The sequence below is a fragment of the Salmo salar genome, chromosome ssa16, assembly GCF_905237065.1.
Source record: "Salmo salar chromosome ssa16, Ssal_v3.1, whole genome shotgun sequence".
Lineage (NCBI taxonomy): Eukaryota > Metazoa > Chordata > Actinopteri > Salmoniformes > Salmonidae > Salmo > Salmo salar.
The window spans coordinates 63,827,654-63,971,832 of NC_059457.1; the positions used below are offsets into that span (position 1 = coordinate 63,827,654).

Below are 144,179 nucleotides of genomic sequence, written 5' to 3' on the forward strand. Positions count from 1 at the left end.
TTGCCTCTATGGCCTATTTATTGCCTTACCTCCCTACTCTTCTACATTTGCACACACCGTACATAGATTTTTCTATTGTGTTTTTGACTGTACGTCTGTTTATGTGTAACTCTGTGTTGTTGTTTTTGTCGCACTGCTTTGCTTTATCTTGGCCAGGTCGCAGTTGTAATTGAGAACTTGTTCTCAACTGGCCTACCTAGTTAAATAAAGGTGAAATAAAATAAAAATAAAAATGTGAGTGCTAATAGTCATTTAGACAGGTTACCTTGGAATTCTTGGGCACAGAGACTATGCTGGTCTGCTTGAAACAAGTTGGTAGCAGCATGAAGCTGCATGTGCAACATGGTCAAGGCCAGTGAGGTGATTTGAAAGCTGAGGGTAAACCGACTACATACCTGTATGATAAAGATACCATTGTGTAGGTTGTCAAAATCACAAAACATATAACCACAAAATAATGGGGTTTTAGTGATAAACACAAAGTGCCTCAGGATTGATTTGTTGACCTGTCTGGCTGCCATCTATGTCTGTCAATCACAAACACCAAAATCCCACAGACCCACACACTCACTTTATGGGTCAGTTTATGTGGGTTGAAGCTGACTTTTACTTTTACCTCCTACGTTTGGTGCTCATGGTTCATTGTTCCAAAAGCAACACCTTCCCCCTGATCTAGTCTCCACTATGCCCCCCCCCCTTTCACGCTGTGATCTCCAACCTCTGAGGCCAGGCATGAGGACAGATCCTGTCCTACCCAACCCCCCACCTTTCTCTCTTTCCCTCACTCTCCCCTGCTCTCTTTTTATGTAGGTGCCTCTCCTAACCCCCCACCCTTCTCTCTTTCCCTCACTCTCCCTTGCTCTCTTTCTATGTAGGTGCCTCTCCTATTCTCCCTCAGTCTGAATCGTCAATGTTTTATCCTACCCTCCCCTCTCGATGTGATTTTTCACCTGTGTAAGCGGGAGCAGTATGGTGCCTGTGCAGTCCTCTGCTGTGTGTGTGAGAGCAGGTCAGAGACTGGCAGGCTTACACGCCGAACGAGAGAGAGGGAGAGGAGGGGCGACCTGAATAGTGGGGGATAAAGAACGAGTGGCAGAGAGGACGGAGACAGAGGGAGAAAGGGGTGTTTGTAAGGGTAGATGTCTGTGAGTGTGTGTGTGTGTGTGTGTGGGGGGGGGGGGGGCTGTCTTGTTTGCAGCTTGTCAGCAATTGCTTGAGACAAGCTTCCCCTCCACCATGTGTGAAAGCTACTTGGCGTGAATGCCCAGACTGTACCAAGTGGCGGCGAGTCATGAGGGGGGGAGCTGCAAGAAAAACAGACCCACACAGAGACAATAGGCCCCTGAAGTGTTCCCCCTGAGTTGCTTTGATGATGTCCTAGTGTCTAGATGCTAGAGGGGACCAGGGCTTGCGAGGAAGAAGAAGTCTTTGTGTGCACTCTTTTCACCGGCCAGGACAAAAGAGTGGGGAGTAAGAAGCCCAAAGAGAAGAAAAAACACCAAACAAATGAAAACCAAAGCGCTCCTCTAGATGTTTTGTGTCCGCGGTAGTGGGGAAGCGAGGGAAGGAGAGATCGAGTGAGGAGGAGAAGAGAGCTGCGGTAGCACAGGTTGATTGGGTGAGTAGTCTGTGTGTGTTTCTTCAGCTTTGGTTGTTTTCTATTTCCAGGGGTTAGTTGTATTTTGGGGTTAGCGTGTGTGGAGGCTGGAGTTGGGAAGCCACTGGGTGAATTGCATGGTGTTGGTGTACCTCCCATCAAAGTGTAAATCTGGATTTTTATTTACACCAGTGTTAATGTGGAGATTGTTTATATGAGGATAAATGCAATGCATTGAGCTGTGTGGTAAAGCCTGCTTAAAAGGCAGTGTGTGTGTGAGATTGTCAGTGTGGTTTGGAATGTGGGATTGATTAGTCTGTAAATGGGATAACCCCCCTATGATAGTCTGACCCTCTGTGTGTGAGACAGAGAGAGTAACGGCGGTGAGTGAGGGTGTTAGGTGGGAGGGAGAACCGTCTGAGATCTCCCCAGTCCCATGTGTGAGACAGAGGTGAGACAATGAGACCGCCCTCTCCGTGTCAGCTTTGTCACTTGTGGTTGTGGCTGAACACAGTGTTGGGGGAGTGTGTGGGGGGCAGGGTGGACCTATCTGCCCCTGAGGGGTTTTGAGGGTGGGGGGCTATGTCTGTCGAACCAAGTGAGCATGTGGGTAGCGGGCAGATTTCAAACAACCAGCGGTTAGAGAAGAAAAAAAGCCTGCTGTGATTTTTGGTGCTCCATTCCCTCCTTTCTGTCTCTCTTCCCTTTCCATGTTGTGAGGCTTGTCCACAGCTGCATTGTATCTTGAGAATTATAACTCTCCATCTTATATACAGAGTCTTTGTTAGGCCCTGGCAGTGAATGGCTGTTTGGGGAGTTAATAATTCTGAGATTGTCTGTCATATTCACTTGGTTAACACTCAACACACGATGCAAATAGTGAACTGTGCACAATGCTTGGGATTCAGCTGGTATTAAAACGTATCCAAAAGCATTAGAATTTTATACACAATTTCTTTGTGGAGGAAATATTGTTTGTTTGTTTGTTTGTTGCTATATTCATTGACTATTCAACTCTAATTAATTTCAAAGAATGGTTCACTGTGACTTTAGTTCACCATAACTTTAGTTCACCAATGTGATTATATAGGCATAGGCATTTGTTTTTGTATTATTTGATCATTTCCATGCTCTCCCAATTCAGCAGTATATTTAATCTGAGCGATATTGCTGTCAGTCTTTGATATGATCGTTTTTCTTCAGTTTGGTCCTGAGTTAAAGGAAGTCCTCTGTGCCAAGTGGACATGATAGAATGAAGTGTGTTTGTTTCTTTATTTGGATCCCCATTAGCTTTTGCAGAAGCAGCATCTACTCTTCCCGGGGTCCACAAAAAACACAAAACATGACAAGTAACAAAACTGATACACTGATAGACAAGGAAATTCACACACATTTAAAATTCAACAATGTACAAACAATACAACAACAAAAATAATGTGCGTGTTAAGAGTATGTCTGTATGTCTGTGTGTTTGTATCCCCTCACAGTCCCACCATTCCATGAGTTGTTTTTAATCTGTGTTTTTAAGGTAATTTTGCTGTTTGCTTGAGTAATTGGAGATGGAAGGGAGTTCCATGCAATCATGGCTCTGTGTAAAACTGTGCGTTGTTGTTAATTTGTTTTGGAATTGGGGACTGTGAAGAGACCCCTGGGGATTTGAATGGATGTCTTAGCTGAATGTTATTTAATTATGCAGACAATCTGTCATTTCTTCACAGTAATATTTCTCATACAAGCTAGGAGAAACAGTTCATCTCTGGTCAACCCTACACGTCGATGGGGCTGCAGTGGAGTGGGTAGAGAGCTTCAAGTTCCTCGCTGTCCATATCACTAAGGACTTAAAATGGTCCACACACACGCGCATAGTCGTGAAGAAGGCACGACAGCACCTCTTCCCCTCAGGAGGTTGAAAAGGTTTGGCATGGGCCTTCAAATCCTCAAAAAGCTGCACCATTGAGAACATCTTGACCTGCTGCATCACTGCTTGGTAGGCAACAGCACCAGCCTCGATCGCATGCCGCAACAGAGGAAGGTGCGGACAGTCCAGTAAATCACTGGGACCGAGCTCCCTGCCATCCAGGACCTCTATATCAGGTGGTGTGAAAGGTAGGCCCTGAAAATCATTAAAGACTCCAGCCACCCAAGCCATAGACTGTTCTCTCCGTTTCCGCATGGCAAGCGGTACCGCGCACCAACTCTGACACCAACAGGCACCTGAACAGCTTCTATCGCCAAGCCATAAGACTGCTAAATAGCTAACAGAATGGCTACACAGACTATCTGAGTTGACCCCTTTATTTTATTTTTGTACTGTCTCTATGCACACTCACAGGATTCTACACACTCTTACACATTGACACTCCAACACACATTGACACTCCAACACACACACACACACACTTGATTTTCTCACAAGCACAACATGCACACACATTTATACTGACTCTACACACATGCACACAATCATCATGTACACTGCTGCTACTCTGTTTATCATATATCCTAATGCCTAGTCACCTTACCCTATAAATATCTACCTCTATCACTCCAGTATCCATGCACATTGTAAATATAGTATTGGAACTGACCCTGTATATTGCTTACTTACTTCTCGTGTTCTTCTTAGTTCTTTTTTTTTTTTTTCTACCTTATGTTATTTTTAGTATATTGATTACTACATTAGTGGGTTTAGAGCTAGCAAGAAAGGCATTTCACTGTACTTGTGAACATGACATTAAAACATGGAACTTGAGAGGGGAGGAGAGGAGAGGAGACAATCACTCCGTTCTACATTAGTCCTGTCTGGGTCCTCAGACATCAGCTTCAAAGATGTGGTAGTTCAGGGATTTACATTTCACACGGTGGAGTCAGTGTTACAAGAGGCAGAGTTCACTTCCAGTTGATTCAAGCAATGCATCAAAAAATGAGAAGAAATGATCTTCCTGAGTTAACTGCCGTTTATACTGCACCTAACTCACCTAAATATAAGTAAATGAGCACTGAATGAATGAGCGTGGGCAATCATGAGTGTTTTATTTGTGCAAGCTTTACCTAATAATGCATCAAAGGGTACTTGGATTTGTTGATAGAGTATATTTGTACCGCTGTGACACAGACACATTTTGTCTGTTCAAAACAAAAACCGTTTCTAAGCATATTTCTTTGGACATTTTTCAGACTAGGACAAGCGAATAGGTTGTGAGCATTTTCGTTATGCAAAAAAGGCAGACTTGGCAACTTGTGAATTCGCATATGACCTCGAGAATGCAACTTAAGTCTGTTTCTCTATACAACAGGAAATAGCATTAAACTTAATTATACTGCTGTATAATAGGTAAAACATCATATTGAGTAATTCGGTAAAAGAAGAAAAGGCATGATGATTAAATGAGTTCTAGGGTTTAAAACGAGGAAATTCTATCATTGAAAGGGATAGTTCACTGGGGAGCGTGCAACAGAATAAATGGGTTTATTCTTCACAGTTGTCAAATATCTAATGCATAAATTATGCCTACATTACAGCAACAGTTAATAATCCACTGCAAACATAAAAAAGCATTTAGTTAGATGACAGTTTAGTTAATGCCAGGATGTGAGAATGAATACTCGTAATAGTTTCATTATGTCCTAGGGTTCCGTAGCACATTTTTGGCCAGCAGAAATAACTTTAGAAAGAGGATGTGGACTGGGGACTTGACTTGTGAGACATGGTGATTCTAGGAGGTTCATTTGGAGGTGTCCATCAGGCTGTGTATTCGGGGGGGGGGTGACAGCACTCCAAAGACAGTTGAATCTGGAGACCAGAGTGAATCGCATCAAAGTTATAATTGAGCATACTACACACACTCTTTGGTATAATCACCCCACCTTTTGTGTCCTGATTCGGGTTCATGTATTAAGCTAGCTCTGGCTATTGGAGAAGAGGGTAGTAAGAAAGAGTCTGTGTAAGTCCTGCAGCACAGCCTGGCCTCAGGGACCCATCCCCCATCAACAGGCCCTTTAATCTCAACATGGATTTCTGCCCAAAGTGGTGACAAATTTACCAGTGCTATAGATAAGCAATTTCAAGGAAAAACGAGCAGAGGATCCAATAATTGAAGGATCAATGGTCGTGGTTCAGGAGAGAGAGAGAGAGGAGGTCTGCTGGCTGGGCAGACAGCAATCAGACATTTGGCCTCAGCTCCCTACTCTTACAGGACCGGACTGAGGGGTCGGAGAGAGAGAGAGAGACAGGTTGATCAGCGCAGGGTTAGAAGTATAGGTGGTAGATGAGTGTCTGGATCATTTTGCTTAGTTCATGCTGATGGTCAGATTATTTCCCAGTCTCCCTCTGCTTGATGACCTCCCCATGTGTTCCAGCCAGTCAGTCTGAGACGGCTGCTGAGCTCATTCAGTTGCATGGCTCCACAGAGTGCAGAGTACAGGGGCTGTCCAGACAGCCCAAGTCCTCTCTACAAAGACCAGAAGTCCCTGTAATTTACCTAAGCCCCTGTCACGGGGGAAAAACTTCCCTCAAGTACTACTACTGAGAAATGTCTAAGGAGGCTTGAGCCAGAATTCAACCAATTGTAAATGAAGGGAAAACCACGCTGCATGTTGACTGACAATGTTTATGCTGGATTTTAAGGACAGGCGAGGTTTTGTATCAATATCCAATGGCGATATCCACAAAAGAATGCGCTTGCGCTGCTGTGTCGTTTGAAAACATTTAGCACCTTCGATACAGTGTTTAACATTCGGAGTGAATCTCCAGGGCGGTTTTCTTTAGAAGCTATCTACGTCTGTGTTGAGGACTGTGTCTACTCTATAGAGTCGCTACCTTCCTCAAGTGTCAAACCAACATTAAGTTGAGTAGGCCTATTTTCAGAGCTCTTCAGCGTGATATCACCGATGCTAGCTAAACAATAGCACACAACACTTGATTGAACTCCCCAGCTTCACTTCATCTCTATCAAGCACGTTACAGCATACAAAGCATGTGCATGTTCAAGAGGCCCTTCACACCTGGGTGGGCTCTACAAAAGTACTCAGAGCAGATGGGAGATAATGCAGAGGAACACACGTTAGCGATTGCATTAGCATTAGCGCATAGCATTAGCATTAGCAGTGCTGTTGTCTCAGTTAGGGATGTGGCGGGCACAAGATTTCATCAGTCAGTAATTGTCAAGCAAATAACTGTTGGTCTCACGGTAATTGACCGTTAATTAACACAAACACATTTAGCATATCATGGCTTCTACACCTACAAGCCACTGATGCAGACCTTTGGAACATCTACATTTTAAAAAGTCTAATAAATCCATGTAACATAGCCTACACCTTCAAAGTAAATCCGTTATTTATTTTAGACAGGTCTAAAGAAACATGATATGAAGAAAATGTAGACTATTTCAGAAGAACAGAATAGCATACTCTGAGTTGTCCTTATGTTAGGCCCTGATCTGGCTATGCCATGTGGATGTGGGCTACACTAGTTCATTAACAGACAAGATTTGCTTAAAACTGTGCACATGCGGCTATTCTGCGTTGAGCGGTTAACAAAGAAATAGGTGTTCCTATATGCTTAATTTAGAGTTATTAATGTAACTTTAGCTGTTCTACAAATGTTGGGGTATATGTTTTGATTTTTAATACATTGTAAGGCTGCATGATGCAACTCCAATGATGATTCGAGAAAAATCGCTTGAAAGGCATGGGCTCTGCTTAGTTTTTTTTTGCGCAGGCTGTACACACTACATCAGGCTCTCATTTACAATTTGACAAGCACTTGATAATGCCTGGAATTTGACTGTGTCATCCCCTTTGTGTCGCTGTATTGCACCCTAAAAAAATCCATGCCTTTTGCGGGCAGTGGCCTTCGGGTCTTTCTCACAGTCTACAAGTGAAGACAGACACATCCGGACGCAACTGCGCGCTTCCTCATCCAACTCGGAGGAGCATATTGAAAATATTGGAAGAACTGTCCACATTTACTTTTCGTCAGCCAACAATATGAGTAGGCCTAACGAACTTCAAAAGCACTAGCCTATGTCAATCTACTATCCCCATAGTACAAAGGTCGACCTATTCTATTGTGTGCGAGAAATAAATATTCCAAACACAGTCTGGGACAGTTGTGGGATGCAATAGATCCCAAATCAATACAACCACTAGCATTAAAAACACTTTTTTACGCAACAGATCAGAACGTTTCGCTTAAAATGTTGATAAACTATTAGGCTACTTATTCACATTATAAGCGCAGCAATGCGCACACGGCAGTAGGCTATAAGCGTGAATGTTCCATTAGCAGGAAAACACCATTATCAAAAGTGACCGCAAATGCAATTATGCATGTAATGCTTTTATTATAAAGGTTCATTTTTATGGGGAAAATTATCTTCCCCAAACTTGAAATTCACGCACTGCTTATGTATGCCAGTCAGTGGTGGGAAAAGTACCCAAATGTCATACTTGAGTAAAATGAAAGATACCTTAATAGAAAAGGACTCAAATAAAAGTGAAAGTCAACCAGTAAATTACTACTTGAGTAAAAGTCTAAAAGTATTTGGTTTTGAATATACTTAAATATCAAACGTAAATGTAAATGCTAAAATATACTTAAGTATCAAAAGTGAATGTACAAGTATAAATCATTTCAAAATCCTTTTTTATTTGTCCAACACTCAGACATCCATTACAAACGAAGCATGTGTTTTGTGAGTCCGCCATTTCAGATGCAGTAGGGATGACCAGGGATGCTCTCTTGAGATGTGAGTAAATTAGACAATTTTCATGTCCTGCTAAGCATCCAAAATGTAATGAATACCATTGGGTGTCAGAGAAACTGTATGGAGTAAAAAGTACATTGTTTTCTTTAGGAATGTAGTGAAGTAAAAATAAAAGTTGTCATAAATATAAATAGTAGAGTACAGATACCCCCAAAAACTTCTTAAGTAGTACTTTAAAGTATTTTTACTTATGTACTTTACACCACTGATGCCAGTTAGGCTCTACACCCCTTGTAAAGTGTATTAATGTGCTTAATTGTAAGAAGTTCTTTGGCCACTTTAGTTGTGATACAAACATTATTAAAACATGTAGGCCTATGGGCTAGGCTAGATGAGGTGTTCGACTATGATTTGAAAAAGTCACAAAAAAAGGACGATGTTTCTTATGCTGGGAATCATTCACAAGTGATAATATATAATTATATTATAGGCTAATATTGTTACCCATCAGACTATTTTTGATTTAATCTGGTCTTTACATATACTAGATAATATATGTGTGAAATTTGTTTTGATTTAGAATGGACCATTATCATGCACCTGTCTCCAAACAGGGGCAGGGGAAAAAATACATGTTCACTATTCACTTAAATAGCGAATGGAGGGCGCTTTTCCCTGTGGTTTATTTTCATGCCAGCCAGGTAGGCTATACTCCTGTTGTAAAGATAAGCAATGTGCTTAATATTAGGAAAGTTGAGAAATAAATATAGTAGGCCTAGCCTATAGATAGCTGATCCTGCTATTTTTAGTAGAGGCCACCGGTCTGTTTTCTCGCGCAATTGCATAGCCTATTGAAATGTTGCACAAAATGAGCTCATGGGCTCTCACGAAGTGTTTGATTCGATTTCTGAATACATTTGCATTGATGTCGGAGTGATTAGAGGGACAACAGAGTGCTGAGTACCAGGCAGTTAGCAAGTTTGGTAGGCTACTAACGACCATCAGCAGCATCAGAGCTTGGAGAAGCCTAATTACTGGCAACGGTCACATGGAATTTGACTGCCTTCATGACTCGTGGCGGTAATATGGTTATTACCTAGTCTCAGTTCTTGTTAGAGAGGCATTGATCTTGTGTTTCTTCTCCCTGTAGCTTGTTTGTTATCGTCAATGGTCTCTCCTGGTTCTGCTCAATGCCAAAATGCCAGCAGATGAGGGAAATCTAATTTGGGAGAGAGTTCTCTCTATGATGGAACACAGCTGTAGAAAACCTTGCTGTAGTCTCCTGCTTCGTACACATCAGGGTCGTGTTCATTGGGCACCGAACAGAAGAAACTAAAACAAAGAAGGACTACCTGGACTTGGTCCAGTAAGAAACAATCATTTGTGTTTGCTGTTACGTGCCCTAATGAACTCAACCCAGATGGGTGATGATCAAGGAAAGAGACATTGAGCACCTCTGTGAGTATGTACAGCACATCAGATCACAACTCTGGCTATGGATCGACCTTGGCTTTCCCATGTAACACTATAATAGGATAGCATACTAGATCTCTGCAGCTAACTGCTAGCTGCTAACTGCCATTCATTCCTTTACACTTGTGTGTATAAGGTAGTTGTTGTGAAATTGTTAGGTTAGATTACTTGTTAGATATTACTGCGTGGTCGGAACTAGAAGCAGAAGCATTTCGCCACACTCGCATTAACAATCTGCTAACCATGTGTATGTGACAAATAACATTTGATTTAACAAGGACGTCTTCTCTTAAGACACATTTGTGCACTTCTAGAAATGGTGCTGTTGTTCAGTGGCTGGAATGTTTCATGACTTTTCCAAGGCTGACCTGATATAGCTAGGACAAATGATGGCGCTACTCTGGCGGTTGGCCTGTAATGCTGATACATTTGCGTTGGCTGTTAGCACTCCATGATATCAGCACAGACCTGCACTTTAGCTTCAATTAATGGACTCAGCATGGGTGAGGAATCAGCTTCCCCAGCGTATTAGACAAACGTGCATGCACACACACACCACACACACAAACACTCATGGGCACATGCATGCCTATACAAAGACTTACACAGTGAAAGGTGGTGCTGTTTCTTCCATTTCAGTGCCACTTCGTTCCTAGAACCCCTCTGGTTCGCCACAGTCACATGGAGATAATACCTGCCCCTTTGCTTTGGGATCATTATTGCTCTATTTTCATAATTTACTGTGTCTGCATGTTGGTTCTGGTTCCCATTTCCCCAGGATTTATGCTCTTCTATTACATTCCTCTCTCTTTAATGCACTTGCACAGAGCCACAGGATAATTTGATACGCTTCGCATTTGAGAAATCTGAGACAGAGAGAGTGAGACAGAGAGAGACGGAGAGAGAGAGATATTGAAAGAGAGAGGGGGAGATAGGAAAAAAGAGGGTCTGAAAAGAAAAATGTAATCTTTTTAAATATAATTTATTTCACCTTTATTTAACCAGGTAGGCCAGTTGAGAACAAGTTCTCATTTACAAAATAATGACAAAGAATCAAAATATTGAATTCCTGTGTGTAGGTCAGGTTCCTGGTTTAGTGCTTTTGTGGTGCCCTAGCCTCCTGATTGGGCAGAGGTTAAACCAGATCATTGGCTGCTGGTCTTCGGTCCATGGTGGTGGCAGTAGTGGCAGTGTGGGATAGCAGGCATCAGGGAGGAGGGTGAGTCATCAGGGAGCCCAGCGCTCACAATATACAAGCAGCAAAAAGGACTGGAGAAAGGGAGGGAGAGAAGGGAGGGGGCTGTGATGAATTCAAAGCAGTCTTGCTTGACTTGTGGTGTTTATTGGTCCATGGAAGCTTCTGGAAGTATGCTAATGACTCTTATCCTGTGTGTGTGTTTGAGAGAGAGAGATGGAGGCAATGAGCCACTTTCCCCAACATCTCTCGCTGTCTGTCTGTCTGTCTGTCTGTCTGTCTGTCTGTCTGTCTGTCTGTCTGTCTGTCTGTCTGTCTGTCTGTCTGTCTGTCTGTCTGTCTGTCTGTCTGTCTGTCTGTCTGTCTGTCTGTCACACACACACACACACACACACACACACACACACACACACACACACACACACACACACACACACACACACACACACACACACACACACACACACACACACACACACACACACACACAGAGAGAGACACAGAGAGGTACATGTGGAAAAGGGGCAGGAAGGTAATCTGAATATGGAAAAAACAACATACTTACCGTGACATGTAGAAAGAGGGAGAGATGCGACGAGGGGGGGGTCCTGGATATCATGTGCTTCTGTAGGTGCAACGCAACCCCAAAATAAATGGAGACATTTGCCATAACGGTAAAAAGAGTATAGCGTAGAGAGAGAGGATCAGGATAATCAAACTGCTGAGATCCTTTGCAATCTGATATGATAACCAATGTTAGAGCTGATTCAGCTGATTAATGGTCCTGTTCATGTCCAGAGCCCACTTCATTGATTATTTTGGCAAGTGTGAACGACTGGGTTCGAAACCCAGGTCTCCTACGTGCTTCAAAACTGTGAGCCTGCTGAGCTAAACGCTATCAGAGCCCTATAGCTGAGCCCTTTAAAACCACTGACAATTGTCCATCTCTTCTCTCAGATCTGCTAGGACACAGCTTAGTCATGGATAATAATATAATAATCTTTCGATTCACTGGATCGCCACGCCTTCCTCAAGGACAAGGGCTTTTCATTCAGACATCGAGAAGTTATATACACTCCTAAACCACACATCATCTCCCATGGCAACAGGTGCATTTCTCAGTGTCACAGGTAGTGTGTGTGTCAACATCACAGGTAGAGTTCTTTTGTGCTGCTCAGGCACAGCAAAGGTCACCTCATAGTCTCTGTGAGGAGCCACTGGAGCCACACATTCTGCCTGTTACTTTGTACCTGTCGGAAGAGTTAGCATTCTTTTTTACACCTCTCTCACACATTGTAGCCCCTTCACCCTGCTCTCAGCACTTATCTCAACCTCAAATACCAATACAATATAACCTTATACTGTACAGAGTGTACTACTATCAAGGCAGGGCAATCAAAATCATACCGATCTTGAATGCCCTACCTTTTTTCCCACACAGCCCATTTTTCTCTGCTGCTGTGAATGATAAGCAATGTGGTATGTTCCATCCTATTCCTATCTCAAGGCTCCTATACACTCATGCAAACCATACAGGCATACACAACTCTCCAATATGGATTTACTGTATAAGGGGGTGTATTGTGTGTCGTGACTATAGCTGCGCGTTTGCGTGGAGCAGGTTGGCATTTATTGTCTTGAATCTTGACCTGGAGGCAGAACATTATTTTGTTTTCATGAATCTTTACGATATAGCCAAGTTTGACTCTGCAGCTGGCCTATCTAGCGGAAATCACTCAGTTTTGCCTCCAGGGCAAGATTCATGACAACAAATATCAACCTGCTTGGGTGGATGACAAGCTGATCTTGTGTCAGCGAGTGTCCCCGTGTGCATGAGCATCGTGTGCATGATCATTTCTTGTATTTGCAGTGGTAACGTCTTGTTGAAATGTGGTGTTTGTGTGTGTATATTGTGCATGTGCTGGGTGTCTGTCTGTTTGTGTATGCGTGCTGTGGTGCAGAGCAGTAATGCTTCTGCTCAGCGTAGCAGATCACACTAGCATCTGCGCAGCTGTGCTGGTGATGGTTCCTCCGAGAGCATGGGGAACGGGCGCAGCTGTACATCTCTTTCTCTCGTTCTCTCTCCTGCTTTCTTTCTCTTTCTTACTCTCTCTTTCTCTTCCAATCTCTCTTTCTTTTTTCTCTTCTTCTCTCTCTCTATCCCTCTATCTCTGCTATCATCCTACCTCCCTTTTTCTCTCCTGTCTATCCTCTGTCTCTATTTTTCTCCCTCCCCTCTTTCACTTTCTACCTTTCTCCCTCCCTCCCCTCACTCCCTATCTTTCTCCCTCCCCTCTCTCACGCTCTCTCGCTGTCTGCTATCTTTCTTCTGTCTCTCTCTCTCTCGCTCTCCCTTCCTCTGCCCCTCCTCCCTTCCTCCACCTCTCTTCTTTCTGGTAAATCCAGCCTGACTTTCTGTAACTCAATCGTGGTTCCACCAAGGGCTTGTTGGACTGTATCCCCATGGTAGCCCTCATCAAAAAGCAGAGAGTGATATGTCAGATGTTCACCCATCAAACCCACATACTACTGGTCCCATAGGTCAGCACAGGCCAGCTCTCACCACACCTCCGTACAAGGGATTTTGCCTCTCGACTCAACTTCCTGTGTTTTGCTTGGCCCATGGCCTCATGGAACCCTGGCCTTTGGAGCTGCTCCTTAGTTAATATGTGAAACGATTCACTCTTTGGATAAGCCCCATATTCCACCACTTCGTTGTACTTTGAGGAGAGTAAGACAAAGTTCAGATTCAGAACAAAGCAAATGGAAAATAACTATACTGAAAATGTAATCTAGTCTAAAGAACAGGGCCAGTTTCCCGTACACAGATGATGTAAAAGCTATTTCAATGGAGATTCTCCATGGAACATACATTTTTAATCCAGGACTAGTCTTAATCTAGGTCCAGTTAGGAAGCCATTTTACCTGATTTATTTACTATATGGTTGGACCAAAGAAAAGATTGCGTTAGTAGTTCAGACCCAGACTCTTCATGGTGAGATGTTTTTTATTTATTTATTAAGTTTTTTATTTCACCTTTATTTAACCAGGTAGGCCAGTTGAGAACAAGTTCTCATTTACAACTGCGACCTGGCCAAGATAAAGCAAAGCAGTGCGACAAAAACAACAACACAGAGTTACACAAGCAAATGTACAGTCAATAACACAATAGGAAAAAAATTGAAAAATCTATGGACAGTGTGTGCAAATGTAGAAGAGTAGGGAGGTAAGCAAAAAATAGGCCATAGATGTAACGGTTGTCTTTGGAAGAAGGAGTAGACCAAAGCGCAGCGTGGTACGTGTTCATGATGTTTATTAATAACTTGAACACTGCAACAAAAAAACTAAGTGGAACAAAACGCAACAGCTCTGTCAGGTGAACACACCAAACAGAAAACAACTACCCACACCAACCCTGTGGGAAAAGGCTACCTAAGTATGGTTCCCAATCAGAGACAACGATAGACAGCTGTCCCTGATTGAGAACCATACCCGGCCAAAACAAAGAAATACCAAAACATAGAAAAAAGGACATAGAATGCCCACCCTAGTCACACCCTGGCCTAACCAAAATAGAGAACAAAACCCTCTCTATGGCCAGGGCGTGACAATAGAGGTGAAATAATTACAATTTAGCATTAATACTGGAGTGATAGATGTGCAGATGATGATGTGCAAGTAGAGATACTGGGGTGCAAAAGAGCAAGAGGGTAAGTAATGATATGGGAACGAGGTAGTTGGGTGTGATATTTACAGATTGTCTGTGTACAGGTAGAGTGATCGGTAAGCTGCTCTGACAGCTGATGCTTAAAGTTAGAGAGGAAGATATAAGATTCCAGCTCAGTGATTTCTGCAAACAGTTCCAGTCATTGGCAGCAGAGAACTGGAAGGAAAGGCGGCCAAAGGAAGTGTTGGCTTTGGGGATGACCAGTGAAATATACCTGCTGGAGCACGTGCTACGGGTGGGTGTTGCTATGGTGACCAGTAAAATGCTGCGATAAGGCGGGGCTTTACCTAGCAAAGACTTATAGATGACCTGGAGCCAGTGGGTTTGGCGACGAATATGTAGTGAGGGCCAGCCAACGACAGCATACAGGCCGCAGTGGTGGGTAGTATATGGGGCTTTGGTGACAAAACGGATGGCACTGTAATAGACTGCAGCCAGTTTGCTGAGTAGAGTGTTGGGTGCTATTTTGTAAATGACATTGCCGAAGTCAAGGATCGGTAGGATAGTCAGTTTTACAAGAGTATGTTTGGCACCATGAGTGAAGGAGGCTTTGTTGCAAAATATGAAGCCGATTCTAGATTTAATATTGGATTGGAGATGCTTAATGTGAGTCTGGAAGGAGACTTTTGCAGTCTAACCAGACACCTAGGTATTTGTAGTTGCCCACATATTCTAGGTCAGAACCGTCCAGAGTAGTGATGCTAGTCGTGTGGGCGGGTGTGGGCAGTAATCGGTTGAAGAACATGCACTTAGTTTAACTAGCATTTAAAAGCAGTTGGAGGCCACGGAAGGAGTGTTGTATGGCGTTGAAGCTCGTTTGGAGGTTTGTTAGCACAGTGTCCAAAGAAGGGTCAGATGTATACAGAATGGTGTCGTCTGCGTAGAGGTGGATCAGAGAATCACCAGCAGCAAGAGCGACATCATTGATATATACAGAGAAAAGAGTTGGCCCGAGAATTGAACCTTGTGTCACCCCCATAGAGACTGCCAGAGGGTCGGACAACCGGCCCTCCGATTTGACACACTGAACTCTATCTGAGAAGTAGTTGGTGAACCAGGCGAGGCAGTCATTTGAGAAGCCAAGGCTATTGAGTCTGCCGATGAGAATGCGGTGATTGATGGAGTCGAAAGCCTTGGCCAGGTCGATGAAGACGGCTGCACAGTACTGTCTTTTATCGATGGCGGTTATGATATCGTTTAGGACCTTGAGCATGGCTGAGGTGCACCCATGACCAGCTCGGAAACCAGATTGCATAGTTGAGAAGGTACGGTGGGATTTGAAATGGTCAGTGATCTGTTAAGTTGGCTTTCGAAGACTTTAGAAAGGCAGGGCAGGATGGATATAGGTCTATAACAGTTTGCGTCTTGAGTGTCTCCCCCTTTGAAGAGAGGGATGACCGTGGCAACTTTCCAATCTTTGGGGATCTTAGATGATACGAAAGAGAGGTTGAATAGGCTAGTAATAGGGGTTGCAACAATTTCTGATGGATCATTTTAGAAAGAGAATTAGTGAATTAGATGTGTGGGTGGCCTGCTCTTGTTTCCAGAGCTAGTGGCATAGCAGTGTATCACTTGAGGGTTTTTCAAAGGAAGGACAAGAGCTATTTTATTCTCAAAAAGATAGGGGCAGTTATGTTGTGTTTATCAAGCTTTTAAGACGTATTTTATGGCATATTGCCTAGTAGCTGGGATAAAACCTCTGTCTTTACAGTGAAACTATCAAGGCACAAGGCGAGACCCAGATGCAGACACAGGAGGCAGATGGTTGGAGTCTTGCAATGTTTAATAATCCAAAGGGGTAGGCAAGAGAATGGTCGTTGACAGGCAAAAAGGTCAAAACCAGATCAGAGTCCAGGACGTACAGAGTGGCAGACAGGCTCGTGGTCAAGGCAGGCAGAATGGTCAGGCAGGCGGGTACAGAGTCCAGAAACAGGCAAATGTCAAAACCGGGAGAACTAGAAAAAGGAGAATAGCAAAAGGAGTATGGGAAAGACACGCTGGTTGACTTGACTAAACATACAGACGAACTGGCACAGAGAGACAGGAAACACAGGGATAAATACACTGGGGAAAATAAGCGACACTTGGAAGGGGTGGAGACAATCACAGGAACAGGTGAAACAGATCAGGGCGTGACAGAAACAGAATGCAGGCCAAGGTGTGTTGAGAGTATTAGTAGTTCTGAGGATCAGTAATTTAGAGTTGTGTTTATGCTAAATAAGCTAAACCAAATCTATATTTTGTTTAAATTCTACCGAAACCTAACGCTGAAAATTTGAGATGTGACACACAACTGAAATCCCATTGAAAACCCAGAGACCTCATTTCGCCAGAAGCCAATATTGTGTTCAACCTGGTGTGATTACCCTTCCCAAAAACCCTCCCTATAGCCCTTGCCATTGTCCTTAATATTTGCATAATTTCTATCAAGGTTTCATTCCTCTCCCAGCAGGACACATACACACAAACACACACACGCCACAAGCTAGCTAGCTAAATAAAGTAAGACAAAACGTTTTTTGAAACCTTTTCAGCACCGGATGGCAGTACGATCAATAGTGTTTCCACTCTAGGTAAACGACGCTCAGAGCTGCAGCAGTATTGGACTGTCAGCAGGGCATCACAGAGGGCTGCTGGGTATGTGCCTCTCCTTTCCTCTCTCCCTCTGTCTTCCCCTCTTCTTCTCTCTCTCCCTATGTCTCCCTCTGCCCCCCTCTTCTTGTCTCCCACTGCCTCCCTCTCCTTGTCTCCCCCTGCCTCCCTCTCCTTGTCTCCCTCTGCCTCCCTCTCCTTGTCTCCCTCTGCCCCCATCTCCTTGTCTCCCCCTGCCTCCCTCTCCTTGTCTCCCTCTGCCTCCCTCTCCTTGTCTCCCTCTGCCTCCCTCTCCTTGTCTCCCTCTGCCCCCCTCTTCTTGTCTCCCTCTGCCTCCCTCTCCTTGTCTCCCCCTGCCTCCCTCTCCTTGTCTCCCTCTGCCTCCCTCTCCTTGTCTCCCCCTGCCTCCCTCTCCTTGTCTCCCTCTGCCTCCCTCTCCTTGTCTCCCTCTGCCCCCCTCTCCTTGTCTCCCTCTGCCCCCCCTCTCCTTGTCTCCCTCTGCCCCCCCTCTCCTTGTCTCCCTCTGCCCCCCTCTCCTTGTCTCCCTCTGCCTCCCTCTCCTTGTCTCCCTCTGCCTCCCTCTCCTTGCCTCCCTCTCTTGCCTCCCTCTCCTTGTCTCCCTCTGCCCCCCTCTCCTTGTCTCCCTCTGCCCCCCTCTCCTTGTCTCCCTCTGCCTCCCTCTCCTTGCCTCCCTCTGCCTCCCTCTCCTTGCCTCCCTCTCCTTGCCTCCCTCTCCTTGTCTCCCTCTGCCCCCCCTCTCCTTGTCTCCCCCTGCCTCCCTCTCCTTGTCTCCCTCTGCCTCCCTCTCCTTGTCTCCCTCTGCCCCCCTCTCCTTGTCTCCCTCTGCCTCCTTCTCCTTGTCTCCCTCTGCCCCCCTCTCCTTGTCTCCCTCTGCCTCCTTCTCCTTGTCTCCCTCTGCCTCCCTCCCAGCAGCAGCTACACCAGCCAGGGTAAATTATTTCTGTCTGTGTAGACAACCTTGACAATTTCTCAAAGTATTCAACAACAAAGAATGGTTCCATGCACTGTAAAGTGTGGTTCCATGCACTGTAAAGTGTGGTTCCATGCACTGTAAAGTGTGGTTCCATGCACTGTAAAGTGTGGTTCCATGCACTGTAAAGTGTGGTTCCATGCAAATGTATGTGCTCTTGATTATATGTATTGATGGTGATGGTGATCAGCGTTAATTTACATTTTCTTTTGAGAAACGTACTACAACAAAAAATCTGTTGCGTGCCCTAATGAACACAACCCTGGTGTGAATGGACACAAGCTCCCCTCAACATTGTTCTCTTTGTGCCCCAATAAGTCGATGACGTTTGTGAAATAGATCATTAGTGGAGACAGTAGTTGTCTGTACGCTCTGACTGACACAGGAGTGCATGCATGTGCTAATCACGCTAACCGTGCTGTGTTCCCTAAAGCCAAAGCTCCAATGTTGTTTTTCAAATGCAGCCCCATTCTGGCCTGAGGCTTCCCATGGGCTAAAACCTTGTTAGCGGGTTAGCTGTTAGCTATGTTAGCTTTGTGTTTTTTTTTCTGCATATAATTCATATCCAGACTCTTTGTCCTTTCTTTACAGATATGTAAAATGTGTCAAAACTTGCACCCAAACACACAGGAAATAACACTTGCACAGTCACAGATCTACTGATATGGTGTTAGCTATATGATGATGAGGCATTTGCAATGCGTCAAGCCTCAATCAATGCTTTCATCTTCGTAGAGATAAACAGCAGTGTGGACACGGACGCGGACAGAGACAGGGTCTGGTGTCTATCGCCCAGACGGAGACCCTCTGTGTCGGAGGGTCGCCATGGTGACGGCCAGGGCCCATCCCAGATGGGGTCCATGTTACAGACACAAAAACCCCTCCTACTCGTCCCCCTACTCGTCCCCATGCAGCGAGCAGACGTGCCACTGCTGCTCCACGGCTCTGGGCCCGTTTGTGTGGCTGCTATGTGGTGGCAGCAGGCAGGCAGAGGGGATTCAACCCAGGACCTGAGTCAGCCTGCCACCCCCTCAGGATATAGGTCAGCTCTGGTGAAGTGGCCCACGGGGAGAGAAGGAGAGGTGAGAGAGCGTGACGTGACTGGCTGGGAGACTGCATGGGACTCTCTCTCTCTCTCAATTCAATTCAATTTAAGGAGCTTTGTTGGCATGAGAAACATATGTTTACATTGCCAAAGCAAGTGAAATAGATAATAAACAAAAGTGAAATAAACAATAGAAAATGAACAGTAAACATTACACTCACAAAAGTTCCAAAAGAATAAAGACATTTCAAATGTCATATTATGTCTATATACTGTACGGTGTTGTAATATTGTGCAAATAGTTAAAGTACAAAAGGGAAAATAAATCACTATAAATATGGGTTGTGTTTGTTCTTCACTGGTTGCCCTTTTCTTGTACCAACAGGTCACAAATCTTGCTGCTGTGATCGCGCACTGGTATTTCACCCAAGAGAGTTTATCAAAATTGGATTTGTTTTCAAATTCTTTGTGGGTCTGTGTAATCTGAGGGAAATATGTGTCTCTAATATGGTCATACATTTGGCAGGAGGTTAGGAATTGCAGCTCAGTTTTCACCTTGTTTTGTGGGCTGTGTGCACATAGCCTGTCTTCTCTTGAGAGCCAGGTCTGCTTTCGGTGGCCTTTCTCAATAGCAAGGCTGTGCTCACTGAGTCTGTGCATGGTCAAAGCTTTCCTTAATTTTGGGTCATTCACAGTGGTCAGGTATTCTGTCACTGTATACTCTCTGTGTAGGGCCCAATAGCATTCTTGTTTGCTCTGTTTTTTTGTTAATTCTTTCTAATGTGTCAAGTAATTATCTATTTGTTTTCTCATGATTTGTTTGGGTCTAATTGTGCTGCTGTCCTGGGGCTCTGTGGGGTCTGTTTGTGTTTGTGAACAGAGCCCCAGGACCAGCTTGCTTAGGGGACTCTTCTCCAGGTTCATTTCTCTGTAAGTGATGGCTTTGTTATGGAAGGTTTGGGAATCACTTCCTTTTAGGTGGTTGTAGAACTTAACGGCTTTTTTCTGGATTTTGATAATTAGCGGGTATCGGCCTAATTCTGCTCTGCATGCATTATTGTGTTTTACATTACGTGGTTTACGATATTTTTTCAGAATTTTGCATGCAGTTTTAAATTTGGTGTTTGTCCCATTTTGTGAAATTCTTGGTTGTGACCCCAGACCTCGCAACCATAAAAGGGCAATGGGTTCTATAACTGTATTCTTAAGTATTTTTAGCCAGATCCTAATTGGTATGTTGAATTTTATGTTCCTTTTGATGGCGTACAAGGCCCTTCTTGCCTTGTCTCTCAGATCGTTCACAGATTTGTGGAAGTTTTTTTGTGTGCTCTAGGGCAACGGTGTCAAGGTGGAATTTGTATTCGTGGTCCTGGCAACTGGACCTTTTTTGCAACACCATTATTTTTGTTTTACTGAGATTTAATGTCAGGGCCCAGGTCAGACAGAATCTGTGCAGAAGATCTAGATGCTGCTGTAGGCCCTACTTGGTTGGGGACAGAAGCACCACATCATCAGCAAACAGTCTTAGCTAGGTAACGCACCGCCTTATCTCAGCTCACTGGTCACCATAGCAACACCCACCCGTAGCACGCGCTCCAACAGGTATATTGCACTGGTCATCCCCAAAGCCAACACTTCCTTTGGCCGCCTTTCCTTCCAGTTCTCTGCTGCAAATGACTGGAACAAATTGCAAAAATCTCTGAAGCTGTAGTCTTGTATCTCCCTCGCTAACTTTAAGCATCAGCTGTCTGAGCAGCTTACCGATCACTGTACCTGTACACAGCCAATCTGTAAATACCACACCCAACTACCTCATCCCCATATTATTACTTACCCTCTTGCTCTTTTGCACCCCAGTATCTCTACTTGCACATCATCATCTGCACATCTATCACTCCAGTATTAATGCTAAATTGTAATTGTTTTTGCATTTTCTGCATTTGCACACACTGTACATAGATTTTTCCATTTTTCTTTTCTGTTACGTTTTTCCATACGTTTGTTTATTTGTAACTCTGTTGTTGTTTTTGCCGCACTGCTTTGCTTTATCTTGGCCAGGTTGCAGTTGTAAATGAGAACTTGTTCTCAACTGGTCTCTCTCTCTCTCTCTCTCAAATAGCAGGAGAAACAACAGGAGACCTAGAGAGAGAGCGATAGCGCTAGACACTGTATGGATGGTGTAGTGTCATCGAAGAAATGCACAGAGAGATCATCACATCAAATTAGTGGAGAGGGTAATTAAACATAATTATCTGAAGGCGAGAGCAATAAGAACCCAGGAAGTAGTGTACCCACCTGTCTATATTTAGAGTTGGCTACAGAGACAGTTAGGGAGGGGGAGACAGTCATTACTTAATCATGTAGCTGTGATTAGGTCGGGGCTGGGTAAGTCTTTCCCTCTAGTTGTGTCTGTGCACCAGGAACACGATAGTAACACTAGGAAGAGCCCATGGCTATTTCTGACCATAATCAATGTGTGTGTGTTTGTGTGTGTGTGTGTTAGATGTGTGCATATCTGTGAAGATAATTGTACATTTTTTTGTAAGAACGCCTGTGTGTGAGAGTGTGTATTGTGTGTGTCTCCGTGTTGTATACGGGGCTGCTGCTGTGCATGAATATAAATTCACACCAGAGCCAGGAGGAATCTGAAGGAAGATGACACGTGAACCTGTCTCTTGCCGTTCCCATGGCAACGCAGGGAGTGGAGAGGGGTGGGGGTTTACTCAAAGGCTCTGGAATACGGATGACTCCAGAGAGAGAGCGATGGGGAGAGAGAAAGAGAGAGAGAGAGAGGGAGAGGAGATAGAAAGATGGGGGAGAGAGAGAGAGGATTTGATTGACCAGAGCTTTCTTTAATCCAACCCATACTCTACCCCAGCCATGGTATGTAGGTATATTATTATACAAAAGTACCTTATGTACATGACATTATTGGTAGCTCATTTGTCATTTAAAAACAGTATCTTGGGTTTGGGCAACAGTGCTTGGCTTTACCTACTACTCGGGTAACATGCAGTGTGGTATTCGAACAAGAACCTGGTGACTGTCAATAGAAACTTCTCTTTTAGGTTTTATGAGAACCCTGACAGAAGTGGTAAGGACCACTCAGAGAGAGAGAGAGAGAGAAGCTTAGATAGCCTCGATGCTTCCAGGGACATTATATAATCAAATGTGCTGAATAACAGGGAGGGGTTTCCCAGGTTCAGAGGTGGGGTCCAGTCTCACACTGTCCGTGTGAGGAGGGAGGGACGGAGACACATGATTGGTGGTCTGGTGGTGGTGGTGTCCTCAAAGGGTGATGGTAGATTAACCACTCAACACTCGACAGGCTCCTTTGTCTCTCTCCCCAGCTGTTGAAGATTTGGGATGTGTTCACTAGGCATCAAATGGAAGAAAACTGACTGAAACAGGGTGGGACTTCTGTTCATCATTGCAAAATGTTTAAAACGTTTAGAGTTGCATGCCCTTATGAACACAGCCCTGCTGTGCAGAAAATGCCTCAGTCGTTCCAAGAAACAGACAGGAAAATAGATTTAATTAGTTTACGTCTGTCTGTCTGTCTGTCTGTCTGTCTGTCTGACAGTCAGTTGACAGCGATCTCACACCTAGAATCTCATGGGTACACCCTGCGGGAGGACTGTGTGTGACAAAGATGTTCACAGCTACTGAACACAGAGGGGGATGCCATGTCAGTCAGGGGGGTAGAGAGGTGGAACATGTTACAATTCAGATGTTAAAGCACACAACTGGACACTTTGTACTGTAGGCCTACACAGTTGCAGACACGTTTGTGTTCTAACAAATCAAATCAAATTGTATTTGTCACATGCACCGAATACAACGTGAAATGCTTACTTACAAGCCCTTAACCAACAATGCAGTTTGTATATTGTTTTATATTTCTTTAAGTTTTACCCATTTTTCTCCCCAATTTCGTGATATCCAATTGGTAGTTACAGTCTTGTTCCATCGCTGCAACTGTCGTACGGACTCGGAAGAGGCAAAGGTCCAGAGCCATGCGTCCTCCGAAAACGACCCTGCCAAGCCGCAATGCTTCTTGACACACTGCTCGTTTAACACGGAAGCTAGCCGCACCAATGTGTCAGAGGAAACACCATACAACTGGTGACCGAAGTCAGCCTGCAGGCGCCTGGTCCACCAAAGGAGTCGCTGGAGCGCGATGGGATAAGGAAATCCCAGCCAGCCAAACCCTTCCCTAACCCGGACGACGCTGGGCCAATTGTTGGCCACCTTATGGGTCTCCCAGACACGGGAGGGGGTCTAGTTTGTTGGTGATGTGGACATCAAGGAACTTGAAGTTCTCGACCTGCTCCACTACAGCCTCGTTGATGTGAATGGGGGCGTGCTCGGCCCTCCTTTTTCTGTAGTCCACGATCCCTTGCTCACATTGAGGGAGAGGTTGTTAATCCTATCACCACACTGCCAGGTATCTGACCTCCTCCCTATAGGCTGTCTCATCGTTGTCGGTGATCAGACCTACCACTGTTGCATCGTCGGCAAACTCAATGATGGTGTTGGAGTCATTCTTGGCCACACAGTCGTGGTTGAACAGAGAGTACAGGCGGGGACCAAGCACGCACCACTGAGGGGCCCCCGTGTTGAGGATCAGTTTGGCAGATTTGTTGTTGCCTACTCTTACCACCTGGGGGCGGCCCGTCAATTAAGTCCAGGATCCAGCTGCAGAGGGAGGTGTTAAGTCTCAGGGTCAGCTTAGTTATAAGCTTAAAGGGTACTATGGTGTTGAATGCTGAGCTGTAGTCAATGAACAGCATTCTCATGTAGGTGTTCATTTTGTCCAGTTGGGAAAGGGCAGTGTGGAGTGCAAAAGAGATTGCGTCATCTGTGGATCTGTTGGGGCGGTATGTGAATCGGAGTGGGTCTAGGGTTTCTGGGATGATGGTGTTGATGTGAGCCATGACCAGCCTTTCAAAGCACTTCATGTCAAGAGACGTGAGTGACACGGGTTGGTAGTCATTTAGGCAGGTTACCTTGGTGTTCTTGGGTGGTCTGCTTGAAACATGTAGGTATTACAGACTTGGTCAGGGACAGGTTGAATAATGTCAGTGAAGACACTTGCCAGTTGGTCAGCGCATGCTCTGAGTACACGTCCTAGTAATCCGTCTGGCCCTGTGGCCTTGTGAATGTTGACCTGTCTTACTCACATCTGCTAAGGAGGGTGTGATCACACAGCTGGTGCTCTCATGCATGCTTCAGGGTTGCTTGCCTCGAAGCGCACATAGAAGTTATTTTGCTTGTCTGGTAGGCTCGTGTCACTGGGCAGCTCGCGAGTGGGCTTCCTTTTGTTGTCCTTAATAGTTTGAAAGCCCTGCCACATCCGATGAGCAGCAGAGCCGGTGTAGTATGATTCAATCTTAGTCCTATATTGATGCTTTGCCTGTTAGATGGTTCGTCGGATGGCATATCAGGATTTATTCTAAGCGTCTGGGTTAGAGTCCCGCTCCTTGAAAGCGGCAGCTCTACCCTTTAGCTCAGTGTGGATGTTCTCTGTAATCCATGGATTCTGTTTGGAGTATGTACTGTACGTATGGGGACGACGTCATCGATGCATTTATTGATGAAGCCAGTGACTGATTTGGTATACTCCTCAATGCCATCGGAAGAATCCCGGAACATATTCCAGTCTGTGCTAGCAAAACAGTCCTGTAGCTTAGCATCTGCGTCATCTGACCACTTCCGTATTGAGCGAGTCACTGGTACCTCCTGCTTTAGCTTGTAAGCAGGAATCAGGAGGATAGAATTATGGTCAGATTTGCCAAATGGAGGGCAGGGGAGTTTTGTATGTGTCCCTGTGTGTGGAGCACTCTGGTTGCACATGTGACATGCTGGTAAGAAATGAGGTAAAACAGATTTAAGTTTTCCAGCATTAAAGTCCCCGACCATTAGGAGCGGGCCCCTCTGGATGAGCTTTTTCTTGTTTTTGTTTGTTTATGGCATTATCTATCTCATTGAGTGCGGTCTTAGTGCCAGCATCGGTTTGTGGTGGTAAATAGACAGCTATGAAAAATATAGATGAAAACTCTCTTGGTAAATAGTGTGGTCTACAGCTTATTATGAGGTACTCTACCTCAGGCGAGCAAAACCTTCAGACTTCTTTGATATTAGATTTTGCGCACCAGCTGTTATTGACAAACAGACACAGACCAACACCCCTCGTCTTACCGGAGGTAGCTGTTCTGTCTTGCCGACGCATGGAAAACCCAGCCAACTCTATATTATCCATATAATCGTTCAGCCACGACTTGGTGAAACATAAGATATAGAAACAAGTTGTGGTTGTGGGTATGCATGTGTGTCTGGGAGGAGGGGACATGCCATATATTTAGGTCCAGGATACATCTCTTGCTCTCTTGCCCTCTCTCATGACACACACACTCTCTCACTAACACACTAACATGCATCTAAAACACACACACACACGAGAGGTGAGCTCTCAAGGCTGTTTAATTTGAGAGTGGCCAGCACCCATAAGCACACAGGGCTAAATCATTCAGACCAGTCAGTCCATGGGCAGGAAACTGGGCCTGGGGCACACACACACCCAAACATACAGCGTTGAATATTGCCTAATTTAAAAAAAGGTTGTTTATAACTATTGCTTTTCTGAGCTACACCAGGTGTGCAGAGTGCATCAACATGACAACATGTCTGTCTCTATGTCTGAGAGACTATTTTTGTCTGTTTCTGCACTGAGTTTGTTATGTGGCTGGTTGTGGCATTGTTCACCTCCTTCCTTCATGCCTCCTAGTGTCTGACTCAGTAAATCTTATAGTGCATGTCCACTGGCCCTGTGTGTAGTCCCGGCAACACGAGGGGCCACTGGTTACTTGATCCCATGTGGCGGTAGTGTCCCCAGATCCTCCACAGAGTAGGAGCGCTGTCTGTCTGGGAGGCAGAGGGAGGGGGGAGAGAGGTGGAGAGAGAGGCATCAGGGCCAGGAGCTGAGGGGTGCAGTTGGGGGGAAAGAGGCCCCCGAGCAGCAGCTGCAAAGAGAGGCCCAGGGTCATAGGCAGGCTGGGGGGCTAGCTTTCTTGGCCCAGCACTGGTGGAGAAATGTGGAATGTGCATATGACCTACACACTCCTCCAACAGAGGCCAGAGTGAAGCCCTAATTGAAGACTATAAACAAGCAGGAAAACATACATCTGGAGACTGCCTATCTTGACGCTGCCGATTTGAATTCCATGTTATTAAGACAGATCATGCCCAACTTCCATCAACACGTCTCCTTTGCCACTAGGGGCGATAAAGTCCAAGACCACTGTTACTCTACCCACAAGCAAACATATAAGGCCCTCCCTTTTCCGCCATTCGGCAAATCAGATCATGACTCCGTACTCTTGCTTCCTGTTTACAAGCAGAAGGTCAAAAAGGAAGTATCCGTGACTCGCTCTGTTGAGAAATGGTCATCAGAATCAGAGATTATGCTACAGGACTGCTTTGCTAGCACTGATTGGAATATGTTTAGAGACTCTGCCGATAACAATGACGAGCTAAACACCTCCGTCACTGGCTTCATAAGGAAATGCATAGGCGACGTTGTCCCCACAGTGAAGGTTTGCTGCTTCCCCAATCAAAAGCCCTGGATTAACACAGAGGTTGGTGCTAAACTAAAGGACAGTGCTACCAGACAGTCCTGAGGCTACGGCTGAGGACAGGAACAAGCACAAGAAGTCCCGCTATAACTTCTGCAGAGTCATCAAACCAGCAAAAGGACAATATAGGAATAAGTTGAAATCATACTACACAGGCTCGACGTCCCCAACATATGGCAGGGGCTACAGTCCATTATAGATTACAAAGAAAGACCCAGCCATGATCTGCCCAACGATGCCTGTTTTCTAGACGAACTCAATGCATTTTATGCATGCTTTGACAATAACGACACCGTACCGTGCATGAGGGTCCCCACTGACCAAGAAGACTGGGTGATCTCGCTCTCCGAGGTCGACGTGAGTAAGGTTTTTAATCAGGTCAACACTTTCAAGGCCCCGGGGCCGGATGGTATTCCAGGGCGTTTTCTCAGAGCATGCGCAGATCAGCTGGCAGGTATATTCACTGTAATTTTCAACCTCTCGTTGTCCCAGTCTGTAATCCCCACGTTTTAGGATGACTACCATCATTCCTGTTCCCAAGAAGGCTTCATGCCACAATTACTGTAGCACCCACATCTGTAATCATGAAGCGCTTTGAAAGGCTGGTTATGGCACACATCAACGCCATCATCCCAGACACCCTAGACCCACTCCAGTTTGCATACCGCCCCAACAGATCGATAGACGATGCAATCTCAATTGCACTCCACACTGCCCTCACCAACCTAGATAAGAGGAATACCAATGTGAAAATACTGTTCATTGATTACAACTCAGCATTATACACCATTGTCCCCTCCAAGCTCATCACCAAGCTTAGGACCTTGGGACTGAACATTTCCCTCTGCAACTGGATTCTGGACTTCCTGACAGGCTGACCCTAGGTGGTGAGGATAGGCAACATCAACATCGGGACAACAACCTCTCCCTTAACGTCAGTAAGACCAAGGAGCTGATCGTGGACTACAGGAAACGTAGGGGCGAGCACTCACCCATCCACATCGACGGGGCTGCAGTGGAGCGGGTCGAGATTAAGGCTGTGGCAGTCATGAAAATTTGTTAGCCGGTGACTGTAAAGCAAATACCTGCCGGTCTCACAGTAATTCACTGTTGAACATAAACACATATGTAACCCTTTCACCACAGGTTCAGATACATCAATACTGTAAATATGGTGAAAAGGACACTGTCAGTATATAATAAACCTGGTACGACTTAACTCGCTAGGGAAAAACCTGAGAGACCAGGGCTCTTACCGACAGATAGAATGTTTGTGTAGAAAAATTATGAATAATGAATGATGAATGATACACTTGCATACAATCTGCAATACACATGACACAATACAATTTTAAGACCGTTTAACCTAAACCCGGGTGCTAAACTGAAAATGTTTGTTGGCGCCGTTGGAGCTCAAAAACACATTAGACTAAGCACACAGTTATTCACGGTTTCGTAGAAAAAAAAACATGAAACCAACAGTTCCAAGGCCGTTGCCTATTTCTAATCCAATTGGCAGAATTTGAGGGAGTGTGTACATGCGGCTATTCTGTGTTGATCGGTTAACAAAGAAACAGGTACTACTATGTGCTTAATTTAGAGTTATTTATGTAACTTTTATTTTTTTCTGATACAAACGTTGGGCTATATGTTTTTATTTTTAATACATTCTAAATCTGCATGCATGTGACTTAGAATGTTGCATGAATGGCATGAATGTTGCGCAGGCTGTACACACTTGATCAGTCTCTCATTCACAATTTGACAAGCACTTGATAATGCCTTGAATTTCCTGGCGGTAGGCCCTTTGTGTGGCTGTAATGCCCCCTAAAAAAATACAGGCCTTTTGTGGCATGTGGCGGTGGCGGAATATAATAATTATATATAATAATTATAATTCCCTTCTCCCAGCTGCGTGCGCCGAAGCACCTCTCACTCACATGGCTCTCTGTTAGGTGATCGGGTCTTTCTTGCAGGCCACAAGGGAAGACAGACACATCGGGGACGCAACTTCGCAAGTCCTTATCTAATTCGGAGGTGCATATTGAAGATATTGGAAGAACTGTCCACGTGTACTTTTCGTCAGCCAGATGAGTAGGCCTAACAAACAGCAAAAGCACTAGCCTTTGTCAATCTACTATCCCCATAGTTCAAAAGATGACCTATTCTGTGCAAGAAATAAATAGTGCAAACATAGTCTGGGACAATTGTGGGATGTGATTAGATCCCAAATTAATTCAACCACTAGCATAAAAAAATACATATTTAAGCAATGAGGCTGACGCAACAGATCAGAACGTTTAGCTTAAAATGTTGATAAGCTATGAGGCTATTTCTTCACATTATAAATGCAGCAATGCGCACTCGGCAGTAGGCTATAAGCGTGAATGTTCCACTAGCAGGAAAACACCATTCTCAAAAGTGACCGTAAAAGCGATTATGCATGTAATGCTTTTATTATAAAGGTGTATTTTTATGGTGAAAATTATCTTCCCCAAACTTGAAACTCAGGCGCTGCTTATATATGCCAGTTAGGCTCTATGCACGTTGTAAAGCGGATTAATGTGCTTAATTTTTAAGAAGTTATTTGGTCACTTAATACATATAGGCCTTTCGGCTAGGCTACATGAGGTGTGCGACTATGATGTGAAAAAGTCGGCAAAAAAGACATGCACTGTTTCTTGCCTTATGCTGGGCATCATTCACAAGTGATAATAAATCATTCGCAAGTGATAGTCTAATATTGTCACCTATCAGACTATTCTTGATTTAAACTTGTATGTACATATACTAAATAGGATATGTGTGAAATTTGTTTTGATTTAGAATGGACCACTTTCATGCACCTGTCTCGAAAATTGCGATTGGAGAACGCTTTTCCCATGGTTCATTTTAATGCCAACCAGGTAGTCTATACAGTGCCTTGCAAAAGTATTCATCCCCCTTGGTGTTTTTCCTATTTTGTTGCATTACAACCTATAATTTAAATTGATTTTTATTTGGATTTCATGTAATGGACATACACAAAATAGTCCAAATTGGTGAAGTGAATTGAAAAAAATAACTGGTTTCAAAAAATGTAAAAAAATTAAAAACAGAAAAGTGGTGCGTGCATATGTATTCACCCCCTTTACTATGAAGCCCCTAAGTAAGATCTGGTGCAACCATTTACCTTCAGAAGTCACATAATTAGTTAAATAAAGTCCACCTGTGTGCAATCTAAGTGTCACATGATCTCAGTATATATACACCTGTTCTGAAATGCCCCAGTGTCTGAAACACCACTAAGCAAGCGGCACCGTGAAGACCAAGGAGCCCGCCAAACAGGTCAGGGACAAAGTTGTGGAGACGTACAGATCAGGGTTGGGTTCTAAACAACATCAGAAACTTTTAACATCCCACGGAGCCCCATTAAATCCATAATAAAAAAATTGAAAGGATATGGCACCACAACAAACCTGCCAAGAGAGGGCTGCCCACCAAAACTCACGGACCAGGCAAGGAGGGCATTAATCAGAGAGGCAACAAAGAGACCAAAGATAACCCTGACGGAGCTGCAAAGCTCCACAGCAGAGATGGGAGTATCTGTCCATAGGACCACTTTAAGCCGTACACTCCACAGAGCTGGGCTTCATGGAAGAGTGGCCAGAAAAAAATTGCTTAAAGAAACAAATAAGTAAACATGTTTGGTGTTCGCCAAAAGGCATATAGGAGACTCCCCAAACATATGGAACAAGGTACTCTGGTCAGATGAGACTAAATTTGAGATATTTGGCCATCAAGGAAAATGCTATGTCTGGCACAAACCCAACACCTCTCATCACCCCAAGAACACCATCCCCACAGTGAAGCATGGTGGTGGCAGCATCATGCTGTGGGGATGTTTTTCATCGGCAGGGACTGGGAAATTTGTCAGAATTGAAGGAATGATGGAAGACGCTAAATACAGGGAAATTCTTGAGGGAAACCTGTTTCAGTCTTCCAGAGATTTGAGACTGGGATGGAGGTTCACCTTTCAGCAGGACAATGACCCTAAGCATACTGCTAAAGCAACACTTGAGTGGTTTAAGGAGAAAAATGTATATGTCTTGGAATGGCCTTGTCAAAGCCCAGACCTCAATCCAATTGAGAATCTGTGGTATGACTTAAAGATTGCTGTACACCAGTGGAACACATCCAACTTGAAGGAGCTGGAGTAGTTTTGCCTTGAAGAATGGGCAAAAATCCCAGTGGCTTGATGTGCCAAGCTTATAGAGACATACCCCAAGAGACTTGCAGCTGTAATTGCTGCAAAAGGTGGCTCTATAAATAATTTACTTGGGGGAGTGACTAGTTATGCACACTCAAGTTCAGTTTTTTTGTCTTATTTCTTGTTTTGCATCTTCAAAGTGGTAGGCATGTTGTGTAAATCAAATGATACAAACCCAACAAAAATCAATTTTAATTCCAGGTTGTAAGGCAACAAAATAGGAAAAATGCCAAGGGGGTGAATACTTTCACAAGCCACTGTACGTACAAGCCTCTGGCAGTCTCTATGGGTGTGCCTCAGGGTTCAATTCTCGGGCCGACTCTCTTCTCTGTATACATCAATGATGTTGCTCTTGCTCCTGGTGATTCTCTGATCCACCTCTACGCAGATGACACCATTCTGTATACTTCTGGCCCCTCTTTGGACACTGTGTTAACTAACCTCCAGACGAGCCATACAATATGCCATACAACTCTCCTTCCGTGGCCTCCAACTGCTCTTAAACGCAGGTAAAACTAAATGCATGCTATTCAATCGATCACTACCCGCACCTGCTCGCCCGTCCAGCATCACTACTCTGGACGGCTCTGACTTAGAATACGTGGACAACTACAAATACCTGGGTGTCTGGTTAGACTGTAAACTCTCCTTCCAGACTCACATTAAGCATCTCCAATCCAAAATTAAATCTAGAATCGGCTTCCTATATTGCAACAAAGCATCCTTCACTCATGCTGCCAAACACACCCTCGTAAAACTGACCATCCTACCGATCCTCGACTTCGGTGATGTCATCTATAAAATAGCCTCCAACACTCTACTCAACAAACTGGATGCAGTCTATCACAGTGCCATCCGTTTTGTCACCAAAGCCCCATACACTACCCACCATTGCGACCTGTACGCTCTCGTTGGTTGGCCCTCGCTTCATACTCGTCACCAAACCCACTGGCTACAGGTTATCTACAAGTCTCTGCTAGGTAAAGCCCCACCTTATCTCAGCTCACTGGTCACCATAGCAACACCCACTCGTAGCATGCGCTCCAGCAAGTATATCTCACTGGTCACCCCCAAAGCCAATTCCTCCTTTGGCCGCCTTTCCTTCCAGTTCTCTGCTGCTAATGATTGGAACGAACTGCAAAAATCTCTGAAGCTGGAGACTCATATCTCCCTCACTAGCTTTAAGCACCAGCTGTCAGAGCAGCTCACAGATCACTGCTCCTGTACATAGCCCATCTGTAAACAGCCCATCTATCTACCTACCTCATCCCCATACTGTATTTATTTATTTATCTTGCTCCTTTGCACCCCAGTATCTCTACTTGCACATTCATCTTCTGCACATCTACCATTCCAGTGTTTAATTGCTATATTGTAATTACTTCACCACCATGGCCTATTTATTGCCTTAACTTACCTCAGTTGCACTCACAGTATATAGACTTTTTGTTTTCTTTTGTTCTACTGTATTATTGACTGTTTGTTTTGTTTATTCCATGTGTAACTCTGTGTGCTTGTATGTGTCGAATTGCTGTGCTTTATCTTGGCCAGGTCGCAGTTGCAAATGAGAACTTGTTCTCAACTAGCCTACCTGGTTAAATAAAGGTGAAATAAAATAAATAAAATAAAATGAATTCCCATGATTTTGGAATGAGATGTTTGATGAGCAGGTGTCCAAATACTTTGCCATTATTTGTGTATATCCTGATGCCTAGTCTCCTTACCGCTATATACACTGCTCAAAAAAATAAAGGGAACACTTAAACAACACAATGTAACTCCAAGTCAATCACACTTCTGTGAAATCAAACTGTCCACTTAGGAAGCAACACTGATTGACAATAAATTTCACATGCTGTTGTGCAAATGGAATAGACAACAGGTGGAAATTATAGGCAATTAGCAAGACACCCCCAATAAAGGAGTGGTTCTGCAGGTGGGGTCCACAGACCACTTCTCAGTTCCTATGCTTCCTGGCTGATGTTTTGGTCACTTTTGAATGCTGGCGGTGCTTTCACTCTAGTGGTAGCATGAGACGGAGTCTACAACCCACACAAGTGGCTCAGGTAGTGCAGCTCATCCAGGATGGCACATCAATGCGAGCTGTGGCAAGAAGGTTTGCTGTGTCTGTCAGCGTAGTGTCCAGAGCATGGAGGCGCTACCAGGAGACAGGCCAGTACATCAGGAGACGTGGAGGAGGCCGTAGGAGGGCAACATCCCAGCAGCAGGACCACTACCTCTGCCTTTGTGCAAGGAGGAGCAGGAGAAGCACTGCCAGAGCCCTGCAAAATGACCTCCAGCAGGCCACAAATGTGCATGTGTCTGCTCAAACGGTCAGAAACAGACTCCATGAGGGTGGTATGAGGGCCCGACGTCCACAGGTGGGGGTTGTGCTTACAGCCGAACACCGTGCAGGACGTTTGGCATTTGCCAGAGAACATGAAGATTGGCAAATTCGCCACTGGCGCCCTGTGCTCTTCACAGATGAAAGCAGGTTCACGCTGAGCACGTGACAGACGTGACAGAGTCTGGAGACGCCGTGGAGAACGTTCTGCTGCCTGCAACATCCTCCAGCATGACCGGTTTGGCGTTGGGTCAATCATGGTGTGGGGTGGCATTTCTTTGGGGGGCCGCACAGCCCTCCATGTGCTCGCCAGAGGTAGCCTGACTGCCATTAGGTACCGAGATGAGATCCTCAGACCCCTTGTGAGACCATATGCTGGTGCGGTTGGCCCTGGGTTCCTCCTAATGCAAGACAATGCTAGACCTCATGTGGCTGGAGTGTGTCAGCAGTTCCTGCAAGAGGAAGGCATTGATGCTATGGACTGGCCCGCCCGTTCCCCAGACCTGAATCCAATTGAGCACATCTGGGACATCATGTCTCGCTCCATCCACCAACGCCACGTTGCACCACAGACTGTCCAGGAGTTGGCGGATGCTTTAGTCCAGGTCTGGGAGGAGATCCCTCAGGAGACCATCCGCCACCTCATCAGGAGCATGCCCAGGCGTTGTAGGGAGGTCATACAGGCACGTGGAGGCCACACACACTACTGAGCCTCATTTTGACTTGTTTTAAGGACATTACATCAAAGTTGGATCAGCCTATAGTGTGGTTTTACACTTTAATTTTGAGTGTGACTCCAAATCCAGACCTCCATGGGTTGATAAATTGGATTTCCATTGATTCTTTTTGTGTGATTTTGTTGTCAGCACATTCAACTATGTAAAGAAAAAAGTATTTAATAAGATTATTTCTTTCATTCAGATCTAGGATGTGTTGTTTAAGTGTTCCCTTTAGTTTTTTGAGCAGTATATATATCTACCTCTATCACTCCAGTATCTTTGCACATTGTACATTTGGTATTGGAACTGACCCTGTGTATTTCTTCTTACTTTCTTGTGTTCTTCTTATTTCTTATTTTTATTTGTTGTATGTTTTTGTTCTACCTTATGGTATTTTTTGTGCCACATTGATATTGAGTACTGCATTGTTGGTTTTGGAGCTTGCAAGAAAGGCATTTCACTGTACTTGTGCATGTGACATTAAAACTTGAATCCATGCCAAACAGTAATGGCTGTGTATACTGTATACCATACTCACCCTTTGTGTGATATAGATAGTCCTACTCACCCCATGTCTTAGAGCTCATAACAGAATGTCCATTGTGGCCAGATGTCATTCTTTAAAAGTGCAATCTAGGATTTAAACAACAAAGCCTTACCCCACCACTTTTTGGGCAAACAGCTGAGGGATGGGGCTGGAGAAATGCAACCATTCTCAAATTCATAGACGGGGCTATGGATGCAAGGACTGGCCATCCAGCCCCATCCCTCAGCTGTTTACCAAAAAAAGGTGGGGTTGCTGCTTTGTTGTTCTTTGAATCCCAGATGAACCCTTTAAGGAATAGGGGAGGGCATTTTTTTTGGTGTCCTCCTGCCTCGTTGTTGGTCTTTTCAGCGTTCACAGTCCCACAAACGGAATATACCCAGGCCAGACAGCGAGGAATCCCAGGAATTTTATCTGGAGCCGAAAGCGTTTTAAAGGAACACTCAATAGATTTTGTTTTATGTACACTCAATTTGGTTTCAATTGAGACTCATGACTGCAGTTTCTTTGCTTACTGTCCCAAATGACGGCTTTTTGAGATTTGTTGTTGGGGTTTGACTGCGAATTCATATTTTACATTGTGAATGGATCCCAATTCTATTTCAATGTTGCTTTGATGAACAGGGTCTTGGAGTCTCATAAGTTGTGCGAGGGGTATTAAAGTGGTGTTCATTTGGTTGCTTTTCAGTATGGTACTGTGTAATGAATGAAGAGCTCTGTGTGTGTGCGTGTGCATGTGTGTGTATGTGTGTGTGTGTGTGTGTGTGTGTGTGTGTGTGTGTGTGTGTGTGTGTGTGTGTGTGTGTGTGTGTGTGTGTGTGTGTGTGTGTGTGTGTGTGTGTGTGTGTGTGTGTGTGTGTGTGTGTATGGTTCTACATCAGGTGGCTGTACAGGGCAGACATTCTTTGTAAAAAACAAACAAATGGTCCACTGTATGTCTGTTCCAGGAAGAGCTTAATTTGTTTTCGACCAATGACTGTTTTTGATCCACCGCTTGGGCTGAGATTCAATGCAAGGCATTGCAGTGCAGCACACTATACAACCGACAATGCCCCTTTTAAAGGCATTTTCCCTAATGTTCGCGGAGATCAAATTCATGGTAAACACTGCGCAGGTCGGCTGAAGCGTAAATTACCTATAATAATCCTTGAATTGAATCCTGAATTTAGTTTGTCCAAAGGCAGTACCTGTGGAATCAGTTATTACATGGATGAAATAGCCACATGGTCTCAAAAACATAACCGTTTGGTTATTAATGCTCTTTCTAAAGAGGATTGTTTCTAAAACGGGAACAACTCAATGAGGCACATCTTTGTGTTACTGTGGGAGTGTGTAGAGCTCTTATTGGTGTAAAATAACGGTCTGGGAGCAGCTTGCCTGGAGCATAAAGTCACAGCAGGCTGCTAGGCTTTCGATTACAGCTGGGAAACTGAGTAGGATGACAGAAATAGTGCACTGTCTGGAGAGACATCTCAGCCAGAGTACAGAATCAGAACACACACCCACTCAGACACAGCTATCTCCCTCCCTGTCTCTCTCTGTATTTCTGTCTCTGTATTATTATATATCTTTATATCCATTTTTTTAGGGGGTAGATCAGCTTTAATATTGCAGATAGATTGTGGCTTCCATCAATGTAATTGTCTGTATCATTTCCAGTCCCCCATATTTTTGGGATAAATATATAAATTATATAAAATATAACAAATTTAAATATATTTTCCTTTATTATTTTTCCTTAACCCTACCATCCCTCCCTTAATTGGAGTAAACTAAATGGACAACAACACTTAGGCTTCTACTTCCAGCTTATACATGCTGTATACACTACCGGTCAAAAGTTTTAGAACACCTACTCAGTCAAGGGTTTTTATTTATTTTTGCTATTTTCAACATCAAAACTATGAAATAACACATATGGAATCATGTAGTAAACAAAAAAGTGTTAAACAAATCAAAAATATGTTTTATATTTGAGATTTTTAAAAACAGCCACCCTTTGCCTTGATGACAGCTTGACACACTCTTGGCATTCTCTCAACCAGCTTCACCTGGAATGCTTTTCCAACAGTCTTGAAGGAGTTCTCACATATGCTGAGCACTTGTTGGCAGCTTTTCCTTCACTCTGCGGTCCGACTCATCCCAAACCATCTCAATTTGGTTGAGGTCGGGGGATTGTGGAGGCCAGGTCATCTGATGCAGCCCTCCATCACTCTCCTTCTTGGTAAAATAGCCCTTACACAGCCTGGAGGTGTGTTGGGTCATTGTCCTGTTGAAAAACGAATGATAGTCCAACTAAGTCCAAACCAGATGGGATGGCATATCGCTGCAGAATGCCAAGAGTGCGCAAAGCTGTCATCAAGGAAAATGGTGGCTATTTGAAGAATCTCAAACATAAAATACAGAGGTGGAACCAAGTCATTGTTTTACAAGTCATAAGTAAGTCTCAAGTCTTAGCACTTAAGTCCCAAGTCAAGTCTCAAGTCAAGACCGACAAGTCCCAAGTCCTAAACTTTGAGTTTCGAGTCCTAAACAATTCATAATGTGCTCTTCACCAAATTTAATACAATTTCATATTTTTAACAAGAGGAAGAGTTACTATATTAAATTCAAGCAAATCATGAATGCTTTTAAAAAATATATATATTTATTACTTTCCAAATAAACTTTATATTTCCATGGAAATACATGGGTAGCCACGAGAAAGACATATCAATATGACAGCAAAAGCAAAATATTGTAGTTCTCTCTCTCTCTTGACATACTCTAGACACCTAAAACAATCCTGACAAAGTTACAATCATTTATTAAAAGGTACATCAAAACAACTGTTACTGAACTTCAAGTAGGCCTACAATTTGAACACTGGCCTGAAAAAAATACAGATCCCAAAGATGGGAGATAAAACCTGAACATGGAGACTACGTGTGTGTGTGTGTGTAATGCCTAAACAGTTTCATTTTTTTCTCTTATCTCAGGGCCCTATGATGCATTGCATTTGCAAAATACCAAATTCGAAGTCTGTCAGTCATTTGTGCACGATGAGGACGCAGTATGATGCCACAATGGCTGAAGACACACTCCACCGGAGCACTGGAGGCAGGCACTGCCAAGACCCTGATGGCCACTCGGGACAGTGAAGGAAGAGCCTTCATGTTCATTGCCCAGAACAAGAGGGCATTCTGTCCTTCACATATGCCAAGGTAGTGACTTAGCTGTTGTGCTGGAGTGGTCCCAACAGCTTTATTCTGCCTCTTACAGTATGCTGCAAACAGCCCTTCTTCTTGTCCAAGGCTATGGTCCTCTTGCTCTTCCTCATTAACAAGAGGCACAGCTTGCTCAGTCCCTGCAGCATCTTGCAGAATCAGTTCTGGCAAATCATGTAAAAGCAGAAACAAAAAGGCCGGTATTAGAGTATTGGTGATGCAGTGGGTTAAACTGAAAAAGTATTATTGTTGCAGTCAATTGGATTAAATTATGAGAAAAAGTTACATTAAACTCAATAATATTTACCTTTCACTCTTTGTGCCACCTCCTCCTTGACCTCCTCCTTGACCAGCACATGGCGTTCCACCCACAGAGAAAAAGCCAGATCCAAGGCAGCTGCTTTGAGGTAAACTGATCTGAAAAGGGGGCAGTGATTCCATCTTGTGTCCTGGCCATTTTCACATTGATGAAGATTCCAATAAATAGTTTGTTCAGGGATGCCTGGAGACTTCTGACAAGGCCGCTCAGGAAATGGACTTGAGGCTTCCGCTGCTCCAGGTGGTGATTCAGGGACAGGACAGAGGGAGCAACAGAACTGATTGTGACTATCTTCTCCCTCTGTGTCATATCTGTTGCTTCAACAAATGGCTTCAGGATGTCCACCAACTCCTTCAACTTATTCCACTCCTGTACTGTGAACAACACCTTGTGCCTAGCCTTTTCTGGAACATGACAGAACTTTAGATGGTCACATTGGATAACTGCCTTCACTTGTCTCAGTGTTGAGTTCCATCTTGTGTTGACAGCAGCAGGGATGCCTCTTTCCCCAAATTCAGCCTCAAACACCTCTTTGAATGTTGTGCTTGTATGCAGCAGTGAGCTGATTGATAGCTTTGAAAGACAAGGAGTCATCACTTTTGTTTCTTTCAAGCCATCTCCCACCACCAGCTGGAGAGTGTGTGCAAAACACTTGAAGCGCAGTTTTTTTGCAATAGCAGCATGCACCGTTTCCTGGTCTTCCAGGGTTAGGTCATTCCAGAGCTCTGGGTCATCAAGGTGATCTTCGTCATGTACTTCGTCTTCTTGTTCAATGGGGAAACACACCGTGAATGCTTTTCTCATGTTGGCAGCATTGTCACTAATGATACCGTCCAATTTATCTTTAATGCTGTACTCATCACATATGGCTTCAAATTGCTCAGATTATTTCGGCCATGTGTGGGCTTTTGAGGCAGTCACAGGCCAAGAGATTGGACTTGAGCTGTATTCTCTCTCCATCTTTCTCCAAATGTCCACTGTGACTGAAACATGGTCTGTGTTGCTCAACTGAGTTTTCAGTTTTGAACGTCTCTCTCTAGCAAGGTTCTCTATTGTTGATGTCAATGGTCTGCGACACACTGGGTTGTACTTACAGTCAACCACTGACAGAACGTGACTAAAACTCTTGTTTCCCCACAATAGACAGAGGCAAGTTGCAATCGATAACCAGGTCGGACAGTATTGCGTTGTTGATAGCTTTCTGCTTGGATGATTAATGCTGTACTGCCCTACACGAGTCTCCATGAACTGTGAGATTGGAGACTGTTGTGGTGCACTTGTGACACTTTTGTTCATCTGGTATTGTGAAATCTGTAAAAGGTAAGCATTTTAAAAAATAATTGAGAGGCGGTAGTAGTATTTAGAACGAGCAGCCAGCGCAGGAACAAACGAGTGCACCAGGGAGAATGCAACAAGCATAAAGATGCAATAAGTGAAAACACATTATCTAACTGAGGGATAGCTAGCTAACAATGTCAGAAAGCATGATGTGCTAGCCAGTTAATCTTCATTTTGAAATAACTTATTTTTTCAGAGTTAGTCAGATATTAGCTTACAGCTAGCTATAGCTAGCTGCTTATCACTGGTTAATATGACCCCCCCCCCAAAAAAAATAAAAAATAAATAAATACAAAAATACAACAAATAAATAAAAAATCTACCAAAATATTTCTCAATGTTTCTCATAATTACCATAGCTGGTTAATTAATTTGATCATGCTTTGTGATACACACGGATTTAAGTCCACAAAACATGTTGCCCTGTCACCTAAAGTAGAGCGTGATGAACGACAGGGGGGGAAACAAGCCACAGTCATGCTTTTTTTGCCCTACCAGATCCGCCATGAGAAGGTTCTAGCTAGTGTATCCCTCTGTCCTTCGACTCTTGCTGGATGTAGATGTCCAGTTTATCAGGTCCCTGGCTCCCATGACTGTTATGACTATTTATTTACAACTATAATTTGCTATTTGCTTCTTCCTTTAGCGCCATCTGTACCTGATAGAGCAGATCTAGTTTCACGTGCGGAAGTAAGCCGCCTGGCGTGAGAGACATATTGGCAGGGAGTCTAGAGCAGACCCAGAAGTTCTGACTGAACACACATTTGAGCACCCCAGGACTGTCCATTTATTTTGTGCTGTTATAATTTATGCTAGCAGTTCCCCCTCATAGAAAATACCTCGCAAAAGGGATGTGAAGCTGCTGCTACTGCTGGCAGTCGCTGAGGACCAGAGTAGTAAGTAACTGAACAGCTTGTTTTGAACATGTACTACACTTTTAGGAGCATTTAAAACATAATCCATGAATTATAGAATGTATGTTATTTTTTGTAAAAATCAGAAGTGTCTTTTTTTTTACGAATCACAAGTGGGGTGCCACCCCTAACGCCCAAATGGGCGGGCCGCCACTCTGTGTGCGTGCATGCATGCATCCCACTGTGCAAAAACTGGTTGAATCAACTTTGTTTCCATGTCATTTCAACCAAAAAATGTAATGATATTGAATCAATGTTGAAAACTGATAAGAGAATTTAGTATTTTTTCACCCTTTTTGGTTGATTTCACATTAATTGACAACTCAACCAAATGTAAATCAAAACTAGATGTTGTACTGTCGTCTGTGACCAGTGGGATGTGTGTTTTTGCGTGTGCATGTGCGAGAGAGAGAGAGAAAGAGAGAGAGAGTGAGAGTTGTCACCGTGCTCTTGCGCTCTGGCTCTCTGAGTCTTCAGAGGAAGTGAGGTGGAAGCAGGTAATTAAGCGTAGACCAGGAACAGCGATGCACAGGGACCTTCTGTCACGGTTGTCGTATGAACGAGACCAAGGCGCAGCGTGCGTATCGTTCCACATCTTTATTTATATGTGAAACTATGCAATAAACTATATAAAAATTTACAACCGTGACGAAGAGGTACAACATGCACTAACTCAACATAATCTCCCACAAACACTAGTGGGGAAAAACAACAACTTAAATATGATCCCCAATTAGAGACAACGATGTCCAGTTAAATCATACGAAAACCCCAACCTAGAAAAAAGAACCTAGAACACAACATAGAAAATATAAACTAGACAAAAAACCCAACATAGAAAAAAGAAACTAGAACCAAGCATAGAAATAAATACACTAGACAAAACCCCCCCAGTCACGCCCTGACCTACTCTACCATAGAAAAATACGAGCTCTCTATGGTCAGGACGTGACACCTTCGGTCACTGCCATTTATTCATCTGATTACCACTCTCCCTCTTCATCCTCTCTCCTCTCACTCCTCTCCTCTTCCTCTCCTCCTCATATCCTCCACCCACACAATAACACTCCTGTCCTATTGCCATTTCCATACCAACATTGATTTAACTGAACTGGATATTGGTACCAACATAGTCGTTAGATTCAGAGAGACGATAGCTAGCTAACATACATATGACCATGTGGACTATCAGCCTTGTTATTTTGTCATCACGCTGAATTATGTATCAATCTCAATGATTAAACAGGTGATAGTGCTGCTGGGAGTGTACATGCATGCATCATATGGTGATGTTTTTGAATTGGGAGAGAATGGGGTACAATACATGGTATAGTGATGATGTAAAAGAAAAGGCAGATTTGAAGTGTAGTATTTAGGCGGCCTGTCTCTTGTTGTGGATGAGCTGACTGAATAGACGCACACACATTAATGGGGTGACTGATGAGATGTGGCCGCTCTATCAAGCAAGTGTCAATCTTGAGCAACAGAATCACAACACAGCAGAACACAGCAAAACACAGCACTGCACAACACTGCACAATACAGCACTGCACAGTACAACACAGAACGGCACAGCACAGCGCTGCACAGCACAACACAGGGGACAGCAGTGCAATGTATAAGTACATTTAGAAGGAGAGGCACTATTTACAGTTCTCTTGAGAAAGGTATTTCACTTCAATTAGCCACCGTTGGAATTTATAGCCGAGACTGATGGTATGTAAAATAGGAGGCTCTTGGCAAGGCAGACGTATTTGGTGTGCTTCTTCTTGCCTGTTTACCATTTCACTCGGCTGGTAATTTCCAGAGGACTGTCTGGCTCAGTGTTGTCTCTCGGCACGGAGGGGAAAATCACATTTAGACTCAAAATCGGAGGGCCACAGATGCTACTACGCCATATAATGGCTTCCCCACCAGTTGTTTTCTTCTCTGTTTTCTCTCTTTTATTTTCTCTCTCTCTCTACCTCTCTCTCTCTTCCTCTCTCTCCACCTCTCCCTCCACCTCTCTCTCTTCCTCTCTCTCTACCTCTCTCTCTACCTCTCTCTCTCTGTATATCTTTCTCTGTGTTTCTGTGTTTCTGTGTGTCTGTCTGTCTGTCTGTCTGTCTGTCTGTCTGTCTGTCTGTCTGTCTGTCTGTCTGTCTGTCTGTCTGTCTGTCTGTCTGTCTGTCTGTCTGTCTATCTCTCTCTCTCTCTCTCTCTCTATCTCTCTCTCCTCTGTGTATCTGTGTTCCTCTCTCTCTCTCTCACTGTCTCTCTCTCTGTCTGTCTTTCTCTCTCTCAATTCAAAGGGCTTATTGTCTCACTTTATTGGCATGGGAAACATATGTTTACATTGCCAAAGCAAGTAAAATAGATAATAAATACGAAATGAAATAAACAATAAAAAAATAACAAACATTACACTCACAAAAGCTCCAAAAGAATAAAGACATTTCAAATGTCATATTATGTCTATATACTGTACAGTGTTGTAACGATGTGCAAATAGCTAAAGTACAAAAAGGAAAATAAATCAACATAAATATGGGCTATATTTACAATGGTGTTTGTTCTTCACTGGTTGCCCTTTTCTTGTGGCAACAGGTCACAAATATTGCTGCTGTGACTGCACACTGTGGCATTTCACCCAATAGATATGGGAGTTTATAAAAATTTGATTTGTTTTCGAATTCTTTGTCGGTCAGTGTAATCGGAGGGAAATATATGGTCATACATTTGGCAGGAGGTTAGGAAGTGCAGCTCAGTTTCCACCTCATTTTGTGGGCAGTGTGCACATAGCCTGTCTTCACTTGAGAGCCAGGTCTGCCTACGGTGGTCTTTCTCAATAGCAAGGCTATGCTCACTGAGTCTGTACATAGTCAAAGCGTTCCTTCATTTTAGGTCAGTCACAGTGGTCAGGTATTCTGCCACTGTGTACTCTCTGTTTAGGGCCAAATAGCATTTTAGTTTGCTCAGTTTTTTTGTTAATTATTTTTTTGTTAAGTAATTATCTTTTTGTTTTCTCATGATTTGGTTGGGTCTAATTGTGTTGCTGTACTGGAGCTCTGTGCAGTCTGTTTGTGAACAGAGCCCCAGGACCAGCTTGCTTAGGGGACTCTTCTCCAGGTTCATCTTTCTGTAGGTGATGGCTTTGTTAAGGAAGGTTTGGGAATCGCTTCCTTTTAGGTGGTTGTAGAATTGAACGGCTTTTTTCTGGATTTTGAAAATTAGCGGGAATCGGCCTAATTCTGCTCCGCATGCATTATTTGGTGTTTTACGTTGTACACAGAGGATATTTTTTCAGAATTGTGCATGCAGAGTCTGTTTGGTGTTTGTCCCATTTAGTGAATTTTTGGTTGGTGAGCAGACTCCAGACTTCACAACCATAAAGGGCAATGGGTTCTAAAACTGATTCAAGTATTTTTAGCCAGATCCTAATTGCTATGTTCAATTTTATGATCCTTTTGATGGTATAGAAGGCCCTTCTTTCACAGCTTTGTTACCTATGGCGCTGATGTTTAGGCTGAGGTATGGATCATTTTTTGTGTGCTCTAGGACAACGGTGTATAGATGGAATTTGTATTTGTGGTCCTGGCAACTGGACCTTTTTTGGAAGAGCATTATTTTTGTCTTACTGATATTTACTGTCAGGGCCCAGGTCTGGCAGAATCTATGCAGAAGATCTAGGTGCTGCTGTAGGCCCTCCTTGGTTTGGGACAGAAGCACCAGATCAATTTGTATGTCGCTCTTGATAAGAGCGTCTGCTAAATGACGTAAATGTAAATCATCAGGAAACAGTAGACATTTGACTTCAGATTGTAGTAGGGTGCTGCAGACTGTTCTAGTGCCCTCGCCAATTCATCTTTCTCTGTCTCTCTCTATCTCTCTCTTACTCCCACCACTGGGTTTGTAATAAATTGGGCTCCTGGATTTAGATAGAGGAGACGCTGCCTGCAGACTGCCTCTAGCTCCCATGTCGTCCGGCTCCCCCTTCTTTTCTCTGGTAGGAGGGAGAAAGAGGAGGTAGGATGGGGGTTAGGTATAAAGCCCTGTGGCAGGACAATGACCTGGTCTGGGGCTCCTTTAAACTGGACTAAAGGGCAGCGCTGAAAGAGGGGCGCCGACCGGCGACTGATGTAAATATATGATCCTCTCTCGCTCCTCTCATCCCCCCTGGCCACTCAGCTCAGCTCTCCTCTGCTCTCATTACTCCCAAATGACCTCCACTGAGAGAGATGGAGAGTGGAAGGGAGGGAGGGAGATGGGGAGGGGACTAGGAGAAAAAGAGAAATGGATGAGGAGTGTGTGTGTGAGAGAGAGAGACTTGGTGAGTGAGGGAGAAATGTAAAATGTCTAGAGAAAGAGAGAAAGGGGTGACCAAGAAAGGACTGCAATAAACAGTGAAAGAGAATGGGAGGGAAAAGGTGTGTTGAATGAGAGTGAGAGATAGAGAGTGAAAAAAGACAGAAAGGGAGTGAGGGAACAGAGAGAAAGAGAGAGATGGAGGAAAGAGAGACCGGTTAGGCCCCCTCCTCACCACGCAAAGAATGCAGGGAGGCTGGTGGAGGAATGTGAAATGGGTCTCAGGGGAGGGGGGGCAGGGTCTGGATGTAAACAGTGCTGCACCCTGGATGTGTGTGTGTTTTCCCTCTGTGTATGTTTATCTGTGTGTGTGTGTGTGTGTGTGTGTGTGTGTGTGTGTGTGTGTGTGTGTGTGTGTGTGTGTGTGTGTGTGTGTGTGTGTGTGTGTGTGTGTGTGTGTGTGTGTGTGTGTGCGCGTATTGTGTGCGTACATGTGAGTGTGCAAACATGGGTGTGTCTCTGCATTCATGCATGCATGCGTATGGAATGAAATTGACCTCATCCCGTCAGTAGATGATGCCTGGCTATTCTTTAAAAGTGCCTTCCTCACCATCTTAAATAAGCATGCCTCACTCACAAAATGTAGAACTAGGAATAAATATAGTTCTTGGTTCACTCCAGACCTGTCTGCCCTTGACCAGCACAAAAACATCCTGTGGCGTTCTGCATTAGCATCAAATAGCCCCCGTGATATGCAACTTTTCAGGGAAGTTAGGAACAAATATACACAGGCAGTTAGAAAAGCTAAGGCTAGCTTTTTCAAACAGAAATCCTGTAGTACTAACTCAAAAAGGTTCTGGGACACTGTAAAGTCCATGGAGAATAAAAGCACCTCCTCCCAGCTGCCCACTGCTCTGAGGCTAGGAAACACTGTTACCACCGATAAATCCACTATAATTGAGAATTTCAATAAGCATTTCTCTACGGCTGGCCATGCTTTCCACCTGGCTACCCCTACCCCGGTCAACTGCCCGGCACCCTCCACAGCAACCCGCCAAAGCCCCCACCATTTCTCATTCACCCAAATCCAGATAGCTGATGTTCTGAAAGAGCTGCAAAATCTGGACCCATACAAATCAGCCGGGCTAGACAATCTGGACCCTCTCTTTCTAAAATGATCTGCCCGAAATTGTTGCAACCCCTATTATTAGCCTGTTCAACCTCTCTTTTGTATCGTCTGAGATTCCCAAAGATTGGAAAGCTGCCATGGTCATCCCCCTCTTCAAAGGGGGTGACACTCTAGACCCAAACTGCTACAGACCTATATATATCCTACCCTGTCGTTCTAAGGTCTTCGAAAGCCAAGTTAACAAACAGATTACCGACCATTTCGAATCCCACCGTACCTTCTCCGCTATGCAATCTGGTTTCAGAGCTGGTCATGGGTGCACCTCAGCCATGCTCAAGGTCCTAAACGACATCATAAACGCCATCGATAAGAGACATTACTATGCAGCTGTATTCATCGACCTGGCCAAGGCTTTCGACTCTGTCAATCATCACATTCTTATTGGCAGACTCGACAGCCTTGGCTTCTCAAATGATTGCATCGCCTGGTTTACCAACTACTTCTCTGATAGAGTTCAGTGTGTCAAATCAGAGGGCCTGACCTCTGGCAGTCTCTATGGGTGTGCCTCAGGGTTCAATTCTCGGGCCGACTCTCTTCTCTGTATACATCAATGATGTTGCTCTTGCTGCTGGTGATTCTCTGATCCACCTCTATGCATACGACACCATTCTGTATACTTCTGGCCCCTCTTTGGACACTGTGTTAACTAACCTCGAGACGAGCTTCAATGCCATACAATTCTCCTTCCGTGGCCTCCAACTGCTCTTAAACGCAAGTAAAACTAAATGCATGCTATTCAATCGATCACTGCCCGCACCTGCTCGCCCGTCCAGCATCACTACTCTGGACGGCTCTGACTTAGAATACGTGGACAACTACAAATACCTGGGTGTCTGGTTAGACTGTAAACTCTCCTGCCAGACTCACATTAAGCATCTCCAATCCAAAATTAAATCTAGAATCGGCTTCCTATATTGCAACAAAGCATCCTTCACTCATGCTGCCAAACATACCCTCGTAAAACTGACCATCCGATCGATCCTCGACTTCGGTGATGTCATCTATAAAATAGCCTCCAACACTCTACTCAACAAACTGGATGCAGTCTATCACAGTGCCATTCGTTTTGTCACCAAAGCCCCATACACTACCCACCATTGCGACCTGTACGCTCTCGTCGGTTGGCCCTCACTTCATACTCGTCGCCAAACCCACTGGCTACAGGTTATCTACAAGTCTCTGCTAGGTAAAGCCCCGCCTTATCTCAGCTCACTGGTCACCATAGCAGCACCCACTCGTAGCACGCGCTCCAGCAGGTATATCTCACTGGTCACCCCCAAAGCCAATTCCTCCTTTGGTCGTCTTTCCTTCCAGTTCTCTGCTGCCAATGACTGGAATGAACTGCAGAAATCTCTGAAGCTGGAGACTCATATCTCCCTCACTAGCTTTAAGCACCAGCTGTCAGAGCAGCTCACAGATCACTGCACCTGTACATAGCCCATCTGTAAACAGCCCATCTATCTACCTACCTCATCCCCATACTGTATTTATTTATTTATCTTGCTCCTTTGCACACCAGTATCTCTACTTGCACATTCATCCTCTGCACATCTACCATTCCAGTGTTTAATTGCTATATTGTAATTACTTCGCCACCATGGCCTATTTATTCCCTTAACTTACCTCATTTGCACTCACAGTATATAGACTTTTTGTTTTCTTTTGTTCTACTGTATTATTGACTGTTTGTTTTGTTTATTACATGTGTAACTCTGTGTTGTTGTATGTGTCGAATTGCTATGCTTTATCTTGGCCAGGTCGCAGTTGCAAATGAGAACTTGTTCTCAACTTGCCTACCTGGTTAAATAAAGGTGAAATAAATAAAATAAATGAAAGTATGCTAGAGTGTGTGAGTGTGTGTGTGTTTGTGTGTGTAGGTGGGGCGTTGTCAGCCACAGCGATCCCTCTCTAATGATAGCTTTAACCAGCTAACGGTCTAAGCTCTCTACTACAGCTCTCTCCTGCATGCTTAGATTCAGATAGGTGTTTCAGTACACTGTAATGTCGGTCCTGTAAGGATGCCTCATGAAATTCAAGCCCCTCCCCAAGTTGACTCTTGTGTGTCATCAACACCATGTCATCCATTCATTATAGAGAAAGCATTTTCATTGAGGATTTGCCTCAGGATTAGATGTGAGTGAAAGCATTTGGTGGGAATAATACATTTAGTAGTATTTTTAAAGGATAATATATTTTTGGGGCAAAATAGGAATACTTGTCCATGAAGTTGTCCAAGAATTGTCCATGAAGGTACCATTTGATCCTTCAGCTCAGTCCAAGTTTGTACTTAAACAATCTTAAGAAATAAAGCAGACCTCGTATAATTATTTCAGCTCAGATAGTGCCAAACCAAATATGACCAGCCTCATACCAGAATCAGTGTGAACAGGTAAAGATATTAATGCTGCCTTTCTGAAACAGCTCCCTCTTGAAAAATGCATTGTACATCTCAATGAATACATGCACACATACAGCACACACACACACACACACACACACACACACACACACACAGCCTAGATAACCCAGTAGCCTTGACAGTGAGCCTTACCTTTGGTTTCTCTCTCTGCCTCCTTGGCCTTCCTACCGTGGCAGTGGTTTATTTTTAGCCTGCTCTCACAGGGCTGCCATGTTATTTTGGGGGAAAGAGCAAAACAGTTACTGCAACAGTGTTGGCTCTCCTCCACATGGAGAAGTGCTGCTTTCCTAAAAAGATCTGGAATCAGATTGAGGGAAGGCTGTGGCTGTGGAACCGGAGGTGGCAATGGCCCAACACCAAGATAGAGGCTGACTTGGAAACAGTCAATCAGTTTGGGTCAATGAGGTTGGCTGGATTGGCTGACTTCCCTTTTAGAACACAGACACACACAATTGGCTGCTCTTGAAAGGGGAGGATGGGCCTATACCATTCGTGGTAGCTATTTTGTTCATTGAGGACCTGGAGTCATATTAAGGTACCTAGAGACTTGAGGTCTGTCTGTGTCTGATGGGGTGTGATGGAAGCCTGTGCTTTGTCAGTTTGTGGCCACAGGAAGCTTGCAAGACTTGACCGCTGACGCCATCACCACACACACACACACACACACACACACACACACACACACACACACACACACACACACACACACACACACACACACAAATAAATACAAATGCACTCACATATGCACACACGCCTATGTTAGCCAGTTACACTGCACTGATAAAGCTCTCCCCGCAAAGGAAGGACAAATTAAACAACTGCGCCCTGCTCACACCACCCTGCCGGCTGGCTGGCCCCATAAACAGGGTCAACACAGGACACTCTCACACCAATATACATTTACAAAGGTCAAATGACCTTTGACCTGCAGGAGCATGGGTCCGTTTCCTGTCTCCCCCGCCTTGACCCTGTTTATAGGACATTCGCAGAGAAAGAGAGATCCAACCGCCTTCCCTCACTGTCACAACAGACACGGTGGGCACAAGATGAGGTGCCACCCTGCCAGCGTGGCTGTAGTTGACAACAGCGCTGTGTTTGTTGTTGACATAACCGGGATGTTATAGGAGGACTCAGCTATTGGTGCCAGGGTTGATCAATACCATTACAATTCAGGAAGTAAATTGAAATTTAAGCAATTCATTTAAATATTCTCTTTTAAAAAGGTATCTTGCTGAATTGCTTCAATTAAAACATGGAATTGTTGCTTCCCCCCCGATTGCAGTGCCTCTGCCTGTCTCTGTGGTCAAGTGTGTGGTTGCTGCTGTTTGTTTTCGGGGTTTGAAGGAGGAAGATGAGAGGGTAAAATCCTCCCGAGTCAATAGCTTGCCACATGGCCAAGGTTTTGGAGAAAGATATTGATTTTTCAATCATGTTTCAAGAAAACAAAGGGGTCCACCCAGTGAAATCTCATTGATATTCACAGCCTCCTCATGGGAGGAGTTCTGGGCTGGATGTGGTTCAGAAAAAAATGGTGTGAGTGATTCTCTGAGCCCCTGGTTCTCTGTTATAGGATACCCTTTTCATACTATTGAACCGAGCTTAGATTTAAGGTAGATTTACATTGGAGGGACGCAGGATGACTTTTGAGCAGTCCGACCACGCATCAGAGGGCCTTTATTTCCAATTCCCCAGGAGAATCTTGTAGCCCTACCTGCTATCAACTCAACCTTTGTGTGTGCCGCAAATGTAAGGCCATTAATCACACTGTTATAGATTGATTGATTTAATTTATTGGATAAGTAGTAGGACCTAGGCTGGTTCTCCAGCTGGAGACAATAATATATACATAAAAAAATAATAATAAAGGATAAAACACAATAATGCCCGAAGGCTTATTTCCATTGTGGTCCTCTCAGAGATATGACAGGTGGGAAAGACTGACAGTTTAGAACTCAATGCAATTAGAAACAACACAATCACCAGTCACAAATCAACAATGACGTGTATAAATCACCTGTCGGTCACGTTACGCCTCCACCATAGTTTCCAGTTGACAAAAGATAATCTCAGAGCCAGCACTCTACGGTTCAGGTCTGCTCCCGTCCAAATCGCAGCAGGCTGATCTATACTGAGCCATACTCACTGCATAGCCATACCTCTGGCTATAGAACTGGGCTACAAACTAACACAGAGGATCATGTTGGACCCCTCTAGATCTTTTAGTCCTTTATTTTCTGTGTTGTCTTGCAAATAACAGAATGCTGTTGAAAAACCTAACATTCAGGCTCATCCGATGTGAAAGACCTCACTCCTTAACGTTACATGGTAAAGCTCACCGATCGTATTGATGTATTATTCAAGATAAATGTGTTACTGATCCATGGAGCAGAGCATTGGTCTGCTGGGCAGTTGGTCTGCTGGGCAGTTGGTCTTCTGGGCAGTTGATGCCACCAGTCACTCTGATTTCCACTCAGCTGTGGATGTAAAATACTAGTCAGACCCTAAGCTCTGGGCAGGGTTGGCTCAACTCAGTATGCATGCAGTTAAATAAGAAAAGGATACTATAGAACACAGTATTATAAACAGTATAGAATAGTATATAGTATTGTATAGTATATTATGGCATAGCATAGCATAGATTTCGATTGCAGGTCACAGATTGACATGTGTCCATGATCTTTTAATACTTGTGGCTGATTGAGACCTGTGAATTTGTCATCTGTAACCTTTTTCATTCCTTCATTTTCCTGTTTATATACCCTTGTAACTTATAACTTGAAACAGTGTTATAAGAGAGCCTAAGAAAAATACCTGGTAATCTTTTCAACCTTTTATTATAGTACATGACAGCTAAATTGAATTTTGACAGATTTCTATATCTGGCAAGTGGTTCAGTCTTGTGATAATGAAGAGTAATTCACTCAAACGTCCACAGTGCTTGCTAGCCACAGTGCTTTCTCCCCCCCCACACACACACACACACAAAGAGGAGCTACTTGTCTGAATTTATGACACCCTGATGCCCCCTATCTGTGTACATAGAGGTGGTCCTCTCACAGCCACACAGCAACCCTAAGTACCTAGCAGCTGCATGGAACTGGAATGATAGCATCTCTGTTGCATATTTAAGTGATTATGCCCAAGAAGCCGGTGTTTGGAGGATATATTGGCACAGGTGTTGTTAACTGTGCCAATATATCCTCCAAACACCGGCTTCAAGGACATTATCACTTGCCACTTTATATTATTTATATTAGATCATGTTTACATAACCTACATTATTCATCTCATATGTATATACTGAAAGCCATACCATCTACTGCATCTTGCCATCTTGATGTAATTAGATGTATCACTAGCCACTTTAAACAATGCCACTTTATATAATGTTTTCATAACCTACATTACTCATCTCATATGTATATACTGTACTCTATACCATCTACTGCATCTTGCCATCCTGATGTAATGTATCACTAGCCACCTTAAACAACGCTGCTTTATATGTTTTCATACCCTACAATACTCATCTCATATGTATATACTGTACTCCATACCATCTACTGCATCTTGCCTATGCCGTTCGGCCATCACTCATTTATATATTTTTATGTACATATTCGTATTCATTCCTTTACACTTGTATGTACAAGGTAGTTGTTGTGGAATTGGTAGATTACTTGTTAGATATTACTGCATGGTCGGAACTAGAAGCACGAGCATTTCGCTACACTTGCATTAACACCTGCTAACCATGTGTATGTGACAAATACATTTGATTTGATTTATCACTTTTATACTACGGGTTACCAACATATTCAAATAATGATTTACATATTTTCATTAAAAACTCTATTTTGATTAATTTATTCAGAATTCATTTATTCATCCTTCGACAAGATATAGTCCTGACACAAATCTAGGGTTGCTACCCAAGCGGGCTGATCGTTTGTTCTATTGGTTCGGTTGCCATCGACCCCACCCAGTCATTCAGTCTTTTTGTTCTGTATCTATGGACGCGATCCAGTCGTTTGTTCTAAATGTTCCATTGCCATACTGGCTGACAACATTCTTATCCCTTGCTTACTAGTTAGCCAACTACGGCTAACTTACAGTCACGTCTAACAGTGCAGCCATAATAATAGCAAAGTAGCTGCATTTGCATTTATTTAAGCTGTTTTCTAGTGCCATTTATTTGGATACACCCATAACAATGAGCTAATGAGGCATTTACCTGGCATAGAAAATATGCTCTCTCGTCAGGACACTAGTCAACAACACAGCTAACACAATCACTTCCAACTGAAGCTGGAAAGACTGCAAACATGCTGGACTTTGTTTCGTTTAACCTTTTTTTCAATTGACATTTCTTTGTATATATCCATAAAAATTATGCCAGCTGATCATGATTTCGACTGGCTGAGAAACACTGCCTGCCTCTCTGTCTCATCCCGACTCCCAACACCTTCATTACTATGGGACAGCTGGAGAACGAACTTGAATATTGAAACAATGTTGCAAAGGAGAGACAGACAGCAAGGTTTATACAAATATCTGCTGTTGAAAACTAAATGTTAGTCTAAAATAAATGTGAGATAATGTCTAGATGCTTTTTATAGTGGAGATCAAGTTTATAAATTGCCTGGCTGGGCTGATGAGACAGTGGATTGCGCAGTCAGATGGAACAGAGTAAATAGGCATTTTTAAGTCATAGATTTAGCCATTGGTAACTTCTGGAATAGATACTGGTTGGAATACGGTATTAACCAATCATTCCATCTATAGAAGGGGGCGGCAGGTAGCCTAACAGTTAAGAGTGTTGGGCCAGTAACCGAATCCCCGAGACGACTAGGTGAAAAATCTGTCGATGTGCCCTTGAGCAAGGCACTTAAACCTAATTGCTCCTGTAAGTCTCTCTGGATAAGAGTGTCTGATAAATGACTCAAATGTGAATGTAATAGAATATCCTGAAGCTGTTAGTTTCACTAATGGTCTACAGCAGTGAAGACTATGAAAGGCCTTGGATGTTTCCCAAATGGCACCCTAATCCTTATGTCGTGCACTACTTTTTGACCACAGCCCTATGGGCCCTGGTCAAAAGTACTGCACTACATAGGGAATAGAGTGTCATCTGGGACACACACCTTGACTCACCAGTGTTCCTGCAGGCTTTGTATAGTGGTGACAGCAAAGCAGCCAGAGCTAGAGACATTGTAAAACATGCCCACTGGAAAAAAGTGGTGAGAATTAATTAAGGCAAGAGTGCAGGCTCGGCAGAAGTACTTTTTCTTATAAGGTTTGTTCAGAGTCAAAGGGTTTATATTCCTTTGCAGGGCCAGATAGAAGCACGGACAAAAAACCTCACAGACAAACAAGCTGAGAGATAAAAATCATCTTTAAAGGTTACTTATTGGGTAGGGAAAAAAACTGTGCGTTACTTACAAATGAACAGGATTCACTTCAATAGGATATCAATATTTAATTAGTTAATTTACCAGGTTGTTGTTCAACGTATGCACTCTAAACTGAGTGTATGATTTAATTTCTGTATGACAACAATTACATCCAATTTTTATTGCTGTTTTCAGCTCCCTGATTAGCGGTTATTGAATAAATTATGGGGCACTCAATAGAATGGTTTGCTATCAAATTCCTTGTTGATGACTAGCTCATTGATGTAATTTCACTCGAGAGGCGCATTCATTTAATTGGAGCTTGTTTAGATATCTACCTCCATTGTAGAGGAGAGGAATAAAGAGGAGATGAGAGGAAGGGGAGCGGGGAGGAGAGATAACTGGAAAGTGGTGATGAGTTGCAAAAGCAATAAAATCTGTACCTGGAAGACTGCTGTTGGATAAGCCTCTATGAATTTGAAAGGCATTTTTTTTCAAGAAATACAAATTATTGTTCACTCTCAAAATGTTGTGAATGATTGTTTATGACTCACTCAGTGACCACTCACTGACTTTAAAAATCTACAGTTGTGCACCACAAGGTCACCTACTTGACTTATAGTATAGTAGAACAATAAGTTAACAGTGTCGACTATAGGGTCAGTGGTCAGCAAATGCAAACATAATATTGGTGCCATAGTGATGGTCAAGTCATCCCTCACCACTGTTGTTTTCTGGTAGGGCTACCATAAGAAACACACCACTTGTATCTTCCTGGTGATGTCCTGGATGGATACACAAGTGGGAGATCTGACATACATGTGGACACTAACAAAGGGTGTGACTGGGACTTTATCCCCTCCTACAGTAACAGTCAAAAGTTTGGACACACCTACTCATTCCAGGTTTTTATTTTTACTATTTTATACATTGTAGAATAATAGTGAAGACATCACAACTCTGAAATAACACATATGGAATCATGTACTAACCAAAAAAGTGTTAAACAAATCAAAATATATTTTAGATTTCACCCTTTGCCTTGATGACAGCTCTGCATGCTCTTGGCATTCTGTCAACCAGCTTCATGAGGTAGTCACCTGGAATTCATTTCAGTTAAAAGATGGGCCTTGTTAACCTGTTAGGGCTAGGGGGCAGTATTGACACGGCCGGATAAAAAACGTACCCGATTTAATCTGGTTACTACTCCTGCCCAGTAACTAGAATATGCATATAATTATTGGCTTTGGATAGAAAACACCCTAAAGTTTCTAAAACTGTTTGAATGGTGTCTGTGAGTATAACAGAACTCATATGGCAGGCCAAAACCTGAGAAGATTCCATGCAGGAAGTGGCCTGTCTGACAAGTTGTTGTTTATCTTGGCTCTTTTTATTGAAGTCTGAGGATCTTTGCTATAACGTGACACTTCCTACGGCTCCCATAGGCTCTCAGAGCCCGGGAAAAAGCTGAACGATATCGAGGCAGCCTCTGGCTGAAACACACTATCGCGTTTGGCAAGTGGCCGATCAGAGTACTATGGGCTTAGGCGCGTGCCCGAGTCGACCCCATGCTTTATTTTCTTTCGTCTGTTTACCTAAACGCAGATTCCCGGTCGGAATATTATCGCTTTTTTATGAGAAAAATGGCATAAAAATTGATTTTAAACAGCGGTTGACATGCTTCGAAGTACGGTAATTGAATATTTAGAATTTTTTTGTCACGAATTGCGCCATGCTCGTCACCCTTATTTACCCTTTCGGATAGTGTCTTGAACGCACAAACAAAACGCCGCTATTTGGATATAACGATGGATTATTTGGGACCAAACCAACATTTGTTATTGAAGTAGAAGTCCTGGGAGTGCATTCTGACGAAGACAGCAAAGGTAATAAAATGTTTCTTATAGTAAATCTGACTTTGGTGAGTGCTAAACTTGCTGGGTGTCTAAATAGCTAGCCCTGTGATGCCGGGCTATCTACTGAGAATATTGCAAAATGTGCTTTCACCGAAAAGCTATTTTAAAATCGGACATATCAAGTGCATAGAGGAGTTCTGTATCTATAATTCTTAAAATAATTGTTATGCTTTTTGTGAACGTTTATCGTGAGTAATTTAGTAAATTCACCGGCAGTGTTCGGTGGGAATGCTAGTCACATGCTAGTCACATGCTAATGTAAAAAGCTGGTTTTTGATATAAATATGAACTTGATTGAACAAAACATGCATGTATTGTATAACATAATGTCCTAGGGTTGTCATCTGATGAAGATCATCAAAGGTTAGTGCTGCATTTAGCTGTGGTTTGGGTTTATGTGACATTATATGCTAGCTTGAAAAATGGGTGTCTGATTATTTCTGGCTGGGTACTCTGCTGACATAATCTAATGTTTTGCTTTCGTTGTAAAGCCTTTTTGAAATCGGACAGTGTGGTTAGATTAACGAGAGTCTTGTCTTTAAAATGGTGTAAAATAGTCATATGTTTGAAAAATTGAAGTTTTTGCATTTTTGAGGTATTTGAATAACGCGCCACGGGATTACACTGGCTGTTGAGTAGCGTCCCACCTAGCCCATAGAGGTTAAAAGTTAATTTGCGGAGTTTCTTTCCTTCTTAATGCGTGTGAGCCAATCAGTTGTGTTGTAACAAGGTAGGGCTGGTATACAGAAGATAGCCCTATTTGGTAAAAGACCAAGTCCATACGATGGCAAGAACAGCTCAAATGAGCAAAGAGAAAGTCAATGTGGAAAATTTCAAGAACTTTGAAAGTTTCTTCAAGTGCAGTCGCAAAAACCATCAAGCGCTTCCTTTCCTGTGGTAGTCCTCATGAGAGCCAGTTTCATACTGGCTCTCATGAGGACCACCACAGGAAAGGAAGACCCAGAGTTACCTCTGCTGCAGAGGATAAGTACAATAGAGTTACCAGCCTCAGAAATTGCAGCCCAAATAAATGCTTCACAGAGTTCAAGTAACAGACACATCTCAACATCAGCTGCTCAGAGGAGACTGTGTAAATCAGGCCTTCATGGTCGAATTGCTGCAAATAAACCACTACTAAAGGACACCAATAAGAATAAGAGACTTGCTTGGGCCAAGAAACACGAGCAATGGACATTAGACCAGTAGAAATCGGTCCTTTGGTCTGATGAGTCCAAATTTGAGATTTTTGGCTCCAACCGCTGTGTCTTTGTGAGACGCAAAGTAGATGAACGGATGATCTTCGCCTGTGTGGTTCCCAGCGTGAAGCATGGAGGAGGAGGTGTGATGGTGTGGGGGTGCTTTGCTGGTGACACTGTCAGTGATTTATTTAGGATTCAAGGCACACTTAACCAGCATGGCTACCATAGCATTCTGCAGCGATACGCCATCCCATCTGGTTTGGGCTTAGTGGGACTATCATTTGTTTTTCAACAGGACAATGACCCAAAACACACCTGCAGGCTGTGTAAGGGCTATTTGACCAAGAAGGAGAGTGATGGAGTGCTGGATCAGATGACCTGGCCTCCACAATCACCCGCCCTCAACCCAATTGAGATGGTTTGGGATTAGTTGGACCGCAGAGTGAAGGAAAAGAAACCAACAAGTGCTCAGCATATATGGGAACTCCTTCAGGACTGTTGGAAAAGCATGAAGCTTTGAGAGAATGCCAAGAGTGTGCAAAGCTGTTATTAAGGCAAAGGGTGGCAACTTCGAATAATCTAAAATATAAATCACTACATGATTCCATATGTGTTATTTAACTATTATTATACAATGTTGAAAATATTACAAATAAAGAAAAACCCTTGAATGAGTAGGTGTGTCCAAATACTTTTGACTGGTACTGTATATACAGTAGTTGAGCAGCTCTCATAAAAACATACATCTTTATGGGCACCACTAAATCCCTTTGTTTCACTATATTGCACTGTTCTAAGCAGCCACATACGTTGGTCTCTTTTTTAACCTATGGCAATGACATACATTCACTTAGAGAGTCAACTTAGACCTGGAACACAAGACAGCAGGATAGAAATAAAGCCCATGCCTCACTGTGAACCGGGATTTGTTTTTGCTTTTCCGTGCTACCAGATGTCACCACTTTCTGAGGTGTTAAACATGAAAAACGTATGTAACTGATGTTTTTACTCACTGTGTGCCGTAAACATTTAACTCTGTGGAGACAACAGGGCCGTGTTCATTAGGCATTAATTGGAAGAAAACAGACGGAAACAGGGAGGGACTATCTGGACTTGTTCTAATAAGAAAGAAATGTTATGTTTTCCGATGCTAAAAATTTGCCACGGTGTACCCTGTTGAACACAACTCTGTAACACTGGGGATGTCAGGCACCATATTATATATACAAGTATGCAAACATTGACAACTGTCTCTGTTTTTGCCCATATAGTAAATGGTATATGTCTGAAACATGTCTGTCATGTACTCTCTGGGGGTAGAGGAACAGGCATTTTATCAGCAGGGGACGATCTTTCATATCACTTCCAAAGAGTAAAAAGGATTGCCTTTTTTTCTCCCCCTTGTTATCTAAGAGCTCCAGCACAAGAATCAACTGAGTAAAATGGTAAAAGCAATTGCCATGGAACTTCTAAGGGAATTGTTTTCCCCCAGAACGGAGTATTCACTTAGATTGTTGTTGTTTTATCTCTCTCTCTTTCTCTCTCTCTATCTCTCCCCGCTCTTTCTGGGATCCGGGAGTCTGCTGGGTGCGTAGTGGTGGTGCTGTGGGTTCATGCAAAGGATTAGATGGTAAACAAACGCTTTTAATCCCTTGAGTCTGCCAGCCCTCCCTCCGCTGCACGCTTAGTATGCAGCAGAACGAACAACAGACAAAAATCTAGTGCTTCCTCTCCTCCTTCTAACATTCACTGTCTTTGTCTCCATATTGAATAAAGAAACATATATATGGCGATAGGTCTCTCTGATCATTCGCTGCTATTTCTAACCAATATAAAGAACTATATCTTTATGTGTAAATAGAACAGATAAATATTTGCCTAGTGTCTATTCTATTGTGTTGATACAAAGAATCCCTATTGCATTGTATCACTCTTGCTCAGCTATTTGAAGGAAGAGTGTTTTAAGAGAGGCAAGTGATTGTGAAAAATTGCAATTGGTATCTCTGAGATGGCATTCTCTTTCTTTGGTTTTGTGAGTGTGTTGTATCCTACATCTGAGGGGATCCGACTAGTACGGTCAGAGGATACTATAGAGTACAGCCAATAGTATGTCCTCAGTAAGGGACACAGGGAAATGCAAATGTGACAAAAGATGTAAACTATCCTGAAGTCTGTATGAGGCTGCTAGTACAGCCTGGTCTCATAGACTAGACGTAACATAGTAAATGTAAAACTGGGACAATCAAATTAGTAAGGTATGTTTTGTTTGGTATGGTTACATAGGACAGAATGTTACTAAAGGCAAAAACAAAAGTAGGGGGCGTTGGTCAGGGTAGATGGGTGTGCGTATAACGTGAACGTCTAGCAACCCAAAAGTTGCACGTTCAAATCTCATCACGGATAACTTAAGCATTTTAGCTATTTAGAAACTTTGCAACTAAACTCAGCAAAAAAAGAAACGTCCCTTTTTCAGAACCCTGTCTTTCAAAGATAATTCATAAAAATCCAAATAACTTCACATATCTTCATTGTAAAGGGTTTAAACACTGTTTCCCATGCTTGTTCAATGAACCATAAACAATTAATGAACATGCACCTGTGGAACGGTCGTTAAGACACTAACAGCTTACAGACGGTGGGCAATTAAGGTCACAGTTATGAAAACTTAGGACACAAAAGAGGCCTTTCTACTGACTCTGAAAAACACCAAAAGAAAGATGCCCAGGGTCCCTGCTCATCTGCGTGAACGTGCCTTAGGCATCCTGTAAGGAGGCAGGAGGACTGCAGATGTGGCCAGGGCAATAAATTGCCATGTCTGTACTGTGAGACGCATAAGACAACGTTGCCTTTGGGCACAAACTCACCGTCGCTGGACCAAACAGGACTGGCAAAAAGTGCTCCTCACAGACGATTTGCGGTTTTGTCTCACCAGGGGTGATGGTCGGATTTCTGTTTATCGTTGAAGGAATGAGTGTTACACCGAGGCCTGTACTCTGGAGCGGGATCGATTTGGAGGTGGAGGGTCCATCATGGTCTGGGGCGGTGTGTCACAGCATCATCGGACTGAGCTTGTTGTCATTGCAGGCAATCTCAACGCTGTGCATTACAGGGAAGACATCCTCCTCCCTCATGTGGTACCCTTCCTGCAGGCTCATCCTGAGATGACCCTCCAGCATGACAATGCCACCAGCCATACTGCTCTGTCTTTGTGTGATTTCCTGCAAGACAGGAATGTCAGTGTTCTGCCATGGCCAACAAAGAGCCTGGATCTCAATCCCATTGAGCACGTCTGGGACCTGTTGGATCGGAAGGTGAGGGCTGGGGCCATTCCCCCCATAAATGTCTGGGAACTTGCAGGTGCCTTGGTGGAAGAGTGGGGTAACATCTCACAGCAAGAACTGGAAAATCTGGTGCAGTCCATGATGAGGAGATGCACTGCAGTACTTAATGCAGCTGGTGGCCACACCAGATACTGACTGTTACTTTGATTTTGACCCCCCCTTTGTTCAGGGACACATTATTCCATTTCTGTTAGTCACATGTCTGTGGAACTTGTTCAGTTTATGTCTCAGTTGTTGAATCTTGTTATGTTCATACAAATATTTACAAATGCTAAGTTTGCTGAAAATAAACACAGTTGACAGTGAGAGGACATTTCTTTTTTTGCTGAGTTTACTTACTACTTTTTTTTAGCTACTTTGCAGCTACTTAGCATGTCAGCTAACCCTTCCCCTAACCCTTTAACCTAACTCCTAATCTTAACTCCTAACCCCTAGCCTAGCTAACGTTAGCCTCCTAGCTATGATTAGTGTTAGTCACCTAGCTAACGTTAGCTACTTCAAATTGGAATTTGTAACATATCATACGTTTTCGCAAATTCATAACATATTGTAAGAATTGCAATTCGGAACATATTGTACAAATCTACATTCGTAATATGTAATATGAATTGTAATTGTAACATTACATACAAAATGCAAGATGGACATCCACATATTAATACATACCATACGAAACTTAACATATTATACTAATTGGGGTTGCCATTTTACATTTACTATGTTACGTCTACCCCTGAGTCCAGGTTGGCTACTTCTAGCATCCTGAGATGCCAGGGGTTTAAGTGATCCATCATATGAATCTGTCCAGGTTGATTGTTCATGTCTATAGTCTACTACATTTGATAAAGACACAGACAGTTAGACAGACAGATGACGGACATACCTTCACATTCACTTCTTGTCATTTAACAGACTCTTACCTAAATCTATGGGGGAGGGGCAAAGTAGTTGCCAGGTAGGCCCATATCAAATAAAACTGTTCAAAGAAGAACAAGTGGATAAGAGCAAGGGTGGGGGGAATCAAGGGTTGGGGTGGTGGAGTAGCCAGGTGCAGTTTGAAGAGAACACACCTACACCTTTGATGTTCAAACCTTTGAGCACATCTAAAAAGACGTCAGTCTATAAGGAAAGTGTCTGCTTTTTCAATTTCTATAGTCTCCTGTGCAGGCATGCGGTGCACGGCTCTTTCAACTACAATTGATCTGACAGTTCACATACAGTATGGCACAGAGACTTTACCTAGAATCTGATTAAGAATTAGGGTTAAACTATTTTTCAAAGTGAGGGTAGCAGAGGAAACAAGACAAGACAAAATATACTGTATTAATTAGTCCACGCGAGGTGGAAATTTGTATTCTGCTTTTATCCAACCCCCCTAATATATACACACATACACAAAAAAACACACATTAGATTGGAGAGGCTGGAGCAGAGGGCAGCCGCTGTGCAGCGCCCAATGAGCAATTTGGGGGTTAAGTTACTTGCTCAAGGGAACATCGGCAGTAGGTGGAACCTGAGATATTGATGCCAGCAACCCTCGTTAGGAGGAGCAATGCAGAAATCATAAGTAGGGGAAGATTTATAGGCTACTGCTCTTCTTTTTTTAAATGCAATTTTTTAATGAAATTAGCAAATAAGCTATGCCCTTGTCACCCTGATGGCATCGACATGTCACCTATTTGGACAATTATGATAGCTTATGAAGCTTATAGCTTATGCATATGGCTACACCTCCACCCTTGTATTAGCCTACTTTGCACTCAAACATAGGTATGATTATATGGATAGAGGCAATTGCCTGCCCTACTGAACTATAGACTAATGAAAACATTGTTTCTCCTACTCCAATAGCTTGTGAAAATATGGAAAGATAGGCCAACTTACTAGTGGTGTAAAAAGTACCCAACTGTCATACATGAGTAAAAGTAAAGAAACCTTAATAGAAAATGACTCAAGTAAAATTGAAAATTACTACTTAGGTAAAAGTTGGTTTTAAATATATTTAAGTATTAAAAGTGAATGTAATTGCTAAAATATACTTAAGTATCAAAAGTAATAGTATAAATAATTTCAAATTCCATATATCAAAAAACTTCTTCCGGATCGGTGTCCCGTCTACAGGACGGTTGAGCTAACATAGGCTAATGTGGTTAGCATGAGTTTGTAAGTAACAAGAACCTTTCCCAGGACATAGACATATCTGATATTGGCAGAAAGCTTTAATTCTTGTTTAAACTAACTGCATTGTCCAATTTACAGTAGCTATTACAGTGAAAGAATACCATGCTATTGTTTGAGGAGAGTGCACAATTTTGAACATAAAGTTATTAATAAACAAATTAGGCACATTTGGCAGGCTTGATACAACATTTTGAATAGAAATACAATGGTTCATTGGATCAGTCTAAAACTTTGCACATACACTGCTGCCATCTAGTGGCCAAAATCTAAATTGCACCTGGGCTGGAATAATACATTATGGCCTTTCTCTTGCATTTCAAAGATGATGGTACAAAAAAATACAAAAGAACAGTTGTTTTTTTCTTTGCATTATCTTTTACCAGATCTATTGTGTTATATTCTCCTACATTCCTTTCACATTTCCACAAACTTCAAAGTGTTTCCTTTCAAATGGTACCAAGAACATGCATATCCTTGCTTTAGGGCCTGAGCTACAGGCAGTTAGATTTGGATATGTCATTTTAGGCGAACATTTTTTTTAAAAGGGGCGGATCCTTAAGCAAACCAGCCAGCACCATTCTTTTTTTTGGAGGGGGGATTGCCAGGGGCACACTCCAACTCTCAGACATAATTTACAAATTAAGCATGTGTGTTTAGTGAGTCCGCCAGATCAGAGGCATACCAGGGATGTTCTCTTGATAAGTGTGTGTATAGAGTACCACAGTATGAGTCATAATACCTTTAAAACCTAGCAGTCAAACAAGGAAATGTTCTGGATTTTAGAAACACTATTTTTTACCTTTATTTTTTGTAGGCAAGTCAGTTAAGAACAAATTCTTATTTTCAATGACAGCTTGTTCAGGAGCAGAATGACAGATTTTTTAGTTACTGGCCCAACGCTCTAATCACTAGGCTACCTGCCGCCCCAGTAAGGGCTGTGCTTCGTGTAGGCTTACCCTGGCGTGACATTTTGATAAATGTGTAAATCTCTCTAGGACAAGGTGACTTTTATCAATATATTCGCCTGTATTTACCCACCAAAAATTAAATGCTATTTGGCTGCTAATGTGGCTATCATAAAGAACTACAAATGCCATGATGATCTGAATGAGACTGCTGAATCGAGGTAAAGGTAAGAATCTCTGGGTTAACTATCTAATCTGAGAGTAAATAGAGCCGAGCATATTGATAAAAGTCACCTTGTCCGAGAGAGATTTACATGGTTGTCAAAACATCATGCCAGGGCAAGCCTACACGAAACAGCCCTTATTTAAAGTGTTTCAAAAATCCCCTATGGGAAAAATGAATGGTGGAAAAACGATTGGAACCATTTCCCAGTTTGACTGCTAGGTTTTATGGGTATTATGACACCTCCACTGTGGAGCTCTATTGAACCATTTTCCTGTCCTTGCTAAGCATTCAAAATGTAAGAAGTAATTTTGGGTGTCAGGAAAAATGTATGGAGTAAAATGTACATCTTTAGGAATGAAGTGAAGTAAAAGTTGTCAAAAATATGAATAGTAAAGTACAGATACACCAAAAACGACTTAAGTGGTGTAAAAATATTGTATAGTATTTTTACACCACTGCTATTTACTGTCCAGCCTAACAGGCCAAAATTAAAATTTCCCAAATGCAAAATGCATAGGATATTTTATGGTTATCCTAGTCTTGCAATTGGTTATTCGGTTATTATCTTTACACTGTCGTTCCTAGTAGGCTATAACGGATCGACTTCGCTCTCACTTCTCTGTGAGTTTTGTCTGTGTTCTAAACTGGCTGGGGTTTTCAGCTTGCTTGACAAGCACCCCTCCCCCAAACTTTGGCGAAACAGGAACAACTCATTTGAGAGAAAAAAAGCTGCACAAGTTTGGAACGTCTTGGAGAAGCCCTTGTTATCGCTTGGAGTATAATAGCCAGGAGTTGAGATTTATTTGTGCAAAATCTGGAAGTATTCTACTGTTCTTGTTTGTCGTGGAAAATAACATTTTAACCTCGTCTTTCGCGTAGGCCTAACCTCTTTTGAAAATGGTTTACTTTCCTCGAGGATAATTATTGGTGAAAGTCTATTTGTGTATGGAATAATTTGTCCTCACCGAAGAAAGATGGGACTCGTGGAGCTCTGTATACATATGTGATATCGTGTTCAATAATGAAGGATGTTGTGTCAGACACAATGGGTAAGAGGGTTTCCCTTTACATCTAACGTTACCTAACCAAGCTAGATAGCATTTTTATCCCATGCCCGTTTTTCAGCTGTAAACATACTTGGCCCTACTCCGTTGGGAAGTCAGACCCTTATTCTCTGAAGTTAACGTTACACCTTTAAACATTAGACTTCAATTTGCTATTTCAATATATCGCTTCAAAGTTGTCCCTAGTGCTAATTTTACCCTATGCATGTGTGTAGATGGGTATTTGTCCATTGCAACACACATGCTGCTGCTTTCTATTTTCGTAATGCATTTGTTGGGGTTACTTACTTTACCGATTACTTGTTTATCGTTTTCCCACTAATACTAACCAATTCTGCCTTTCGGAAAACTTAAATCAGTGCACTTATTCAGGTCTACACATGGTGAAATCATTGCAAAGCAGTAAGCAACAAATGTATCCTGCAATGTTGATCGTGATTCGCCGACTTGACCTGAAGCTTTTTGTCCCATTCTGTGATCCACCCCGACGTTTTCTAGTGGAAGGCTCGAGCAGCCATGGTCGAATAAGCAAAATCTATATTTACATTTCGTGCTACAGAAGTGTTACAATGTTGCAGTGACTTGCCTAGTTAAATAAAATCAAAAATGGGTTTGAGCCGCTTGTTAAGACAAGCGTGAAAGGAGATGTTTTGTAACTTTCTGACCAACACAAAAAGCTACGAGAGGGTACAGTTATTTTTCCATTCATGGTATCCGACTCAATTTGGAATGGGACGTTGCAACATATTCTGAAATTAATGTAGCCCAAACTCCTTTGCATATGTAAACACTGGATTGGAGGTACTGGAAAATGTTGAGTTATACGTTTTTATAGTATTCATAATAGGTGTATCAATTAGTTGGAAACTTGCATCACCACCCCGTTGTAGTTTTATACATGGTATTTATGTTTAACTAGCCCATTTGTTTCTTGCGCAAGGACTGTCTACCTGTTCTGGCCATAGAGAATACTGCGTCATGTCCTGTGTCCACCTGGTTGTGGCTCCTGCTTGTATGGTAGGTTAGTTAGATAACCAAAATGTTGGCCTATTCACTCTGCTCACGACTGTCTGGGCATAATCAATATTTGCCAGAAGGTTATTTTTAGTGTTGTAGACTATTCATATAGAAGATGTGAATGATGCCATGGCAAATGATACTGGTAAGAATAGCTGATGAAGCCGTATAACGCTAATTTTGCCAGCATGGGAAATAAATCTGCTGCAGTACAGTAGGTTAAAGCTAGAGTCGTTAGTTGCTACATGCATGTTTGGACTTATAAATGAATGATATATATACCCATTGATTCTTGAGGAATATAGCTTATAAATGCCGCATGAGCTTAGTTCAAGTGTCTTACCACATCAGAACGCAATATAATAATTTTTTTACTCCAATGTTTGTAAACAAACACTGTACAGCCTCAAAACATGGTTAAAACTATAGTTTTGATATCATGGTCAGGGTTTCATTCATAGCTCTGTCTATGAATTTGAGAGTGTTTACTTTTCTCCAGGCCAATCTTAGCTTTTTACCAAAATAGAGGTGGGGTGGCTGCTTTGCTTTGGTTTCAACTATGGATCTGAGCATTGAGATGATAATTAAGGCCTAAAAGCTGATGCATACCAGGCTAGGGTAATGTTATTTCCTAGATGTCCTCTTGGATCAAATGTTATTTCATCTTAGCTGTCCTGTAGTGTTTCTGCTGTGGAGGGGCTTAAAACCTGGGCATCTAACCTAATGTCAAAGCTGATGTGCGTTACACAAATGCTGTGGATATGTAGGTTGTCTGCTATCTATTCCCTTTGCACTGTGTGTAGAATCTGCCATGTGGTTCCATTGCCTTTGTATATGTGATGGTTGTATGCATTGGCTTGGTATATGTGGGATGTAACATGTACACATGATACAAGTGACACTTTTTCTATATATCTTTTCCCTTGTGCATCGTAGTTGTTAAATGTATAATTGCTAAATTGCATGTCCCCTGTTGCAGCCAGAGAAAGAAGAAACACAATCTATCTAAAATCAAAATCAAAGAAGTTTGATTTGGGCCAGACTGTGACTACCCTCTTCCTGTTTTAATTCTTCTTCTCTAAGACATTGCCCTCAAAACCCCAAAAAGCCAGACACTGTTTTTCAACCAGGCTTTGAATGTAGCGATTGTTACTTTTTAAAGAGGCTTGATATGAATGAGATGTAAACATCTGTGGTCTGTTAATAATCATTTTCCTCACCCAAAACCTAAGCGTGTTTTAGGTCTTCTTTGGCGATTGAGGCCTGTTTAGGAGGATGAAATGTTACGGAACGTTCGTAGAGGGAATGTATTGTGCAGAACCAAAATGATTGTCTCTCAGATGGAATAAGGGATCGCGTCAACTGGATTTGTTCTATTTCTATATGCGATTTTTCAGAGCGTTTTAAAGACCCTAAATTCACCCCTGATGGTTGTCTTTTTCTCTCTGCAGGTTTGTGAATGGGCACTGTGATCTTCTGCTGAGAGGGAGTGCTGGGATTTGAGGCTCTGCGACAGTTGTGACTCCGGGGCCGACGCTAAGCCAGTCAGCTTGCTTTGTCTGCCGGACCAAGGTCAAAGGGAACCCTGGGATAGGCTCTCCTCGTGAGGAGTAGCCGGGGTCTCTGAGACCTGGGGTCATTTAAGGTAAGGAACATTACACGCACACAGATGCGCATATAGGTAGCCTCCGTGTTACTTTGTCACTGTTGTGGTTTGGACTTTACAGGCAGGTGGTATGATGTGTAAATGTTTTTGTGCTGGTTGGTGTATGTGTCAATTCTATTCAATAATTAGGAAGGTTAGGCACAACGCGTATCACGGACTACAATACGGTTAATCAAATGGTTTATTATTTTGTCTATGACAACAGATATCAACTCTTCACATGACATCTGACTGCTTATGTTGCGTGATTGTCTATTTGTGCATGGGATCTAAGAGTCTAAACTTAAAGAACTCAAAGAGCAGTAACAGGGAAATCTTGAAGTGATGGTTTACTCCATAAATTTCAGACACGTGTTTGTGTGTGGGGGGGGGGGCTGGGTAGAGTTCAGGCCCTGGGTAGAGGACAGTGCACCCTGTTTCTGGAACACTATGCTGTGCAGCAGGGGTTATCTCAGGCCCTGCCAAGACACACAGACACACACAGTGTGTGACGCCAGCCTGGGCAGATCTGAGGGCGGGCACATACACATGGCATGAAACAGCCCAGCACACCATCCTGTAATCACAGCCCATGACCTACACACCCACTAGTGGCCTCCGATGTAGGAACACACAGGCTGACAGACAGGAAATGGTGTGTGTGCTCGTATGTACAGGAGACTGTGTGGTGTATGCGTTGTTTCCAAGGCTGGGTAGTAGTCTAGTTATGTCCTTTAATTGGGACCCATAGTTTTTTTTTTCTTTGTCCAGTCACATGGTCATGACTTACTGCTGGCTCTAAAAATAGGCTAATGCTTCAGTTTAGATTGTTGTTGATGTAAATTTGGGGCGACACTAACATGCTCATCAAAACCGTACTGGGTAAAATGTTTCTGTTCACACTGTCCTTCCTAGCACAGTTCCAGCAACTTTGGCTCAGGTGTGTGTGTATAGGGTATTGGAGGGTGTTATATTCTGGTTTATTGTGTTTGGTAACATTCTGCGCATACGGTTGTTGGTGTTAGACTGTTGTGAGCAGTCTGTATGTTTTCGTAAGAGTAGGCCATGTTGGGTCATGTTCATGTTTTCAAACATTTATCAATTGGACAAACCCAGTATTGGTCTGTTTTCTGCTATTTAATGCCTAATGAACATGACCCTGGTGATGTGCAGTCTCTCCCTCTCCACTCATGTGCAGTGTGTGGGTGTTGCTGCCCTTTCCACCAGTGCCCAACTGACCTGATTGTGACCCACCTACTCTCCCATAGTGCACTGGGCCATCTGTCACTGCCACAGCTGCCACAGGCTATGGCTCTAATAAATGGGCCTCTTTTTAATCTTGCACGGTTAGTTACTGTTCCTCAAAACCCCATTGGAGAAATGGAACGTTCTCTTTTTACTTCTCCCTCCACTGCATAATGTGAATTCTTATCAGCCATCTCTCTCTGTCGTCTCTCTCGCTCTCTCCTCTGTGTAATCTGAAATTGTAGGGTTTCGCAGTGGCTCAGTTTTCCGGTACTGTCACATAACCTCTAAATGAACTGTCGCAACCAGGAGGATCCTCCATCATCGTTTAAATCTCTAGTTTGGGAATATTTTGGCTTCCCAGTAGATAATAACGGCGATGGACATAGATTTGGGGATAAAACGTTAAGTGTGTCGCCACTGCTCAATGAGAATGGCTTATGTAGCTGCCAGCACCTCAAACATGTTGAGGCTTCACATTTACGGTGAAATCACCCCAGTATTCCTACCACCGGAACAAGATGGAAACGCAAGGAAACAACAACACAACTTCGTCTCCCATCTGTATTCACGTTGCCCTTTGCTGCTGATTCTGACCAGGCCAAAGAAATGACAAGAGCGCTAGTTGTATATAGCCGCGGCCATTCTCGGTGGTTGAGAATAGGGGGTTTCAGCACCTTGTTAAAGTGCTCAAGCCACGTTATGAACTTCCCTCTCGCACCCATTTCAGCAAATGGGTACTACCTGCTCTATATAAGCAAGCCAAAGCCAAAGTTGTCAATGATTTGGCCGATGCACCGTGTGTTGCGCTTAATGCAGATGGATGGACCTCCAGGGCTACAGAGAGCTACTTAACAGTGACAGCCCATCACATTACCCCAGAGTGGGAGATGAGAATTACCGCGCTACAGACATGCCCCCTCTATTCGAGTCAAACAAGTGCGCATCTTTCTCTTTGTAAGAAAAATATTATAGCGTAGGCCTATACAATGCCTGAGCCATGTTTATGTATTGATTTCACACGCATATTGCACTTTATTTTAGTGTTGTTTTTGTTATTTCACTATCAGAAATACCAACACTTAAATAAATATGAACCACAGTAACCGCAATATGTAGCGAACCGTGGGTTTGGTGAACCGTTACACCCCTACCTTCTGTGATTGGCTAGTGGTACCCCCAGTGAGGGGAATGGCTTTCTGTGATTGGTTTGTGGCACCCCCTGAAAATGGAAACATTCTCTCTGATTGGCCAGTAGCTACTGAGTATAGCTCAGTTCCTTGTAGTGGAATCTTTTAAATTCAGCCCATGGGCTCCTGATGTGAATATGAAGGTTGCCAGGTCTACGGATACCTTATCCCTCCCTGAGTTGAAAAATGTAGGGTGTGCTGATTTGAAACGCTTTACTGGCGGTTGGGGGAGGGGTGCATTTGGCGTCCTCCACTGAAACAGGAGAACTCTGGGATTTCTGTCCTCCATTCCCCCCTTTCTATCCCAAATAATCCCTTCTGCTAACAAGGCACATTTTTCCTTTTCCCTTTCACTCTGTAATATGGCTGGTTAAGCATTGGCAAGACATTGTAACCTTATGCTATATGAGTGTAATGGCGAGGCTTTGCCAAGCGCAGTGAGTTCTGGAGTGGCAATGTATTGCCAATGGTTTCTTCCCGATGCCAAGGCCAGGTTGTGTTACAGTGCCAGGTTGTGTCACAGTGCCAGCGTGCCAAGAAGAGCTGAGGCCTGCCAGGACATTAAATGGGCTGCTTTTTTGAACTGTCTCTCACTGGCAAAGGATCCTGTTCCTGCGTCGTGCTTGTTCTAGCTAAACACAGTTTGATATTGGGGGGGCACAGGTTTTCACCACCCGTAGATAAAATGGTCCTGGTGTTATGATAGGAACATAAGCATTGTTCAGCGGTATTGTAAGCACAACCTCTCGTCACCACTGTGAGTTCTCCTGCTCTTGTGTGTCTGGTGTGTCCATGCCAATGCGCGTCACTCACGTCACCAGCTGATGGTCTGACACCGTGTCGCCAACCGTTTGGCTGCGTGTGTCTGTGCCCACAAACCCATTCCAAAAGTGGTGGCAGGGTGAAACAGACTGGCAGTGGAGAAAGCCACGACCAATAGAACAGCCTTTGTGGTAAATGAACAGGACTTTTTAGACCAAGCTTCTCTATGCGGTCTAGAGACGCTCTTTGACCTGTTTTTATATTTCCTGCACTGAAATGACAGAGCTGAACTTCCTGCACTATGAATACTGAAATGACAGAACTGAAATTTCCCGAAATGACAACTGAAATCCCTGTCCTATGAGCTTATATTTACCTGTCAAGGCTTATCCAATCATTGCAGTTGAAGGCAAGGCTACAATGATTTCTTTAAATCATTTGTTAGACCATTGAGCAAGAGCCTGGGTTTTGGCGATTGGTGAGTCGCAAACTGTTAGACTGCTCAAAGTGGTAAATGTCGTACTTGCGTTTTAACCGCTTAGCCACATAGGCCTATTGAGTGAACAGTGTGACATGAGAACATGGAAATGAGATTCATGTAGAGCCATTGACCAGTTTAATTAAGTACCAATCAGGGGTTATTTGCTATTGACTTGTTGGTTGTTTAGCAACAAAACCGACGTTGGCACAACTATGGGGCAAAACAGACTGGGTTGGCATAGATTGTTGACAACATGTAAACTATATTTCGTCTCCAATGTTTATTGAAAACGAATACATTTGATCAATGAGCACTTGTCTGTCATACGTTGTTACAATTGTTGGTTAGCTAGCCAGGGAGTTTTAGCCATATTAGCATTGACATGAAATCAGTCAACGCCTCAAAACAAGACACGTGAAGTGGTCCGCTAACCCGTCTACAACGCCTCTATCACACAGACAGTGTCTTTACGCGAAATGGTACGAGGCATTAGCCTCTGCATGTGTGTGCAACAAAAGTTCAACATTCAGCTTCTACCATTTCTGTCAAGCCGTCTACGCATACAGTTTGAGGCTTATGTTCAATTAATCCAGTGTACGCGCCACACTGAACGTACTACAACTGCCTCTGCGACGCAATGCTGCAAGACAAACGCAGCAGTCCATTGGAAATGAATGTCTTTCTGGTGTACCAAAATGCAGGGATGCTGTAGGTGTGATTGAGGCGTCAGTCTGACGAAAAGTGCACAGACGCAGTGTGTCACACGTTGAGCTATAAAAGAGAGGCGCAAACAGATCTTCTCCCTGTGTGATCACTAAATAGTGGTGTATGTTCTCATATCGAAATTAATGGCTGAGCACAGATGGCATCCCTACGCGTCCTACAAATAGAATATCAGAGTTCAGAGCGTGATATCAGACGCTTCATCCAATATCAGGTGTGACAGCTGTGAGCAGCCAGCCACATCCCCCTAACCAGCCATTAGCCAACTCAGCCACTTCTCCCCGTCCGTTCCTTCTGTGTATCTCTGTCAGTTTGAAAATGGTATTTAGCCGTGTTGGCAAGCTGGGGTGTGCAGACAGTGTTGGGGTTTCTGTTACATTTTGTTTTAATTATTGGAGCGGCTCAGAGCGTGAGAGAAGTGGATACGTTTAATTTCGCCTGTAAGAACAAACAGATCAGTCTGACTAGGATTCGCTGTCACGCAGCCTCTGAATGCCACTGCCGTAGACAGGGATGCGAACTCGTCACTTTAAGGCGATATTTGCCGTTTTGATCTCAAAATCGGTCATCCACGCGAATCGTGTAGATTTGTAAAATAAAAATCCTGTGGGGGGCGCAGAGTGTATCGCCCATTGAGCTATAAAAGAGGTGCAAACAGATCTTCTCCCTGTGTGATCACTACCTTCTCTCTCTAAATGAATGACCGCACAGAATGCATCCCTTCGTGTCCTACAAATAGAATATCGGAGTTCAGAGCGTGATGTCAGAAATGTCATATCAGAACGCTTCATCCAGTATCAGCTGTGACAGCTGTGAGCAGTCAGCCGCATCTCCTAACCAGCCATTAGCCGACTCAGCTGCTTGTCTCCGGCCGTTCTTTCTGCCCATCTCCATCAGTTTAAAATGTTTATTTAGCCGTGATGGCGTGGTGCGGTTTCTGTTGTTACAATGTTTAAATATTGGAACGGCTCACAGTGCGAGTGAAGTGGATCTGTATCTTTTCACTTCGCATTTAAGAACAAGCAGGCCGTTTTTAGATAATTTTATAAACCTTGTTGCGAGCCCCTTTTAAACTACTCACGGGCTGCAAGTAAGTGAGAAGGTGTGGGTGGGTGGGTGAGTGTGTAAAGTTGCCTGAAGAGTAGGTTAAAGATGGTTTCATATAGGCCGAGTGTGTTTCCCCTTACTGCCGATATGAAAATGCAGATCATTATGCATTTCGGAATCGTGATATTTTGCGGGTAGTATGAAAAAATAAATAAAACGATTATAAAGACTGCGGCAGGTAGCCTAGCGGTTAGAGTGTTGGGCCAGTAACCGAAAGGTTGCTAGATCGAATCCCCGAGCTGACAAATAAAAATCTGTACTTCAGCCCCTGGACAAGGCAGTTAATCCACTGTTCCCCGGAAGGCTGTCATTGAAAATAAGAATTTGTTCTTAACTGACTTGCCTAGTTAATTAAAGATAAAATACTGTAAGTCGCTCTGGATAAGAGCATCTGCTAAATGACTAAAGTGTAATACATCTTTAGTAAAATGTTGGTATTATGACAACCACACTCTTAAAATAGGAACATTTTCTTGCTGTTTACTCAGATTTTCTGTGCAAAGATTTTTGGTCCCCTTTTTTGACCCTCACCTGTTTGTGTCCCTGAATGACAAGGGAGTAGGCAACAGCACAAACAGATCTGGGGACCAGGCTAGTTCAGGCCTAAGTCAAGGTCAAAACTATTTGGCTGTAATACAGAGTAAAGCCAGGACTTCTCGTTAGTATTGTGGCAAGGAAACACATGGTTTTAACTTCTTTAGGAAAACAGCCCTGATGTTGTCATCCAAGCTATAGCACCCAATATTTTATATGCTGCAGGTTTTTAAAGGACCAAAGAGTTTGGTCTACTTTGTGTAAAATAATAAAAACAATTGGTGATGGAAAAAAATACCACAATACTGGTATTGTCACAGCCCCGTCTCAGAGGGGTGTTGCACAGGGTTATGTTTACCACTGGATTTGTTGGTAAAATGTTTGTTGTGGGTCTGCTTGTCTGTTGAGGGGTATTTGTAGGGTCTTCGTTGGTAATAGGTTTAGTGGGCTTTGGTTTGTCAGTAGCTTAATCTGTTTAGTGAGCTGTGTTCCTGTGTGTGAGTCTTGTGTAGGGCTTGGACAGCAATCAGTTTACTGAGTTAGGTTTGAGTATCTCAGTTATGATACGTCTGTGTGTGTGTGTTGGGTCTGCTGAGGGGAGGCACATCTGCTGATCATGCTCCTCTCATTATGTATGAGCGATGCAGTGACAACCCCTCCTCTCTGCCCCCCTGCTCTGCCGCAGTCAAGCCGTAATGCAGCCCCTGTGACTGGGATGTCTGATAGCCCGCTACACTAGAAACACACACACACACTCATAAGCACACATGCTCGTACACTCAACGTATGTACGTACACACACATCGATGGGGCTGTGAGTGGTGCATCAGCTCTCTGCGTTTTAATGTTTTCTCTTTCCCCATCTGCACATCAATTATATTATTCTATCGATACGGTCTCTCGCTCTCCCTCTAGCTCCTAAGAAACACAGCCGCCTTCTCAATCCTTTCCGACTATTCATTTTGATTTGCATCAAATTATATTTCTTACCTGCACAGTAGGAAACGTTTGGCTATGGTTTGGGTATAGCTTTCTGTGATCGTCTTGCTGCTTTGTGGACCTTTTTTTTAATTGAATTTTTTCATTCAGCGCTGTTGGTAGATTGTCTTAGAACTGTGATTGGCTGCAGATATTGTGACCTATTAACTGTGTGATGAGCTGACCCCGACAGTGTTAGGGCCAATCAGGATCTCTTACCCAGAACCAGGGACAGCAGACCTGGGTCAAGGGCTTTCATACTTGAGCTGAGCTTAAGTATGCCTGCTTGGTACACTGTTGTTTCATTTTGGTTTCCAAGTTAGTTTGTGTCTGGCTGCTACTCCTTGGCATCAGACTGATGGTGGTGCAGGATTGCTTGTTAGGACACAGACAAGGCATACGCATGCCTCAGACCCTCACACACGTTGTGGAGACGTACACAAACACTCTCGCACCTCTTCACAGATGTACTAAATGCAAGCACGAAGATGTGGCTTACACACACACACACCGTGTGCAGATTTAGAGGAATTAAGTGAGTGTGCTGGTGCTAGGGCTGACCTGCTCCGGATGATCGTCTTTGGCGGTGCTGATGAGATTTTGGCCCTGGCCCCAGCCACTGTAAGCAGATTAGCTCACCCACTGAAAGGTGAACGCTGAACTGCCACACTACTTTTGTCCACACACACACACACACTCTTGTCCACACCAGCGTGTGTGTGGGAGAGAGTGGGGATTACATAATCTGACATGGGCATCGCTCCATCATGTTCAGAACAGCATCATGTTCAGAACAGGGCTACATCACATGACAACTTCAGTTCCACTTTGCTCTCTTCACTCTCCTCATGGTACAGTTTGATATGCGTTTAGGGTTAATTTCAATAAATCTCTTTTTTTAAATTGCTGCTGTGAGCGGGTGGACCTAATAGGAAATGTAATTAACAAACCAATTAGAATGTCCGGTGGAGGTGTTCTGTTTGCACGTTATGTGGTAAAGATATGATGTTGACATGTAATGGTTGAAATTACATTTTGAATGCTTTTCCTTCATGCTATTCCTAATCATGTATATTTGTACATGTAAATAGGCCTCATTCCTGCTATACTGAACCACTAGCTGTCTAAGTGCCGCTGTTATGTACTGCTAAACCAAAGTTGCATTGTATCGCGAAAAGGGGTGCCGCTCAAGTGCCTACCCGCAGCTCTGTCTGCTAAGCCTGTGTGTGCGTGCCAGCCATGTTGGACAGTGTGGTGTTGTGATTTGGTGAGTGATGTCTCTCTCTTTGTCTCCAGCAGCGCTGGGGATTTGACGAGCGCGGCCCATTGCAATGCAGACATGGCCACGGCTATATCGTGACACAGAGGGATATGGTGAGTGCTAACACACACACACACACACACACACACACACACAGACAAGCCGCTTGACTGCAGGGGGTTGAGGAGGGGGTGAGCATTAGCCTGGTGAAGCAAGAGCTGGGGGATGGAGGGAATGGAGAGGAGGGTGAGCAGCACAGGTTGGATGAGAGGAGAGGTAGAGAGTATGTGGTTGGTAGGGAGAGCACATCCAGTTTTCCTCCATCTTTGTCCATGAGGCACAAACCCTAGAGGCAGTACAATGTACCTTACTCCCTGTAGTTAGCTCAGTCAGTCGGTCGGTCAGTGGCTCAGATGAACATTTGCCTAGGCCTCTCTCTGTGACATTGGCTCAAAGGCGCCTGCGGATTTCTGGGTATCTAGATTAGAACGCAAAATAGAGATCACAAGATCTCAGAGTTAAGCCTCATTCTTTCCAAGGCATGCGCTTGGACTTGGGCGTCCTCTGAAAGTAATACAAGGACTTCGTTTTGAGGATGGTGATTTCAAAACAAGATGTAGTTGCCTGTCCACAGAACAGCGGTTCCCTGGAATGAGTCCCTGACGTCAACAATAATCAATTTCCTAGAAGTAAATTGTCAACAAAGAACTGTATGTTCAGAAGTAAAGCCTCCTTATTCTCCTTCTTCCTTGAACCAAGTCTGAGTATTATTTTTACCCAGAGTATGTAATACTCCCCTTGAGTTAAGGGATAGTTGGCTTTAAAATACGTTTTAGCTTATTTTCATCTTACATAGGCAGTTGTCATTTCATCCAAACCATTGGTTATTTAGCAATGGCCAGAATCTCCCTCCTGGCTAGCATTTTTGGAGCATGTTAGCAATGCTAGTGGAAACAGACTATCAGTTAGCGGTGCATTATAGCATTGGCTGCTCTTAAAGTCCCAAATCACCATTATTATCATTTTGGGCTTGGTGAAACATTTTAAAATATGCTAATTTCGATCTAAAAAAGGATGTTTTAGACTCTTGAGTAGCCGTAGCCTTCTCTAGCTTTCATGTCTGACTCATTCTGAGCGAAGTGTTTTCAGTCTCATCGTAGATCCAGCGGTTAATGACCGCGAGCAACCTTTATTTACATACATACATGCATACACTACGCACACACTGAGCCTGGCCAGAGGAGCGTAAGATTGCGTCATCCTCCCGAGGGCGTGTCATGTATGTGTCAAGCTCCTTGCGCGCAAACTGTGGTTTTAAAGTTCACCGGGACTGGAGGTGACACCGATGACATTTGTCAAGACTGACAGCAACCGTTAGCCAGTGAAACGGTTTGGTGTGATGTTAGCTTGTCTTTGGAAGGGGATCATAATGTATGTCCACCCTACTTTTAAATTTTTTTTTTGCATCCAACCAGTTAATGTCCCTGGCCTCTATTGAAATGTGAGCATTACAGATGTAAAATCAGCTGAAATCCAAGGTTTCCACCTAGAGTAGACAGACGGAACGGGAAGGAGGTTGGAAAAGGAGGGCAGAAAACAGACTGACTGAGGCTTTGCAGAATGACTTTGCCTTGTCTGTGTGAAGAAGAAGAACCCACCCAGGATTGTCTTGAATCTGAATCTGACCCATTTTGTTCCATGTTTAGCACTCTTCTACTCTTTGGTCATACATTGTTATTGTGTGTGTACATTTGTACGCGTTTGTTCTGTGTGTGTGTGTGTGTGTGTGTGTGTGCTCAGGTTTGTGTCTGGTGGGACCGCCGGTCTTTAATCCTGAGATTTTGGCCAGGCTTCGTTTGCATGTGTGTGTGAGCCTTTGTCCCTGCAGGCAGCCAAGCACAGACCCAACACAGAGAGGGGGAGGGGGAGAGAGGGAGGCTATATCCTCACTACAGGAGGGATGGAGGGAGGGGGAGAGAGGGAGGCTATATCCTCACTACAGGAGGGATGGAGGGAGGGGGAGAGAGGGAGGCTATATCCTCACTACAGGAGGGATGGAGGGAGGGGGGAGAGAGGGAGGCTATATCCTCACTACAGGAGGGATGGAGGGAGGGAGGGGGAGAGAGGGAGGCTATATCCTCACTACAGGAGGGATGGAGGAGGGAGGGGGGAGAGAGGGAGGCTATATCCTCACTACAGGAGGGATGGAGGGAGGGAGGGAGGGGGAGAGAGGGAGGCTATATCCTCACTACAGGAGGGATGGAGGGAGGGAGGGAGGGGGAGAGAGGGAGGCTATATCCTCACTACAGGAGGGATGGAGGGAGGGAGGGAGGGGGAGAGAGGGAGGCTATATCCTCACTACAGGAGGGATGGAGGGAGGGAGGGGGAGAGAGGGAGGCTATATCCTCACTACAGGAGAGGATGGAGGGAGGGAGGGAGGGGGAGAGAGGGAGGCTATATCCTCACTACAGGAGGGATGGAGGGAGGGAGGGAGGGGGGAGAGAGGGAGGCTATATCCTCACTACAGGAGGGATGGAGGGAGGGAGGGAGGGAGGGGGAGAGAGGGAGGCTATATCCTCACTACAGGAGGGATGGAGGGAGGGAGGGGGAGAGAGGGAGGCTATATCCTCACTACAGGAGGGATGGAGGGAGGGAGGGGGAGAGAGGGAAGCTATATCCTCACTACAGGAGGGATGGAGGGAGGGAGGGAGGGGGAGAGAGGGAGGCTATATCCTCACTACAGGAGGGATGGAGGGAGGGAGGGGGAGAGAGGGAGGCTATATCCTCACTACAGGAGGGATGGAGGGAGGGGGGGGAGAGAGGGAGGCTATATCCTCACTACAGGAGGGATGGAGGGAGGGAGGGAGGGGGAGAGAGGGAGGCTATATCCTCACTACAGGAGGGAGGGAGGGAGGGAGGGGGAGAGAGGGAGGCTATATCCTCACTACAGGAGGGATGGATGGAGGGAGGGAGGGGGAGAGAGGGAGGCTATATCCTCACTACAGGAGGGAGGGAGGGGGAGAGAGGGAGGCTATATCCTCACTACAGGAGGGATGGAGGGAGGGAGGGGAGAGAGGGAGGCTATATCCTCACTACAGGAGGGATGGAGGGAGGGAGGGGGAGAGAGGGACGCTATATCCTCACTACAGGAGGGATGGATGGAGGGAGGGAGGGAGGGAGGGGGGGGGAAGAGTCTCACTGATCAGTAGTGGTTTTGCTTCAAAATGGAATTTACATAATATGGCTGGTAGATGCTGGTGGGCACAGAGTGTGTGTGTAGCCTACGTGCATGTCTACTTTGTGGTCCAGAGAAATGGGTCCTTCAGAAAATGGAGATCTGTGTTTGTGAAACATAGGAGTGTAATTTTGGATCCATATTTTCCATTCATGCGTGCATATTGCGTAACCACCACCAGGTTACATGCACTCTCTGAGATTTGTTGGTTAGACTAATTCTATCCAGCACCCCCCCCCTTTTTTTCAGGATATTTCTGTAGTACGCAGTACGTCCAGGGGGAGACTTCACACAGTTGCATGATGTTTATCTGGTATTCAGTAGGATGCTTTGGTGTCTTCGCAGCGGGTTTATTTGGAGCCCTCGTCAAGGTCAATTTGAGAGCGCTCATCTCCTTGCCGGGAGTATGGAAATGAGTGCTCTTTGAGAGAGGGGATGTTGCAACGCTTTGCACAGCCCTCCAGCAATGCAAAAAATAAATGTGAGTGGATGGTTTCTCTCTCTCTCCCTCTCTCCCCGCTCGCTCTTTTTCATTGACTCTGTTTCTCCCCCTCTCTCGCTCACACAAACAGTTACACAGAGAACGCTGTTAGAGTAAACAGCAAGCAGTTGCAGTTCATACAGGCATTTAAGAAGACACATTAGCTATTAGCATGGAGCCCCTGTGGCACCACAGCAAAGCAGACTGCTGGAGAGGGTCTGTTCTGTCTTGTTTGTGTGAATGGCTCTCTGTTGTTGCGCTGTGCTGTGCTGGGTTGATAGTTTGTTTAAATTCTTCCAATTAGTTGCTGTGATCGCTAGACTGAGACGAACCGGCTAGTTATCGGTGGGCGATGATGCCGGTGGGTGAGAGCCTGTCCCTTTCTCCTCGTCTCCCTCGCTTGCTCCTCCTCTCTCCTCGTTCTCCTGCTTTTCGTCTCTTTCTAAACCTTCAGCTCCACTCCTTTTTCTCCCTCATATGACCCTCTCCCCTTTCTCTCCTCCTTTTCCCTCTCCTTCTCATACTCTCACCATCATCAAATAGTGTCTGTGATCTTTGGCTTGTTTTCTGGTCCACTGCAGAGAGGGGCATTAGCCAAGGTACCTTGACCTGACCCGGCCTAGTAAAGGCTCCTGCTGCACCATTCTGTAGTCAGGGGTTGTTATGTCCTGTCCTGGCGCTGGCGCTGGACCAGCAGGCCTGATAAACTGTATCATCCCGTTATTTAGTCCATCTCCGATCTCACAGGTGAAGGGAGGGAGCAGGAAACGCTGGTGCATTCTTGCATTCGCTCTCTCTGTGTGTGTGTGTGGGGTCGGTCGATGTTTGAATGAGGCTGGTTGGGGGGGGGGTTGTGGTCCCCCTGCCTCTTTCCCAGTGTGTCTCCCAGTGTGTGTGGGGGTGGGTGCTTGTCTGTGGAGCGGCACGGTTCGTTCAAACACTCCTGAGTTGTGTTGGGAGTCGTTCAGATTCAGACACCAGTGGCGTTGCCATGGCGACCGTGTGGGTGCACGCTCGTTAGTGAAGTGTAATGTCTCGGTCTTTCTCTCCCCGGCACAGAAGCTCGACTGACTCCAATGCTTCTGCCGGTGCTTACCGCACTCGAGTGGTGGAATGGAAACAGTTTTTTCTCTCGTAGACTCTTCATGGCCTTATACAGACACGGGTCTCTGTCTTTTTTAATATCATGAACATACTGTGTTCGGAGAGGGCAGAAGCCTTGCCTAGGGATACTGGCCTGGGTTGTGTTCATTAGGCACAAAATGGACAAACGCCCCAGTGAAATGGAGAGGTACTATCTGAACTTGTCCAATAAGATGTGTTATGTTTTCCGTTGCAATTATTTTTCAAACGGTGTTCCCTAATGAACACAACTCTGTTATATAGCTCTTGTCATTTGTAGTTGATGGACACACCAAGCCCACGTGTCTGCCGGTTGGAAATGTTTTGCGATGATGTGCTCTAATGAACAGAACCCTGTTTTGTTTTTCTCAGTCATCGATGGGAGAGGTAGAGCTGGTCAAGGCTTGCTGCTGGTGAGCTCACCCTTCTCTTTCTCAACCTCCCTGACTCCTCTCTTTTTGGGTTTTGATTACCACATTTTTTTCCCATGAGTAATGTGTCCCGCTGCATACCCAGGAGGGCAAGGATGTGTCAGATATAGCAGGACCCCTACAAAACCTGACTCACACACTCCGATACTGAGCCTGTTTTGTCTGCGGAGATGTGCTCCCATTGCTGGGCCGTATTCATTAGGGCACACCATAGCTAAACGTAGCAAGGTATGTCTTGCAACGCAAAGTGTTTTTCAATGAAAATGAGTTTCTTATTGGTTCTTATAAGTACTGGTAGCCGCTCCCCGTTTCGGTCCGTTTGCTTCCGTTTGATGTCTAGTGGATAGGACAGGACCCTGGTTTCTTGAGTCCGATCCCGTCCTCTTGTCACTACATTTTTAGATTTCACATGTAGTTTGCACGTCAAGCTAGGACGTCGAAGTAGTTTGCACGTCGAAGTAGTTTGAGTAGTGTACGTCGTCTTTAACCTTTTTAGTCATCTCAGAAGCCAGAACCAAATATTTTATGCACTGGCAGCCAACTAGCTTTTTTTTTTAAGGTTGAGTCTTTGAACGATTTTTGGGTTTTGATTGTGAGTCTAGTGTGGAATTGTGTTTTGGTGGTTGTGGCCAAGCTGAAGTTTCAGCCTTAGTTTCATTTGGATGATTCTCTCATGGGTTTCAGTCTCCTACCTTTTAGCCAGAGGGGGCTTATGGAACCACTTGCATCATCAGAGCTATCCTGAATATTTTATGCTATCTTGACAGTGCAGCTTTATGGAGGACTTTTCTCAGAGGATAGGGAACTGTCTCATGATAGTGATTCGGAGAAAAAGGGCCCTGGAGGAGGAGGAGGAGGACACGCCAAACAAGGTTACATGGGAGGAATAGGCCTCTCTATGTCCATCCATACTAGCATACCACGTAGACTAAAGCCATGCTTTAAGATTGAGTACTTAGTAGTATGTTAGTGTGGCTACTCAAACAGAGCCTCTGTCTGTGTTTCTCAACCCCTGGTCTATGATACTGTTGTCCTGTCAATTGGTGGACCGGTCATCAGTATCTAATGCGGTGTAAAGTCAAACCAAGTAAAGGGTCGTGATTTGGTTAGTTGTCAATGTCACCTGCTTGTTTTGAGTGATGCGAACCATCTAAGGAGATGTTATAATGCCGGGGGTGCCTGATACAACAGTGGCATTCCAAAACATGCACACATTGTGAAGTCTCTTAACATTTTCTCCTGTTTTTTTCCTTCCCTCGACCCCTGTCTTTACCAGTGTGCCCAAGGACTGTGAGAGCTCCTTGAGGAGACTCCAGGCACACAGCACCTCACACTTACTGACATCCAGATGATGCTGGAGGTGCAAGAGGAAAGAGCAGCAGCCACAGCAGGAAACTTCAGCCGGAAAGAGCGTGTCAAGAAGGAGCGGGACGAGGCAGGCCCAGACAGTGGCCGAGCCAATAGCAACATTAACCCCTCCTCTAATAACCACAACCCCACCCCTAACTCCGCCCTTGCCGGCACAGGCCACTGGAACTCCCGGGCCAAGGCCACACCCTCGGCCAGCCCGCACCAGCACTTGACTCCGCCCTCTGTCTCCCTGGGATCGCCGTCAATGCATTCCAGCAATCCCAAAGTGAGGAACTCCCCATCGGCTAACACGCAGAGGTGAGCTGGGTCCTTGTCTGCTATTATGTCTCTCTCTTGGCTCTTTTAAAACAGGGGAACAAATCAACTTTAAGGACAAATGATCCTCCGCTCCGGGGCCGCTCCAGGGCCGCTCCGGGGCCGCTCCAGGGCCGCTCCGGGGCCGCTCCAGGGCCGCTCCGGGGCCGCTCCAGGGCCGCTCCAGGGCCGCAGGTTGTGCATCCCCGCTTGAGAACCTGTCAATTCCACTGCATAGTGAAATGAGTTTGAATGCCTGCCACGCTGTCTCGAAAGCAATCGGGCTGCGTATCTCAGAAGATTGCTAGACCATCTCAACGTGGTTCTTGAGATGTTTAACACTTCTCCAGGCGTCATGAGATCGGACAGTCTCTGCAATAAAGACGACCTAGAACGAACCCTTTGTTCTTCTCTGATTAAGACCACCATGTCGTCTGCCATGCCGTCTGACTCTCCGTTCTGTGTTGTAGTTTATAGCGTGGTATTTATTGAATCCTGTCTAGCAGTTGGATCTAAGTCCTCCGCTCCTAAACCTGCTAAGAGGTCAGGCGAGCTCAGATCTAGCAGATCTGGCATCCTGTATGAGGTTACACGACGACCAGACTTGAACTACTCTGGCCTGTTAAAGCTTAACCTAGTGCAGCAGGTCCTGGCTTTGCGTGAGTCCTGGAACCTGAGTGTCTCCACCCCGCAGCTGCCTCTCTGCCAGCCCATCCCTGGCCCGGCCTGTGCTGACTCAGGCCCTCTGGGGCTAGTATAAAGGCTGCAGCTGCACTGCCAAAGCCCTGCTGGGGCCCATCTCACAGTAGGCACGCCGGCCATATTGGCTCAACGTTTGGCTTCGCATCCATATTGGCTCCGGTTTTGGCTGCGAGGCCATTTTGGCTGGGTTTTTAGGAGAGTGCTAGGGCTTATGTTTCACTGCTAGCTGGAAAGGGTGAGCTGTTGAGGAGAGCTCCATTTAAATGGAGGATTGACTGAGGCCTGGTAGGGGCCTGTTTGGAGCTTGTTGTTACTCCCATTTGAGTGCTGTGACGCTGCCAGTGAACTATTTTCGATCTGTCCGTGGACTTTTAGCCCAGTGCAGTGGTCATGCTAAACCTCGTACCACCAGCAATGGATTCCGACAGTGTTCTCGAGCTACGTTAGTGTGTGGTCAGACCAGAGACGGAAGAGGAAGCGAGGCACCATACTCACTTTTTTTTCTGGTTCAATGAAAGTCCATGAACTAAGTAGACCAGACCCAGCTGCTATTGCATTGGTGTCTATAGAAGACACATCCAGTTAAGTAGAACGGAACTGACACAACATTTTTCAATGGCTGCGTGAACTATCTTCATTTATCCACCATCTTTGGTCTGACTACGCCTTCCGTATCAATTGTGCTTCCCTGTGTTAGGTTCAACTTCCCCTTTCTCCTCCGACTTCGTGTCGGCTACAGAGCAGCCCCCTTTCCCCTGCTTTATCCATGTGTAGCAGGTCTCCATGGCAATGAGGCGAGTTGTGTTCCCGTCTCTAGGTTTCGGCCCAGCACGGGGAGAAAAAAGCCTGTGTACTTAAAGTGCCTACTTTAACAAGGCACCGATTATACATTAACACCCCCCTCCACCTCCCCTGCTGTTCCCAACTCTGTCAACAAAGAAAGGGTGAGGATTGGAGGTGGATGTGTTTACCCTTTATTAGTCACTCACCTGTGTGCGTCATGGCTCCCCGGCCAGGATCTGGGCTATGTTCATTAGGGCACGCAACAGAAAATGAAAATAAACATTCCTTATTTGAGAAGTCCGTGGAGTCCCTCCCTGTTTTTTTTTTGTCCATTTTCTAACGTGTTGGTGCCTAATGAACATGACCCAGCTGCTGTTTTAATAGTGATGCTTTCTCTGGGCGGGGAGCTGCCATGTGCCTCCCTCAGCCTCTGGGGAACTAGTCTCAGCCGTAGTACTTGCCTGTCTGTTCTCGCTGCAACGTTTATGTAAGAGAATATTAATGACTCTTCTGTGATTTCTCATGTGTTGTTGATAATGACAGCGGTTGGTGGTTTGATGTAAAGAATGGGTGTATTAGTTTCTACTGTTAAGCGCATGTGATAAGACTTGCTTTTGGCATTTTACATTTTTTGGGGGAGAGCAGCAATGACATTGTTTGATGTTCCCCCACTAACCCTGGTTGTCTCTCCTCTCCATCAGCAGTCCCAAACAGAAGCAGGAGGCCATGGTGCGCTCTCCACCCGTCATGTCTCCCTCCAGCGCCGCCCAGATGGACTCAAAACTACCCAATCAGGGAAAGCCAGGGGGCGCAGGCAGCCAATCGCAGCCCTCGCCCTGTGACCCCAAAACTCTAGGCCCTAAGGGGCCCGTAGGGAGCCTAGGACTAAAAAACGGACAAGGCCTGAATGCAGGCAACGGGGCCAAGGGCAAAATGAAGAGGGAAAGAAGCACTTCGGTGGAGTCTTTTGAGCAGCGTGACACAGGGACGTCCAACAACGAGGGGGATCAGAAAGGTAAGGCCGAGCCCTCCCCTACAACTAGTGATGGCGCCATCGACAGGTTTAGTCTGTCAAGCCAGGGTAATGATCAACATCCTCTGGCACCTACAGTATCACTACATCATAATAGTCTCATGGGGCCCGATTCAGTTCAGATATGCACATGCTGCTCTTACTGTCACGTAGGTCATTTTCTCCAGAATCTCAAGGCAGATTATTGGCCCCTCGTGGAAATGACTGTTCATACCAAATAGTACCCTTTTTTAAACTTTTTTTTTTACCTTCAACATCACCTTGCACCTTCTTCTCAACGGTCTGCCGTGACATCAACTAGTCAGGGGTGAATTCAAACCGTCAAAATACAAGGACTAGGTCTTGGATGTTGAAGTGTGATTTATTAACTCATGATATGGAGTTGTCTGAGTGGGCTTGTCAGTGGGAGTGTATTTATGGTCTGTCGGTGTGGGGTTCACTCTCTGTGATTTGTGACGGATGTAGAGTCGTGTCCTTATAAAATGGCTCCCAGGCTTATCTGGCATGTCACGATGGCCCCCGGGACCCCACAGGGAATGGCATTAGTCGCACTATTCTTGGTAGCTGTCGCCCTAGTAAGAGGGAGCATGTGTGTGTATATAATATATATATGTGTGTGTGTTCCTCCTTGGGGCTGGCTGTAGTGCTGCATTAAGACATCCACAACGCTGTTTACGTCCTGGTGGAAAAAACTCTGTGTGGGCTGGAGCCTTGGAAGAAACCATTTCACTGTGTTAGAGGGGGTGTCCAGTCATTTTCCCCTTAGTATTTCCATTTCACTGAGACCTCTGGTGGTTACACCTGAGGTTGTTGTTACTGAGCAGGATCTGGTTCTACTTCTTTCATGATATGAAATCATATAAATGTGAACAGTATTTTTCTTCAGTATTGAGCCTACCACAACTAGATATTTTATAGATGAATTAAAATGACAACCCTTGTTTTTTTTTTACTATAATATTAGTATGGTTAAAGCATTTGAGGAAAAAATGTGTATGGGTGTAGTGTATATTAATAAAATACACTCCCAGAATACCCCTCCAGACACGTCAGTTTGATTCCTTAGTGTTAATGTGGCTTGTTAGGTAATTGTTGATTTTTATTGACATACTTTAGGTGTTTGCCAGTGGCCATTTTGTTTGTGGCATGTGCATCTGGATCATTCTGCACATGAAGCTTCCACTCCATGTCCATCTCCAGCTAACTAACACACACACACACACATACACACACAAACCACCCCACCTCATAAAGTTTTCAGGCTCTATGCCTCGGGGCCTGCAGTGCACTGCTCACAACTGCTTGCCTGGAGGCGCCCACAAGTTTGGGGCTGGCGGTGGGGACAGAAGGTTCCTCAGTTCTGAAAGCGAGTGGTCTGGTGTGTCGACAGTGCACAATCCTAGTAATGTGTGAGACTGACTTCATTTTAAAGTATACATACAATGGCGGACCAGGAGCTGTTGTAGGGATGCAGATTAAGCCTAGTCCTGGACTAAAAGTACTTGAAATAGAGACTTATTGGAGAGCCTCCATTAACCTCTCTGGGGTATGTGGGACGGTAGCGTCCCACTCGCCAACAGCCAGTGAAATAGCAGAGTGCCAAATTCAAAACAACAAAACAACAAAAATCTCATAATTCAAATTTCTCAAACATACAACTATTATATCCCATTTTAAAGATACACTTCTCGTTAATCCAACCACATTGTCCGATTTCAAAAAGGCTTTACGGCGAAAGCATAGCATTATATTATGTTAGGACAGCACCTAGACAAGAAAAAACACACAGCCATTTTCCAAGCAAGGAGAGGCGTCACAAAAAACAGAAATGCAGCTAAAGTTAATCACTAACCTTTGATCTTCATCAGATGGCACTCATATGACTTCATGTTACACAATACATGTATGTTTTGCTCGATAAAGTTCATATTTATATCCAAAAAACCCATTTTACATTGGCGTGTAATGTTCAGAAATGTTTTGCCTCCAAAACTTCCGGTGAATGAGGACATCAATTTACAGAAATACTCATCATAAACGTTGATAAAATATACAACTGTTATGCATAGTATTAAATATACACTTCTCCTTAATGCAACCGCTGTGTCAGATTTCAAAAAAGCTTTACGGCGAAAGCACACTTTGCAATAATCTGAGTACAGCGCTCAGACACCAAAACAAGCCATACCCGCCATGTTGTGGAGTCCACAAAAGTCAGAAATAGCAAAAATATTCACTTACCTTTGATCTTCATCGGAATGTACTCCCAGGAATCCCAGTTCCACAATCGATGTTTGTTTTGTTCGATAAAGTTGATCTTTATGTCCAAATACCTAAATTTTGTTCGCGCGTTAGGTTCACTATTCCAAATGCAGAAGGCGCACGCACTAAAGTCCAGACGAAAAGTCAAAAAAGTTCTATTACAGTTCGTAGAAACATGTCAAACGATGTGTAGAATCAATCTTTAGGATGTTTTTATCATAAATCTTCAAAAATATTCCAACCGGACAATTCCTTTGTTTTCATAAAGGAAAGAGAACTGAGCTCGTGCTGATGGCCGCGCGCATAACTAAAATAATGGCCGACTGCCAGACACCTGACTCAATCGGCTCTTATTCTCTCCCCATTCACAGTAGAAGCCTGAAACAACGTTCTAAAGACTGTTAACATCTAGTGGAAGCCTTAGGAAGTGCAATATGACCCCATAGACACTGTATATTGTATAGGCAATCACTTGGAAAAACTACAACTTCAGATTTCCACACTTCCTGGTAGGATTTTTTTCTCAGGTTTTTGCCTGCCATATGAGTTCTGTTATACTCACAGACATCATTCAAACAGTTTTAGAAACTTCAGAGTGTTTTCTATCCAAATCTATTATATGCATATTCTAGCTTTTGGGCCTGAGTAGCAGGCAGTTTACTCTGGGCATGCTTTTCATCCGGATGTGAAAATACTGCTCCCTTCCCCGATGAAGTTAAGCATGCTGCTTTAACCAGGTAGGCCAGTTGAGAACAAGTTCTCATTTACAACTGCGACCTGGCCATGATAAAGCAAAGCAGTGCGACAAAAACAACAGAGTTACACATGGGATAAACAAATCTACAGTCATTAACACAATAGAAAAATCTGTATACAGTATGTGCAAATTAAGTAAGGAGGTAAGGCAATAAATAGGCCATAGTGGCGAAGTAATTACAATTTAGCAATTAACACTGGAGTGGAGGATGTGCAAGTAGAAATACTGGTGTGCAAAAGAGCAGAAAAACAAAACAAAATATGGGGATGAGGTAGGTGGTTGGATGGGCTATTTACAGATGGGCTGAAGTTAGTGAGGGAGATATAAGTCTCCAACTTCAGTGATTTTTGCAATTCGTTCCAGTCATTGGCAGCAGAGAACTGGAAGGAAAGGCGGCCAAAGGAGGTGTTGGCTTTGGGGATGACCAGTGAAATATACCTGCTGGAGCGCATGCTACGAGTGGGTGTTGCTATGGTGACCAGTGAGCTGAGATAAGGTGGAGCTTTACCTAGCAAAGATTTATTGATGACCTGGAGCCAGTGGGTTTGGCGACGAATATGTAGCGAGGACCAGCCAACGAGAGCATACAGGTCACAGTGGTGGGTAGTCTATGGGGCTTTGGTGACAAAACGGATGGCACTGTGATAGACTGCATCCAATTTGCTGAGTAGAGTGTTGGAGGCTATTTGCTTAATCTGGGTCAGGGAAACCAGCCTTTAAAGTTTAAGATGCTATTATTAAATGAGTGACTGTGTGTGACACGTTTGCATGTTTGGTTGTCTACATGTGAGACTTTGGGGTAAGAGGTACAGGGTCATATTCGGTAGGCACGAATCGGAAGAAAACACTCAAAAGTGAAATGGGTTGTACGATCTGAATGCTCGTTTTTGTTTTTTGTTGCACAACGTTTTGCCTCATGAACACGACCCAGGCCACCCCTCAGTGTCCCGCTGGGCTCCCCGTGGTTGTTGTCTGTTTTTAAAAGACACCGGGCTAAATAATTTACATTCAGGACCGCCCACTTTACTCCGCATGCCTCACAGGCAGCTCGTCTCCCTCCACTCATTGGCCCGCTGAGAGCATTGATGTGAACTAGTGAATAGGCAACACGTTATTTGGTCGTAAAGTGTTTATGCTGTCGCCTAGCCTGGCCCCAGGTCTGTTTGTGCTGTATAGCCAACTCATATCGTCATTGTCCAACGGATTTAGCAAGACGGCACAAACGGTTCTGGAACCAGGCTACGAATGCTGCATCACATTATTGTAAACCCCGGAACACCAGCTAGGCCTAAATGTGTTGTTCAATTCACTTGTGCATGACAAAATCAGTAAGTTTTAATGAGTACAGCTTTATAGGTGTGCTTGATTGACACTAGCCAGACTTAGCTCCTTCATCTCTCTCTCTGGTGTAGAGCTGGGCAGCCGAGCCAAGAGGCTGTGTGTAGCTGAGCGGCGGCAGCCCTACAGTGGAGCGGACTGGTGCTCTGGGGGCGAGAGTGACGAGGAAGACCCAGGGTTCTTTAGTAAGTACTGTAGCTACCTGGTCAACTGGTCCCAGATCTGTTTGTACAGTCTTATCAACTCCTATGGTCACTGCCACAAACAGTACTCTGGCAGCGTTTTACACAGGCATCCCAATTCAGACCTCTTTTTCACAAATTGATAATTTGACCAATCGGATCGGCTTTGAAAGAAATATGTGAGAAGATCTGATGTGATTGGTCAAAAGATCAATGAGTGGGAAAAATATCAGAGTTGGGCTGCCTGTGTAAACGCAGCCAAACAGATCTGGGACTAGACCAGTAAACTGGGGTTGGGAAGGAACAGAAGTGATTTGCTGTGAGTGCTCCCCATGGTCCTCCTAAATAACTTGGAGAAGATTACACAGGCCTAATGGTCTGGGGCTGTATGTGTCAAGGGTCTTGGAGTGCTGATCTAGGAGCAGTTTTGCTTTTTAGATCACAGTGAATAAGATTACATGGACAGGGAGGAACTGATCCTAGATCAGCAATCCTACTCTGAGATGCTTGATACTGTATATCTCATCCGAATAGTTCCAGGTTGTATTTATTGCAGTGAACAGATTATATCTGATCTCACAACGCCCCCGGAGAAGTGTTTTAGCGTCTCAGGAACCACATATAGCGATATTTTGAGATGCACAATGGAGACAACCTGAAACAACACCATTGGTTATGAACATCATGGTCTGGTCCATAGTGTTCTCTCATTCTCCCCTCTACTCTCTGTTTCTCTCTCCAGACTGCAATTCGATAGAGATGAAGCCTCTGGACTCCAACAACGCGCTCAGCTCGGCCACGTCGACCCACAATGCCGTTGGAGGGCAGAGCATGGAGCTGGGCGGCAGTGGTCCCAAGCCCGGGTCAAAGGTCGTGTACGTCTTCACAACAGAGATGGCCAACAAGTAAGCTAGCTCTGGCTGTTTGTTTGTATGTTGATTGGTCATTGTTCATGATCTATACATTAAAGTGTACCACACCCTGAACACTCTGGATTTAACAATGGTCAGAAACTCCCTCAGGCCAATGCTTCTTTGACCAATCTGATGCTTTTAAATCTGACAAAGGAGGGTGCAAGTTCACACTTCTGGAGAATGGTCGAGACGAGTGAATGCATTCAAAATGAAGTGAAGTCACTGGATGGAAACCTCTTAGTGTGGGGTGTGTTGCCCCTTTCCCTCCCCACGCTTCAGAGAGATCTAGCTGGTTCCCTGTCTCTGACCCGTACACTACCATCTCTTCCTCACACCCCCTTTACCCCCCACACACCCTTGTCTGCCCTGAGTAGCCTAGCCAGCCACCTTCTCAGTGTGTTCTGCCAGTCACTGAAAGACTGGCTGTGAGTAATGACAGAGGGTCACCCAAAGAAACTCTGGGCTGTCCCCTAGTGGGGTGTTCTCATTTGATTGACAGGGGATGACAACAAGGTCTCTCTCTCTTCCCCCAACCCTTGTCTGCCCTGAGTAGCCCAGCCAACCCCCTGATCGGTGTGTTCTGCCTGTGTCGTCCTCTGTATGCTCGGCTATGAAAAGCCCACTGACATTTACTCCTGAGGTGCAGACCTGTTGTACCCTCTATAACCACTGTGATTATTATTTGACCCGGCTGGTCATCTATGAACGTTTGAACGTATCGAAGAACGATCTGGCCTTAATGTCCATGTACTCTTATGTTCTCCACCTGGCATAGCCAGATGAGGACTGGCCACCCATCAGAGCCTGGTTCCTCTCTAGGTTTCTTCCTAAGTTCCTGCCTTTCTAGTAGGTTTTTCCTAGCCACTGTGCTTCTACATCTGCATTGCTTGCTCTTTGGGGTTTTAGGCTGGGTTTCTGTATAAGCACTTTGTGACATCTGCTGATGTAAAAAAGGCTTTATAAATACATTTGATAGATTGGTGATAGATAACAAGAGGCAATTTCAGCCCTGCCACTCGTGTCCCTAACCATGGAGCTTTCAACTGTTAAGTTCACCTGTGTAGTTCAGCTGGCTATTACTGGTTTATAGTTGCTTGAACTTCCTCCCAGAACACATTGGCTGTATTTACACAGGCATCCCAATTCAGATGTCTTGCCCAATTATTGGCAAAAGAGCCGATCTGATTAGTCAGAAGTACAGTTGTGGCCAAAAGTTTTGAATGACACAAATATTAATTTTCACAAAGTCTGCTGCCTCAGTTTGTATTATGGCAATTTGCATATGTTATGAAGAGTGATCAGATGAATTGCAATTCATTGCAAAGTAAGTCCCTCTTTGCCATGCAAATGAACTGAATCCCCAAAAAACATTTCCACTGCATTTCAGCCCTGTCACAAAAGGACCAGCTGACATCATGTCAGTGATTCTCTCGTTAATGCAGGTGTGAGTTTTGATGAGGATAAGGCTGGAGATCACTTTGTCATGCTGATTGAGTTCGAATAACAGACTGGAAGCTTCAAAAGGAGGTTGGTGCTTGGAATCATTATTCATCCTCTGTCAAACATGGTTACCTGCAAGGAAACATGTGCCGTCATCATTGCTTTTCACAAAAAGGGCTTCACAGGCAAGGATATTGCTGCCAGTAAGATTGCACCTAAACCACCCATTTATCGGATCATCAAGAACTTCAAGGAGAGCGGTTAAATTGTTGTGAAGAAGGCTTCAGGGCGCATAAGTAAGTCCAGCAAGCGCCAGGACCGTCTCCTAAAGTTGATTCAGCTGCGGGATCGGGGCACCACCAGTACAGAGCTTGCTCAGGAATGGCAACAGGCAGGTGTGAGTGCATCTGCACCCACAGTGAGGTGAAGACTTTTGGAGGATGGCCTGGTGTCAAGAAGGGCAGCAAAGAAAGCCACTTCTCTCCAGGAAAAACATCAGGGACAGACTGATATTCTGGGATTGGACTGCTGAGGACTGGGGTAAAGTCATTTTCTCTGATGAATCCCCTTTCCGATTGTTTGGGGCATCCGGAAAAAAGCTGTGCTACCATCAGTTCTGTGTCATGCCAACAGTAAAGCATCCTGAGACCATTCATGTGTGGGGTTGCTTCTCAGCCAAGGGAGTGGGCTCACTCACAATTTTGCCTAAGAACACAGCCATGAATAAAGAGTGGTACCAACACATCCTCCGAGAGCAACTTCTCCCAACCATCCAGGAACAGTTTGGTGACAAACAATGCCTTTTCCAGCATGGAGCACCTTGCCATAAGGGAAAAGTGATAACTAAGTGTCTCGGGGAACAAAACACCGATATTTTGGGTCCATGGCCAGGAAACTCCCCAGACCTTAATCCCATTGAGAACTTGTGGTCAATCCTCAAGAGGCGGATGGACAAACAAAACCCCACAAATTCTGACAAAGTCCAAGCATTGATTATGCAAGAATGGGCTGCCATCAGTCAGGATGTGGCCCAGAAGTTAATTGACAGCATGTCAGGGCGGATTGCAGAGGTCTTGAAAAAGAAGGGTCAACACTGCAAATATTGACTCTTTGCATCAACTTCATGTAATTGTCAATAAAAGCCTTTGACACTTATGAAATACTTGTAATTATACTTCAGTATTCCATAGTAACATCTGACAAAAATATCTAAAGACACTGAAGCGGCAAACTTTGAAAATTAATATTTCTTTCATTCTCAAAACGTTTGGCCACGACATTAGGGTTGCACATTTTGGGGAATATTCCGATGTGGAATCTTTCTGTGGGAATTAACGGGAATATATGGGAAATGTATGCAAATTAATATTAATACCATTTAAAATGTAGATTTTTTTTGCATTGGATATATTTACCATATCATATGGAGACAGAAACAAACCTTTTACCTTATCATAAGTAGACATAATTGCAAATGATTAAATCCTTCCAATAGAAAAAAAACAACCACATTTAGTTACAAATTGTACTTTTTAATTGAGTTGACTCTTCACATGGGATGATTCCACTGAACAACAAAAGAAAGGGAGTATTGAATGATCCCCAATGAGCCATCGCATCTCCCAAAAACGTTTTCAACATACATCTGTAAAATGGTCTAGAAACTAAAGCTTTGGTTGTCTTTCTCTCAGGCTTGTCTTCTCCCTGGACCTCCTCAATGTCCACCTCTTGAACATCAGACTCTGAGGCCTCATCTTCACTGTCACTTTCCAACCTTGTTGAGGATGGCTCGTTGTCAGGCTCAAAAAGCCTCAAATATCCCGGATGGCCACACATTTTTCAACCCTTGTATTGGTTAGCCTGTTGCGTACTTTGGTGTGTGTGTGTGTGTGTGTTCCTGAACAAGAACCAGTTGCGCTCTGACGCGGCTCATGTTGGTGGGATTTGGAGGATGATGGAGGCAACAGGAGAAAGATCCTCAGATCCACAAAGTCCCTTTCACCAGCTGGCTGATGAGATATGTTGGCACGACTGCCATATTGCATCTCCATCCCAAAGCCCTTGCTTGGAAGTGTACTATGCCAGACTGCCAAGAACCTTGCCCTCATCCAGGCCAAGGTGGTTGAGACACAGTAGTGATGACACCATAGGCCTTGTTGATCTCTGCACCAGACAGGATGCTCTTGCCAGCACACTTGGGGTCCAACATACGCTGCGGCGTGTATGGGCTTCAGGCAGAAGTCTTCACGCTTTTTAATGGATTTCAGAACTGCAGTTTCCTCTGCTTGGAGCAACAGTGAAGTGGGCAGAGCAGTACGGATTTCTTCTCTTACATCTGCAAGCAGAGTCTGAACATCAGACAGGATGGCATTGTCTCCCTCAATCCATGCAATGGGTACTGCTATAGGTTTCAGGAGTTTCAAGCTGCTTACCACTCTCTCCCAAAATACATCATCTAGGAGGATCCTCTTGATGGGGCTGTCCATATCGGCAGACTGTGACATGGCCATTTCTTGGAGAGACTCCTTCCCCTCCAGGAGACTGTCAAACATGACAAGACCACCCCAGCGGGTGTTGCTGCGCAGCTTCAATGTGGTGCTCTTATTATTCTCACTTTGCTTGGTGAGGTAGATTGCTGCTATAACTTGATGACCCTTCATATACCTAACCATTTCCTTGGCTCTCTTGTAGAGTGTATCCATTGTTTTCAGTGCCATGATGTCCTTGAGGAGCAGATTCAATGCATGAGCAGCACAGCCAATGGGTGTGATGTGAGGGTAGGACTCATCTACCTAAGACCAAGCAGCATTGTCTGTCACCAGTGCAAATACCTTCTGTGGTCCAAGGTCATTGATGACTGCCTTCAGCTCATCTGCAATGTAGAGACCGGTGTGTCTGTTGTCCCTTGTGTCTGTGCTCTTTTAGAATACTGGTTGATGGGTGGAGATGATGTAGTTCATTATTTCTTGCACACGAACATTCGACCACCCATCAGAGATGATTGCAATACGGTCTGCTTTTTCTACGATTTGCTTGACCTTCACTTGAACTCTGCATTCAGCAAATGAGTAGATAAAGCATGTCTGGTTGGAGGGGTGTATGCTGGGCAAAGAACATTCAGAAATCTCTTCCAATACACATTGCCTGTGAGCATCAGAGGTGAACCAGCTGCATACACAGCTCGAGCAAGACATTCATCAGCATTTCTCTGACTACGTTCCTCCATTGAGTAAAAAAAAACATCTGATTCCAGGAGGACCATGAGCTGTTGCTATCGATAAGGTGCCTGATAATTTTCATCTCGAATAGAAGTAGAGGGACTTGTGACAGATTCTCAAGATCTTGCACACTAATGAGATGCTATTGAACCCACACTACTAAGCAGTTGCATTTAAAGGCCTGTGATGTCACCATGCAGTGAATTAGTTAATAGAACAATAGGAGTTACACAGTTAGTTTTCCCCTCCCCACTCAGACCACTCTAAATTCTTGCTTGAGAAATTGCCCTCCGCTAAGTTATTTTTGTTCGTTTTCAATTAAAATGGTCAAAAATCTTCACAGTAAGGTACTTAATTGTTACCCAGAAATTAAAAACAAACCCTGTCTACATTGGACCTTTTTTAATGTCTGCTGTGGCAATTGTTCACAATTGTGCTCAATATATGGCTTCGATGATAGGCTTCAATTATTCAATTATTAACCAGATGTTTGAAATGGGACTTTTCTACCTGTTGCCTGTTTGAAACGCATGCGCACGCACCTACTCATAAGTGTGCTCCTACTGTCTGCAGGGCGGCTGATGCGGTCTTCACAGGCCACTCGGACAACATCATTGCCTTCCACATGAACAACATCTCCAACGGCAAGGGCAACAAGCCCCATCTACCTGTGGTAAGACAAACCCACTTCAATACAAACCACTTTTAACTAGCCTATTATTTATCATAGGATTTGGGGTATCATAAAAACCTTGCAGTTTGCAGACCATTTGCATTGTGCCCCTTGTTGGTCTGGTAATATAATGTTATATAACAATGTTAAAACTTTAAGCACGATTCGGACAATGTTATATTTGTCCAACTCAAAATAATTGTGTATTTAAAAATAAAAAGCAATATTAATTATGCACCCTGGGATGCTTTTGATAAGTGTCTCTTAATGTGTCAGTTAGTGGGAACTTTTGGTAACCCAACCAATCCCCCCCTCACCCTCACCCTGTGTTGTAGAATAATCAGATGGGACCCCCTCGGGGTGACTCCAAGCAGCTGGGTGGAGCCCCCCAGCAGCAGTCATCTCACCCTTCTGACCAGAACCACAAGCAGGCCTCCAAAGCACCTCCACCAGGCCAACAGCAGCCAGTAGAAGCCCAGCCTCAGGGGGCCAAGCCTGGGAGCTTCCCCCAGGACGGGGCTGCCTCTGGGGGCATGGACTCTAAGAGCGGAAGCCCCCAGGACGGCACCCCCCACGACCCTAACAGCAACCCTGGAGGGCCGCCCGGCCACCAGACCCCCTCTGGACCATCCCAACAGGGCTTCCCCTCTCTGGACCTTCCCAATGGTGCCGACGCCAAACTCACAGCCCAGCAGCAGCAGCAGCTGGCACATGAGCTGATGTCCAGCATGGGGGACAACTCTGAGGGCCTGTCCCAGGAGCAGCTGGAGCACCGCGAACGCTCTCTGCAAACGCTACGGGACATCCAGCGCATGCTCTTCCCTGATGACAAGGAGTTATCACTCAAAGACATGGTAGCCATGGGGCAGGGAAACCCGGGCGGGCCCCCCGGGCCCAACCCCGGCATGATGGAGGGGGGGCCCAAGAAGCCAGGGGAGCAGGGCCCCCTCCAGGCCATGATGGCCCAGTCCCAGAGCCTGGGGAAGCCTGGAGGCCCTGGGGGGCCCCGGCCCGATGGCCCTCCATTTGGGCCCGGAGGCCTCAGAGACATGCCATTCTCCCCGGACGAGCTGGGGCCCCTGCCTCCTGGGCCGCCTATGAACACTCACGGAGGGCCCGGCGGTGAGCACGGGGATCACACAGGGATGAACCCAGAGCAGATGGCATGGCTGAAGCTGCAGCAGGAGTTCTACGAGGAGAAGAAAAGGAAGCAGGAGCAGATGCAGCACCGGGGGCCCATGGGCGACATGATGATGCACCAACAAGGCCCCCGGGGCCCCATGATGCGCGGGCCCCCGCCTCCCTACCAGATCAATTCGCCTGGGGAGATGTGGGGCCCCGAGCACTTCCCAGAGCAGATGAGCATGGGCCCCCGGGGCCCCATGCACCCCCACATACAGAGGATGCCCGGCGGCTTCCCTCCTGGCATGATGAACCCGGGTATGGAGGGCGGCCCCAACCCCAGGGGGCCCCGGCCTGGAATGAATTGGCCCGACGACGTGGGACCCAACATGGGCGATGGCAGGGGCTTCCCGCCCGGACAGGGGCAGTTTGTAGGGCCAGGGGGTCGGGTGGAGAGGTTCCCCAACCCACAGGCGGTGCAGGAGGCCATGTTCCAGCAGGGCATGGGGGGTGACAAGCAGGGCATGGGGCTGCCCCCGGGCATGATCATGGAGATGAACAGGATGATGGGGGGCAACGGCCCCCGGGGGCCAATGGAAGGCCCTGGCAATGGCCCTAACGGAGGAGGCATGATGTTTCCCAGAATGCCTGGCGACGTTGGCCCCATGAGTCCATCCTCCAGGATGGAGTTTGTCAAGGGCCTGGGCAGGGACATGGGCCCTGAGTTCAGCATGGGCCCCGGGAACATGAACATGGGGCCCAACCCCCAGATGATGCAGGCTAAGATGAGGGGGGAGCCTCCCATGAACTTGAGCCCCGAGGAGATGATGAAGATGAGAGGAGGCTCCATGCCAGAGAACATGGGCCCGCAGAAGATGATGCAGGGAGCTCCCTTCCCTGACCAGGGGCACCACCCAGGGGACTTCAACATGGGCCCCAACCGCCACTTCCCAGGCATGGGGCCTCACGGGCCAGGGCCTGGGAACCCTAGGTGCCCCAGAGGTGAAACCCCCTTCGGCCCTGACCAGCGAGGACCCAACCACGGCGGCAACGGTCGCCTCAGCCATATGCCCCCCAACTCGGGCCCGCCTCCCAACCAGAGGAACATGGGGGTCCGCAAGGGTCCCCAGGACATCCAGGGCGGCCAGGCTAACTCACCCAACATCAACCCCCTCAAGTCCCCTACGCTGAGGCAGGTCCAGTCCCCCATGCTGGGCTCGCCCTCTGGGAACCTCAAGTCCCCCCAGACGCCCTCCCAGCTGGCCGGCATGCTCCAGGGTCCCTCGGCGGCGGCAGTGGCTGCAGCCGCGGCGGCCGCCTCCATCAAGTCTCCACCCATGATGGGTTCGGCTGGAGCCTCTCCCGTCCACATGAAGTCGCCCTCGCTCCCGGCACCCTCCCCAGGGTGGACATCGTCCCCCAAGCCCCCCATGCAGAGTCCAGGCATCCCCCAGAACAACAAGCAGCCGCCGCTCAGCATGACCTCACCCAACATGATGGGCAACGTGGAGCAAGGTGAGTCCCAGAAGTTTCTCCTCTGTTAGCCTTCCATCAATTCAGTTCAGTAGATTGTGCTTTATGGACTGAATCTTGACTTGAGATCTGTGCGCTTAACTAAGACTCAGGCAATGTGTGAAAGCTTGAGTTTAATTAGGATTCAGCCCTATGTGTTCTCTGCATAAGAAGATACAGTGGATATTTATGTAACGAATCTCTCCCCTTCTCTCTCTCCCCTTCGCTTTCTCTCTCTCCCCTTCTCGTCATCCTCTCCCCCTCCCCTTCAGGTGGGAATGGTCCCCCCACAGCACCCCCTTCCAGTAGTGCTTCCAGTCTTCCGTCTGGCAGCCCCTACGCCCTGCCCCCTGAGCCCACGATATCTCAGAACCCACTGTCCATCATGATGTCACGCATGTCCAAGTTCGCCATGCCCACTTCCACGCCCCTCTACCACGACGCCATCAAAACGGTGGCGAGCTCGGACGACGACTCGCCACCGGCCCGCTCGCCGAACCTGCCGCCCATGAACATGTCTGGTAAGAGCTCCAACACGCTGTTATATTTTGCACACACACACACACACACACACACACACACACACACAGCTGTACCAGAGAGGTGGCTGTTTAGACCAGGCCATTTTCCGTTAACGCATCACAAATCATAAATACTTATACGTATCTGTATCCAAATTTGCACCTTTTCAATTGCCTTTTACACACACCTCTGGAGCCTAGAACTTTCACTATACTGAGGTGTAAGCGTATGCCAACCACTTTATGTTTTTGCTCTTTGTTTTATGGTTTGAATGTAGTGATCTCACCCTGCCTGCCTCTCTGCTGCCTCCTATAGGTATGGGAATGAACCACCACCCGGGCCACAACCGCATGATGGCTCCCACATCACAAGGCCCCATGCCCGCTCTCAGCCCCATGGGCATGAACACCATGGGCTCCCAGCCCCTCTCCCACGGCATGCCTAACCAGATGCCCTCGCCCAACCCAATGGGGGGACCCCACCAGGGGCCCATGGGGCCGGGTATGATGGGGCCCCACGGCATGATGATGCCCGGCGGGCAGGACCCAGGGATGGGCAACCCTCAGATGATACCTCAGGGCCGTATGGGCTTCCCCCACCGAGGCCAGGGATTCCCCCCCGGTCACTCTCCTCCTCAGCAGGTCCCTTTCCCCCACAACGGCCCTGGGCCCCAGGGTGGTTTCCCCCACGGCATGGGCTTCCAGGTGGAGGGGGGCCCCATGGGCCGAATGGCCAGCATGGGCCCCGGCGGGGATCCGGGCGGCATGTGTAAACCCAACACCCCCGGAGGAGGCCAGGACTTCAACATGTTCAATAATGATAACGACCTCCACGAGGTCATGCGAACGGGAGCCACCGGAATGCCGGAGTTTGACCTCTCCCGGATTATCCCATCGGAAAAGCCCAGCCAGACTTTGTCCTACTTCCCCCGCGGTGGCGACGGCCCGGGGGGGAAACCTCCTCACTCCTCCGGCCCCCAGGGCTTCCCTCCCCAGATGCAGGGGATGATGGTGGAGGGGAACCCCAGGATGGGGATGCCCATGCAGGGGATGGGGGGTCCGCCGGGCCCTGGCCACATGGGGGGGCCCCAAGACATGCCAATGGGGAACCCTGGCCACAATCCCATGCGGCAGCTACACCCGGGCCACCCCGGCTTCATGCCCCAGGGCATGATGGGACCCCAGCACCGGATGCTGTCACCGGGACAGCAACCGGGCATGATGGGAGGACCTGGGCATGGGATGATGCAAGTTAAAGAGAGGGGGGGGCTCATGTACAATCACCCGGGCCCCGTGGGCTCGCCCAACATGATGATGTCACTCCACGGCATGGGTGGCCCCCAGCAGACTATGATGATGCCGCCTCAGATGAGGCCTCGCGGCATGGCAGGGGACATGGGCATGGGCTTCAACCCTGGTCCCGGAAACCCCGGGAACCTCATGTTCTGAGCTGCTACAGCCAAGTAGAAACTAAAGACCTGACTCGGAACCCGCAGGAGTCTAGAACCTGGAGTCTAGAACCTGCGCCAACAAAGGAATACACATGAGACTTGTGCTCTCTTAGGCGGTTGTTGTGTGGACTGGGGACGCATACATTCACTCTGGCACATACACGCACACACATCCCGAGACACTTTTGTGCTGGTTTAGCAGTCTGTCGGGTGTGGTGGTGCAACTGCAGCGTGTTCCACGGAGGGGAAGGCAGATGTACACCATTTCAGAGGGGACTGACCTTTCTCTGTTTGGGAAAACGTAGAATGTACGGGACGAGTCTAAGCTCCAGTGTTCTACGGGCGGATAGGAAATGGGCCTCTTCATAAAAAGTCAAGGGATGACCCGGGACCAGAGGTCCGTAGTTGTACTGTTATAAGAACAGCTAAACGACGAAATGTAAAGAACAATAAAGGATTAAAAACACAAGGAACTGAATAAAAAGATGAAAAGGTCACCGTTTTTTTTGTTGTTGTCTCGAGTTGCACCATTTTTGGCTGTATGTTTACATCTCATCTCATCACTACCCTCCAGAGATTCAATGCTCTTTGTATTTGTGTACTGTATTTGTGTTGTTAAAGGGATTTTAATAGTGACTTCTAGTTTGTTTTCACATCTTCTTTTGTAAAGGAGGGTGGGGGTGTGGAGAGGGGGGTAGGGTAGCCAAATGTCGCTGCAACTCCCACTCCGAAATGCTGTTTACCATGTAGGGGGGTCAAAGTATTTTAACTGCATTTTCCTTTGTTACTCTGTATAATATGCCAAACGATGACCTCATACAGATAATAGTATTATTAAAAAAGCACAAACATGATTTAACTGTAAAGAATGTTATTTTTTTTTTCTTTTCTCCTGTTTTTGTCAAAACACTCGGTAGGAGGGGTGATTCTGGGGCATACGCAGTGAGGTGCTGGTGAGGCCTGGTTTAGAATTGGATATGGGGTTGTGGGTTAGGGGGGGTGATGTCTGTCACACCTCAAACCCCTCTTAGCCCTAACAGACAAACGGACACAGCAGCAAGCAAAGCCTCTGCTCTCACCTTTCCAGGATAGGAGTACAGAGAGGAGCGTAAAGAAGACGAAGCAGCCTTAACCATGTCTGGATTACTTGGAGGGGTGGTGACCATGGAATTTTACTGATTTTTTTTTTTTTTTTAAACAAAAATGACAACAAAAAAAAGCGAAACAGAAAATGAGCTAATAGGTCGTATCTGTGTCCCTGCCTCTCCTGTGTTAACACATTGTCATGTGACTCCATTGAATTTGGTACAGGGCTGTGGTGTTGGAAGACAAATAAAATATATTGTTTGGTATACAGGTGGCCTGTGATGTGTTGTATACTATTTTCCCCTAGCGCACCAGAATTCCCATGACACTAGTCAATCGCACCTTTTGGAGGAGTAATTAGGTATGATGAATGTTATTTTCCATCAAAACAATATGGGAGAATCCTTTGTGTCGGTTGTAATGGATCTCACACAGGATAGAGCAATGTGGCCACCTAGTGGAGGAACACTGGTCAGCGGTGCTTACATCCCATTCTTAAGAGTTCCAGGGCCCATGCCAACAACTATCCTTTTGTGGTACTCTACTCCAGTGGTTCTCTAACTTTTTGGGTTACTGTACCACCAAGTTAATTTTGTTCCCTGAAGTACCCCCTCGTTTGCATTTCACCAGTAAGCCTATGGTCTTTTGAGTCTCTTCAAGTATTCCCTGTGGAGAGGTAAAGTATTCCCCAGGGGTACCTGGTTGAACTACTGCTCTACTTAATAGAGCCTAGTGCATTAAACCTTTTTTGTTATTGAAGTTCGGAACTGGCAGCAATATCCGACAGACTGGTGTTGGCAAATTGTTTTACTCCTGTGTAATGTTGAAGTAATTCTTGAAGTGTATCAGGCAAAAATTATAACTACAATCGGGGCTCGTATTAGCATCTCAGAGTAGGAGTACTAAGCTAGGATCAGGTCTCCCCTCTTATTCATTATAACTTAAAAGGCTAAACTGATCCTAGATCGGCACTGCTACTCAGATGCTTTGTGAATTCAAGCACAAGTAGTGACTATTTCCAATGAATGCCCATACGTACTCATTGTAAGTTAATTCCCTGGGGTTTGTTATCTTTGGCTCCCATCCAGGCCGTGCCCTGGGATACGTTGGGAATAATTCCCTAGCCCTATTATCAAAATGTTAACGCTGGGAATCATTTCTAAATGTTTCGTCTGGCTCCGAATGTCAACCAACACACTATAATTACCCAGCATTCCAGAGAGCAGCCTGGTCAAGAGGGCTTCGTCCTCGGCTAATTTTAGTGATGGTAAATTTGTCCTGCAGCTGTGATTTTAAATATGGCTATAAAGACGGGTTATAGAAGATTAGGACAAATGGAAACTGAAACTCAACAAATTATTTACCCTGTTGCTCGATAAGAAGCCAGTAAAAAAAACACACAATCAAACCCAATATCTTTGATGAAGTGTGTTCATAGGTTAGAAAATATCAGTCAAATACAGTGCATGATACATATGGAATGTATATATTGAGTTTGTGCTTCTTTTACATTTAGTCATAATTAGTACGAAGAGGATCAGTGGTCTTTACCGTACCCACGGTCAATATACAATATAGTGCAGATAGAACAGTGAACGTTGTCATCAGTGCGCAAAATGGAATCGCTCTACTTAAAATATTAGATAAGACATAGCTTGCAAATTCCTATCATGTGTCACGGGTAAATGTGTTTTTAATGACAGACAATATCTACTTTTACATATAAACATGAAAACATTTGGAACACTAAAGATACATATTTTCATTGCTTTTTGCTAAAGTGCCAAGTTTACAAAAATGTGATTGCAATGACACCACACCAATACAATCATTCACGTTAAACAAAGATGCATTGAAACTGAGCTAGACAACGTTTTTTTGTTAATTCGCATTTAGATTTAGTTAAACATTTCAAAACGTAAAACACTACACACACAGATTCGGTAAACCAGTGCAAAACGTTTTCAGTTTTCGACCACATACTTTGCCAGGTAAAAAAGACAAGTCCTATTTTTTATATTTATCAGCCCTTCTGTTTGATAATTCTGAAAGGGAATGACTTTCCAAAAATTAAGAGAATTCCTCTCCGGCTTACTTTTCACAGTCTCCTAACTCACGAGCTGACAGTGATAAACTAAAGCGGTCTTTCCTTGACAATAGACACTAGTTTGGCAAGATCACGTTCAAGGTCTCCGCCCGGTTTTCCGATAACGATGTATCTATCTATCATGCGTCTGCCAAAACACCATGCAGAGAGAACGGTCGCAAAGCACATCGTTGGAGCATTTTGTAGATCCTGATAGGCTCGAAAGAAAGGGAGCGCTGCTCTCGGATCAGCTTTCTCCGTTCAAATATACTTAACATTATAATTATTTCATAATACTGAAAACGGATCAGCTCCTAGAGAGATATTCCCACCTACTGCTGCAAATATTGAGGCAGCTAGCTTATTATGAATAATGCTTACCCAAATGAAAATGCACAAAATCATCGATTTGACACATCATTGCGAACACACATCAGGGAATATGTTGAGACAAATACTGACAGTAGCCTACAAGTAGCAAAATCAGGGGTGCAACTTTCACTGGCGATGGGGGGACATGTCCCCCCTACATTCTCGAATAATTTTTTTTGACCCCCCCATGTCATTGGAATATGATACAAAATGATGCAACGGTGTGCTTTAGGACCATGCGGACGCCTCCGAGCAGTTGGGTAGGCTGTTTGGAGTGTTTATCTGACAGGATAAAATATATATATATATTTATTATGTCCCCTAGTTTCTAAAACAAAAGTTGCGCCCTGGAGCAAAATTTAACTCAATTGTTTGAACATTTTATAACATATTATTGAAATAGGCCAACAGCCTACGCTTTATATTTTAATGCAGTCATCTCGGATTTCATTTGAAGAATATTTGTATACGTCGCTTGTTTGTATCAATTGCAAACACATTGGCATCTTTGTATTTGTAGTCAACTTTGTTCTGAAGTTTTCGATGTCACAGAGACACTATCACACTATGCGATTCAATGTTTAGCAGAGATCTCTGTGTATAAGGGCGAAAAAGCATCTGACGCACTTAGCTGTTCTAGAAGTTGTTCGATTACAAGCGTTTTCAATTGCAAAGTTAGTAACAATGGTTTTGGGAAGTGGTTTTGGGAGGTGATTACAACATTAGGATTCACATGGTGTGTCTGCGTGTTTGTATTGTATGCCAATGAACGTGTCTGTGCGCCTCTGTAAATGTAGTGTGTGTGTGTGTATGTGTGCGTGCGTGAGAGAGAGCAAGCCTACACGCATAGAGCATTTGTCTAAGCGTGTGTTTGTGGGTCACTGACAGGCAGCCGTCCTTCACATATCTCTCTCTCTGAGCGACAGACTGGCTGTCATCTGTCCCACTTAGCTGTCCCCAGCAGCCAGTCAGTGTCACAGAGCTGATAGTGTGGCAGTGACCCACTCATTCTCAGGTTTAGCACAAGGCCCCCCTGTCTCTCAGGGAGAGACTCAGAGACAGCAGTCAATGTCTCTGTCACAAATGGCACCTTATTCTCCTATATAGTGCACTACTTTTGACCAAAGCTATATGTGCCCTGGTTAAAAGTAAAGGGGGATACCTAGTCAGTTGTACAACTGAATGCATTCAACTGAAATGTGTCTTCCACCTTTAACCCAACCCCTCTGAATCAGAGAGGTGCGAGGGGCTGCCATAATCAACATCCACGTCTTCAGGGAACAGTGCCTTGCTCAGGGGCAGAATGACAGATTTTTACCTTGTCAGCTCAGGGATTCCATTTTTCGCTTACTTGCCCAACACTCTTACCACTAGGCTACCTGCCGCTATATAGGCAATAGGGTGCCATTTAGGACGCATCCAGACAGATGTCTCAGACAGTCACATTAGGGGATTAGTCCTGAGGGCTAAATATGAAGGCACTAACCCCTCTACAGCTTTGTTGTGCCCATGGATCCATGTCTCAAAACCATGACTGGGACCCATACTAATGATATGTAAGTGCCAATGTGTATGCCAATTGTTCCTCAAGCATCCATATTTCAGGACTTCTGATTAGCTCGAGTATTCCGTTTCATGACTTGTGATACTTTGTGACTTCGTTGACTTGTGCCATGCAGTGCTCAAATTAGTCCCCCACAACAGATGAGCCATAGTCATCCCAGTCTTGTGTTTGTGTGTGTTTGAAACGATCCAGGAACAGTGTGTGTGTTGGGAATTGGCGCTATACAGCCAAGTCATCGGGTCGCACACGGCTACTGGAGCCGCTGGTCTTGCTCAGACGCCTCTTGTCTTTCAGGAAGCCATTTTGGAAGCCGTTTTGGAGCAGCGAAGGGGGCGGGGCGCAGGCGTTGGGCGTGTCCGCGTGCCCCTTATAGGTCATGTGCAGGAAGTCTTCCGTCCCCAGGTCATTGTGGACAACACGGTGGCGCTCAGTGGCCATGTTGACTGAGTTCTGCTGGTGGGCCAGCCGGTTGTTGAAGGGGGGGCAGCTAGGATGGGGGTGGGATTGGGAGTGCATGGGGTGTGTGTGAGGGGAAGAGCTCACACACTGGCTGAAGTCTGGGGCGGGGTGCATGGCATGGACGGACGGGGTTGGCTGTCAGGTTCAGCGGCGATGACCGTAGCACTTGAGGGTGTGCGTCCTTGTAGCAGCTGATGCTGCTGTTGCTGTTGCTGTTGTCGTTTCCTCCTCAGAAACCTCTGACACTGCTTAAAGGCCAGGTGGTAGAGCTCCACGGCGCTGAGAAACAGCGACACGCCCGACACGGCCAGCATGAACACGATGAACACGTTCTTCTCCGTGGGCCGCGAGACGTAACAGTTAACCGGGTGGGGACAGGGCCGACTGTGGCACACGTACAGGGCGTTGAGGAAGACCCCGTAGAGGATGTACTGCACCACGATGAAGACCACCTCCATTAGCGTCCGGATCAGGATGCTCAACACGTAAGTCTGCAGCAGCGCCCCGCGCAGACGCACCCTCCCTATGCCGCTGCCCTCCTTCCCGCACTCTCCCCCCTTGTCTTCCTCGTGCGCCAGATAATGCTTCTCCTCTCCTCCTTCCCCTCCTTCCTCCCCGTCACCTCCCCCCTGGTCCTCCTGCTCCTTGCGCCGGCGTTTCTCCTCCATGCGCACCGTGTGCATGGCGTGGCCCATGTAGATGAGCGACGGTGTGGACACGAAGACAATCTGCAGCACCCAGTAGCGGATGTGGGCGATGGGGAAGGCCGTGTCGTAACAAACGTTCTCGCAACCGGGCTGCTCCGTGTCGCAGGTGAAGTCCTCCTGCTCGTCGCCCCATGACGACTCAGCGGCCGTGCCCAAGACGAGAATACGGAAGATGAAGAGGATGGTCAGCCACACCTTGCCCACAGACGTCGAGTGTTCCTGCACCTCTTCCAAGAAGTTTCCCAGTAGACTCCAGTCGGCCATCACCCGTCACACACCACACCTCTGGAACGGCCTGGGAGAGAGCAGAGCAGTCAGGGAACAGTCAGTCACCATCTATAACTACCATCTAGTCTGGTCCCAGATCTGTTTGCGTTGTCTTTCCAACTCCGATGGTCACTGGTATGCCATTGACGATAGGAGTTGGAAAGACATTACAAACAGATCTGGGACAACGCTAAATACGATCTACTGCACTTATAGATCAATGAATTACATTTCTGCATTGAATGAAAGTGCTGTTGTTGTTCTGTGGGATATTTTATTTGTGTTTCTTTTTTCAGGACTTTTGATTATTCTGTTTCATGGCTTGTCACACTTTGTAACTTAATTCACTTGTGCCATGCAATGTTGACTTGTGTTTTTATTTGACTGGTTTCCAAGTATCTCTTCATTACACCAAAGTATTCTGTGCTATGCTGAGTTGCTCAGTACCTTACTGTACTGTACTGAGCAATGCTGTGCTGTATTGTATTGAGTGATGCTGTGCTTTACAATTCTATCCTGTTTTGTATCAGGCGATGTGTTTGGGGCTGTGGAGTGGGTATATTAATAGACTTTTCTCCCTGTGTGACCAAAGTGGGATCAGTAGACTGGGCTGGTTCGGGCCAAGTATGTTCCCACAGCCCTGCCTGCCTGGCCCAGCAATCTGGGAAATCGGATGTCAGTTTTAAGGAAGTCTAAAGTCAACAAAAACACAGAAATAAACATGTCACAGGGCTTATCTTTGCATTACTTAGCCTGGGAAAGTGAGACATACTGATTTACATTTCCTTTGGCCAGAGATAGGTGGTGCATATTTCTTGAAACATTGAAAACAAACAAAATCAATAAGGAAGTGGTGACTGGTAAGATGTACATTTTTTTATAAAGAGCTGACAACTAATAAATCAATGCACTTTGTTTCTGTTGATGGAAATTCAACTGTTTCAGAACTGTGTCAAGAAATTTCCAAAGGACCCATTCCCTCAAAAGCATTTTCCAAAAAAAGACATCATATGACAATATACAGTAAATAACGATATTATTTGTAGTATAGGAAAGTCTTCTTTTTCTTCTTGGTTGATATCTTGGTCTAATTTATGAACACCTGAGCTTTACCATTTCATCACCCCATGAACTCTACTGTCAGCTCTTCTCTCTGCGCATGTACTGTATATCTGCACTAGAACTAGCAACGTTACCTGTCACGATACGAAAGCCTTGGCCCTTGCGGAGCAAAGGAAACAGCTACTTCTATGTTGAACACTACTAGCACACACAGCTCACTAGCTGGCGATTCCACATCGGCTCCATGAGCACAGACACTACTGTACTGTGGTGTGCACTCCAGACTCCCCCCACTCACACTCAAACAAAGGATAAACTAACCTGTGTCTATTGAACAACGTTTCATAATACTCAGTTTCATACAGTAGGCACACAGTGAAAACCTTTATTAAACTAAATAGCATATGTAAAAAGACAGCTATCCAAACTTGATGTTTGACAAACTATCCAGTAGGATAATTACCGTTGTACAGACTAAGTGGTTCAAGTTAAGGTTGCGTTCACTGCTAAGACGTTGTGTTCAGTCTTACCAGCAGAGACAATAAACCCTCCTTGGACTAAAATCCATCTGGCACTGAAGGTTGTATTTTCTTCAGACTGTATAGATCCTCAGTCTTTCTATCTAGACGAGACTGTGTATTACTGTAAGACTGTGTATTACTGTAAGGTTGTAGCATTTCCCCTCTCTTTCTCCCTCACTTCTCCTTGAAGGGCAGGACCAATGGAAAGTATGGAGCTGCTCTTTAAGCTCAAGTGAGGGTGTTGATTAGACTGTGTGCGTGTGTGTGTTTGCATGTGTGTGTATGGGGGGCAGGTAGCCTAGTGGTTAGAGCGTTGGGCCAGTAACCGAAAGGTTGCTAGATCGAATCCCCGAGCAGACAAGGTAAAAATCTGTCGTTCTTCCCCTGAACAAGGCAGTTAACCCACTGTTCCTAGGCCGTCATTGAAAATGAGATTTTGTTCTTAACTGACTTGCCTAGTTAAATAAAGGGTAAAAAAAATAAGTGTGTGTGAGTAAGAGGGAAAGTGGACCAATAGGGGTTCCCTTCTTTATCTACAGCAGACCAGTAGTTTGTGTGGGAGGACGTTTTAAGTTCTAGTGGCCACATGACAGTGACCTCAGGCAAGCTATGGGAACTATGGCTGAGTGGAAAGTAGTTTTTTTTAAGACATAATATAAATAATACTGGCCCATATTGGTGTCTAGAAACAGTTATTCAAACATGGCAAAATAACCTGGAATTTATTTCTAGGGGGAAGAATAGGTTTTACTGTTGCTGCACATCTATTTAGTAAATCAGTTTGAGAACAGTCATTGAGACTGACTCACTTCCCATAGAAACTCACCTCCCTTTACGTTTCAGTCTGAGGGGTCTTGGTCGCCATCCTGTCTCCCCGTAGGCAGTCGAGGAAGCAATGTCAAACAATATGATTTCCTACTGCCAAGGCACTTAAAAGGAAATCGCCCATAATCAAGAAAACAAGTTTCAAAAAAGCTCATCTCTGCGCTATGAGAAAAAACACCAACCCTTCAATCGTTTTTTCTTACACCAAGCAGTCCTGCTGTGTTTACTTTTTTGTTTTTTTAAAAACAATTATCCCAGACCAGCTTATTATGGTTTTCGTCAGTGCTTGTTGGCACTTTGCAGGCTCCGTCTTACTTAGATCAGCACAAGGACAATGTACCTGACTGGGATCTTGGCAGCTGGGGGTACTTTAGGGAGGAAGAAGGTGCTCCCTCTGACCTTCCGCCCTGCTCCTTCTGATGTTTACCTCGGAAAGGAGAACAATGATGCTCGCTTTACGGTGCTTGGTGCTTGTCTGGAGTCCATAGAAATAGGAAAACTAGAATGGACAAAGCCCCTCAGACCACGGCAATTTCACGCTCATGGCTACACAGAACATTGACTTAAATGGGAATGTCCCTTATGGTAATTATATTTCTGTGCTGGTGACACTGAGGGCAGCTGATGAATGGAGAGGGAAGGGGAAAATACCTTGAAAACACTCTGGGACACCTGATAGGAGAGGACAGCGTGGTTCTTTCTGTTCTGTGATATAAGGAAAGCACAGCACACAATCCTTTATTCTGCTTTTTGTCTTATGTCTGTGTTAACCAAATAATGGTGTCATGGCATACATACAGTATGGTCCCTCTAGGTCAGTCACAGCAACATAGATGATTTTGACTCAAGCTTTCCTAGCAGACTTGACTCATAGCCTCCTGAATAATTTGAAATAGGGGAGACAGTCCACTGGGGCCTTTACCTTCCCACCCTGCTCATAAATAAGTTATTATTAACATGATCAATCCTCATACAGACCAGTTAGTCACAAATTAAAAATATTCCCATCAGGGATAGTTCACATTTTAAAGTAGAAAATAAGATAAAACTTCAAAAAGGTGAACCATCTCTCCAGCAGGGTTTACTAAAGTCTGGTACCTGAATGATAGCTTTCCGTAGAGGTACTGTAATGGTAGAGTAAACCAGCCATGACTTCATCATGTTATGTCTTGGTGGACACACACACCATTTACTCCCAGTTATTGCCACCTGGGAGCTATAGACTAAAGGGTTTGGACATTTGGACATTTGGATCATCTGTAGCCTATCCTTATAGTCTATCCGCAATTCCACACTTTACTTTTAGAAGTCTGACCAATGAAGGTATTGGACTCCTCCTGAATCGTTCAGTCCCTTTTACTTACTTACTTTTAAGAGACTACTTAAGACTATTTTTTCAATTTCACAGAGCATAGTCCAGATCTTTAAACAATTAGTCGAATTCGCTTTGACTGAGTAATTGCCACTAATCATTCAAAGCTTCGTTATTTATCAAGTGACTTATTTAAGTGTCTAAAGTCAACTGCTTCTACAAAAGGTTAATGAGAAAGGTATATATAGTGTGTGTAAAGGCGTCAGCACCATCTAACTGGATGTCTCAGAGTTAGTCTGACATCATGTCCTTTCCTTTAAGCTCCAACACCATTCTTTCATGTCACTCAAAGCCCATTGAATACTTTTGGCCACATTTTGCCCCAAAGTCACAGGACAATGCAATATTAAGAGATTACATCAGGATAAGGGTCGACCCATTGTTAATAGCAATAGTCCAAGCTCTGAGAATGTATGACTTCCCTAATTTGACTTTCTCCTGCTCTCTATATTGTTTGGCTTGCTGCTCTTTTCCTTCCTATGTCATGTTTGTTTTATTTTCGGCGTGATCACCAGCAGCACAAACAAAAAAAGTCTGAAAGACAAGGAGGGTTTTGTCTTTGGAGACAATGCCAGAGTAGTTGACTAAAAACTGCTTTTATATGTGTTGGCTGCAATCCCTTGGTCTAAAAGAGTCAACTTTAGATCTCAAATTCATCTGATAGGTCAGATAATATTTCAGTACTAACATAACAATGCTTACTCCTTCAACATCACAGCAGATGCTACAGATCTACATCCACGCATGCATGCACGCACCAGTGGTGTGAAGTACTTAAGTAAAAATACTTGAAAGTACTACTTAAGTAGGTTTTTTTGGTATCTGTACTTTACTATTTATATTTTTGACTACTTTTATTTTTACTTCACTACATTCCTAAAAAAAAAAATGTATTTTTGTTTCTCCATACATTTTCCGTGACACTCAAAAGCACTCGTTACATTTTGAATGCTTAGCAGGACAGGACAAGGGTCCAATTCACACACTTATCAATAGAGTATTCCTGGTCATCCCTACTTCCTCTGATCTAGTGGACTCACTAAACACAAATGCTTCATTTGTAAATGTGTAAAACTGAATACTTTTACTCAAGTAATATTTTACTGGGTGACTTTCACTTTTACTTGAGTAATTTTCTATTAAGGTATCTTTACTTTTACTCAAGTATGAAAATTGGATACTTTTTCTACCACTGGGACAGACAGACAGACAGACAGACAGACAGACAGACAGACAGACAGACAGACAGACAGACAGACAGACAGACAGACAGACAGACAGACAGACAGACAGACAGACAGACAGACAGACAGACAGAGTTACTCTACCTGAGATGCCGCTGCTTAGACCAGGCTGGTGCCTTTTCTGTTAAAAATGAGAATGCAGAAAGGTTTTCTCAGTGCTCAGGTGACAGGGAAGATAAGTGAAGGACTCTCAATATTAGGGGTATAAGGAATATTGTAGTAGAACAGTCGTACTCTCCGTTTCTGTATTAAGGCAAAAAGCTGTCCCTGAGAGGGTGAAATCCAGAGGTCTTGGTCTCTCTTTCTAGGCTGTGTGTCTCTGTTTAGACAGAAAACTGCTCGCCTTGTCTTGTCTTGACACAGAAGGTTGTGTCTCTCAATGTAAAGCAGCAAACTTAGTCTCTTTCAGTGTCCTGGCTAAAGATGACTGGGTTTGTCCCCCAATGTCGAGTCTCTCTTCTAGAGTCCAGACAGAAAGCTGTTTATCTCTCTCCACTGGGGCAGAAAATTGAGTCTCTCACCAGTTGGCTTGATGTGTTGAGGGATCAAATCCACTATCTGTCAATGATCAGCGGAATAAAACAAACTCTTTCAACTTTAAGAAAACGTAAAGGTTTTCGTCAACTATAATTACTATTTCCCTATCTTTCCCTTTTTTCATTCCTTGGAAGAGATCAGGGTAGAGGGACTGGTGATGCAGACTTCGAGGACGGATGGAGTAGATGAGGGCACAGACCTAAGGCTGATGAGCAGGAGCAGCTGTCTGTAATGTAGGAGACTACCGGACGGACCACGGACAGAAATGCAGCCTTAAGCATGGGGGCAGTGGAAGAAATACCAGGCATCACTTGTGGCCTGTCCTCCTACCCTACCCAGTACCCTGCAGCCCTCCCACAGCCTCCTCCCTTCCTCCTCCTCCTCCTCTGCCTTCCTCTCTCTCTCAGCCCACAATTCCCTCGGTTTGCCTGCCTGGTTCTCTATTCTAGAGAGAGGAATATCTCAGGTCAGGAGGGGAAGTCAGATTGTATTAGAGCACAATGGCAATTCTACATTGGCCACTAACTCCCATTTTGTCTCTGCTCCCTCTAAACCATACATGTAGACCCACACACACGCATACAGGAATGCACGACTCACAAACACACACACACACACACACACACACACACACACACACACACACACACACACACACACACACACACACACACACACACACACACACAGAGAGAGAAAGAGAGGGGCACATGCAATCTATTTTCAAGTAACCAAATTCCAACTTGATTTTCCATGACTTCCTGGTTTTCACAGACTGCTTTTAAAGGCATGTTTGCTATACCATTACAGCCTTATGGCTATAAGCAAGTACACTATTAGAAAAAAGGTTTCCAAAGGGTTATTCGGTGGTCCCCATAAGATAACCCTTTTTGGTTCCAGGTAGAACCCTTTTGGGATCCATGTAAAACCCTTTCCACAGAGGAACCAAAAAGGGTTATCTTATGGGGACCACCTAAAAGGGTTCTTCAAAGGGTTCTCCTATGGGGACAGCCGAAGAACCCTTTTAGGTTCTAGATAGCATCTTTTTTTCTAAGAGTGTACAGTGGTAACTTTAGAAATGGCCTGTAAGCTGTTGAATGTTAACATTGAAAACACATTATCATATAAGCCTTGTAATACTGTACTTATACCAGTTAAACCATTGACGCCGTGGGTTCCCCTCCCCTAAAAGGGTTATTTGCCTGTCCCATAGGAGAATCCTTTGGAGATCCCTTTTGGGTTCCAGGTAGAACCCTGTTCAAAGAGGGTTTTACCTGGAACCGAAAGGGTTCTACCTGGAACCAAAAAGGGTTCTCCTATAGGGACAGTCGAAGAACCTTTTTGGAACACATTTTTAAATAATCAGACTGTAGGCTGCATTCTGGCGTTGACATGGACAGCTGCACTATTCCAACCGTTCAAATTCAACTGATTGCCTACAGCTCTGGCATGATTCAACAACAATTATTCCTTCTACAAAAACAAATGTGCCTTTCACAAAGGACTACAGAGAATGTTCAGGCAAGCACATGGTTGGACTCAAAATTGTCATTTCAGTCATTATAGACCAATCAGCATGGCCAGAGGAGCTCAATCATAACCAACACAGAGAGAGTGTTTGTCTCCTGTTGGTGCTAGGACTTTTATTTACCCCTTCTTCTCCAACCACAAATCAGAAAGAACAGCTTTGTGATGTTCAGACTTGTGACAAATCATCTGTCCGAGAGGGCACACATTTAGCCAGTTTTCTTGGTATCATGAGTATTCCTGCTCGGTGATTGTCTAGTCTGGCGCTAGGTCCCGGCACCAGTGTCTAAATAAATCTGGGGGAAGTTACGTTGCTTTAGACTTCCAATAACAAAATTGTTGTTTTCGTGCTTAAATGTTGACAATTATGTTAAAGGGAAAGTACATTCCAAAATCAAAGTGGGTCAGATGTTTTCAGACATTTCAAAAGTGGTCTTATGTTGAGACAAGTATCTGTCTGTAATGAACACGATGGGAAACAGAGAGCTGGTTTCAAGCGCAGGGTGCAGCAGGTGTTTATTAGAAAAGGACCACAGGAGGAGGCAGGTAGCTGGGTCCAGGGACAGGCAGAAGGTCATACACAGGGACTCCAAAAAGGTAACAGTACAGGCAGGGAAAAGGCTAACAACGTAATCCAGGAGATCAGGCAAGAGTTTGACGACAGGAAATCTGTTAGGCAAAAGCACAGGCAGGTAATAGGCAAAAAGGCATCGTTAGTGAGGATGGCCAAAAACTATGATACACAGGAGGACTAATATAGAACTAAACAGCGCTCCGACTAGACCGTACAACAAAACAAACAATACCTCACAATGATGGGGTGCAAAGAACTGAACTACCGTAATTTCCGGACTATTAAGCGCACCTGAATATAAGCCGCATCCACTGAATTAAAAAATATATATTATTTTGAACATAAATAAGCCGCACATGTCTATAAGCCGCAGGTGCCTACCGGTACATTGAAACAAATTAACTTTACACAGGCTTTAACGAAACACGGCTTGTAACAAAAATAAATAGGCTTTAACGAAGCACGGCTTGTAACAAAAATAAATAGGCTTTAACGAAACACGGCTTGTAACAAAAAATTTAAAATTTGCAGTAAGCTTTAGTTGTCTTTTTGTCAATTCCTCCCGCTGCTGTTTCCAACGTCTTATCATCGACTCATTAAGACCAAGCTCCCGTGCAGCAGCTCTATTTCCTTTTCCAACAGCCAGATCAATCGCCTTCAACTTGAAAGCTGTATCATATGCATTTCTCCGTGTCTTTGCCATGATGAGGGTGACAAAATGACTACCGTAATCAGAATGATGGGAAGTTTCAGAGCGCTCAATTTCATCTAAACAGTAAACAAAAGTTGTTTGACCTTAACCCGTTCGGCAATTTCATTGGTCTAATGAAAGCTTCATGCCGCCAAAAAACAGCACGTCACAGAATTTGTTTTTTGGAGAAAAAAAAATTGAAAGTGGGAAAAATCCATATATTAGCCGCGTCATTGTTTAAGCCGCGGGGTTCAAAGCGTGGGAAAAAAGTTGCGGCTTATAGTCCGGAATTTACGGTAAATAGTGTGTGGTAATGACATACAGGTGTGTGAACAGGTGATTAGAATTTAGGTGATTGGGATCTGGAGAGTGAGCTGCGTTCAGGGGATCTAGGTGTTTGAGAGTGTGAGTTGGAAGCAGACGTTACACTGTCCCAGGCCATCTGTGGAATGGAAAAGCTAAGCGCCATATAATTTCCAGATTCTAGTATGTGCCTATCATTTTCCATTTATTTGGAATTTGAGGCATATACATGTAGCTGTATCTACACATTCGATGGCATAGGACATGGATTCATCTCTACATTAGAACACATTTAAAGTCTGAAAACATCTAAGTTAGATTTTTGGAGGGAACTGCCCCTTTAATCTGAATGAATAGGCCTGTATCAGGAAGCTGTTCACAGTTTCTCAATCTTCACTCTTTACGGTTTTTCAATCTGGCCACTCAACCCGCTTTGGGTTGGACCAATCACAGCTCTGTTAAGGAGCAGGAGACAATGGAATGACCCAGTTGAAGCAAATGGGAAACATTTAGGTTCCTCCTTCTGATGAAGTCGGTTGGCGGACAAAACTTTATGTAATACGCATTAGGTGATAATCATTAGGTTTAGGTGATTATCCTTTATCTCTCTCTCTTCCACTGTTTCTCTCTCTTCCACTGTTTCTCTCTCTTCCACTGTTTCTCTCTCTTCCACTGTCTCTCTCTCTTCCACTGTCTCTCTCTCTTCCACTGTCTCTCTCTGTTCCACTGTTTCTCTCTCTTCCACTGTCTCTCTCTCTTCCACTGTCTCTCTCTCTTCCACTGTTTCTCTCTCTTCCACTGTCTCTCTCTCTTCCACTGTCTCTCTCTCTCTCTTCCACTGTCTCTCTCTCTCTTCCACTGTCTCTCTCTCTTCCACTGTTTCTCTCTCTTCCACTGTTTCTCTCTCTTCCACTGTCTCTCTCTCTCTCTCCCACTGTCTCTCTCTCTCTCTTCCACTGTCTCTCTCTCTCTTCCACTGTTTCTCTCTCTCTTCCACTGTCTCTCTCTCTCTCTCTCCCACTGTCTCTCTCTCTCTCCCACTGTCTCTCTCTCTCTTCCACTGTCTCTCTCTCTCTTCCACTGTCTCTCTCTCTTCCACTGTCTCTCTCTCTTCCACTGTTTCTCTCTCTTCCACTGTCTCTCTCTCTCTTCCACTGTTTCTCTCTCTCTTCCACTGTCTCTCTCTCTCTCTCTCCCACTGTCTCTCTCTCTCTCCCACTGTCTCTCTCTCTCTTCCACTGTCTCTCTCTCTCTTCCACTGTCTCTCTCTCTTCCACTGTCTCTCTCTCTTCCACTGTTTCTCTCTCTTCCACTGTTTCTCTCTCTTCCACTGTCTCTCTCTCTCTTCCACTGTCTCTCTCTCTCTTCCACTGTCTCTCTCTCTTCCACTGTTTCTCTCTCTTCCACTGTCTCTCTCTCTTCCACTGTCTCTCTCTCTTCCACTGTCTCTCTCTCTCTCTTCCACTGTTTCTCCCTCTTCCACGCTCTCTCTCTCTTCCACTGTCTCTCTCTCTTCCAATGTTTCTCTCTCTTCCACTGTCTCTCTCTCTTCCAATGTTTCTCTCTCTTCCACTGTCTCTCTCTCTTCCACTGTTTCTCTCTCTTCCACTGTTTCTCTCTTCCACTATTTCTCTCTCTCCCTCTCTCTTCCACTGTCTCTCTCTCTCTCCTCCACTGTTTCTCTCTCTTCCACTTTCTCTCTCTTCCACTTTTCTCTCTCTCTCTCTCTCTCTCTCTCTCTCTCTCTCTCTCTTCCACTGTCTCTCTCTCTCTCCTCCACTGTTTCTCTCTCTTCCACTCTCTCTCTCTCTTCCACTGTTTCTCACTGTTTCTCTCTCTCTCTCTTCCTCTGTTTCTCTCTCTTCCACTGTTTCTCCCTCTTCCACTGTTTCTCCCTCTTCCACTGTCTCTCTATCTTCCACTGTCTCTCTCTTCCACTGTCTCTCTCTTCCACTGTTTCTCCCTCTTCCACCTCTCTCTCTCTCTCTCTCTTCCACTGTTTCTCACTGTTTCTCTCTCTCTCTCTTCCTCTGTTTCTCTCTCTTCCACTGTTTCTCTCTCTTCCACTGTTTCTCTCTCTTCCACTGTCTCTCTCTCTTCCACTGTCTCTCTCTTCCACTGTCTCTCTCTTCCACTGTCTCTCTCTTCCACTGTCTCTCTCTTCCACTGTCTCTCTCTCTTCCACTGTTTCTCCCTCTTCCACTCTCTCTCTCTCTCTCTCTTCCACTGTTTCTCACTGTTTCTCTCTCTCTCTTCCTCTATTTCTCTCTCTTCCACTGTTTCTCCCTCTTCCACTGTTTCTCCCTCTTCCACTCTCTCTCTCTCTCTCTCTCTCTCTCTCTCTCTCTTCCACTGTTTCTCACTGTTTCTCTCTCTCTCTTCCTCTGTTTCTCTGTCTTCCACTGTCTCTCTCTCTTCCACTGTCTCTCTCTCTTCCACTGTCTCTCTCTCTTCCACTGTCTCTCTCTCTCTCTTTCACCATTTCTCTCTCTTCCACTGTCTCTCTGTCTTCCACTGTCTCTCTCTCTTCCACTGTCTCTCTCTCTTCCACTGTCTCTCTCTCTTCCACTGTCTCTCTCTCTTCCACTGTTTCTCTCTCTCTCTTTCACCGTTTCTCTCTCTCTCTTTCACCGTTTCGCTCTCTTCCACTGTTTCTATCTCTTGCTCTCTTCCACTGTTTCTCACTCTCTCTCTCTCCCACCATTTCCCTCCCTCCCTCTATGGTGATGGGGTTTGTAACTTTAAGTGGAAAGTGTGACCAGGCCTCTAGCGCTTGTCATCAGCACCTCTCTGACTTCTGACACCTCTCATATTGCCTGTCTATATTGCTGGTCATGAGAACGCAGATAAAATGCCTTCCCTTTATTTAGCCCTCTCTCACTCCACCCAGCATAGGTGAGAGCAATGCCAGGGCAATCGCCTGCCTTAAATGAGCCTGTCAGGGAGAGCCTTGCTTATGTCTTGATAAAAGGGGAAAGGGGAGAGAGGGGACACCCTAATATGGTGAGGATGGGTACACTGACTAGATTCAGCAACCTAATGTAATACTTAAGTACATATTTCATCTAGGGGTGGGTCCAGACCTGGGTTCAAATAGTATTTGTTTTCCACCCCAATACATTAGCTGCACTTGATTGAGCTTGCCTGGTGCAATAGAACCAATAAAGTGTGCTAAAAGTGCAAACCCCGCACACCTGGCACCTCCAAGCTCAATCAAACAATCAAAGTACCTGAAATGAGACAGATCTGGATGGGATGATTTATATGATGAAAACAAGTTAATATGCAGGTTTACACAATAGATGAAGCCAAAATACTTAAAAAAAAATAATAATTATTTCACCTTTATTTAACCAGGTAAGCTAGTTGAGAACAAGTTCTCATTTACAACTGCGGCCTGGCCAAGATAAAGCAAAGCAAAGCAGTGCAACAAAAACAACACAGAGTTACACATGGAATAAACAAGCGTACAGTCAATAACACAATAGAAAAAAAGAAAGTCTATATTCAGTGTGTGCAAATGGCATGAGGAGGTAAGGCAATAAATAGGCCATAGTAGCAAAGTAATTACAATTTAGCAGATTAACACTGGAGTGATAGTTAAGCAGATGATGATGTGCAGATGTGTAAGTAGTGATACTGGTGTTCAAAAGAGCAGCAAAGTAAATAAAAACAAAAAATATGGGGATGAGGTAGGTAGATTGGTTGGGCTATTTACAGATGGACAATGTACAGCTGCAGCGATCGGTTAGCTGCTCAGATAGCTGATGTTTAAAGTTAATGAGGGAAATGTAAGTCTCCAGCTTCAGCGATTTTTGCAATTCATTCCAGTCACTGGCAGCAGAGAACTGGAAGGAAAGGCGGCCAAAGGAGGTGTTGGCTTTGGGGATGACCAGTGAGATATACCTGCTGGAGCGCGTGCTACGAGTGGGTGTTGTTATCGTGACCAGTGAGCTGAGATAAGGCGGAGCTTTACCTAGCATAGACTTATAGATGACCTGGAGCCAGTGGGTCTGGCGACGAATATATAGCGAGGGCCAGCCGACTAGAGCATACAGGTCGCAGTGGTGGGTGGTATAAGGCGCTTTGGTAACAAAACGGATGGCACTGTGATATACTACATCCAATTTGCTGAGTAGAGTATTGGAAGCTATTTTGTAGATGACATCGCCGAAGTCGAGGATCGGTACGATAGTCAGTTTTATGAGGGTAAGTTTGGCAGCATGAGTGAAGGAGGCTTTGTTGCGGAATAGGAAGCCGATTCTAGATTTGATTTTGGATTGGAGATGTTTGATATGAGTCTGGAAGGAGAGTTTACAGTCTAGCCAGACACCTAGGTATTTGTAGTTGTGCACGTATTCTAGGTCAGAACCGTCCAGAGTAGTGATGCTAGTCAGGCGGGCGGGTGCAGGTAGCGAACGGTTGAAAAGCATGCATTTGGTTTTGCTAGCGTTTAAGAGCAGTTGGAGGCCACAGATGGAGTGTTGTATGGCATTGAAGCTTGTTTGGAGGTTAGTTAATACAGTGTATAGAAAATGACAGGAGTTGTCCAACTGTCGCTAATCTTCATCATTGTCAAATTCCAACCCAATCTCTTAAAGGGATAGTTCAACCAAATTCCAAAATGACATTCGTTTACTGTGGCAAGAATCCAATGCCAGTCTTTATCCGATATAAGCATGTTTCATGTCCAAATCATACCAAAGTGTCTAAAATTGATTGTGTAGCTCAATTAAGAGCTGGATTCAATCCGTATCGCGGAAGACCTCTATTAACTTTTTAAGGTAATTTTCTGATTGAGCCGACATATGCAGTGTTTTCTGTGAATGCAGTCTCTGCGAACGCGGGAACATTGCCTTAAAGTTTAAATTGAGCAATAACGCGGATCTTCTGCAATACTTCTGCAATACGGTGTGAATCTAGCCCTAAGTTTATGATTTGGACATGAAATGCGAAAAAAAATTAACTAGTCAAATACCCAGTGGTGGAAAAAGTACCCAATTTTCATACTTGAGTAAAAGTAAAGATACCTTAACAAAAAATGACTCAAGTGAAAGTCATCCAGTAAAATAGTACTTGAGTAAAAGTCTAAAAGTATTTGCTTTTAAATATACTTAAGTATCAAAGTAAATATAATTGATAAAATATCCTTAAGTGTCAAAAGTAAAAGTATAAATCGTTTCAAATTCCTTAAATTAAGCAAACCAGACGGCATATATTTTTTTTAACAGATAGCCAGGTGCACACTCCAACACTCAGACACCATTTACAAATGAAGCATGTGTTTAGAGTCAGCCAGATCAGAGGAAGTAGGGATGACCAGGTATGTTCTCTTGATAAGTGCATGAATTAGACCATTTTCCTGTCCTGCTTAAGCATTCAAAATGTAACGAGTACTTTTGAGTGTCAGGGAAAATGTATGAAGTAAAAAGTATATTTTTTTATTTAGGAATGTAGTGAAGTAAAGGTTGTGTCACGTGTGCTTCCTCTCCGGCCTCTAGGTCACCAGGCTGCTCATGATGGCGCACACCTGTCACCATCGTTACACGCACCTGCGCGTAATCAGACTCAGCTGGACTCCATCACCTCCCTGATTACCTTCCCTATATATGTCACTCCCTTTGGTTCCTTCCCCAGGCGTCATTGTTTCTGTTCCTGTGTCATGTCTGTGCGTTGTTTGTGTTTTTTATTTTGTATTATGGTGTGTTTATTAAAACACTCACTCCCTGAACTTGCTTCCCGACTCTCAGCGCACATCGTTATAAGTTGTCAAAAATATAAATAGTAAAGTAGTAAAGTAGAGTAGACACCCCAAAAAACTACTTAAGTAGTACTTTCAAGTATTTTTACTTAAGTACTTTACACCACTGTAAATACCATGAATACCATTATGTGTTGCTGTAAAAGCATATGCTAAGTGGAATATATTATATGTCAAATCTTCACAATATGTCAATATGTGACATGCATATTTGATGTCTCATTCATAAGTGACATATTTGTTGGAAATTATGTTGCAGTGTTCATTTTGGCACTATTTTTTTGATTTAGTCTAGTCTTAGTTTTTGGGGCTAAAATACAAGTCTTAGTCACATTTTTGTCATTTGAATAATGATTTAGTGTAGTTACTATCAAAATGACAAACAATGGGACATTTTTGCCAACTAGATGCCTTTTCATTTAAGACACATCACATTTCTATTGCCTCATTAACTTATAGTAAACATACATCACTGACTTCCATGTGCACAAACATAAATAGCCTTGTCCTACCAACATATTTTTCTGCATACAATGCTATTCTATTCCCAACAGCAGAAATATGACAAACATATAGAATATAAGAAGGATCTGGCCATATAAATTCCTAATTCAGGCTACATAGATATTGAACATCAGATACAAAACAAACAGACACACACAAGCGCAGAGAGAGGGAGAGAGAGAGAGAGAGAGAGAGTAGCACAATCACCAGACTATTGGCAAAGTAATATGGGTTGCACCTCCATCACTCAGTGACATTGCCATTGATATCAACGTTCCACAGACGCTGCAGCCACATTGGTGTCCAAAAGTAGAACGGTAGCTAATGACTGTTTCTCCCAGTGATGTAGTCGAGTCACTAAACCTCCAGTCTGAATCGAGTCAGACAGTGTATAATCGGAGGCGGAGCGGAGTCTGTCTGCCTGTCTGCCCACACTCATCGCTTGTTCCCCTGCAGCTCACCAGCTGATGTAGGCTGTGTGTGTCGGGTGTGGCGTCCTTCCCACTGCTGACAGAACTGCGCAGCGCATCTGTGCTGCTAATATGAATTGTGCTTTTCACTGAAAAGCTCTCAATCTCTCCAAACACTAGTTCAGTGCACTAAGCAGACAGATTTTAGTCACAGAGATCATTTTGTCTCATCTTGTTTTAGTTTCTTCAGTGCCTATTTAGTCAGTTATAGTGTTGTCAAATGCCACTGAAAAATAGGTGTTTGACTAATATTTTTGTCGGCGAAATTAACACTGTTGTGTTGCAATGTCAGCACAATCATGTCGTTTGGCTTCTCAATGGCCAAACAAAAGACATAGGTGTCACGTCCTGACCCTAGTAAGATGTCATTCTCTATAGTAGAGTAGGTCAGGGCGTGACAGGGGGTGTTTTGTGTTTTTCTATGTTTTATATTTCTATGTTTAAGTTCTAGTTTTTCTATTTCTATGTTGGGGTTGTTTGGGTTGATCTCCAATTGGAGGCAGCTGGTCCTCGTTACCTCTGATTGGAGATCATATTTAAGTAGGGGTTTTTTCTTCCTGTTTTTGTGGGTTATTATATTTTGAGTAGAGTTTGTTTCTCTCTGCGTCACGGTTTGTTGTTTTGTTAATTCAGTTATTTATGTACTGCAAAGTTTCACGGATTTAATGTGGAACTACAACCACGCTGCACTTTGGTCCCCTCCTTTCGACAGCCGTGACAATAGGTGTCTCTTTAGGAGGTTAATACTTTGACCATTAAAAACTCTGTTTCGAGGACAAAAAGAGACAAAAACCCCTCGACCCCTTGGTGTTTGCATCCGTCTCCCCTGGTGGACCCGTGTCACCTCTCATTCTTTTCTTTAACCTCCCTGAACAATAGGGAGAAAGACAGCAGATTTCCCTACTCAGCAGAAGGGTTCACTCTTATCGACTCTGCCCAACAAAAGTTCTGCTGATATTTCAGACAAGTCATCCTTTCCCCGAACTGACATCTGAACCTGGTATTAAGAACAGAGAGAAAGCGAGAGACAGAGAGGGGAAAGCACTTTGTGCGATGGTGACACGGCCCGGGAACGTTCTCCCTGCAGAGAAAAGTGAATACCAGACAAATTTTCAACTCAATTTTCAATTTCACGGTACTCTGTCAAATCCATGCTCATCTCACAAATGTGCTGAATTACCTCATGCAAGATAAAATGTGTGAAGTTGGAATGATTAGGAATTCTTCCAGATTAAAGGAAGAGTTTGGCAGTGAAATTAACATGAATTCAGATAGCATTCATTCTTCATTGATCTTTGGATTATTCTGAATTGGCAGTTAGTCCAACCAAAAATACAAAATTACTCATTGCAGTTCAAACCTTTGAAGTATTCCTGAAAAGTGCATACAGGATTGTCCTACGGTCACACACAATATCCACTATAGTGACTTTTGAAGAGTCATGAAACTATAGAAAAAAGAGATTAGAAAACCACAGGCCTACACTGGCTTTGTGACTACAATTTTAGGTGTTGATATTCAGTGTGTCAGAGCTATCCTTGATAGCAGGAAAGGGTAGAGTCAAGTGCAGGAGACTGAGGTCCGTTTGAACAGATGTTTTAATAATCACTGAATAAATAAAGTCGCCACAAGGCAGGGTGCACAGAATATCCGACAGGAGGACAGCTCCAAAATACAAAACACACGTGGCTGAAGCAGCGCAAAATGCCGACTGTCACAAAGAACATGACATGAAACAATCCCGCACGAATTCCCAAACAAAAAGGACAAACTAAATACCACCCCCACTAATGACTAACAAGGAACATGTGCGGACCTAGACAGACAAAACCAAAAGACACAGAAACGTAGCTCGGTGGCAGCTAGTAGGCCGGCGACGACCGCCGAGCACCGCCCGACCGGGGAGGGGCGCCACCTTCTGTGGACGGTGTGACACAGTGCCCTTTCTCAGAAGCCCTTTAGGTCAGCGATTCTCAACTAGTGGGTGGCGACCCAACTTTGGTAGTTGTGAAAGGTTTTGAATGGATTGCAGGTGTCTGAGTAAAAAAAAATATTATAGATTTTTGGTTTTGATGAAAAAATACTCCAGTCTGTACTTAAACGACTAAAACTAGGTAGAAAGTGGTTAAACGATTTAAAGAGATTGAACGGGACCTTATGTACTTACAAATTCGTAACATATTATTCGAATCGGAATTTATAACATATCATACGAATTGCAGGAAAAACTTTGTTATTCATATAGAGGTGCTCTTTAAGTGTTCCTTCACATGTGAGATATGTCAGATAAAAAAATGTTTTATAAGTTAAGATTTACATTTTTTTTGCAATTAGATTGTTCAATGTGCACACATATTTGAACTTGGTGTTACAAGGTCCTATCTGCAATCAAATCACACAAAGCTGGGTTATCAATAAAAAATAATTGTAGGTCATGAAAGAGGGAGACATCAAAAAACTATTCTGAGATATGGGACTTGTTTACTCATCCAAAGCTAAGCTTTAGCAATGTTGCTAGTTCTCCAAAGGATATGGTGCATTTTGCATTTTTAAACTATCCTTTTTATGTGTGAACATGTATTAATATATTTGATGATGCGATTAGAAAGAAGGAAGGGTGTTCTTTTATCTAATCATTAAATGTCTGTACTTCTCTATTGAAATTGAAATGATTTTAAAGGACCCTCCTGGAGAGAAAATGCACGTTTAGGTTCCACCTAATACTTATTTTTTAATTGGGTGTGGGAATTTCAATGTAGAGTTGATAAACATCAACAAATAGGGCACTGACAGCTGTCAGTGTATCTAGCTAGCATGCTAACCTTATCTAGCTAGCTAACGTTATCTGTTGTTGCTGGTGTTTTTTTCTACACCCGTATTCAAAAGATTAGCCAGCTATGGCTGTTTCTGGAGCAGGATTTGTTATAAGCATTGATTTAGGGAAACCACTGGACTATCTTTGACTTTGTCAACTATTGTTATCTCCAAATTTTTGTCAGCTTCCATAAATTGTGGCCGCAAATTCGGCATAGAAATAGTTACAATAAGATGAAGCGCCTGTAATATGGATAGCTATTGAAAGATAGCTGATATGCGTTTTTCTACATTGTAATGGACATGGTGCAACCTTTGGTAGGTAGGCTGCTGGCAGGCTTCTGCTGCGGTACAACAAAGCTATGTCAGCCCGTGCTCATGGTTCTCACATGGGATGTGAAATGATAGGCTACAATGGCTTCCCACTGGGCACAGACGCCAGTTCAATGTCTAGTTTTGATTTACATTTGGTTGAGTTGTCAAATATTCTGAATTCAACGTGAAATCAACAAAAAACTGTTTGTCATTGGATTTAGGTTAAAAGTGACATAAAAAAATGCCCTTACGTTGATGTTTTTGCAAATCCAATGAGTTTTCCACATTGATTCAACATCATCATATTTTTTGGTTTTTGGTTGAAATGACATGGAAACAACAGTGATTCAACCAAATTATGCCCAGTGGGTCTGCTCATGATCATGCACGCCACAAATGACATGTAACTGTAAGTCCCTTGAACTTTCTTTCGTGGGTGCCTTTTCATTATCTGGATAGACACTTGTGGTTTCTAACGTTACAGCAATCAAAACTACTACTACTGCTACTAGTATGACTGTACTACTCCTACTGCTGCTACTACATTTACATTTTAGTCATTTAGCAGACACTCTTATCCAGAGCGACTTACAGTAGAGTGCATACATTTTTATTACATTTTTAAATACTGGTCCCCCGTGGGAATCGAACCCACAACCCTGCGTTGCAAGCGGCATGCTCTCCAACTGAGCTACAGAGTCCCGTACTACTACTGCTACTACTACTAATGCTACTTCTACTACTGCTACTCCTTCTATTACTGTTACTACTTCTACTACTGCTACTACTACTACACTACCACTTCTACTACTACATTCTGTATGGTTGGGTCTCCTGGTCTAGACACCTGACTCTCAGTCATCCCTCTGCCCTGGCCTGCTCTCACACTGCTGGGTGGGGCACCTCACCATCTGACTGCACATAACATACGTGCTAGACTCATAGAGTCATTCAGTTTCTACCGATTTACCCTGTTCAATTTATATGTCCACAAATAGCATTTATGAAATGGCAAAAGAACATAACCTTGGTATAGATTACAGATCTAGATCAAAGTTATAGATTTTTGAGTTTGAGGAAAATAAATGTACCAAGTTCCATTGTGATGTCTCCCAGGAAGCTAAATGCGTGTGCTAATGAGTATCATAACAATCTTTTGAACTGTGGCCTTTTAACAAGAAGTACTCAAGTTTTAGACATAATTACAATTTCCAGGTACTTCCCTCACATCCATTGACATCTTCAACTGTTACTTTTAGCACAGATGTATTTCTGTGAAATAAATCTAGAGTGTAGTGGGACATAAACCCTAACCTCTATTTTTATAATGACCCCTAGCGCTGTTAAACCCTGGCGTGTGATAGCCACACCATGCAGGGCAGGGTTATCGTCTGACAAAGTGTGTCCCATCCACATGGGTGGTGCTGAGGGGAGCTTGTATCTGAAACCTGATAGAATCCTGGCCCTGGGAGATGGTGTGTTTGTGTGTGTGTGTGTGTGTGTGTGTGTGTGTGTGTGTGTGTGTGTGTGTGTGTGTGTGTGTGTGTGTGTGTGTGTGTGTGTGTGTGTGTGTGTGTGTGTGTGTGTGTGTGTGTGTGTGTGTGTGTGTGTGTGTGTGTGTGTGTCCAAACAGAACGGAATGGCCATTGCGTGCGCACAGGCTGATAACATTGTGTTACAGCAGCTGGCAACAGGAACTTGGGGGTGAACTCATATCTGACTGGCTGCTTTGGGTGGAACAAAAGCGTTGAGTTCTGATACTCCTTTAACTCTCTTCTAAAACAGTCTACTTCTCTCTCTTGCTTCACTGTTTATTTCATCATCTCTACTTCCTTCTTTCATGTATTTATATCTCTTTTCTTGTCTTTCTCATTGCTAAACACACACTTTCTTACTCTCCACCGCTCTCTCTTTCTCTCCACTGTGACTACAGCACCAGTTCCACTCTTTCTCTTTCCTCCATTGTATGAGCCATGAGCCTATCTATCCTCCCACTGGTCCTTCAGCTCCACACAGTCACAGAGGAACCTCTGGATTCACTTCCGCTCAGAATGGAGGGAACAATCAATTACCCCTTTCTCCTCTCCTCTCTTCTATGGCCTTGTCCCTTGTCCATTATGTATGTGTGTGTGTGTGTGTGTGTGTGTGTGTGTGTGTGTGTGTGTGTGTGTGTGTGTGTGTGTGTGTGTGTGTGTGTGTGTGTGTGTGTGTGTGTGTGTCTGCGCGTGCGTCTGTGCGTGCGTCTGTGCGTGCGTCTGTGCGTGCGTCTGTGTTTATGGCTGTGTCCAACAGGGTGGAATCTATAGCCAACACTGGTTGTTTGGAAGCATGATTAGGGGTGGGATCATTGGTGACTATAGAACAGGGATAAGGTGTAGCCATGCAGGCCTATTGTGATGTACAGGGAACTAGGCATTTGGGACATCTGTAGTTTTGAGAGTGGTGACATTTCTCCAGGGCCATCCCTGTGTGAAGTGTTTCCGTTTTGCTGTTTTTTAATTAAGGAATGGGCATTTAACTAGTGTCAAATGCTGTGATACCACAATTATTAGACAAATTAATAATATTTTGAAGAACAAAGTACAATGAAGCTCAATTTCATTCACATCAAGCAATATAACGTCACTTCACTTTGCTTAAAAATAAAAAGTTTGGACACACGTACTCGTTCCAGGGTTTTTCTTTATTTCAAGGAAGACCCATAGTTACCTCTACTGCAGAGGATAAGTGCATTAGAGTTCATTAACTACACCTCAGATTGCAGCCTAAATAAATGCTTCACAGAGTTCAATTAACACATCTCAAAATCAACTGTTCAGAGGAGACTACGTGAATCAGGCCTTCATTGTCTAATTGCTGCAAAGAAACCACTACTAAAGGGCACCAATCAGAAGAGACTTTCTTGGGTCAAGAAACACAAGCAGTGGAGATTAGACTGGTGGAAATCTGTCCTTTGGTATGATGAGTCCAAATTTGAGATTTTTGGTTCCAACCGCCGTGTGTTTGTGTGACGTAGAGGAGCGTATGATCTCTGCATGTGTGGTTCCCACCTTGAAGCATGGAGGAGGAGGTGTGATGGGGTGGGGGTGCTTTTCTGGTGACAATGTCTGTGATTTATTTAGAATTCCAGGCACACTTAACCAGCATGGCTACCACAGCATTCTGCAGCGGTACACCATCCCATCTGGTTTGCGCTTAGTGGAATATAATTTGTTTTTCAACAGGACAATGACCAAAAACATACGTTCAGGCTATGTAAGGGCTATTTGACCAAGAAGGAGAGTGATGGAGTGCTGGATCAGATGACTTGGCCTCCACAATCACCTGCCCTCAACCCAATTGAGATGGTTTGGGATGAGTTGGACCGCAGAGTGAAGGAAAATCAGCCAACAAGTGCTCAGCATATGTGGGAACTCTTCAAGACTGTTGGAAAAGCATTCCTCATGAAGCCTGTTGAGAGAATGCCAAGAGTGTGTCAAGCTGTCATCAAGGCAAAGGGTGGCTGCTTTGAAGAATTGAAATATATTTTGATTTGTTTAACACTTTTTTGGTTACTACATGATTCCATATGTGTTATTTAATGGTTTTGATGTCTTCACTATTGTTCTACAATGTAGAAAATACTACAAATTAAGAAAAACCCTTGAATGAGTAGGTGTGTCCAAACTTTTGACTGGTCCTGTATAAGTGGCCTAATAACCAGATTAGCAATGGGTCCGGATATTTATTTTCCTTTGTATAATTTTGTCTCGTTTGTGTTTTGGGGCTGAACCTGGAAATGGAAATGTGCAGCCAAAACAGAGGTGGTAATGCCAAACAATTGAACCTTCCAACAAGTATTCTAAATATTTATTGTGTCCAGATATGTACAAAGTAGACCAGTGTGGCTGCCTGGTCCCACAGGCAAGTTGCTTGTTCACGTCAGCAATGGTGATTTTGTCTCTTTCGCCTAATTCTATGCAATTTTGTTTTCTGTGTGTCTCTCTGTTTGCACTAATTCTGATGAACACCAAGATGGCAAAAAAATATAAGGTTTTTGCTTCTTAAGTGAAAGATTTGTCTTTTTCCCTCCCATGTTGTTCAATGGTCTACAGTTTTCATAATTGGAGCAACAAATGAAAAATATGATAGACATACATTCCCATTCAAAGTTTGGACACACCTACTCGTTCAAGGATTTTTCTTAATTTTTACTATTTTCTACATTGTAGAATAATTGTGAAGACATCAACACTATGAAATAACACATGGAATCATGTAGGAACCAAAAAAGTCTTCAAAAAATTAAAAAATATTTTATATTTCAGATTATTCCTTTGCCTTGATGACAGCTTTGCACACTCTTGGCATTCTCTCAACCAGCTTTACCTGGAATGTTTCCAACAGTCTTGAAGGAGTTCCCACGTACAGTTGAAGTCGGAAGTTTACATACACCTTAGCCAAATACATTTAAACTCAGTTTTTCACAATTCCTGACATTTAATCCTAGTAAAAATTCCCTGTTTTAGGTCAGTTAGGATCACCACTATATTTTAAGAATGTGAAATGTCAGAATAATAGTAGAGAGAATGATTTATTTCAGCTTTTATTTCTTTCATCACATTCCCAGTGGGTCAGAAGTTTACATACACTCAATAACTTGGGTCAAATGTTTCGGGTAGCCTTCCACAAGCTCCCACAATAAGTTGGGTGAATTTTGGCCCATTCCTCCTGACAGAGCTGGTGTAACTGAGTCAGGTTTGTAGGCCTCCTTGCTCGCACACACTTTTTCAGTTCTGCCCACAAATTTTCTATAGGATTGAGGTCAGGGCTTTATGATGGCCACTCCAATACCTTGACTTTGTTGTCTTTAAGCCATTTTGCCACAATTTTAGAAGTATGCTTGGGGTCATTATCCATTTGGAAGACCCATTTGCGACCAAGCTTTAACTTCCTGACTGATGTCTTGATGTTGCTTCAATATATCCACATAATTTTCCAGCCTCATGATGCCATCTATTTTGTGAAGTGCACCAGTCCCTCCTGCAGCAAAGCACCACCACAACATGATGCTGCCACACCGTGCTTCATGGTTGGGATGGTGTTCTTAGTCTTGCAAGCCTCCCCCTTTTTCCTCCAAACATAACGATGGTCATTATGGCCAAACAGTTCTATTTTTGTTTCATCAGACCAAAGGACATTTCTCCAAAAAGTATGATCTTTTTGGGGGGGATAGGGAATGGTCCCCATGTGCAGTTGAAAACCGTAGTCTGGCTTTTTTTATGGCGGTTTTGAAGCAGTGGCTTCTTCCTTGCTGAGCGGCCTATCAGTTTATGTCGATATTGGGCTCGTTTTACTGTGGATATAGATACTTTTGTACCTGTTTCCTCCAGCATCTTCACAAGGTCCTATGCTGTTGTTCTGGGATTGATTTGCACTTTTCGCACCAAAGTACGTTCATCTCTAGGAGACAGAACGCGTCTCCTCCCTGAGCGGTATGACGGCTGCGTGGTCCCATGGTGTTTATACTTGCATACTATTGTTTGTACAGATAAACGTGGTACCTCAGGCATTTGGAAATTGCTCCCAAAGATGAACCAGACTTGTGGAGGTCTAGAATTTGTTTTCTGAGGTCTTGGCTGATTTCTTTTGATTTTCCCATAATGTCAAGCAAAGAGGCACTGAGTTTGAAGGTAGGCCTTGAAATACATCCACAGGTACACCTCCAATTGACTCAAATGATGTCAATCAGCCTATCAACAGCTTCAAAGGATATGACATCATTTTCTGGAATTTTCCAAGCTGTTTAAAGGCACAGTCATCTTAGTGTATGTAAACTTCTGACCCACTGGAATTGTGATACAGTGAATTATAAGTGAAATAATCTGTCTGTAAACAATTGTTGGAAAAATTACTTGTGTCATGCACACAGTAGATGTCCTAACCAACTTGCCAAAACTATAGTTTGTTAACAAGAAATTTGTGGAGTGGTTCAAAAATGAGTTTTAATAACTCCAACCTAAGTGTATGTAAACTTCCGACTTCAACTATATGCTGAGCACTTGATGGCTGCTTTTCCTTCACTCTGCGGTCCAACTCATCCCAAACCATCTCAATTGGGTTGAGGTCCGGTGATTGTGGAAGCCAGGTCATCTGATGCAGCACTCCATCACTTTCCTTCTTCGTCAAATAGCCCTTACACAGCCTGCAGGTGTGTTTGATCATTGTACTGTTGAAAAACAAATGATAGCCCCACTAAGCCCAAACCAGATGGGATGGCGTATCGCTGCAGAATGCTGTGGTAGCCATACTGGTTAAGTGTGCCTTGAATTCTAAATAAATCACAGACAGTGTCATGGGCAAAACACCCCCACACCTCCTCCATGTTTCATGGTGGGAACCACACATGCGCATATCATCCATTCACCTACTCTGCATCTCACAAAGACACGCCAGTTTGAACCAAAAATCTCAAATTTGTACTCATCAGACCAAAGGACAGATTTCCACTGGTCTAATGTCCATTGCTCGTGTTTCTGGCTCAAGCAAGTCTCTTCTTATTATTGGTGTCCTTTAGTAGTGGTTTCTTTGCAGCAATTCGACCATGAAGGCCTGATTCTAGCAGTCTCCTCTTAACAGTTGATGTTGAGATGTGTTTGTTGCTTGAACTCAGTGAAGCATTTATTTCGGCTGCAATTTCTGAGGCTGATTACTCTAATGAATTAATCCTCTGCAGCAGAGGTAACTCTGGGTCATCCGTTCCTGTGGCAGTCTTCATGAGAGCCAGGTCCATCATAGCGCTTGATGGTTTTTGCGACTGCACTTGAAGAAATGTTTGAAATTCTTGAAATTGAAGTTCAAGTCTTTTTGAAGTTTTTGAAATTTTCCGGATTGACTGACCTTCATGTCTTAAAGTACTGATGGACTGTCATTTCTCTTTGTTTATTTGAACTGTTCTTGATATAATATGGACTTGGTCTTTTACCAAATAGGGCTATCTTCTGTATACCACCCGTACCTTGTCACAACACAACTGATTGGATCAAACAGATTAAGAAGGAAAGAAATTCCACAAATTAACTTTGCAATGCATTGACATGCATTCCAGGTGACTACCTCATGAAGTTGGTTGAGAGAATGTCAAGAGTGTGCAAAGCTGTCGTCAAGGCAAAGGGTGGCTACTTTGAAGAATCTGAAATATAAACTATTTTGATTTGTTTAACACTTTTTTGGTTACTACATGATTCCATATATATTATTTCATAGTTTTGATGTCTTCACTATTATCCTACAATGTAGAAAATAGTAAAATCCTGGAATGAGTAGGTGCGTCCAAACTTTTGACTGGTACTGTATATGTGCACATTTAGCTTGACTGCATTCCATGACACCAAATAACATCAAACAAAAAAAATACCCACATTAAAGTTTGTTTGAGGTGGTGAGATAACAGTTTATTACACATGCAATGTATCATTGCTGCCCTGGTTTTGTCCCACTCCAACTATAACATCGCTTTCCACTGGAAGGCAGCAAAGAGGGACCGTCCGTCCATCCATTCGCTCTATTCCCATTCCCTATCCCCCCCACACACCAGTGTAAGTGAGCTGAATCGTACAAATCCTTCTTATTGTGGCTGGTATCTCTGGTATGCACAAAGAACCGAGAAGAGAGCATCCCGCCTGGGTAGCATCAAACGACTGATCCTGGAATAGAGATTAATGGGATTATGACAGGAAGACGAGATGAGGGAAGTCAATGTGGGACTGGGATGTTCACTAACTGACAGATAGAGAGACCAACTGTGCAGCACCCAAAGATCAAGGAGAATACTTATAGCCGTATTGTTACAGTGCAAGAAATAGCTCTAAGAAATAACCTCAGTGCTTTGGGAATTGGGTACAGCTAAATAAATTAATGCAGGTGGGATATCCTAAGACAGTGACACATCTGCATTGTTCTACCTGTTTAAATTTCCATATAGGGTGCAATCAAAGCCAGACCCACTCGCACTAACACGCTTCTCCTCCAAATAACTACTACATGCTAGCGTGAGAGTCCCCTCTGGCCTTCATTTCCCCTAATGCCTTGCATCCTCTCTATCCCAAATCGTCGCATCATTCTGGGATCGTCAGCTAAATCGCAACCCCAAGAGCAGGAAACGTGTGGCGCGACGGCGGGTAGGCAGATAAGCGTAAGATAACTTTGTTGGCAGGATGGTCCTCCGCTTAGCGACGAGTAGGTGCTTCATTGGCACAATCTGGGCTCACGCCTCAGCGCCCTTGCTCAAAAGAGCCCGCATGCCCCATCATGACATCATGCTTTTGTACAAAATCCCTGCGCCATTCACAGCCCTGCTCTCGGCTTAGGCCACTAACGCCGGCAATATCAACAAGTAGTGCCCTTAACAGACAAGTACAGCGCGGAGAACTAGCCCAGTTAGTATACATGTGTCTCTGTACCTGGATATCCTTTCAAATTCACTTAGGGAAAGTTTGGGGAAGACTGGTTACTGATGCACAGAATTTGGGGACAACAATGTAAAAGCTGTAAATAAAATGACAGCTTCATTTTGTTCCTGAGATGAAAAATTAACTAAACCACACGGTCAGAACTAGCAGTCCTCCTTGACCCACTAATGTCTGGTCTGACTCTTCCCTCAGTCTAGTGCTATGACCTCCATGACCCCAGCCTCAATGTGCTGAAGGGCATCACTACTGCTGGCTGTCCTGTGTTCTCGCACAACCAATTTTTCTCACCAAAATACGTTTAGAATTGATATGTTTTGAAATAGAGCATTATTATTTTTATTCTGTAATATCATATAGTTGGACCAGTTATACAGTTGAAGTCGGAAGTTTACATACACTTATGTTGGAGTCATTAAAACTCATTTTTCAACTACTCCACAAATGTCTTGTTAACAAACTATAGTTTTGGCAAGTCGGTTAGGACATCTACTTTGTGCATGACACAAGTAATTTTCCAACAATTGTTTACAGACATATTATTTCACTTATCACAATTCTAGTGGGTCAGAAGTTTACATACACTAAGTTGACTGTGCCTTTAAACAGCTTGGAAAATTCCAGAAAATGATGTCAAGCTAACTGACATCATTTGAGTCAATTGGAGGTGTACCTGTGGATATATTTCAAGGCCTACCTTCAAACTCAGTGCCTCTTTGCTTGACATCATGGGAAAATAAAAATAAATCAGCCAAGACCTCAGAAAAGAAATTGTAGACCTCCACAAGTCTGGTTCATCCTTGGGAGCAATTTCCAAATGCCTGAAGGTACCACGTTCTTCAGTACAAACAATAGTACGCAAGTATAAACACCATGGGACCACGGAGCCGTCATACCGCACAGGAAGGAGATGCGTTCTGTCTCCAAGAGATGAACGTACATTGGTGCGAAAAGTGCAAATCAATCATAGAATAACAGCAAAGGACCTTGTGAAGATGCTGGAGGAAATGTATCTATATCCACAGTAAATCCACAGTAAAACGAGTCCTATATCGACATAACCTGAAAGGCCGCTCAGCAAGGAAGAAGCCACTGCTCCAAAACCGCCATAAAAAAGCCAGACTACGGTTTGCAACTGCACATGGGGACAAAGATCGTACTTTTTGGAGAAATGTCCTCTGGTCTGATGAAACAAAAATAGAACTGTTTGGCCATAATGACCATCGTTATGTTTGGAGGAAAAAGGGGGAGGCTTGCAAGCCAAATAACACCATCCCAACCGTGAAGCACGGGGGTGGCAGCATCATGTTGTGGGGGTGCTTTGCTGCAGGAGGGACTGGTGCACTTCACAAAATAGATGGCATCATGAGGGTGGAAAATGATGTCCGTATATTGAAGCAGCATCAAGACATCAGTCAGGAAGTTAAAGCTTGGTCGCAAATGGGTCTTCCAAATGGACAATGACCCCAAGCATACTTCCACAGTTGTGGCAAAATGGCTTAAGGACAACAAAGTCAAGGTATTGGAGTGGCCATCACAAAGCCCTGACATCAATCCTATAGAAGATTTGTGGGCAGAACTGAAAAAGTGTGTGCGAGTAAGGAGGCCTACAAACCTGACTCAGTTACACCAGCTCTGTCAGGAGGAATGGGCCAAAATTTACATTTTTTTACATTTACATTTACGTCATTTAGCAGACGCTCTTATCCAGAGCGACTTACAGTAGTGAATGCATCCATTTCATTTCATGCATTTTTTTTTGTACAACTTATTGTGGGAAGCTTGTGGAAGGCTACCCGAAACATTTGACCAAAGTTAAACAATTTAAAGGCAATGCTACCAAATACTAATTGAATGTATGTAAACTTCTGACCCACTGGGAATGTGATGAAAGAAATAAAAGCTGAAATAAATCATTCTCTCTACTTTTATTCTGACATTTTCCATTCTTAAAATATAGTGGTGATCCTAACTGACCTAAGACAGGGAATTTTTACTAGGATTAAATGTCAGGAATTGTGAAAAACTGAGTTTAAATGTAATTGGCTAAGGTGTATGTAAACTTCTGACTTCAACTGTATAGTCGCTCAAAGACTCTAATCCATGCTTTCCACCTCCGGTCAGTCATCAAACACTTCAGATAAAATGGGATATAATGAAGAGCTTACTTCCGAAACGCACCAATCTTTTACATTTGTGTTTTTTTTTTTCATCAGAAATGATTGATTATGGGTACCTTCATGTGGTTGTAAATTGTATTTTAGATGTGCATGAAAATGTGTTTTTTTTGCTAAACACTATACAGTATTTAAATAGTTTAGCTGGAATGGAATATTCATAATCTGCATATTTCACTGTGATATGTGGTTGTCTCACCAAGCTTTTTTAAGAGGAATGCACTTACTGTAAGTTGCTCTGGATAAGAGCATCTGCTAAATGATAAAAATGTCAAATGTAAATGTTTTACATATAGATCTCATATTACTGTATTGAAATATATATATATATATATATATATTTTTTTAAATATTGATGTCACCAATGTATCATTTGTACAGTTCTTTATAAAATTGTTTTGTTATTTGTTACATTTGACTGTGTAAAACCTAGCGGTACTACTTATTTCTCTGAGAGAGGGGCGGATATATAGCCTTTTGCAAAAAAACATGATTATTTGTCTCTTTAAAATATATCACATGATGGTTTCATTTCAAACAAATACATATTTGTCATTGAATGACCCCATGCCATGATTATATAGTGAAAAAAACACATCTCTTTCATAATTTCTTTAAACAATAAAAGCTTATTTGCCAACAGTTCTGAAAATGTATATATAGAGTTTTGGAATGAAACTCTTTCTATCTAGAGGGATGATGGAACTTTTTTTGGGCATATTGCAATCCATAGAACTGATACTTACAGCTATGGCAAAGAAAAGATGCAGTATTCTACTTAAAAACAAGTGGGTCATCAGCAAACCCCCTCATACCCGAGGACCCACTGTTGCACTTCAGCCAATGGGAGACAGGAGGTATCATCTGCAGATTGCTTTCTCATTGGATGAAAGGTACGTCCTGTTGTGGATCCAATAAAATCAGCAGAGAGGATGTGGTTCGTGAATTATGACCCTGAGGACACGCCCTGTTGAAACCGATTTTAGTAACACTTTACTTAAAAACATCTTAAGGATCGTACCCTTTTTATTTCAATTTTCGCCTAAAATGACGTACCCAAATCTAACTCCCTGTAGCTCAGGACCTGAAGCAAGGATATGCATATTCTTGGTACCATTTGAAAGGAAACTCCTTGAAGTATGTGGAAATGTGAAATTAATGTAGGAGAATATAACACATTAGATCTGGTAAAAGATAATACAAACAAAAAAACATGCATTATCTATTTTTTGTTGTTCCATTATCTTTGAAATGCAAGCTAAAGGCCATAATGTAATATTGCAGTTTAAGCACAATTTAGATTTTGTCCACTAGATTGCAGCAGTGTGTGCGCAAAGTTTCAGATTGATCCAGTGAAGCATTGCAATACTGGACAATATTTTGTATCAAGTCTGCCCAAATGTTTCCTGAATTGGTCAATTGATACATTTCCATGTACATAACTATAGAGAACATACAAACATGATATGGTAATACAACACACTCCCAGGAATGTCATACATGATGGATCATTAGCTTATACACTAACTTTCACACATCTAGATGGCCGGGCGGGGTGGGTGTGGAACCAGAGACAGCAGGGGTTCAAACTGCAGAACATTTGAATATAAAAAAATGTATTTTATCAAACAAAACTATGCTACATTCAGCATAACAAATCAGAGCAAGATTACTAAATGTAAGTACATTATTTACCTTCAGAGGTCAATGTATCAAACCAGTTGCCATGATAAGTTTTGTTGTTGTGCCCTCTCCTCAAACAATAGCATGGTCTTTTTTCACTGTAATAGCTACTGTAAGTTGGACAGTGCAGTTAGATTAACAAGAATTTAAGCTTTCTGCCCATATAAGACATGTCTATGTCCTGGAAAGTTTGGTGTTACTTACAACAGTCATGCTAATCACATTAGCGCATGTTAGCTCAACTGTCATGGTATAGGGACACCGATCCCGTAGAGATTAAGGCATGGAGTTATGTGTTATTACTTGTTATAATATTATATCAATTAATAATACGTTACATCTTTCTATGTGTCAATTTTTCAACTGTTTCAAAATGACTGATATTAGCTCTGGTTCATTATAAGACTACTAACACATTATAAGCAGTTCAAAGGTACTTATTACAAGGCTTATGTATTATGATGCACTCATATGCATTATACCCCTGTACACCAAAGTGTTACCCCCATATCTAACCCATTAGGTAACCCATGTACAATCTTATGTCTTATTTTTTGTTTGAGTACGACTAAACACTGCAGACAATAACATCAGATAATGTGGTAGTTTGTGTACATTTCATTTAAACACTGGGGCCATGCTAAATATACAAATAAAATAAAGATGTCAATAACAAAAAATACAAATACAATAATAGCAATACAGAAATATCGGTAGCACTCTACGGCGTAGAATAATTTAGCAATAACATGGTAATAACGGAAATAGGTAATTTAGCACTTTCCAGCTCTGATACAATTTTATTACATTACATAGTAACTGTATTTGGCTAACAAACCATGGTCTTGTGAGGTTAAGACAGGATATAAAGCTAGATATAATGCTTTATAATGCCTATTACTGGTAACTCTTTGTTTGTCAATCATAAGTTGATGATAACATGACACGATTCATTAGGATGAGTCTGGGGTATTGTGAGTACGTAGACCGCTGATGAGGTCACTCTGTGGTATACTATTATTACCCACTTACTCCAAGCCAATACCAGCAATATGTAAACTTTCTCAAAAAAGCACACACATTTCAGAACAGTGTACACTAGATTATTTATTGCTGATCACAGTACATTCCACATGAAACGTATAATTCACCAATAAACAATCTACATCAGTTGCTATATCTCTCAGTCTAACCAAGTCAGTAAACAGCTTTATTGTCGGCAGCTAGTTCATTAGGATGTGCCTTGCCTGTCCTCCTTTCCCTCCCTAATATAAAACCATTCAATGGGACACACCATGTATATTGTACACTACGTGAGTTGGTATCATTCCCAACTGCGGTGTCCCATACATTCCCATTTGTGTTGGATGATCCTATTGTCTTCTGCGTCACCACACGTCGCCCGGCGAATAAAGGCTGTCTGGCTCCCAGCTTAAATATTGCAGCAAACTAAAAACCAACCATCAGACTCAATTCATTCACTTCTGCTCAGTGGTGCGACAAGGACTGGGGGCCTTAGGTGGGAAAGAGAGAGGAAAAAAGTTCACTTCACACCATTGGGTGCCAAGAGAAGGGGAACACAACTACACTGGAGCTCTCACTGTGGCAAGTTGCCCATTTGTTAACTTTCACCAATATTATATTTGTGTTTCGGGAATAATATAACCTGGGATTGATTATTTATATAGAATTTAGAGAGTTAAGATGTTTATTGCTATGATGTTTGTTGCAAAATGTGCTTTTGGACTGGTTTTAGTCATTTGGGGTGAGGCAACGAGGCATGCAACAATTTTGTGTTTGCTCTCTCTGGATCTGACAAAGAGTGAGTGCTGTAGTTACAAAATGTTTTTAGCCACAGTGTAGCTAGCTATAAAGAACATTTTTTATTGTTATATGGGGATCGAAAAATGACAAAAGAAAGTTGTGGATGCAACTTAAGGATTCTTTGCATTCTTTGTCGTCAGATCGATTTATAACTTGCTTTTCTCTTCTTCAACCCTCAATATGTAGCGCTGATTGTTGATCATGGGTGACTGGAGCTTCTTGGGAAACATATTAGAGGAAGTAAATGAACACTCAACGGTGATTGGGAGGGTGTGGCTCACAGTGCTCTTCATCTTCCGGATCCTCATCCTGGGCACAGCCGCTGAGTTTGTGTGGGGCGACGAGCAGTCGGATTACGTGTGCAACACCCAGCAGCCTGGTTGTGAGAACGTGTGCTACGACGAGGCTTTCCCCATCTCGCACATCCGTCTGTGGGTTCTCCAGATCATCTTTGTGTCTACGCCCTCGCTGGTGTACGTTGGTCACGCTGTGCACTATGTCCACATGGAGGAGAAACGCAAGGAGCGCGAGGAGGCCGAGCTGAGCCGCCAGCAGGAGCTGAGTGAGGAGAGGCTGCCGCTAGCGCCTGACCAGGGTAGTGTGCGTACCACCAAGGAGACCAGCACCAAGGGCAGCAAGAAGTTCAGGCTGGAGGGCACCCTACTGAGGACCTACATCTGCCACATCATCTTCAAGACGCTGTTCGAGGTGGGATTCGTGGTGGGCCAGTACTTCCTTTACGGCTTCCGCATCCTGCCGCTGTACCAGTGCAGCCGCTGGCCCTGCCCCAACACCGTGGACTGCTTCGTGTCACGCCCCACCGAGAAGACTGTCTTCATCATCTTCATGTTGGCCGTGGCATGCGTCTCGCTCTTCCTCAACTTCGTGGAGATCAGCCACCTGGGCCTGAAGAAGATCCGCTTCGTGTTCCGCAAGCCACCGCCCCAGACCCAGGGCGGTCAGGGCGGCGAATGCCAGAGCCCAACTGGGGAAAAGAGCCTGCACTCCATGGCCGTGTCGTCCATCCAGAAGGCCAAGGGCTACCGGCTGCTGGAGGAGGACAAGCCCGCATCGCACTTCTTCCCCTTGACAGAGGTGGGCATGGAGGCAGGCAGGCTGCACGCACCTTACCAGGCGGGAAGTGAGAACGTCTCTAAAGTGTACGACGAGTCTTTGCCTTCCTACGTCCAGACCACTGGGGCGGAGGTGAGGGTCCTACCGGAAAGCGGTGAGGACGAGGGCCCCGCGGACCCCGACGTGGAGGCTACCGACACGATAGCAGACACCAGACCACTCAGCAGTTTAAGCAAAGCCAGCAGCAGGGCAAGGTCAGACGATTTGACAGTATGAAAGTGAAAGAAATGTGAAAAAGCATGGGAGCAAAGCCTCACAGAGCCTTAACTCTCGCTGTGAGGAAAGTTAACATCAGCTTGTTATTCGGGAAAAAGAGTTTAAAATGCTGTGCAATGTGCAAGGAGCCTTTAGTTTTAAAAGAAAGATAAACTTGTATTTTATAAGACAGCATTTTTTGTACTGTTTTTATCAATCTATTTAAAAGCTAACAAAAAGAAAAAAGGTCATTTTCAGCAGGATTCATATCGTACAGAGGAGGTTATTATTTAACAAAAACGTGCTGTTTTTTAATTCACATATTTTCTATCAAGAGTTTAACCAAAAACCAAACGCTTCCGATGTTTACATTTTTTGATTAGCCATTTAGCTTGATGTTAAATGTTATATTTCTATTGAGCAAGTTATTTTTGCAGTACTGTCAGGGTTACACTTGAGCGTGTGTGTATGTATTACAATAATTTCACATCTACTCACACAAATACAACTCATTTATTTCACCTAATAGACCTACAGTATGTGTGCAAGCTGTATAATGTCCATTTTATTTTATCTGTGAGGTGAAACATCACATTCTCATAGAATTGCCATCAAAAAAATGAAAAAGAAACAACCACGGGTTAAATGAAAATTGACATCAATCTAGGCATTTACGTTTTTAATCCACAACATGTATCAAAAAACCTTGATAAAGATATATTTTGTTGATAACTATGGGAACCATGGAAACTACTGTGGGCCAAATACTTTCTTCCCTTCCTCTACACACAGCCGCCATGATGATAAAGATCTTGCCCTATCAGCACAAATTATTGTTGAACAAGAGAGAATAAAATAACAAACTCATATTCACAAAACAGGCCTTCCTTGACAAAGTTTGAAAGAAAACAACTTTTTGATTCCATTTGACGAAATGTGACAACCATAAGCAGTGTAGACAAAGTGCTCAGTTCGCAATGTATATATCAAAACTGGAATTAAATGATTCAACTAAGGGCCTCGTCAATAAATTCATTTACACAGTGGTCAACACACTAACGTCTATCATGTCGGTCAGGTGTCGACACAGTTCAACCATGAGTCATATTGTCAGGCAACACGCCATCTTGCTTTACCAATGTTCATATGTACAAATATATGATGAAGAGGTATTCTTTTAAATTGTATTGGTTATCTAGTTGATTCATTTGTGTTACAAATGAAGACTATACATATCAGAAACCCATTGACACTAATTCTGCTAACTGGACAGTGACAGAACATAAATGCTGAAGTGAAACAATTTACAGTCCTTAAAATCAACCTTGCTTTTGAAATATGGAAACATTTATTACTGTAAGTGCCTCAAGGATATACTTTCTGATACTTGTCTTCAGTCTGTATGAGCCCTTCCATATTGTGACGTTGAAACATCATATTGTGAAATTGAAAGTTGAACTGTGTGTCTAAATAGAATGTCTGTAATGTTTTGATGAGCGTCAATTGATTCCATGTTAATGGTCGCTTTTATTTCTATTTTCATTATTTTACAAAAAATGCTATTTAAAATGTTGTAGTGGTTAAGGCATTGTTGCTCTGGGAACTGCTCTAATGTTGTTCATTTGAATTAAATCCCAATTCTATTTTAGGTTATTCAAACATACAGTTTAGAGAAATAGAATCCTCCTCCTATCTTCCTTCCTCAAAGTTTTGCATATCTGTTACCCATCACCCTACTTCAGAAAAACACCAGGCTCGTGTTGATCAGGCAACAAAACGGACAAAAACAGACAAACAGAAAGGGAGTACTGTAACTGGCTTGGTTTTGATTGCCATGGCAAAAACATTTTAAAACATGTTCCGTTGTGTGCCCTAATGAACAAGACACAGACCAGAGATCTGATGAACATTTCAATGGTGCTTTCATTCCAACTAAGTCCTGCCATTTTGCCAGAGGCCGAATGATTCAGCAATCAGTATCGCCATCAACACATTGCAACAAATTATGAGAGGCGTTTAGCACAATCACCAGTCAGAGGAGGCAAAGCAAACATTTCTGATTGTTAATTTAGTTGGGAAAGTAATGCTTCCACAGAGGGGGGAATATTGAGCCTTGTTCAACAAACAAATGCAAACCATCTCAGTATAGTGCAGTGGCCCCTCAAACCCATGTCCTAGACAGGATGCTACAAGCTACAAGGTTATCAACTTAGCCCAAAGCTCAGATACAGTATGTGTGTAATGTGAATAGGGCAGACATTTACTTCTGAGGGCTGTTCCAGATGGGGTGCTGTTCATTTGGATTAAATCTCATTTAAAAATGAAATCCAAAACGAATTCATGATATTGGCAAGGTATCCAGTTAAACATTGAGCCATGCTGAAAGTCATCGGCCTTGCTGCTCTGCTCATCTGAATATCAGTAGGAAATATCAGAGGAATATTAGTTTCTTATCAAGCTGTGTACATTTCCAATAATCAAGAGACAGACGAGGGCCTCATGATTTCAAACCTCAACATAGGGTTAAGTGTCCTAGCAGTATCAAAGTCAGTCTTTTACTGTTTTTAAGATCAAAATAAGTATTCTTAGTAAAAAGAAAATAAACGTTTTACTAACTTGTAGTCCTATTTGCTCATAGTTGTGTGCAAGTATCATCTTTTGAAACTGTGAACAAATCCAATAAAAGGTCAGGTGTGGTCAAGAGGTGCCGCCTCCTTGTCTTTTCTGCATCACACATACAGACTTGGGTCGCGCACACACACACACACACGCACGCACGCACGCACGCACGCACGCACACACACACACACACACACACACACACACACACACACACACACAGTATATATTTTAATTAGCAAGTATAAAAGGCCATGACTTTCATCAATTCGAATCAGTGTGTAATACATTTCACCAAACCTAAACCCTTACATTTCACAGATTCTTTGGTACTCTGACTGAGTGTCTGCTTGTGTCAAATACTGTGATAATGCAACAAATGTTTGGTTATTACTGTAGGCCAAATATACTCCACAAAAAGCTTGTATTGAGAAGCACGTGTAAAGATAAACAATTTGAATGTAAATGTGGAAAGACAACATGTCTCATCACAGCAGCAGCAAACTAAACTCTTGATCAGCTTAGACTGTTGTAGTT

The 144,179-nt window shown here is 44.0% G+C and overlaps 2 protein-coding genes and 1 pseudogene across 9 annotated transcripts; 2 read left to right on the plus strand and 1 right to left on the minus strand.

Moving 5' to 3' along the window:
- Positions 1-1,199: 1,199 nt before the first annotated feature.
- Positions 1,200-101,854, plus strand: LOC106574308 (B-cell CLL/lymphoma 9 protein). 8 transcript variants are annotated; one of them, XM_014150123.2, is made up of 11 exons: positions 1,200-1,618; positions 67,186-67,379; positions 75,696-75,773; positions 82,206-82,597; positions 84,781-85,094; positions 89,544-89,654; positions 90,394-90,556; positions 95,797-95,896; positions 96,232-98,533; positions 98,803-99,051; positions 99,368-101,854. In XM_014150123.2, the coding sequence occupies exons 4-11, from the start codon at positions 82,278-82,280 to the stop codon at positions 100,498-100,500; spliced, it is 4,692 nt and encodes a 1,563-aa protein (XP_014005598.1). In that variant the 5' UTR covers positions 1,200-1,618; positions 67,186-67,379; positions 75,696-75,773; positions 82,206-82,277; the 3' UTR covers positions 100,501-101,854. The 8 variants fall into 8 exon arrangements, with proteins under 8 accessions (XP_014005598.1, XP_014005600.1, XP_045553528.1 ...); XM_014150125.2 differs by having other exon boundaries at positions 75,699-75,773; XM_014150124.2 differs by lacking the exon at positions 1,200-1,618 and adding an exon at positions 64,297-64,702.
- Positions 101,855-103,263: 1,409 nt separating this feature from the next.
- LOC106574307 (gap junction alpha-5 protein-like) lies at positions 103,264-112,959 on the minus strand (annotated as a pseudogene).
- A 26,360-nt stretch (positions 112,960-139,319) lies between these two features.
- Positions 139,320-143,724, plus strand: LOC106574306 (gap junction alpha-8 protein). The gene is made up of 2 exons (XM_014150120.2): positions 139,320-139,475; positions 139,881-143,724. Exon 2 carries the CDS (start codon positions 139,896-139,898, stop codon positions 141,042-141,044), a length of 1,149 nt encoding a protein of 382 aa, XP_014005595.1. The 5' UTR covers positions 139,320-139,475; positions 139,881-139,895; the 3' UTR covers positions 141,045-143,724.
- The last annotated feature ends 455 nt before the right edge of the window (positions 143,725-144,179 follow it).

Excerpts from the sequence above, each read along its gene's own strand:
- LOC106574306 (XM_014150120.2), top strand. The coding sequence starts at position 139,896 with ATGGGTGACTGGAGCTTCTTGGGAAACATATTAGAGGAAGTAAATGAA.
- LOC106574308 (XM_014150123.2), top strand. The coding sequence starts at position 82,278 with ATGATGCTGGAGGTGCAAGAGGAAAGAGCAGCAGCCACAGCAGGAAAC. Across the intron at positions 82,598-84,780 it reads CCATCGGCTAACACGCAGAG|CAGTCCCAAACAGAAGCAGG; the intron begins GTGAGCTGGGTC and ends CCTCTCCATCAG. Across the intron at positions 95,897-96,231 it reads ACAAGCCCCATCTACCTGTG|AATAATCAGATGGGACCCCC; the intron begins GTAAGACAAACC and ends CCTGTGTTGTAG.